Genomic DNA, 142226 nt, shown 5'->3' with positions numbered 1-142226 from the left:
TATAGCAATTATAGGACAACCATGGCATAAAGTGAAAATACAATAATAGGAATTTATGTCTCGTGTTTAACTCTGCAGCCCTCATGGGAAGCACAGAGGCCTTCAGTTGCTGTTTCTTCTCAATTGTTCTTTGTCCCGAGGACAGTGACGACCTCAGCCCCAGCAGGATTTCAGGGGTGGGTGAGCAGAGAACAGACTCGGCTGGTTTCTCGTCTTCCGCCTGGAAGGTCTTTTCCTTCCAACTCATTCTTTATCCAGTCTGTGGCAACAGATGTGTTTTGGGGGTGCGTTCAGCCAGTGACCAGAGAACACCCACGAGGGCTGGCAGGGAAAGTGAAGGGTTGAGACGGGAGAAGCCCGTGCCAGCTTCACACTCTGCGTTCCGTGGGCAGGGGTAGCGTTGTCCTTTTTCCAACACACTGGGAGGGTGACCAGGAGACCTTGCCGGGCAAAGGAATGCTGAGGTATCGCTGGCAAGTTGCCCATACTCTGTTTCCCAAATGTAATTCGTTTGTTTCACATACTTTTAAAATTCCATAGTAGAAGCATCCCTCTATTTCAAAATTTGAAGTTTGACCAAAAGTTTAAGCAGAAAAGCTGTTATGGATAAGATTATACTACACATCTGGAAGGAGCGGAAGAATTTCTGAGGGCAGTAACAACAGGTGGTGATCTGCTCAAAGCCCAAGTGCTTTTTAGTTCATCTTTTTGGATGTTAAAGGCTCAAGTTCGCTGTTAGCTGCTCAGGACTGTCCGGGCCAGTACTGACCACACCTGGAAGACACCATCCATACAACCGAGGTCAAATTTTTCTCATCTGAAAAGCAGTACGTATGTGTATTCTGAGGAAAATGTCTGAAAATACCGGTCAGAAAAAAGGGATGGGGGTTGGCCCTTACACTTAGAAAGTTGCATTCTTCACTTTTTATTGTATTTCTGAGATTGGCAGAATAATGGCCCCCCCAAGATGTCCACCTGTGACACCAGAACCTGTGAAAACGTCAGGTCACATGATAAAGGGGAATTCAGGGTGCTGCTCAGATGACCTTACAACAGGGAAATTGGCCTGGATTCCCCAGGTGGCCCAATGTAATCGTAACGGGCCTGCTGACACCTTGGTTTCAGTTGAGACCTGAGTCACACTCCTGACCTCTAGAACTGTGAGATAATAACACACTTGTACTGTTTGGGGCCACTAAGTTTGTGGTGTTTTGTTACAGCAGCCACAAGAAACTAATACAATACCTTCCAGGTCTTTTTCTTTGCATGTATTTTTACAACCAAAAATCCAGGACCATACTGATACAATATTTTGAGTAATCTCGTACTGAAGCATAGCAGCCCAACAGGAAATCACAAGTCCAGCACATGGCTGGACTACCGCAGAGAGTAAACCTGTGTGACCACAGCTCCTACCACGAATTCTAACACGACCGCCCCCCTACCCTAGAAGCTCCCTATCCTATTTCCAGTCACCCCCTCTTCACATCTATGTAGCCCAGTTTTCCTGCTCATGAACTTTACAAACGAAATCACACAATACGTACACAATGTCTTCTTTTTTATTGAGGTATAATTTCATACAGTGACGAGCACAAATTTCAGGTGTTTTTACATACGTAGACACCCAATGACCCCCCTGTGGATCAAGGTTAAGGAGCTGCCCCAAAAGCTTCCTTACCCCTGTCCCGCCCATGTCCCAGTCCCCAAACAACCAGTTTTCTGACCTGTCACCACAGAATTACTTTTGCCTGATTTTGGAAATCATACAGTATGCTGACACCTGTTTTTCCCATCATTCATCAACATATCATAAGCTCCTTTCTGGACAGCTGTTACCATAACTTAACTGATTTCCCCTTTTCATCTCTGGTTGCTTCCAGTTTTGAGCTCATTTTGAGAATGAAACATCAAAGACGCACGAGCTTCTTTCACTCGTGGAGGGGGTGGGTCTGCGGAGGTGAGATCCATGCACAGCCTCCTGGGGGGCTCTTCACTCCCTGTCATCACCCGGGCTATTCCCAGAGCCGCTTCTGTAACTGATCGCTGCAAGACCAAGGCTCTCTGAAGGGGGGCCGAGGACTGTCCCCCATTGAAACAACTGTTTTCTTACAGTCCCACGATACAGGCCACTTCCTCTCCCTGCAATCTGCCAACCAAAGGGCATTTCCTCTCAGAGCTCAGTCAGCCGGTCAGCAGACCAGTCACTGCTCAGAGCTTCATGCTCTAATACAAGAACTCTTCTCATGTATTCCTTGGAATACAAAGAATGTTCCTCAATGAAAACCAAGTAAACAAGTCCACTCCTCCCCGATTCTGGGTAACATGACAGAAGTAAAAGCCGAAGCAGTCTGCCTGCAGTCGGTTCCAACTATTGTGCTGTTTGCACAGGAAGTACAGAATTGAGAGCACAGGGTATTCCAAGAAAAACATTTTCAAGCCGACAAATCATGATGAATTATGACACCGCTTTCCAAAAATGTACATATTTAGCCATTAGCATTTTGTACATTTAGTTAATTTAGTGAATAACAGTCTGCTGAACTGAGGTGAAATCAGGGACTATGACGGTTGGAAATTAGTGTTAAAAAAAAACAGGCCAAAATGGAGTCACTTTTGCTGAGCCAAGTCACCAAACCCAAACTAAATCAACTGCAGTTGCGGCCTCTCCCAGGAGTGGAATTTTAAACAAATCAGTCCGAAATTTCCTGACCAATACCTAGCGAGGTCATCAGCCTGAATACCCCTCCGCCCCCATCACTCCCTTCCCCTCAAAAGATGACCTGGCCTCACAAGAATCTTATCCTTTCTTGTCTTTTGCTAATCCCTCCCCTGCCCCCGCCCTTCTGCTTATAAAACCCATTCGCTTTGTACAACCCCTCAGAGCTCCTCCCTTCTTAGTTACCGGATGGGTCTGATTCATGAAACACTTAAAAAGCCCATTAGATCTTCAAATTTTGTTCTTTACAGTAGGTGCTAAGTACTTGTGGATTATTTTGTTCCTTTTAGAATGTGTAGAATACTATATGCTTCCAACGTCAAGTATAAAAAAATAAATGCTACAGAAAGTAAATAGCAAATATAACTTTGAATAGTTAGCTTCAGCTAATTCTCTTTCAGATGAGGAGTCAAAAAACCTTATTAAACATCCCTGGGGTGGCCGGTTAGCTCGTGGTTAGATAGTGGTGCTGATAACACCAAGGTTGCTGGTTTGATCCCCGCATGGGCCACTGAGATGCGCCCTCCTTAAAAAAAAAAAAAGTCCTTTACTTGTGTGTCATCATCAGAACTTTCCTTTTGGGATGACCACAGTTGGAACAGAACGGACATGAAAAACCATTTGGAATATGAAATGACATGGACATACAGCAACATTATGAAACGGGCCCCATCCCTCTGGCCCTCTGTTTTATTTCATTTACCTATGTGGGCATGAGTGTAAGTGGGAGTGTGTGGGGCAGAGGAGACTGAAAACAGTGACATAAATGTCTACTCCAAATTGTCACATGTAGAGAGTGGGGAATGAAACTTAATAGTACAGGCCCTTTGTCAAAGGGACTTTCCGGGGTCGCAGACAGAGCTGCAATGCTCCAAAGTAAAGCTTGAAAACCAACTCAACTGCTTGTACGTGTAAAACCTTTAGAAACACTGTAAGAGAAGCATGTGTGTGGTTAGCAAGAAAGTCAAAACAGCACCTTTAAGTCGCTGAGAATCACCCAAAATCCTCAGTCCCTGAGGTCAGGATTATCCACATCCCCTGGGCGCATTGAGGGGAGGGTCTTCCAGTCCGGTTGCAGAACTGTTTCTCTTCTCCCTCTCTGCTCCTTGGACTTTGTCAGTCTCCCTCTTTCTCTCTGTCTTCTTAATCGGGCATAACAGAGAACAGAGTCACATGCTCTGCATTTAAAATACTTTACCAAACCCCAGTATTCACTAGCTGGGGGACCCTGGCCCGACTGCCCCTGTGCCCTGGCCCTCTATCTATATAAAGGGGAGAAAAACAACGTTCTAGGCCCCAGACCGTGTTCTGAGTAAATGAGATAAAAGCCAAGCGCCAGGCCGCAACCACGCCGGCCTCAGGGATGGTGACTTTTTTTGCACCGCTGTTCCTCCCCCATGTCCAGTGTGGGTGGGTGAAGAGTAAGGTTTCATCCCCAGAATCTGAAGTCATGAAAACTCCACCCAGAGCAGCTGTTTTTCTCCAATACACAAGCGATTGATTCCTTGATGGTAAATTACATGCCTGGGGGATAAACAAACTCTTGTAGGTGACGCACAAACCACTGCTCCTGTGCACACGGTGGAACAGGGCAGGGCTGACGCTGTACACAGGGAAGTCAGCTGGCGGCCGGGTGACCACGGTGGGGGAAGCTCAGGCCGGAGCCGAGCTGTTTCTCTCCTGACTCCAGAGGGGATCTGACTCACTGCAATTTCCCCTTCCTTAGGAGGAGGCAGGCAGAGGGTGATTTCCTTGATTCTGAGCAAAAGTAGGCTTAAAAACAGGCCGGGGAAGGGTTCCGGAATAAGGTGGGTTTTTTCCTCTGAACTGCCCCTATCTGCCTAGAAGCAGAACCTCCCCCGAGAATTCCACTGTCCTAAGTCCCCTCAGGAGGCTGGAACCACAATCTGGGAAGACCGTCTCCTGTCCCTGAGAAGTCCACACCCTGACAGGACACAGGCTTGCACCTTGAGAAATGTGCAAAGCAACTGACAGGCCCCCCACCACTCATGAGTGTGGTCCCCAGACCAGCAGCACCAGGCCAGCTGGGAGCTGGCGACAAACGCAGAGCCCCAGGCCCCACGCCAGACCTGCTGCCCCTGAACCTGCATTTGACAAACGCAGGCGATTTTGTGCGCATGGTGTTTGAGAAGCAACGATCTAGGCGACACTTTCATCACTTATGTTCTTAGAACCCAAAGCAACAGGATGGGCCTTCTAGACAGAGTCAGATATTTAATCAAAAAGAGGGACTATAAAATAGAATCTGGTCTCAGCCAGACTTGGCACAGAGGCCTTTTTTGCCTAATTCCTAACCTCCTTCTGGGACGAAATTGGCACCCCTGATGTAATTCTTAAGTTTTCTGGGGAATCAGTTACCTATCTCCCCAGCCACCCTGCTGTCAGGACCTTTAGCCAGCGGTTCTTTTTCTATTTAGCTAAACAACAATAATCCAATCTTTCTACGTATTTTCCTATAAAATACCCCTGCCTAACAATGAGCTTCTGAATTGCCCTCCGGGGCCTCCCCCATCGCATACAAGATCGGAACAGAACTTGAACACATCACTAGAGGTATTGTGGAAGTCTTCTTTCACTCATCTAAGACAAAATGAGGCTGGCTGGATGAGTCAGTGTGGCTGACCTTGTGTAACGTTATGCTGAGGCTACCAGGACATGTGGGAAGAATTAGCAAGCGGTTCAAAGGAAGCTCAGCCAAAGAAATGGCAAGACAACTAAGGGGAGAAGAAAAAGGAAACGACTAGCTGCACACTAGGTGTTGGGTAATCTGGGTGTATGCACAACATGAACATCGCATGCCGCCTGAAACGGAGGTGACATGGGGTGACGGCCCTGAGAGGACGGGGGAAGAGGAAGTAGAGGGGCAAAGCTTAGGCCGATGAGTCGGAAGGAGCAGCACATACCTGCTATTCGGAAATGGAGGTGAGTGACCTTGGAAGGAAGCGCTGAGCAAACCGACTGCCTGTGAGGAGGCCTACATGCAGTGGGGAGGGCGGGGGGAGCAGGGAACTGCTTCTGAGTGGCAGCCTCTTCACCCTCTGAACTTTTCAAACTAGTGCGTTATTACTTTAGGGAAAAAATTAAAAACAAACACCAAGTAGCGTTTACACGCAGTTAAAAAGACCAGAGGAAGTGAAACCTTGATTTCATTTGGACTTCATTGTCTTTTTATCTCCCCCATTAACTTTCTAAGGGGTAAAGGAATTGGGAAGAAAGATGGTACATCAGAGAAGGGAGTTTTGCCCATAACCCAGAAGGCTGCCGTTAAGAAATGTACTCCCTGGACCGGCCCGGTGGCTCAGGCAGTCAGAGCTCAATGCTCCTAACTCCAAAGGCTGCCGGTTCGATTCCCACATGGGCCAGTGGGCTCTCAACCACAAGGTTGCCAGTTCAACTCCTCGAGTCCCGCAAGGGATGGTGGGCTGCGCCCCCTGCAACTAAGATTGAACACGCACCTTGAGCTGAGCTGCCACTGAGCTCCCGGATGGCTCAGATGGTTGGAGCACGTCCTCTCTACCACAAGGTTGCTGGTTCAAGTCCAGCAAGGGATGGTGGGCTGTGCCCCGTGACAGCCCCGTGCAACTAGCAACGGCAACTGGACCTGAACTCCACAACTAAGACTGAAAGGACAGCAACTTGACTTGGGGAAAAAAAAAAATAAAAAAAAATCTAAAGAAATGTACTCCCTGAGCACAGGTGGGACGTACTGCCAGAGCCTCTAGTGAAAGGCTGCATTAAAAACCCAAGGCTTGGTTTTGTTAACGAGCAGTTTGTTGTACAAAGAAAATACGGGTCTTATTTGAAATTCCATACAGTATTCTAAACGTTTTGCTGACGGTGCCTGTGGTTCTAAGGCAGCGTTGCATAACCATTACACAGCTGCAGAGCGGACAGGCCTAAGCTACACGTGACCTTCCAACAACTGATCCGGTTCCACTTTCATTAAATTTGCAATAAAAGAACTAGCTTTCTGCTGTAGCTGCATAATTGATCTGAAGAAAAATATCAGAATGAATAATCGTTTTAGACACATTCATTATGTAATCCCGTAACACCAAAACAGGCTTCTACCTTGTAAAGATTGCAGGAGAATGTACTTTTTGTCAGTCCTCCTGACAGTGGTTTAAACAATGATTTAAATAAAACGTGTACAAAAAAGTAAGTACAGTTCCTACGAGGTGGAAACAGGCAGGAATACACACAGTGCGTGAGTTTATGATGGAGGGGAGGCATGCGTGGGCACGAAGGGGCCGAGTCCTTGCCGCTCTGAGGCAGGCAGACATTCGGGCAGGCTCTGGCTTCCCCTGTAAGGTAAAGGGCACGGGTCGGTTGTCTCAGGAACTTCACTTGTCACATCCAAAGGTGTTTATCTCGGGACAGCAGTCAGGGTTCAACAGAGCTAGCTTCCGACAGCTGCCAAGGGAAAGAACACAGTCCTTGTGCACGGGTCTGGGATCTCTGTGAGCACAGGACAGGAGACACTTCTATGTGAACTACTGTTGGGAGGAAAAATGATCCCTAAAAGAGAAGAAAATGTGAGCTACTGACGCTTGTCGCTATAAGTCAAACTTTCCTGCAAGGCCATGTGCCACCTGGCCCAGTCCCCTCCAACCCTCCTCCTAAATCCTCTTGTTCGTGCCTCATCATACTGGCTGGACTGGCTGCCTTTGCAATGGCTGTTCCCTTTGCCTTGGATGCGCTTCCAGACTGTCACATGATTAACTCCCTTACCTTAGGTTTTGACGACCTTATCTAAAATTGCAAGCTCCACCCTCCTCTCCCATCTAGCCCGTTTCCCAGAGCACTCACCATGCTATCCCACTGTTCTGATCTCTTTCCGGTCTCCCCTGAACTGGAACGGAAGCCCGTTGTGGGCAGCAGTGAGCGCTCCATTCAACATCTGTTTAATCCACAGGAAAGCTGTCCACCAGGTTCATAAACCAGAGAACATTTAGTACTCTATTAAAATTACATTTCCAGAGTTGTAACTCTTTTTCCAAGTCAACAGCACTTTTCTACTGGACAACAATCAGCAATCTAGACCGCACTGGCTTTGCACAAGCTTGGTTTGGTCTTGACTGGTACCTTTCAGTTTCTAGTATGAGCGGTTCTGGGCATGAAGGCCTCTCAGCCTGGACGCACTGTCCAGGCTGCAAACACTGGTACGTGTTACACCGGATTCCTGACCAAAGAAAACCTTTCGCACTGAGGAAAACCATCTGCTGTCACCGGGAGTGAATGTGGATGGAAAGCTGCTTTAGAACGTGCTCCTGTCCCCAAAAGCCGCATGCGGGGCCATGTCCTGTGACCTCACATGGTTCAGCTGGTCCCTGACATGATAAACACTTCCCAGGAACTGTATGCAACTGGGGCACCCTGGCTGATTCCTAAGAGCCCAAGCCCGCGGATTAACCTACTGCATAACATTCTAGTGAAATAAGGCCTTGGCGAAATTATTTTCTTAAAAAAATCCGAAAAACAAAAAACTTTGTGCCAAGTTGTAGAAGAGAACAGTCTGGTGTGAGACTGCATCCTCTAGTGGACAAAGAGAGAAGTTAAAAATCTTTTTTTTTTTTTTTTTGGAGATGAAAACTGTCATTTATTTCAACTGAATTGTTTCATTGAAAACTCTATGATGACAATAAAACAAATAAAATAGAAACATTTCTTAATCACCATTAACCTCTAAAGACAAACATTTCAAATATTTCCACTGTTTTAACAAACCTAATTATTGCATTGCTATCATTTCAGTCTCCTGAAATACCAATCTTGTCTATTAAACAGAGAAGTTAAAAATCTTGACTTGATCTGACTATCCTTTAGTTCAACTTTTCAGTTTTCTGCTACAGGCCTTTTGTGTCCCATAGCAATTTTTAACATTGAAAAATTACTTCTTAGAGACCACACGTTTCATTATCCGTTGTTACCAGTGAAAGTGGCACCTCTTTCAAAGACTGGACTCCTGTCTGCCTTAACCCTCTTACACGTTCCAGAGGAACAAAAGTCATAAATGATACACTGCAGCCTATTTTAAATCTGGGGTCTTTGGGGAAAACTAGTACGCCATCGCCACACCTGGGCCAGTTGGGGCCATTCCATGAAGGACCGACACCAGGGATGGACAGACAAAGCCCTGCCCGGAGCCAGTGGGAGGAAGTGAACATCTGCACCCAAGAAAAACACCACAGGAGAACGAGGCAGCAACGGAGCATCCAAATTTATTCCAGAAATACCAACATATACTGTTTCCCACAGGATACATCACATCTTCATGTTAACCTGGGCGATGATTACACCTTCTCCCTCTAAAGACAAGCACGTGGGAGAACATGACGCTACCTGTACTGAGCTGCGTGCTCTGAGATCTGGGAGTGGCCCAAATGTGAAAACAACAAGGGTCAAAAGACAAGCGCCGACAGCAAACCCCACTGAGGCTCCGAGGCTGTTTCGCGGGCCCGGGGGACTAGGATACGGGTACAGGTGGCCCAAAGGGTATGTGAGTGCCAGGCAGCCCCGTGCGGAGACCCTGAGGCACGGAGGGGCTCATCCCTGCAGAAGGCTGGCAGTGCCCTCGGTGAAGTGTGGGCCTGGTTTCAGGCTGAAGCAAGAGGCCGGACGGGATGAGCAATGCACACGAGGAAGCAGAGATGGGCGGAAATGGGCAGTGCTGGCAGTTCCCGGTGACCATTCCTGAGGTCAGCAGTCGGGTCTGGCAAACTCCACCCAAAGTGAAGTGCTCCTTCTCAATACGGTGGCCACCCCCCTTCCGGCTGGGTTATCAGCAACGACCACCTCCCTCCACGTGTCCCCATTCCTTGACAGTTCAGGCTGAGGCGTGCCCCAGGCGCTCACACTTCCTAAGAGAAGGGCGAGTAGCTCTGGCAGACCGTCCTCCGTTCCCACAGCACGGCAGCAGAGGTGACACGCTCAGACACACCGTCACCGGGCACAGAAACCACAAAGGGCACGAGAAGTCTCCTCGGGGTCTGACTCCTTTTATTTACACCCGTTCCAAACAAGGTCTTACGCCGGTCCTCATTCAAAAATCACGTGGTTAAGGATTAAACCAAACAAACCTGGAAGGTCCGAACACAAAACAATTATATTTCAGGCACAGAAAATCAGGCAGAAATGAAATGAGATGTTCCTCCAGCACACACACATCCCAGTAAGCTCACCTGCAAAGCAAGCACACCTTGTCAGTTTTCATTCTGCTTCTGCCAAATCAGAGCATTTAGAGAATGGAAAACTGCCAGTGCCCTAAATTAGCCTCCAAAATCTCAAGTTTACCTCCCACCCAGAATGTGGCGTGCCCCTACTTCTGTGAGCCCCTCCCTCTTCCAAGTCTACGGGGCAGGCCCCTCCTACTTCAAGGCCATCGCCGGTTTCCTAACCCGTCTCTGTGCAGGCCGTAGGCCTGCCGTCTGCCCGCCGTCTGCCCATCACCACTGGTACCTTCCTCAGCAACCAGCCCGTAACAAGCCACAGTCAACCTGCACTGACAAACCGCCCGCTGACCCAGCACCGACCTATTTATCCCTACACTGTTCTTGCCGTCCTCTAGCTGTCTGTTTTCCCCAGTTGGTCCCCAACGCTTGAGGTCCCCACATCCTCCCAAGCACTTTCATGCTTCCTGCCTTTTGTCACATGTGTCATCCGCTGGAAACAGCCTTTACGGGGTCACATCCTGACGGGTCCCACTGAAAAGGCTCCTTCCCGTTGCTCCACAGCTCCCTGCCCGTCTACCTCTCTCGATTCTACGCCCTGTAACACCAGGGGCCACTCCTTCACATCCCTCCAGAGCGCAGGCACCATGCTTTGACCGCTATAGGCACTTAAACGTGCTGAAGACATCACTCCTCAGTCTACGTGCTGACGACAAAACAGGCACAGGCAGAAGGAAGAAGGCGGCTTCGCGAGGAGCAGGCTAACCTACAGCCACGAAAATACAAATGCCAGGTTCCACAAGCAGCCACTGCCGGTGTGGACGCTCCTCAGGAGACAGCAGCACAGGGTTCTCCCGAGAAAGGGAGGAGGGACAGGAGCTGTAAGAAGGCACCTGTGTGTCATGGTGGCAGGAAAGGTGTCACCGCTCCCTCCATACATTCTAGGCCTGCGCTGGCCACCATGGCCGCCACTACATTTAAATGTCATTCAAAACACTGCAGGTGCTCAACAGCCCCCTGTGGCTTGTGGCTGCTCTGCCAGACAGTGCAGGTAGAGACCATTTCCATACCTGCAAAGGGTTCCATTGGACAGCACTGGGCTAGACTTAACGTTCTTTTTTTTTTTTTTTTTTTTTAATATATATTAAATTTATTGGGGTGACAATTGTCAGTAAATTTACATAGATTTCAGGTGTACAATTCTGTATTACATCGTCTATAAATCCCACTGTGTGTTCACCACCCAGAGTCAGTTGACTTAACGTTCTTTTAAAATTACAAATGTTAGCAGGTCATCCTCTGGTGGAAGACCCACACTGACCTCCCATGTTCTTAGAAAACACCAAATGCTCCCATGAGCCCCAGGCCCTGTGTGATGTGGCCCTTCACCACCGCGCCTGCTTCGTTCCGCACTGCTCTCCACCTTGCCTCCTGGGCCACAGTGGCCTTCTTTCAGGTCGTCCCCTAGCCACACTTACTAGGCCACTGTGCCTTTGCACGGGCGGCCCATCGAACTCCTACTCATCCCGCAGAGCCCAGCTCAAGGATCCCACCTGCTGGAATGCCTGCCGGGCTCCATGTGACACATTCACATAGAACTGTGCTTCCCCAGGGCACTCACCTCACGCTCCGTAGTGCCATCACTTAATCTGTGTCCCCATCTGGGCTGTAGCTCCCTGAGGACAAGGGCCATGGCTGCCTGGTTCATCTCTGTATCCGCGACACTCAGGACGGCGCTTGGGGTCAAAACAACAAGAAGTGCTTATTAAACGAACACTCTCCCCGGACGCCCGAGAACGAGGGCGCAGCGGTTTGCGCGTCGCAGCGCTCGGTCTTGTCTGCAGTATCATACATGACCATCAAACGACTGCTAGAATGCTCACACCTGTTACTGCAAATGCAAAACCCAGGAGACGCTTCTCCCGGGCATTTACTGTCGGTCAGGGTGGGGCCGTCTGGTACCGGGCTGCCCCCACCACCGGGCGGGTTCAGCAACACAGCAGCCTTTCCCCGGACCGTGGGCCTCGGACACTCAATGTCCACGCCGGGCGCTGCGCACACACCTGGATCCGCCCGGCCGAGGTCCCGGAGAGGTCTCACCCGCCAGGCGCAGGAGGACACGGCCGCCGCACGCCTCCCCTCGCCGGCCGGGGCTGGAGCGTTCCCGTTTCCCGACAGGACCCGGGGAGACAGCGTCGCACGCGCTCCAGGGGGCGGCCTCCTTCCGGCCTCCGCGGCCAGACACCCGCGCTGGCACCCGGCCGCGGCCCCGCGCTGCAGCGGCCCCTGCACCGCGCACCCCAACTCTGCCGCCCGCGGGGGCCTCGCTCCCGGGGCCTCCTCGGGCCTCCAGGCCCCGCGGCTCTGCGGGGGGCGGTTCCCGACGTCCCAGGCCCCAGGGAGGGGCCTCCCTCCGCCGGCGGAGCTTCGTTACCATCCCGGGGCGGGGACCGAAGCCGCAACTAGCGCTGGTGGCAGCAAAGGGCCCGCGTCACCCTCCGGGCCGGGGGCCGGCGTCCCGCCAGAGCCGAGGGGGCACCCACTGTCGGACACGAGAGAGGTCGCATCGCCACGCACCTCTCACCCCCGGGCGGAAACCGAAGCGCACACGCACTTCCGCCCGGAAGTGACGGCTTCCCATCGAGATGATAGCTAGAGAGTCGCCCTGGGCTTTGCAACTTGGTCCTCCAAGGCCGTCTTAAAGGGGCCGCAGCCGGCGAGATGTTGATGAGACATCCCGAAAAAAAAATTATTCGTTGTGGATCTGAAATTCAAACTAAATTGAATTTAAAACTAACCTGTTTTGTTTTATTAAATCCAGCAGCCCTGCTTGGAATACTCTGGAGAGGGGCTCGGCTGGTGTCATGTAGTGTTGAGCACATCCATTCCGGCTCTGCCACCTGCCAGCTCTGTAGCCCTAGCTTCTGGGTCTCAGGTATCTCACCTGCAAAAACTGGAAATGACAATAACCATCCCTGCTTAATACGATTACGGTGGGGATGAAATAAGAGTGCGTATAGCGCACTTGGCACGTTCGTCTGCCCCACAGGAAATGTTCCCGCGTGGGGGCTGAGTCCGCCTCCCGCCCACGGACGCGCATCTCAGGACATGCTCAGGTGGGTGACGGCTCAGCCGGCCTCAGCTTCTGTTCACATTCTCTCTGGTGAGGCTTACGTGAGGATAATGTGTAAAGCATCCCTGCTTTTCACCGCTGAGAACATCCTCACCACGTGCGCTCCTGGGAGCCCAGCAGGGGCCGGCCTGTGGCTTCTGGCCCGAAGCCCTGACCCGGAGACACACACAACCTAGGACAGCCGTGTCCAATAGGGACACACTGCAAGCCGCCTACGTAAATCCAGGTGTCCTAGTAGCCACATTTAACAGTACATTTTATTTAACTCAATATATCAAAAATGTTATCATTTCAATGTATAATCACATACAAATTTTAAATGGGAGATTTAACTTTATTTTTTTTAACGCGTCTTTGAAATCCAGTGTGTATTTCACATTTAAAGGACGGCCCTAGTCAAGTGCTCAGTGGTCACGCGGGGCTGTGGCTGCCACCGTGGAAAGTGCGGTCTAGGACCCAGAGGCTAGCCAAGCCCAACGCCCTGACTCTTTGCGGGAAGTGGGGAAGCACAATGCCGCCTGGCTGGCCAGGTGCCTGGCTCTGTGCTGCTTGTTTTCCTGTACATGTGTCATTTAACCTTCAAAGCAACCCCAGGAATGCGGTATCGTTGTGCTTATTTCTTAGGGGCTCAGACTTGCCTAAGGTCACTCAACAACCCTGGTCATCTGCCCTTAACAACCAGACTGCCCCCAGGGTCTTAGGGAATCAGTGATGTCCTCGAGGTCGTCCAAACTGGCCATTGCAACCCCTCAGCCTTCTGGTCAGCTTGCTCAGCCTTCTGGTCAGCTTTCTTGGCTGCCAAGAAAGCTGGCCAGTTCCCATTATGGCCAGCCCTGTTCTCCCAGGCCATTTCCCCAGCCTGCTCCCCAAAGTGGGACGTGGGGGGGGGGGAGGGAGGCTGGGGGACTTCGGCTCTCCCCAGGCTGAAAACCGTCTGGAGGCTGAAAGCAGACCCACTCCATTCGGCTTCCCATGAAAGGAGCCACAGGAGAGGTGGTCCCCCGCCCCGCCCCAATGTGCCTTTGCAGGCGGATACAGCAACCCCACAGCCCACCTACCTCATTGTTACAAGCATCCCAGCGGCAGCTGGTGCATTACTATTCATTCAGCTGCCACTTGAAGGGCCTCTGTGATTACTGTCCCTCAGTGGGATGGCCGGGAGCCAATTTCCTGAGGATAATAGATTTCTTCTCATTTGCTGGTCTCTAGCTGTGGGTTTCTTTTGTCCAGAGGTAGCAGAGAGATGGCCGTAAAGAGCGAGCCCGGTCTAAGTTGACTTCTGAGGCATTGCATCAGCTCCCTGGTACTTGTGGGGTGTTGGCAGGTGCGATGGCCAGCTCCAAGGTGGCCCAGGTGATTCTTGCACCCGGCGCTCACAGCCCTGTGTGGTGTCCCAGTGTACTCTAGCCCTGTGGACATCGCACCACGTGTCAGCCGTCCTAGAGGACAACACATCTATACTACAAGATGTCACCCCTCATCAGGGACCTTCGATGAGCCTGTAATGAGCCATTCTACTGTCCCTAGTCTAGATGTCTCCAGATGATGGACTACATGGTAAGACCAGTGGATCTCAAGGTCATGTTATCATATTATCATATCTCGTTTGCCTCTGGGCGTGGGGATTGATTGGGACAGGAGGGTACTTTCTGGAGTGACAATAATCCTCTATTTAGTGACAGAGGTCTGGGATGCACCGTGGAGGATTTTGTGGAAACCCAGCAAATGTCACGTAAGATCTGGGAATGCCACTGTGTCTAACCTCAAAAGAAAAAAAGGTGAATAAGTATAGAGCTGTAGCTAATGACAGACATGCTGGATTATTTAGGTGACGTGTACCGATGACAGCAATTTACTCTGAAAAGCATCCAAAATAAGAAGCACAGATAGACAGACGGATGGAGGGTTGCATAATGGACAGAGGAGAACAGAGTCAATGCTGATGGTAGAGTCCAGGTGGTAGAGAGATGTGTCGACTTTGCTGTATATTTGAGAACGTTCATAACAGAATGTTGGGGGCCAGGGAAGAGTGGGAAATAGCTGGGGGGGAGGGGACCAGGGGGTGTGAGCCCTGAGGGCCCAGTCTCATCCAGTAAGCCTCATCACAGTAGTAAAGGAAGCAGGACAAAGTGAGCTGATTTGGGCTGGTTCTGATCTCCTCAAGGGTTTGATATGTAGGTGTGTCCGGGTGCCAGGGAACCCGTAACTGGGAGGACATTTTAATCTTGCAAAAAACATTTGCAGCCACATAAATTGCCTGCATGATGACCGGTTGGAGGTAACCCATTCTTTGTGGGGGCTTGTGTAATGAATGAATAACACTGGTCTGGACTCAGACAAATCCACTTTTCGGCCTCAGCTCTGTGACGTAGGAGCTGGGCTTAGTCATGGAACCTTTCTGTTTCAGTCTCAGTTTCCTCAGGTGTGGTGTGGGCAGCTATGCTCATCTCATAGGCAGGACTAAATGGAATCCTGTCCGTAAAACAGGATTTTATCTGTGCCTGGTACAGATGAGTTCTCAGTAAAATGGTAGTTTTTATTCCTCTACCTATGTAAGTAAAATACACTTGCCCAGAAGCATTTGATTTTATCTGGAACACCTATTCAAAAGGCCAAGAATCGTAGGGAGTTGAATCCAGAAGAGACGCCTCATCAAAAACAGTACTTCTGGCATGTGCTATTCAAAGACTCCACGTCCACTGTTCTGTAGATTCTCTGATTCTCAGTGGAGCTTGAAAGGAAAATCTACCGCATCTCAGCATGTTCTACAACATGTCAGTGTCACTATATTATTTGCTACATTTCTGTTCTTCTCGCATCTTCCTTTCAAAACAGAAGTTACAGAATGAGTAGCGTGCACACGTTTCATGAATTCTTGCTCCCCCCATGGATTTCTTGGCAAGTGTCTGATTCCATTATGACACAGAGAATCAACCTGGGGCCACGGGAGGCTCATTGAGCCACTGTGATGTCTGAGCGTGTATTCACCATCCTCTCCCATGCGGCTCCTGGCGCAGCAAACACCCAGTGGCCGCACATTTCACAACTGGCAGGCTCTGCGCCTTCCTGCGCTCATGCAAAACTGGCAGAGAGGTAATCGTGAAGTTTTATTCTCCCATCTCCTTCTTCTTCTTTGTAAGGGCTTCCAGACGCACGTGACTTATTTATATTCTGACTCTGAAAAAAGCTGGCTGCAAGAATGCCTGCTGGGTAATTGAAATGATGATCTTTGGAATTTTTCAGCATCCAGTCAGCGTGCATTCATTATGGACAATGGCATTCCTGAAGAATGCTGCTCTTAGACGCACTGGCTGAAGCTTTCCAGGGTCTTCAGGAGCCATTTTGATATTGTTTGCAGTTCGCTGGTGCTTTTGGTTACTAGAGATGGTAATGTACTGAATGGTGCTCAGCGTGCTCAGGAATAGGCCTCGTGAGTAGAGAAGGATGGAAAAATCTGTCTGCATGTCCTCCTTCTTTTTTCTTTATTGCGCCTATGACCGTTTGCCCAGGACAGGTCAGTGCAGCAGACGACCAAGCACACAGAGAGCCCTGACTTCAAATCCTGGACTCCTGACTGTGGTCAAGGAGACGTCTGCTTGGAATTCTTTACTCACTCACTGTATCAGAATTAGAAATTGGTGCCCTTTGGCGTGTGACTCTGCAGGCCCTCCCACGAGAATGGGCAGGTATATGGGAAGTGGGAGGAAGTGACCAGGTTTCCAGAAGTCTCATCTGTTTCTGCCTGCTCTTCCTCCATCTCCCGTAAGAAGAACATGTCCCCGATGACTGCTGGTCCCTGAGCGATGCAGGTGGAGGCCCCCAGCCCCAGCCTGCAACCTGGAGATGATCTCTGCAGGCCAGAGACCTGTGAGGGAGAAAAATAAATATTGTCAGCATTTGGCAAATCTTTTCTTTAAAGGACCAGATAGTAAATAGTTTGGGCAGGCTCTGTTGAGACTCCTCACCTCCGCCTCTGTACTACAAAAGCAGCCACAGATAATCCATCGACAAATGAGCTTGGCTGTGCCAATAAAACTTTATTTATGGACACTGAAATTTGAATTGCATGTAATTCGCTCATGTCACAAAATCATCACCTTTTGATTGATTTGTTTTTGACCATTTAAAAATGTGAAAAACATTCTTAGTTGTGGGCCATAGAAAAACAGGTGGTGGGTTAGATTTGGCCCATTGGCCGTCATTTGATTACCCCTAAATCTCAATTTTGTCATCGTAGGATGGAGGTAACAATATTTCTCTCAGGGTAGATGAAATGGTGTATAGGAATTGCTTCAAGTATGTGTGTTCATCTATTACGATTTTATTCTACAGTGGCAGCATTCTGGTAGAGGGAGGGAGGAAGTGCTCTTCCCATCGACCCCAGCCAAGTGAGGGGGTGTTTCCCTCCCAAGAAAATCAAACAAGTGGGGCTCCAAGAGGAGAACTCTCAGAGACTGGGGTGCCTGCAAGGGGAGGTCGCAGGCAGCTCGCTCCCAGCCGGGTCCTTGCCCAGTTGTAGTCTGTGGTCTTCTCTGTTCCCGCTGTCAGGACAGACTGGGGCATGGAGAAGGTGGAGCCAGGAGAGCTCAACCCTGTCGTCTGTAGTATGGTGTATATGCAACATAGAAACTGATGTTTGCTGCTCAGCCGGAGCACTCTGAGGGCAGGAATGTGGCCGGAGCAGCTGTGATGGCTGAGCAAATAGAGATTAGTGCCATTGCCCAGGAAGCAAGAATAGGGGGTCCCCCAACTCATACCTTCACAGCACTTAGAAGCCATTGCAGAGGTCTTCATTGATTCCGGCAGTTCCATGTTAATGGCCACGACATCGAAGAGAGGCAGGAGTCATGGACCGTGTAGGCTGCCCTCAAGTGACGGACCCTCCACAGAGTGTTAAGGGCTTGGCCAGGGCCTGATGGGAGACAGGGCATACCTTTCAGAGGGGGTACGCAGCAGTAGAAGTGTCCAGCGTGAGTCTGAACACCAGCGTAGGAAACTTGGGGAGGGAAGTGATGGGCACGTCATCTACATGGAAACCACCTGGAGAGCAGGAGCTACCCAGGGTGGATGGAACCAGACCAAATCAGACAGAGATGGCAGTGAGCCCCTCCCACCTATCTCAGAGCAGCAGCTGAGCTGGTTTGGGAGACTGGGATCAGAGAGCTTTGAACCGGACATGAGGCAATGGTTTACAATGAAAAGGATTTCTAATAACTGAAAGTGATCAGAGCACAGTGAGAGATGTCAGTAGGAGACGGAAAGCAGAATTTGATGGGGTGAAGCTGAAGGCATCAGTTAGAGGAAATGTAAAACCATTTTATGTCTGTACCCCCGAGTCTGAGACTGCTCAATAAACCAGTTATAAACGTTTGGTTGCAATCCTCATGTGTTCCCCGCACGCCATCTGCCCAGCTCCCCTGCCAGTGGGGAAACGTTACAATCTGGTTGCACCTTTGTGCTGAAGGAAAAGGAAAGAAGGGAGAGAGAGAAAGGAAGAAAAGCCCGGGAGTGGCCATTTGCAAGGACACACTTGGGCAGGTGAGTCGGCACCATTTACTCCTGAAGCTCCCGAGTTAGGACAGTCGCGTGACCTTCCTGCTAATAAGGTGATTTTCCTCCACGTGGTTATAAAACCATGGAAACAGCTCAAATGAGACTTTACACTGTCGAGCTCAAATGAACCAAATGTTTGCTTCCTTTCTGAGTCCTTTCCCGGCTTTTCACCTTAAAAGTCCCCAGGTAGCATTTGAGGCCATGTTTGCACTTCAGCTTCTCCTCCAGCACCATTTAATGAGGCGCCCCTGCCCCTGAACTAAAGGAGTTGAGGACCCATCAGCCTGCACGTGACGTTACAAAAAATACACATTCTCACATTCCTACATTTGTTGACTTGGAGTTCTACCCACCACACTTAGAAAGCTTTGTCAACTTCAAGAACCTAAAAGTATCTATCCATGTTATCATTTTCGCATCTTTGTCTGTGATCCAGCTCCCATTAATTTTGGTGTAAGGAGGGAGGTGGGAGGCATGGTTTTGTCAGCTCCCCCCTGGCCCCATTTCGCACCCGACCGCACGTTCACGTAGTGATATGCCCGTGCCAGCCTGTGCAGGGCTGGAGACCCAGGAGACAGCTGGAAACACAGACCCGAGGGAGGTTGGTCCTCACGGCGACAATGGCGCAGGGGGGAGGGGCAGCATTTTCCAAGGAAGCTGCAGGAAGAGAAGAGCAGGTGTTAAGCTGGGAAACAGGGAAGAGAGCCGTCAAGATCACAGGCTGGGTCCAAAGCATAAGAGAAGAATTAGAAGAGTGGTGTAGTGGGCATTCTGGCCAAATACACGCAGGACAGCCCGACAGCTGGAATTGCCTTTGCTGTACCAGGCTCTCCCCAGTGTTTGGTGAGAAGCAAGGGAGTGAGCTTCATGGTCCTGCCTGGGTCTTGCCTAGTTGAGTAATGTCCCTCCTCAAAGCCTGCATTTCCTCCTTTCTAAATGAGAAACTATTCCTGTCTCCTGGGGGTGTTCTGAGGATGAGGTGGAACATTCAGGAAGCTCCCAGCACCATGCCCAGTGCCTGGGAGCAGCTAATATGTCAGTGAATTTTTCTTCCTCTTTTTCTCCTTTTGACTCCACAAGAGGGAAGCTATGGCTGAGGACCCAAGGGCACACACCTCTTGAAAGGTTAAATGCATTGTGGGTGGGTTGCTTTTGGGGTTGGAGATAGCCTGGTGCGATGGGTGGGTGTGTTGCTTTGGGCTATCGAGCAGGAATCCTCTGTAATGCCCACCCCGGAGGGGAACGGAGCCCAACAGTCCAGCTGCATCTCCTTTCCCAGGTACCATGCGTCTTAGCTGGTATGCACTTGTCTGCCGGCATCCAGATGGCCTGTGGCCACAGAAAAGAATGAGGGGGTCTGAAACCCTTCCTGCAAGACCGTGGGGACTTTGGGAAGTGACTTGGCATCAGCTGCTTGGAGCAAAATAATTCCCACATGGACGCATCCCCCGACTGTAAACTAGAAACAGGCGAGCAAAGCCGACTTGTGAAGGGCTGTGAGTGAGCCAGGTTTGCGTGCGCGTCCCCAGCGCGGAGGAATGTCCCTTCGTAGGAAATGCCAACCTGAAGCTCCACTACAGACATTAGGGACCCAGAGGTGTCCAAGGCGGGTCTTGAAATCACCCTGGTGCCCGACAAGGCCACGTTATCTTGACATGAATGTGGAGACAGAGACGGCCAGAAAAAGAGACTGGCAGATGGCGGGAGAGTGAGAGAGGGGGAGAGAGAGAAAGCGTGCGCACTGAGGAAGGACTCTCAAAATAATAAAATAAAATAATTTGAAGTCCAATTTTGGTCTCTCTGAGGGTCTCACTTTCCAAGGTGCCACGGGGATGCCAGCACTCGCGTGCCGGGCTGCATAATCCTGCCGCGCCTGTGCCCAGGGCAGCTGAGTGTGGTGACGTCACCCACTTGCTCCTCTGACCGGTTCCTGCCACACATCATCCATCAGTCACGGTTGGAAGGAGCAGAATGTTGAACCCCCACACTCCCGTACATTACACGCCATGTCTCTCCCACCTGCTGGGGGCAGCGGGACTGGGCAGATGGGAACCAGTGAACCCAGACAGGTATTTTCCCTCCCTGCACGGGCTCCCTCTGCGTCAAGGAGTTGATTAGAGGTACCTTTCAATGTGGGCTACTGCTAGCCCTCCTGGAGACTGTCACACGTCAACCGCTGTCATACTGATACTCTGGCTCTAACCGAGGGTTCCTAGAGTAACAAGGAAGGATGACCGTGTGACACCGGGTGGAGTGAGGTCCAACCGACCAGACTTTGAGGGGAGGGGAGGAACGTGGTGTGCCATGAGCCCCAGAGTTTCCTTGGCTCGGCAGTGGCGGGCAGGACACACTTCCAGTCCATTGGCCACACCCTGCTGATGGGTCACGTGTAATCAGTACAAATGTTTTTGGCTATTGCCTGTTCACTCCGAAGTGTTTGGGTTCCATGAGGGTAGGGAAGGCGTTTTTCAAAAAACATCATTCTATCCTCAGTCGTTAGAGCAGCGCCTGGCACAGAGTGGTACCAAAGATATTTTTCTGAATGAAGAAAGGACTGCGTAAGGATGGCAGTGAGGCTAAGCAGACCTTGTTATGCCATCACGTTTACTCCATGTTACCACACAGATGCCCGAGTTCGAGTTCTCCACAGGCCGTGGCCCCACCGGCGCCCCTTTTCTTCATCTGCCCAACAGCTGGGGTGCTCTCTGAGCTCTCAGGGCACACACCTGAGGCCGACTGCCTCAGAACCACCTCCCTCCTCTGCCCATCCAGTTCTGGACATCTCCTGTATTCATTCAGGGGAGAGGCCGCAGGGGGCACCGACCCGCCAACGCTTGGATTTCACGCCGCTAACCTCCAGGACGGTGAGAGAACTGCTTTCCGTGCTTTAAGTCACCTAGTTGGCGGCACTTTGTCACAGCAGCCACAGAAAACCAGATGTTGTTGTAGAAAAAGCCCCTGTGTGGTCTAAGAGCGTCAGACCAGGAGGCTGCCTCAGTTTTCCCAGCGTGCGAGCACAGACTGGGTTAAAGAGCCAGGGCTAGCTTCACGGGGCCCTTGTTCTCAGGCCTCTCCGCACTGGCCCTGACCCACCCGACTCACACCGGGGCCGCCCATGAAGACTCCAGGCAGGGGTGAGAGCAGTCTGCTGTCCGTACTGCTCGCTGTGTCCCAGCCCGTCCTCCGGACCGCTGCGCCCCGGTCTGACCATCCTAGTGGTACTGGGAATCTCAAACATCTTCTGCTGCTTAGCACATTCCCGACGACCAGGCTGCCATCTTCCCCAACGCTCGGGTAAAACACTTCTTTAACATACTGAAAGGCTGACTGCTCGATCCCGGAAAGGCTGGCTTTCCAAAATACTCCTCGACACTCAGAACAACTGTCTGGACACTTGTCCCTCAGAGGCCTGCCTGGACCCATCAGGCAGTGACAGCGTCTTCTGAGCCAACCTCCGACCAGGAGGACCTTCCGCTCAGCTGAGGGGCCGAAGCTCATTTGTGCCGACCCCAAAACATGCTGGCCACGGCCGCCCGCCTGCCTGCCCTTCCACCTGACTCCTCAGACAGCCAGCTCGCGGCAGAGACACCTCCGTGCCCCACCGTTCCCACCAGAACGCAAACCCACTCAAACGTCCCCTCCTCCGTAACACCTCTCTTCCTCATCAGGCTCATCCTCTCCCTTCCACATCCCTCTCTCCTTGGGCCATACACTAGTGGGCAGAGGGGTGCAGCTGGGTGCCGCGGGGACGCCACCCGAGGTTGGCAAACCTTCTTCCAGAGACAGGACGGCAAGTGCCCACGAGTCCAGGTCCTCAGCAGGATGTCCACTCAGAGCCACTAGCTCCTCGTACAGGTCACCTCAGGGTCACGCCAAGCCTATTGCTGGCCCCTGGGTTTGCCCATTGGAGATTCTGAGGCCCGACCACCCTAAACTCTAGTCTCTGTGGTGAGTCAGGGGGCCACTAGATGGCAGTAAAGACCGAGCCTGGACCAAGTCTCCCCGCCAGGGGATGGGCAGGGCAGCTGGGGGAGACCCAGAAGACAGACCCACGGTGGGAGGTGGGAAGGCATGTGTTCACAAGGAGCCCGGGCAGGAGGACCAAAGAGCCAACATGCGGTGAGGATGGACTGGAAGGCCAATGTTTTCATGCACAGGGGCCTCTTGGAAGAAGGTCCCTTGGGGAGTCGGCCTGGGCCCTCCATTTTGAAGTAGATGGCTTTCCAGCGCCCAGGTGGTCCTCATGGGCATTATAGGGTCAGAGGCTGCTTGGCCAGATGGTTCCCAGCTGCATGTAAAGACAGGAGACTCGGGGCGATAGGTGGGGGGTGGGGTGCACAGCACGGGGCGAAGCACTTGGGCCTGGGGGAGATGCTTGGTGCCACGACCCACCAGCTGGTGACTCCAAACCTGTACTAACCTCTCCTCACCTGTGAATCGTTGATAAGGACAGTACCTGCCTGTATGGCTATGAGACAGTGCGAGGAGAGGGTGCATGGCGTCTGGTGCCCAGCGCAGCCCACACGCCATCAGCAGCACCACTAACTTCATCCTCATCATTCTTCATGGTGCAGGGCGATCTCAGAAAGGTGGGTCAGGTGTGTTTTAAAGAACAAAATACTCCTTTCCGCTCTTCCTCAGGATTGAAGCATGTGCCTGTGAACGGGCTGGGGGTGGGCTGGGGAGGGGGTTGTCCGGCAGAGCCTGAGAGGACAGGGGCTGGCCCCCCAATGCAGGAATGATGCAGTGAGAAAGGCAGCACTTCCTGTCCTGGGCGATTGTCCCAGGAGAGGGTGAGAATTCCCCAGCCCCACTACTGAGATCCCCATCTACTCTAGAAACTCTGCAAAGAGAGCTTCAAAGTGCTCTCAGCAGATTGGTGCTATGAAAGGTATAAAATAGCATCTGGCTGGCGTCCGCGGTGACACCTGAGGACGGCTTTAATCCCAGGGGAGGTATTGTTTCCAGGCACCCAAGGGGCTCTGACCAGTGAAAAGCACCCACATACAGGTTTCTTCCTCAACACCCAGGACTCTTGGGGGAAGAGGGGGCCAGCAGGGGACAGGTGGGGATGGAGTTGGTGCTTGTATCCCCTGCCTCCCACTCCCCTAGCAGGTGTCAGGAAGGCACCTGGAACCTAGGTGTGCAGACGCCGCGCCTGCGAGGCTTTGCCACAAGGGGGAGCTCTGGACACCTCTCGGAGCTTCGATGTGCCTGCTGCCTATAAAAGAAGGAAAACGATTTTCTTCCAATGGCGAGGGGTGATGTTTTAGTCACAGCAGATCATTCCTAACTGGAGTGGTGCAAACAGGGCTGAGGAGCAGGTTTGAAATCATTTCTCTGCCTCGCCTCCGGGCAGGGCTTGAGGTTGTAGGCCTGGCTCTCTGCGGAGGGCTCTGAAGCCAGTGCAAGGTGTGAGAGGCTGGGAGGCAGGGGCTTCCATGCCCACACGGATCCCAGTGAACCCAGAGGTTCAGAGCTGGGCCCTACCGGCCTCGCAGCCGCCGGGGGTCTCCCTGAGGGCAGCAGTTTCTGGGGGCTAACAGGCGGGTTTGGGCCCAAAGGTCTGCTCAGAGGTGAGGCCTGTCTGCTGGGGCTCTCCATAGCCTCCTGCTCACAGCGAGCGGCTGAATACGTGTGAGGCGCTGTTCCTGTGTGGCGTAAGTTCCAACTGTCCACCGAATGCGTGGCCAGTAGCCAGAGTGGAATGTTTCTGTCCTGGACTTTCTGCGGTGAAACTTGAGCTCATCCCTGCTATCAGACACCCGGGCCTACAGCCCAGAACTCGTGAACACACACACACACAGACACACCTCTACCAGTTGGAGATAATGTGACAAAACACTCCAGGATTAATAAAAATATGTAGAGGCTGCCACAGCCAAACCTCCAAGCTCCTGGTTACCTGTAATCAGCTCCACCGAGTCGTGACTGAAGCAGAAACCTGCTGATTTGCCTGCTGACATTCTGCGGAAGTGCCTCTGATGTCAATTGCTCCTAAATGGGGCTGGCTGTGCTTTTCTGGTAACTGAGCCAAGGTGGAAAGGGGGGGTGGTCTCTGGAAGGAAAGGGGGAACCTGCGCTTGGCCAGGCTCAATGTACTAGAGATTCTGGCACAGCTGGGTGAAATGCAGGCCACCACCCAGGGAGGTGACATTACCCTCCTGCTGGCCGGCAGAGCTGTGACCTCTGCCTGACTCTGCTTCATGACCTTTTGCCCTTGAAAACAAAGCTAGGAGTGTTCTGTTTCCCCCCTGGGTACTGCGGGGCCACCAGCACCACCCAGGGAAGCGGCTGCACTCCCCAGCTTCTTGGCTGGTGGGTTTTGGAGAACAGCCTCCAGCTTTGACTGAAACACTTCCCAACCTGGCTGCCTCCACTGTCCCCTCAGATTCTGCTCTCCGGCCCCATAAACATACCCTTCACTGCCCATCTCTAAGACTTTTCTGCCCCTTCCCATCCCAAAATCCTTCCCCTTGCCCCTCTAATCCCTCAAAGTCTTGCCCCCTCCTTGTACATTTCTTAAAAGAGACCTTCATTATTATTTTTTAAAATTCTTTCCTTGGAGACCTCTCTTTTTACTCTGACCTGAGCCATCCTTTCCATCATCCTCCCCTTCTCCATCATTCTAGGGCTTCCTCTCACTATTTTCCTGTGGTTGGAGCTCCTGTTACTTGGATTCTATGTTTTTGTCTAATTTGGTTTATGCCATCATTTTGCTGGAGCACATCTTCCAGTAGCTTCCATAGAAGGGGCAAGTGGGAGGTGAAGTCCTGGTGACTCTGAAATCCTTCTCCATAAAGGGTCCTACTCTGTTCAGTCCTCATATTGGCTTCATCCATGAACCAAAGAGACAAAATTATCCAGGACCAAATCCCAGGCCACGGCCAGGTGAGTTCCAGGTGTCACAGGAGTAGGACAAGCTGTGGTTCATCAACCTCCAGAGGAGCCAACCTCCTGCATTTGCTCATTCACCCCACGTCTGACCTTGCAGGTAAACCACTGCCTTTCCATCCAGCTCAAGCGCTAAAGACTGATCTCATGATCTGTAACTTCTGCAGGGGCTGCAGAACCATCTGGAAGGGGCTCCTACCTTGGGTAACAGCCTGTGGGTCCAGCCTTGGGTGAGCCTCACATACTCAGTGGCCCCATGTTTTCCTCAAATCCTGAGGCTCTTTTTCTGCAGAAAAGAACACCACCTCCTGCCCCCATGCAGCCTCCTTCCCTTCCCAGACCTGTTTCTAGTGTGTGTCATAAGGCAGTTCAGGTGGAAAGGCCCTGAGCTCAGAGTCAGAGATCTGAACCCCAAATCCAGCAACCACAAGCAAGTCTCTGGGCTCCAACAGACAACAAGATAGAAATTCAGAGATCCATAACTTCTTCCCCAGTCAGGTTCAAACGAGAAGCTATACAAATGTGTTCATATGATGTTTAAATACACTACAGAGTTTGGGATTACTATTACTCTTGAAGAAAATAAAGTCATTCCTGGGGGTCCAGTCTATCAGTTAAATTACAGAGTTGCTGAGATTGTCAGGGTCAGTTTTACCTGTGTGCACATGCCACGCAGAACTGACTTTCTTAAAGCCAGAGGGACCAAGAGTTTCCAGGGGCTTCTTTTAAAGCCACAGGATAAAAGTGTTTAGAGCAATGGCTAAACCTTGGCTGAACATTAGCCACACCAGGGGAGCTTATAAAATCCGGCTGCCCAGGCTGCACCCAGGCCCATTTGATTCGGATCTCTGGAGCGGGGTCCTGGCATCAGTATTTAAAGCTCCCAGGGCATTCCCATGGCAGCCAGAGTTGAGACACCCCTGCATCAAACGTTCCCTTAAGAGGGTGATTCTTAACTCTGGCTGGGCATTCAAATCCCCCTTGTGGGGGATGTTAAAAACACTGAAGCTAGAACTTCACCCCAGAGAGTTGAGTTGTTGCCCAGGTGATTCGAAGCAGCCCAGGTGATTCGAAGGCAGGTAGAGGAACTTTGCTCTAAGGCATTCATCGCCCTTCTCCGAGGCCCCCAGGAATTAGAGGGCAGAGATTGAGAGTGGGTATCTTGTGATCACAAAGCGTTTGGGTGTAAAACCTGCCTTACCTGGAGGAGCCGAGAGGAGCTGGTGTTGCCTCTCATGCTGGTTCTGCTTCCACAGCTGCTGCTGGCGTTTCTTTCCAAAGCATTTCCTCCATCGTTGTGCCTGCCAGTGCAGCAGACATTGCAAACCCCGGGATGATCGAGTTCAGCCCGCCAGCTCAGTGGGAAAACTCTCCACTGGCAACATAGCAGGGCCTGGGGCTGCAGGGTGCACTTCCCAAATGTGTGCCTGCAAAAGAAACTTGGGGTGGTTCTTTTGCCCTCTGTAGTCGAGAGATCAGCCTGGAATATGGGGACACTCAGAGATCACACACACAACATCTCATCCCTATGAATATACCATGATGGGGTGATGGTTACTGAGAGTGCAAGGCCCTTTTTCCCCTAGAGAGAGACTAAGGAATCTGGCTTTGTCATCGGGGAAAGAACTAGCTCACTGAGAATGTGACTTCTATTGCCTCCAGGTCTACGAGCACCCTCACGAAGGGGTATAAATCCAGTCTATCTGGTCCACAGAGGCCCTAGGCTGGCTGCAAACAGCAGGATTTGGGCTTCACTTCCTGACCATCACGAGGACACTGTCCTGGGATGGATTTGCTCTCCCTGAATTAACACAAAAGTGCCAGGCACTGTGGAGCTGCCTGAATTCCTGGATGAAGACCACAGGCCCCCAACAGGGCCAGGCTGGCTGGAGCTGGGACCAGGCAGAGCGTGGGGCACGTGGGCTCTGCGTTGGTGTTCTCACTCACTCACCGTTGACCTCAGATTTCAGAGGGCGGTTTTCACACCTGTCAAATGGGGTAATCACTGTTTTACTTCACAGGATTCTGTGAGGCCCAAACGTGATAATGCAAGTGAATTAGCTGGGAAAAGCATTTCCACGGCGTGCAAACACAAAGGATTACAGGGTGAGGTCCCTCTGGCTGGGTGGCGCGGTGAAGCTGTGTGCACCGCCCCCGATCCCACACGGGTTGGAGACTGTGGAATTCATTGCACGTGGAGGCTCAATTTGCTGTGTGTGCCCAATGACGAGGAGGAGGGGTGGGGCTGGCCTTTTCCTTTTACGGCAGTCTGGGAACTCGAAACATTCAAACCCATCATTCTCAAAAAGCTTTTTATAGTCCTTCAGAAGCTTCTGTCTCCGCTGATTGACGCATCACAGGTACACAGCTCGATGGGGCTTATTAAATCAGGAGCTGATGCGGGTCCTAATTAAATGCTTCTGACCCTCGTTACCATCTGCTGAGGCTGGAGTGAAGTCGGGAAGCTCTGTGTGCTTTATCAAGGCCTTCGAGGCCACACCACCCTGTGGGGTTGAGTTCTCATGGTCTGAGCCCCAGAACTAGGGAAATACTATCAGAAGATGAATTCCATCCTTAACTGATTTCCATTTTAAGACACAAGCTGTGGGGATTGTTACAAAATTACTCCAGTTAATTAGAAAAAAGCTTTGAAGTAATTTACTAGTGTTTATGCAGTTTGTCCCAGAGTGGTCTCGGCAGATAGGCTAAATTCCAGGACTGCATGGCTTGCCCTCATCACTGCCCGCAACAAGGAGAGTCGGGGAGGCTAATTCTTGACATTGATTTTCTCTGTCATCAGATGAATGCCTCAGTAACTCAAGAATCTCGGTGAGTCCGTCTTGGAAAATTAATCAACTGGTTTCTTCAAAATAGCCCTTCTCCCCCTCCAGTAACATACGACACGTTCGTTTCCAACGTTGAAGGGAATTAGATGACTTGTCATTATGTTCTTCCTATGTCCTCTCTCTCTCCAGATGCAGTCTAAGCCTTTTCTGTTCCTTGATTTTCATGTTTAGATTTGGTTCTAGGAGAAAGGCATCCGAAAACTTTCCATTCAGAAAGAGTGGTGTGTCACCCTAGTGGGGTGCCTATTTTTTCCTTAATAATTCGTAAGGGCTGTTGATATAGTCCAGACACGACTCCTTTGTCACATATTTGTATCGCACATATCTTCTTCTGCTTGGTGGGTTGCCAGTCCCTAATAAGCAATCAGCAGCTGCCAACCTTCCAAAAGAGAGAGAGACCAAACATTACACACTACTGATAAAAACCGCTTACCAACACACCGAACCTCAATCTGACTAAGCTGCGTGATTTGGCTACTAATCCACAGGAAATATGGAGGTTGGAGGAACATGGTAAACTGCACCATAGGTGTAAGATGCAGCTCATGGGCATCTCTGCAGCACATACAATCTTTCAGCAAGGAAAACTGGTAGATTAAAAGTAACTTAAGAACCATACCAAGCAAGGACGATGTTTGAAACTTAGCTAGAGCCTGATTAAAATAAAACTGTAAAAAAAGTGAAGACATTTGGGGCTACAAACATTGACTAGATACTCAATGTTTTGAACAAATTAAGGTTAATTTCTTTAAAGTGTCATCATGATGTTGTGGCTTTTTGTTTCGGCGTTTTCAGAGTCCTTCCCTTGCAGAGGTGCCTACTGAAATACCTATGCATGAGGGTGAGAATTTGTTTAAATATAATCTGATGGTGGGGGTGGGGCAGCGAGGGGAGGAGAAAATGAATTCACCAAGCGTTGGTAATTATTGACGTTGAGCCATGGGTCCATGGATATTCACTATAGTATCTCTTTGTGTCAATATTTGAAATGTTCTACAGTAAAAAAATATTTTAAGTGAGTGGTTTGCTTCCAGCTAGGGTGTCGGCTGAAATGTCACTAGTCTTGAAAGCGGCAAGTCCCTCTTTACTCTGTGATTTGATTCCCTAGCTTTCCGTGCTGCCTCCGAAGAGGCCCCACGGTGCTGCCCCCTTCACAGCCCCCTTCATTGCATAAGGATGGTGTGAAAGCTTCTGGTTGCCTAGCAATGGCTGGCAGCAAATCAATCCCCTGCTCTATAGCACAGTAGTCAAAAATTGATTATCTGGGTGATTTTGAGATTTGACTCTGGATGAACAGTTTTTTCCCCTGGATAATTGATCAGGGCCATGATAAAGGGTGAACAAGAGACAGTGAAGAGAAAAGCTGGGTTCAGGAAGAGGCACTGCCAAGGAAAGAGAAGAGTGATGAGGGCAGGGGGTGAAGAGCAGCTAAGTACTGAACCCTTGAGCTCCGCTGTGCAAGACTTTCCAGAAGGGCTGGCTTTCGATTCAGCACCTCTGCAGCTGGACAGCCCCTTGGGAGGCCAGGTCTCTACAAGTCCCCACATTCCCTGAAGGGGCTGGCATGGACCGTTACATGGGCTAGTTCAGCTGGTGACATTAAGGAGGCCAAGATCCCAGCTTGGAGCCTCACATTGGCCAAGTGGCTTGAGCAGCTGAGCTAGCTTTGTTCTATTTATAACCACAATGATAAGTAACGGGGTGGGTCCTGGGGCTGTTTGCTAAGGGTCCTGTGCAAGATAATGGGGTCTGACTCCATGTAATGAGACCCTCACTCTTGGCAAAGTGACTCCGAGTTTACGCTCTTTGGGGGGTGATCAGCAATCCAAGTGCTGCCAATTTTCTATGCAAAAGAACAGCTAGAGAGAATGTGGGAGGAAAGCAGGCCTGTCCCTTTGCATTAGTCAACTAGTCTTGCTTAACAACCAACTGCAAAGCTTGATGGCATACACCAATAAGCATTTCTTTCACACTCATTTGTTGGTCAGTGGGGATTTGGCTGATCTTGTTTTTGTTCAGATGGAATTTGGCTCCAAGATGCAAGTGGGGTCCAGACTTGCTCGGTGTGTTCTTATCCTCATGGGACTTAGGGTTGCTCAGGGACAGTCTAGTCATAAGGAAAGGCAGGTGGGCAAGAGGGCAAGCCCACTCACATAGTATATTTCAACCCATGGCTCGTATCACGTTGGCTAACATTTCATTGGTCAAAGTAAGTCCCAAGGTCCAGCTCAGTATCAGTGGGGCAAGGAAGTATGCTCGTCTCATAGCAATTTATCTTGCCCCACACTTGAAAGGTGATCTGTATGTATTCTAGCTGGAATGGTCCTGAGAGAGACATTGACGGGAGGGAAAAACTCAACCATACATATTCCAGTTAGCGACTGCAGAGGCAGGGTCAGGCTCTGGTCCTCCTGCTCTCCATGGGTTCCTGAAGGGGGTAGGAAGCAGGTAACTGATACAGGAACCCAGCGGCTGCTGGCTGCCATCATGACGGCCAAGGAAACCCTGGAGGCTGGCAAAACGTGCCTGCAGTTTTTTTGAGGTGAGCAATTTTGCAGCGTTAAAAGTTTGCCTTGGTGTGTGTGTATGTGTATCTCTCCCTCCACTTATAGACTCCCGAGTGGGACAGGGGTAAGAAAGGCCTCCACCACCACCACCAGCAAAGGGATTGTCAAGCCTGCCAAGGATGTATCAAAGATGTAGTTATGTTTGCACTGAAATCTCTGACGCATAATAAAGGCTGGGAAGAGCAGAGAGACTGATATTAAAACACAGGCCAGCTAGTTACTAAGTACAATGTTTTCTGGGAGGTGTTAGCAGCTGTTTAAATTCCAGAGCATGAAATAACGTGATTCTTTCTTACTTAAGTAGTAACTACACAGAGCTCTGACTGGGAACTGACACAGAGTAACTGGAAAGGCAAACACATTGGCATCTCACAGATTCCTACATTGGTGCAAATAGCAAGCGGGCCCAGAGAGCCCCTGGCTGGTTCCCATGGTTGAACTTCAGAGAGTGGGAGATGTTCTCCTTCCTCTTTCCTGGAAGGAAGTGAGGATAAATGACCTCAGCCCTGGCTCACAGAGGAATCATGGACCCTTCTCTGCTTTTGACCTGCCATGATGCTTTTTCTCCAAATGCAGGATCAGAGACAAGATGGCATCAATTCTGGAAATGGTGGAGCAGACTCCCTGCAGCATGCAACCATAAACTAAGCCTTGAGATATACTGAGGGTGCTAAAAAAAATGTATACACGTGGACACTTGGTCAGCGTTGCTCAAGCAGTAGTTCACCATCATCAGAAGTGTCTGGACGCGATGGTAACCACTTTGAGCACCTCTTGTCATTGCAGAAGTCAAACGTGACTTGTATTCATCTTTTGTTATCAGTATATATTGAGTATTACAGTTTTAATACAGTTTTCCTTTCTTAAAACATGTACACATTTATTTGGCACCCTCTGTATTTAGGCCAAGAGGCATGTATAATGGCCTTCTAGGCTAAGGAAAAAGCAAGAGGAGGCAAGAAGTCAAAACACAGAAACAACAGTATAGTGTCTGTATCAGTCAACTATTGCCATAATAACGCTGTGTAACAAACATCCTAAAACTTAGTGGCTCACAACAACACCATTTATTCTTGCTCAGGTCAGTGAGTGGGCTGCAGTGACTGTATGCCATGTATATTAATTGGGTGACCCTGGCAGCCACCCATAGGAAGCCCTTCTTCCAGCAATGGCAGAAGTGCAAGAGGTAAGTGCAAATGCACATTGCATTTTGCACCTCTGCTTGTGTCATGCCTGCTCACATTCCATTGGCCAAAGCAAGTCACATGGCCAAGGCTAAAGTTGAGGGGCAGGGAGGTACACCATACATTTTGGTGGGAAGAACTTCAAATGCACATCACAAAAGACATACAGGGAGGGATGATGAATTGGGGCCAATCCCTCCATCTCCCCCAGTACCTGAGGGACATCCGCAAGCAACTGCACAATTTTCTGGATGATTACATGCAAGACGGGGTGGTTAGGAGAACAGACAGGCAGTGTGACACCTGGAGATTCTGGGTGCTGTGCAAGGAGCTTGGGCTTTTCGTATAAGCAATAGGGGACCTGTATTAGTCAGCTTGGGCTGCTATAACAAAATACCACAGACTGGGTGGCTTCAACAACAGACATCTATTTTTCACAGTCTGAAGGCTGGGGAGTCTGAGATAAAGGTGCTGGCTGATTTGGTTCGTGGTAAGAGAACTGTTTCTGGCTTGCCGACATCCAACTTCTCACTGTGTCCTCAGGTGGTAGAGAGAGAGCGAGAGCCCTCTGATGTCACTTTTTTAAGGGCCTTAATTTCGTTACAAGAGCCCCACTTTCATGACCTCATCTAAACCCAGTCACATCTCCAAATCCCATCACATTGGGACTTAGGACTGCAACACACAAATTTGGAGCGGGGAGGGGGGATACAATTCTGTTCACAGAAGAGCCTGTGAAGGATTTTGAGCTGCAGTGTGACATGACCAGGACGGTGTTTTGAAAAGTTGCCCTAATGACTGTGCAGGAGGGATTTGAGGTGGTTACCTTCGTTGTGATAGTGTGTGTGTGTGTGTGAGTGCATCTCTCCCTCTATAGGAACAGGTTTGAACCAGCCTATGGTCATAAGAAAGGATAGGAAAGCAGAAGACACAGTTTTGAGAAACACTTTGGCAGTCAAAGCAGGAAACAGCAAATGGTGGGGCGTGGTGAATCAGGTGACGTAAATAGCCAAGACAGACCTCCTGGGTTTCCAGCTTGGGGACCACGGGCCCTAAATGCCTCCTGATACTTCAGGAGGAGATGCTGATTTTAGGAGAACGAACAAGAATGTTCATGTTCATGTGAACAAACCCAAGCATCACAAACATCCGCCCCGGGAGTGAAACAACTGGAAAAGGAGCCCCATTGGGGCAAGACCTGATTTCCCACCACTGGACTCTCAGTGCCTTGTACTGCGCCCGGTACCCCACAGGCACTCAGGAAATGAATGACGGGTGGAGAGCTGCCTGGGCATCCGAGTCTGGAACTCAGGGAGAACCCTGGCCGGGAATCACAATGTGGCGGTCATCCAGATCCAGGTGAGCACTCAGCATCCAGGGACCAACTTTTCTGTGACATTCCTTCCTGGTGTGGCAGACCATTGCTGTGGGTTCCAAGCCATTTCTTCTCCATGTTGAAGAATCGCCCTTCCTCCTGCGAGGCCCTGCTGGCCCTCTCCCTCCCACCTTTCCACCCGCTCTGCATACTTTGTGTGCTCTTCTCACTGTGGGCCCCCCATCCCTCTTTCAAGCCTTGCATTGTCTCGCCTCTTCCACGCCTGCTCTCACGCAGTTCCCACAGCCTTGCTTGCCCTTTCTCTCGTTTTTCATGTGCCGAAATGCTGCTCATCCTCCACGGCCAACCTTGAATGCCCTCAGCCCCGCGACGCCTGTCGCGCCTCACCACGCAGAGGAAGCCCTCCCTCCTCATGGTTCCCACCTCACTTGCACCTTCTGTGGTGTGAGGCCTGAAATGAACTTGCATTATTCAATGCTGCCTTGACCTTGGAGCCTCCCAAGACCTCAGCTGAGCCTACCTGAGCTCAGCTTCTCTCACCAGATGTCCCCTCACCCAGCAGGAAACGTTCCCCACCTGGCCAGTTGCCCTGTCAGCCAGACCTGCTGCAGCCTAGCCCCACCCAGTCCCGACCTCATGGGTTTCTCCTCCCTGCTGCCCGCAGAATCAACTACACCCCCCAAAGGGAACCAAGGGTCACCTCACCTCTTGTTACTACAAAGCCACCTCCCACAGATCCTGTTTCTCACTCTGCTCCCGAGTGCAAAGCCGGTCTGTGGTGTCCTCTTCCCCCAAATAAACTGCTGATGAGCTCATTCGTCCTGTGTCGGGTGTCCTGTGCTCGGCCACCTCATAGTATTCAGTGTGAGGCTCCCTCCCCACCAGGGGGATGAAAAGGAAGGAACACCTTCCCTCCTGCTCCTGTCAGGACTCAGGTTGGTTGGGTGCATTCGTGCCCCTGCTCCTCTTTCCCTCAAGGTCATGGACAGTGCGGGCCCGTCTTCGTCTTTGTGGCCCCAGCACCTCGCTTGGCCCATGCAATCGGCTCAGGAAATGCGTGTGGACTGGATGGTTCCTTCATCCTTCCTGCCCCTCCCCCACCCTCACCCCCAGCTCTCCCAACGCCCCTCGTTCAAGTTCTCAACCCTCATGGTACCAAATAAACGCTGTTAACTGAGGGCTTTATCTTGCTTTCTAAGGCTTCTTAGTGCGCACCTGTGCCAAGATTGGGAATTCTGGATAAACATTCATAGACCACCATGAGTCTTTGCAAAGATTTCCTCCAGAATCAAGGCCATTTAAATATTGTCTGAAACCAAGCCATCCCCTGCTCGTCTCCCTGCCCGGTTCCAAAAGATGTTTAATTTTTCTATAAATTAACTTGCGCCATGTCACACCACATTAACACACTTCGGAACATTCCTGTTCTGATCTGTGAGCAGCTGACACGCCAAATGATTCCACGATTCTCTCCAGGGACATTTTCCGTAATGTAGCTGATTAAAATATAGCTGACTGCAGGAGAAGCAGCGGACTCCAGCCAGCCGCGGGTGAGGCTGCGAAACCCAGGGATAATGAATAATGGTCTGTGGCAAAACTGATAATGCACCTGCTGTTATATTGACTGGGGCTGTGGCTGCAGTTAATTGCTCGGTTGGAGCTGTGTTCCGCTGTGGGCTTGGCTGCTACCTTCTTCTGTAGAAAACGTCCATTTGTCTGAAGCTGGGTCCTTGTTTCTTCTTCTTGGAACTCCATTCAAATGAGATGGCTATTTTTGCTGGCGGCCGCCCGTGGGAGTGTGAGTTAGGAAGGCATTAGAGCTCTGGGCTCCATCTGTTGGCATGTGTGCACACCTTCCCATCGGAGTGTTTACCACACGCACTGGGTGCCGGGCAGAACAAAGAACTGCACCACCCCCCTCCCCGACCCCGAAGTCTGTTGTTCCAGACAAGAGGCAGACACCCCACCCACAGTTTGGGTGCTGCCTGTGTGTGGAGTCAGTCTAGGAGTTGGTTCGAATCCTGCCTCCTCAACTCCCTAGCCATAAGATGTTGAACCTCAGCCGCTGGTCGAGAAAGTGGTAACACTCCTGTGCCCTCTTCAGAGTGCCCTAGCGTTCAATGGGCCACGTGAGTAGACTGTGTAGCACTGTGCTTGGTACAACGTGAGCTCCTGCTAAGTGGGCCTTGTTGTCCTAACAGTGGCCCACACAGTGGGCTGGCCACAGGGCGCAGGAAAAGGAGTGACCGGCTAGCTGGCAGGTGAGGGCAGCCTCACAGAGGAGGTGAGTGGCGTTAGATTTTGTAGGGGAGAGCAGGCTATGGGGACAGTCCTCACCCATGGCCAGGGGCCACCCTGACCTGTCTCCTCCATCAGCTCACACTCAGAGAAGCCCCGAAATGCAGAGGCGCCAACACCCGCGGAGACAACCCTTCAAGCCCGGGGCTGGAGTCCCAGCCTCCTGCCCTGCAGTGGGTGAGTTGGGGGCACAGTCCACGGGGCTCTTAGGGCCCCTTCAGCAGGTCCACCCAGCCTCCCAACACGTCCTTCACTGGCTGTCCTTTACTCCTTTTTCCTGGGGTCACCCCAAATAAACAGTCCACACTCACGTCCTTGCCTTGGCTTTTGTTTTTGGGGAACCCGGCTGAGGAAGGGGAACACACTCCTAGCCATCCGACCCCCACCAGGTCCACCCTTCCCCCGGCCAAATCTTGAAAAGCAGCAGCACAGACCCCAGGCCCTCCCAGTGACACCCACGGTGGGTGGCTTGAGGCACAGGAAGCTGTGCCCACCCTTCCACTCCCCCCACCAAGGAGAAGCTGCCCGACCAGTAACAGGGATTTCTCCCCAATACCTAACGCGACCCAGCCTCTATCTCCCCACAGACCTCAGCGTCAGGGGGTGTGAGAGGCTGGTGCTGGCCCTCGGGGCCCAGGGCCCTTCCTCAGCTCCACACCCACCAGAAAGTGGCGCTTGTGCCAGAGCCATCCACATGCAGTTACACCCGCTGGCTTGCCAAATATAAATTCTGGTTCAAATCCAAGTGTATCAGTTATCTATTGCCACACTGACGCGGCATAACAACTCAGCCCTCAGTGGCAGTTAACACACAACAACTACATTTGCTCACGAGGAGTCTACGGGTTGGCAGGACGGCTCTGCTCCCGGAGCTGGGCCCTCCCACGTGCCTGCTGTCAGCTGCCCGGTTGGCGGGGGGCTGCCTGGTCTAGGACAGACTCCACACCACTGACATGAGGTACCTGGAGGGTGAGGTGACTGCAGCACAGGCACTGAGGCTCGCAGACCCGGTTCCAGTCCCACCTCTACCACGTACTAGCTGTGTGGCCTTGGACAAGTCTCTGCCCTCTCTGTGCCTCTTTGTAAAATTAGGGACTAATAATGACGTCTTTCTCACAGGGTGCCATGGGGACAAAAGAAGCTAACGTTTGAACGTTCAAGACATGGTCCTGGAGTCAGGACACAGATGACGCTGGGACATGTGGCACTGAGGCCCCCCGTGGGGTGCTGACTGACCCCCTCTGCACTGGCACAGGAAGCAGGAGCCCTGCACCGGGTCACCTGACGGCCTCTGCAGGGGACGTCCCCCTGAACTCTGCAGCCTGCTCCCCATCAGTCTCTGCCCAGCTCTGCGGCGGGGTAATGGCTTGGAGTGAAAGCCCAGCTGCTGAGCTGTGGAGATTTCCCCCGAGACCTTGGTGATTATGTATCACCTTCACAGCCCGGAGTGATTGATTCCTCGCATCCAGCCCTGCACGCCACTTTGCACAGTGCAGTCCTGACCCCAGGGCTGGGGGGCACGCCTGCAGGGAGCTGGCGCCTTGGAACTGCCCCTCTTAGAATTCCCCCCCTTCCTGGCCCCCCACGCCCCCATCCAGGCCAGAGAGCGTCCCCCAATGGTCCAGGCTTAATCCTGCTCCGAAAGGAGATTCATGAAATGAACAATCAAGTGCAAATTGGCACGCACACTTTGGACGAGCCTTTTTATGGAAGTAAATGGCCAAGTCAGGAAGACATTGGTGGGCACACCATCTGTCTCAATTTGAGTTTGGAAAAATATGGTCGCCCAGCAATGTTCCCATGTCAGACTTTAAAAACAAAAAGCTGGGCAGGCAGGGGACCATCACTCATGCTCGGAAAGCAGACTGTCTCACTGAAGACCTGCTCTGGGCCACACAGGCTGGGTGTGGGGCTGCCTGGAGGAGGGGCTGGGCCCTTGTGGGGTGGGGGTGGGGAAGCAGCCACACCTGCCTCTGGGGCCTCAATCTGTCCACAGTTGGCCACAGATTTCATACTGTCCACATTCCTGCGAGTCTCACTGGGGCCAAACAGGGCTGCCTTTGGGGCACGTGGTGGGCCACAAAGGGGCACCTACCTGCTTGGCCCAAGGGATGCAGAGATGAATGCAGCAGCTGGGCAGCCTCTAGAGAAGATGGGGTCCCCTCGGCACTGGAGGATACTGGGGGCCTGGGGGAAATGGGGTGGGGGGCAAGTGAGTTGACCCAGAGGCACAAGCTGTTAGTTGGTCATGGGAGGCGAGAGTGAGTAACTGGCTCTGAGCTCCACTCCTGGGAGACAGCCTGAAAACCAGGTTGACATTTAAATGTCCTAAAGTTGCTAATATGAGCTTGGTTTGTTGTAGATTTTCACGGATGCAAATAGATGTTACTTTGCTCATGGAGAGAACTTGGCAGGAAAACATTTGGGGAGCAAACTGGGCTGGGTCCGTGAGGCGAGTTCAAGCTGACCTAACAGCCGCCTGTCCAGACCGGGTAGCTGTGTGTCCCCTCCTCCAGCAGATTCGGAGGGGCGTTTTCCTTCCATCAGATACAGCAGCGAAGGTAATAAACCTGCTCGGCTAAGCCTTGTGTTCCTGCTGCCAAAAATAAGGCACAGAAGAATAAATTCTTGGTTTTGGCATGAATCTCGTCCTTTTCTCCTGAAGCTCCAAACCGAGCAGCTGTTTACCAGGAAAGGAAATTCAGAGCAGGGTAATAAAAAACATTGGTGGGTGGGAGCGGTTACTGGTGTGTAACGTATTAACCACGTTTCTGGTTTCTGCAAACTTGGTTGTATTAACATCTGCCCTACATGCGTGCACACGCTGGCCACGCCTTGTCACCTTTCCTGGGCCTCCTGCTCCTCTCCAGCTTCCACCCCCTTTCCCTGCCCTACCCCCTCTGAGAGGGGAGTCCTCCTCCCAGGGGCTGGCTTTTCAAATACAAACCAACCAATCCAGAGGCCACTCCCTAATCAGGCTCTCACACTCTGGTCCACCTGCCCTAATCATCCCAGGCCCAGGTATCAGCTGACTAGGGACAGTCCCTATGCCCCGGAGCCCACTGCAGTTATTTGAAGTAGCAATTGCAAGGCTGCTTTTTCACACTTTCAGTGGAAACCATTATGAAGTCACTTGCCCACAGTTCCCTCTTCGCCCTCTGCCTCCTGACCCACCCTGGTGCTTCTCCATGTGCCCCCCTCACCCTCACCCCACAGGAAGGTGTGTACTGCCTGTCTGGGAAGTATAATTAACTATCTTTTCAATTGCAGTCATTTCCCGATCTGTTGTCCTTACCATGCCTCAAATTTTTTACTAATACATTATATTTTAAAACTGTAACAAACACTAGGCTTTCTGCCCACTGCCAGGATAGGCAGAAGAAGTAAATAAATGCCTCTGTTTTCACCCACTCAGCCTTCTATCATCCATCCAATATTTATTGAGCAATATGGTGGTTCTGAAACATCTCCCAGAGTGAAGCCTGTCTTTTTACTTCATTACATTGTCTTTTTATGTTGGGAGCTTTAAATTTTACTGTTGCCAGATATACTTATTTTGTTTAATCTGTGCTTCTCTTAACGTCATAAAGATGTTCTCTTATATCTCGTAAAAATATAAAGTTTTGCTTTTTCACACTTAGGCCTTTAATTCATCTGGAGCTTATTTTCCTATATCATATAGGTAAATACTAATTTTATGTTTTCCTGTATGAATAGCTAGATATCCTAACACCATTTGTTGTCTGGCTCCCTCTTTCCCCCAAATGACCTGTATTGATACCTCTGTCATTTGCCAAGTTTCCACAAGCTGATCACCTGCTTCTGGTTTCCTATTCTATTCCATTGGTTTCTCTGTCTTAGATCTAAACCACACTTTTTATTGCTACAAATTCCTTTACAGTCAGTATCTACACCTGGAGGGGCAAAGCTCTCATCTATCTCCTTCAAACTTGTTAATTCTTTCTTTTTTATGTTTCCTGTTTCACTAATTTTTGTACTTCCTATTTCCTTCCTCTCCTTCTTTTTCATTTCTCTGGTATTTTATTCTATTCTTTTTTGTGTGTATGTTAAATGCTTACTTTATTAATTTCCACTATTACTTATTAACAAGTGTTTTTAATTACTTACCACTGCTTGAGCTATCTCCCGAGTTTGGAAATACAGTCTTTTCACTGCCATTCAGATCATTTTATTACTTAGTGTCGGGAGGTGATCTGCATGATATCAATTCTCTGGTATTTGTTGAAATTTCCTTTGTAGCCTAATATCTGATTGAATTTTGTTCAGTGTCAGATGTGGGTTTGAAAGAACAGTTAGTATGTATGTCTACATCAAGCTTGTTAAATGTATGGCCTAAATCTTCTATAATCTTACTAATTAAGCTATGATTTTCTGACAGATATACCAGGGGTGCCAAAAAAAATGTACACACGATTTCTATTCATCTTTTGTTATTGGTATATATTGAAAAAAACGAATTATAATAGTTTTTTCCTTTCTTAAAATGTGTATACATTTTTTTGGCACCCTCTGTATTAAAACTTTCCACTGTGATTGTGAGTTAGTTTTTCTTACAGTTTCGCTTTCTATATTGGAGACCAAGAGTTAGATGCATAATAGCTCAGGATTGGTATATTTTCTTGAAGACTAATTTCTTTCATTGTTAGTAAAGACTTGCTTTTTGTCTTAATGATTCCTTTGTCTAGTAGTAATATTGCTAAACCAGCTTTCTTTTGTATACATGTTTTTTCAACCTTTATTTATTTTCAGTCTTTCTGTGTTGTTTGGGTTCAGTTGCATCTTAAAATTTTTTGTGTAAGTGGCAAGTATATTTATTATTATTGTAATTACTGACATATTTAGACTTACATCTATCATCCTACTATTGTCTTTTCTCTAATTTTTATCTCCCATGTTGCATGTTATTGTCAGCTAGCATTTTAGTTTCATTTTGTTTTTAACCCTCTTGATTCATCAACATTATCTTATTAATATTACTATTAATTAGATAGTCAGTGCTTATTAGGTTGACTATCATTTAAATCCTTCTGGGATTTAACTTCTACTTGAACTGAAGCAAATCTTAATAGCTCTTTCAGTGAGGACCCACGAGTGTTAAGCTCTCTTTCTCTCTGTCTGAAAATGTCTCTATTATAACCTTCACTTTTGGATGATAGTTTAGCTGGGCATATAATTCTAGGTTAACAGATACATCCCCTCATTATAGCAAAGTCTTCTGGCATCCATTGGTGAATTCTGTCCATCTAACTGTAATTTGTTCTAGGTATGTAGTCTTACCTCTTTCATTGCTTTTAAGATCTCTGTGTCTTTGATGTTCTCTAGTTTCTCCACAATGTATTTAGATGTATATTTGTTTTTATTTGTCCTATTTGGAACATGTGATAACTTCACTCTGATGACTAATCCCCTCAATTATGAAAAAATCCTGTCACTTTTTTCATTTTGAATTTGCTTCTCTCCCATTGTCTTTATTTCTTTTTCTGGATCATCTATAAGAAATATTATTCAACCTACTGCTTTATTCTATCTTCCATGTCTTAATTGTACTTTCATATTTTTCATCTCTTTGCATATCTGTGCTGCATTTTGGATGATTTCCTTCTATTTGTTTAACTCTCTCTTTGGTATTGTCAATTCTGCTATTCATCTCATACATTTAATTTATAGCTTCAGTGGAGATATTTTTTACTTCTAGGTCTAGTTGATTGTTTTCATGTCTGCATATTCTTTTTTCAAAATGTCTTATCTTTCTTTATGGCTCCAGTTTCTTCTTATGCTTCCCATATCATTTTAAATACTTTAAAGTCACATTCAGCTGTTCTATTAATTTCAGTTATTGGAGAGCTAATTCTCCTTTTGCTACTTCTAATGCCTGTTTTTTGTAGTGGTTTATGCACATTTTTTGTAATTTTTCTATGGTGGGTTCATATTAAGGGTGTTTGCCCCTGTCCTGTGGGAGTCCGATACCCTCTAGGTTGTCAAATTGTCCCTGTAGAGTGATTTCCTATTTGCTTCTGCCAGAGGGCTCTGGTGTTTAAATGGTTCTGGGTCAGTTTTTACGTTGCTCTCATGACTTAGGCTTTCTCCACCTTTTGAGTAGTGTAAATTCTCACCCTGCCCTCATTTTTGGCATAGGCCTGGGGTTTTGATTTCTGACAGGTGGATTTTTTTTCTACCCTAAGTTGCTAACCCAACAGGTGGTTTTCCTAGCCCCCTTTGCAGCATGTTCAGGGCACCAGTGGGCAGCCCTTGAAGACTCCAGGTTTTAAGCTGAGGTTCCATTCCAACTATATCCCCTCAAGTGAGCTCCAAACGTGACCCCGTCCCCACATTAGAAGCTCAGACCCATCCCAAAACCTTGAGAGTGTTGGGGTCAGCCTCTGTTTTCCTGCCCCAGCCTTTAGCTATCTGTTTCCCATCCTGAGGACGTTCCTTTCTTTTGAGTGTGGTATTGTATTCTGTTCTGCTTATCCGTGTCCACTCTCCTGGTCTGCCATGTTCGCTGGAAGCTCTTCTCTCTTTCCGTTCACCTGCCTTTCACCTGGTTTTAACAGATACAATGTTCAAAAGGCCCTTAGATAGCAGAGGTAGGAGGGTGGGACAAGGACCAGCAAGGAAGAGCGAGGGTAAATAATGATGGAGGGACGCAAGGCCTGGGTGACCACAGGGGCAGTCTCTGTAGAGATGAATTTGGGGAGCCCTGGTTTGGAGTCAGAGAAGGGCCTAATGAAATAAGCAGCTCAGGTGGGGTGATTTGAGAGACCCCTCCAAAGAGCACCTGCCCTGTGTCTAACCGTGTTATCCCTTTTTAACTGTAGCGTGACCTCATAGTAATCAACACTGTGGTGCCATAGGTCAGCACCACGGTCCGGCCAGCTGAGCCACCTCTCTCGGGCAGAGGTCCAGCCTGCAGCCCATCGCCGCCCTTGGGGAGCACACTGACACCCACGGCGCTAGAATTCAGGATGGAAAGAGGGCACTGGAAGGAGAACATCATAGAGAGCCAAGAAAGCATCAATCTCTTGTAAAATGGAAGCCTGCCGCTTCCAATCTCCAATCAAGCAGAGGAGACAGAGGAGGTGGCTGTCACCAAGCTGCCACAGCCTCAGAATCACTGCTGAGTAATTGCTCACTACTTCATGTCTGGGATAGGGGCGCTTCATGCAGTATTTCATGGGAGAGATAGCGAGCCCTCATAGGGAGGAAGAAATATGATTGTTAAATAGGCAGCTAATGGTGCCCCATCCATCTGGTGGTAAATCAGTGCGGTTCATTAACTGACCAGCCCAGCCTCAGGGGAGGGAGGCAAAATTAGCCAGAGGAGGGAAGAGGTTAGAAAGAAACTTGAGGAAGTTAGAGTAGAGGGAGCTTGTCTTCCAGGCGGTGATTCTGGAACATGGGCGGGAAGGAACTGGAAGTTTGTTTTCTTTCCTTCTCCCGACAAAGAATATTCTGACTGTGAGGCACAGATTTCCAAATGGAGTCCCCAGTCAGTGACTCTGATCAGCTCCCTACCCCCAAGATCATGAACTTCTATTGCTAAATTCCCACCCTGCGCCTCCCCCAAAACTCAGAAGGCTGCTCTGCAAAAAGGTGCACCATCAACCCCATCTCTGGGTCACCAGGAAATCAAGAACGAACCCTCCTCAAGAGGAAGCGGGGAAGCTGCCTGCCCTGGGGAACCTACATGGAAATTCAAACGGATGGCGGTCTTGGCGGGGGGGGGGGGGGGGGGGGGGGGGGGGGGGTGTCCAGGTTGCTTCCCAAAGCGACATCAAATGCTCTGCTTTGTCCTAGCAAGCCCAACCTACAGCTCACTTTTCGAGTCTTAATATTGTACTTGACACACTTGAAAACAAAATAAAAGCACACCAGTAGAAGAAAATCAGATCACTTCGGAATATCACAAAGCAAAGCACTTCCAGCCCCAGCACAGCTCAGGGGCGTGCTTTGTTCTCCTGTCACTGTCCAGGTGGACCAGCCCACAGCCCTCTCCTTGCTTCACGTAACATTTAGCATCGCTCACCGAGGTTCTGCCACACATGGCCTCACATCTCAGCGGCTTGCTGGTAACACTGCATTTCCTCATAACAGCCCTGCCCCATGTGAGAAAGGCAAAAGTTGCAGTGATGCAGCCACAAGCGAAGGAACACTTGAGGCCCCCAGAAACTGCAGGGACACCTTGATTTCTGACTTCTGGCCTCCAGAACTGGGAGAGAATCAATTTCTGTTGTTGTAAGTTCATGGTACTTTATTACAGCAGCTACGAGAAGCTAATACAAATATTATCTTCACTCCGGGACCCAGGCTGTCTCTCCTCACAGCACTGGGGTTTTCCTCACAGGAAAAGAAAGCAAGGCACACAGTGTGAGCTGGTTCTCAAAGCTTCCACTTGAAGGGGATCCAACAGCTGCTCACATGTCAGAGGTTGGAGCAAGTCACCTGGTCGCCCCTGAGTTCAAAGAGCAGGGAAATCTCATCCTCTACTGCAGAGGTTGGCACCTCCTTCTGTAAAGGGACATAGAGTAAATAGTCTAGACTCTGCTGCATGGCGCGGTCACAGTTGCTCAACTCTGCCATCTTCATGAGAAAGCAGCCATAGACAAACCAGGCAGTGCGCCAATTTGGCCCATGGGGTGTATTTTGCTGACCCTTGATCCACAGGAAGGGGCAGTGGATATTGGTGGGTAGAGGGCAGTCTAGCATGCATTCCTTGGTGCTCCTTACCTCCTCTTCTGGTTATCTAGCGCTGCATAGCAACTCACCCCAAAACGTAGCGGCTTAAAACAACAACCATCTGTAGCATTGTCTCTCACAGTCCTGGGGCCAGTTGACTGGGCCCAGCCAGGCAGCAATTACTGGGGTCTTTCTTACGGTTGCATCTGGGGAGGGAAGCATCTGAGGGCTCCCTCCTCTTGCATATCTGGAGCCTGGGCTGCCAGCACCCAAAACCTGGGGGTGGATGCTGGGCTCCTGGCTTCCTCATCTGTCGCTCCACATTGTTTCTACAGCATGACTTAAGCTACTTGGAGGCTCAGGGCTCCATAGGCCAAGAGGGAGAGAGAAGGACAGAGACAGAGTGGGGGTGGGGGAGAAAAGAGAAAGAGAGAGACCGAGTGGAAGACATATAGCCTTTTACGGCCGAGTCTCCGAAGTCACACAGCATCATTTTGGACTCATTCTGCTCACAAGCCCACCCAAGTTCAAGGGGAGGGGAAATGGACCTCACTCCTAGAGGGGAGCGTTAAGGTTCTGGAAGAGAATGTGGGACTGGAAATATGCTGCGGCCATTTTTGGATAAAAGCCCATCAGGCAGGACATTGCAGGGGCCTAGGGGGCACCTCTCCGTCGCCGAGGGCAGAGGCCAGGCCTCTTTGGGTGACGTTAATTCTCCACACAATCTAATTCCTGAGGCTGTGAAGATCAGTGAACTGATCCCTGCAAAGTAGTTATTGTGATGCCGGACACACAGTGTCACTCAGTAAACATAGCCACCATTGTGTCCCAACTTTACATGTGGAAAGAACGCTGTGTGACGGTGCTGTAGGCTGAATGTTTGTGTCTCCCCCGAAACTCATGTTGAAAGCCTAAACCCAAAATGATGGCGTTAGGAGGCAGGGCCTTGGGGAGGTGACGAGGTCGTGCGCGTGGAGCCCTCATGAATGGGATTAGTGACCTTAGAAAGAAGAACCCAGAGAGCTCCCTGTCCCTTCTGCCAGGTGAGAACACAGTGTGAAGACAGCCATCTGGCCAAACACTGCTTCTGCCAGCACCTTGACCTTGGACTTCCAGCCTCCAGAACTGTGAGAATCAATGTCTGTGGTTTATAAGATCCCCCGGCCTGCAGCCCAAACGGACTGAGACAGAGAGGCTGGTAGGACAGAGCCTTCCCACCTGAGTGTGACTGAAGACCTGGTGCCAGAGTATGTTGAACCCCAGTGCCGCCATAGGCAGGATTTACAACGGGGATTAAGGAGGACATGTCCCTTTCCCTTAAATCTCGTTACTCTCGCCGGAATATCAGAAGGGAGAGAGTGAGCAAGAGCATAAGCAAGGAGAACAGACAGGAGGAGCCGCCTTTGGCACAAGCGCTGCTCTGCTGTCCCACCTACCCCTCTGTTGCTGGAAGGGTGGGAGTGGAGCCTTCCAACCCTAAGAATCACGGGAATCCATGGGACCCCTAAGAGGGCCTTGAAAGGTGTCCCCTACCGCTGAGAGACGTATAGGATGGACTCCTGGCCAAGCCTAAAGAAAGCTTGAGAATGGAAGTGAGGGGCTGTTTCCCGCCAGAGACATCATAGAGGGAAACTGGGCTTCGGTTGTTAGGATGGCAGAGCCAGGAGAGGGCTTGGGGGATGGGAGGACGGCCCACAGGTCCAGGTTATGGGTCCAAGCAAGAAGATGGATGTTCCTTGTGGACCAAAGACAGAACCTGCAAGGGGCCACCCAGGGACCTGTTTAATGGGGCCAGCTGATAGGGCACAGAGCCCAGCAGGATGCCGGAGGGACTCCTGATGGCTGTCCAGCCTGAAGGGGTCACATGGGACCATTCAGAATTTGAGGAACACCTCAGGGGTCATGGGAACCACAGAGATGGGCAGGGAACCTTTAAGGAAGCCATGGAAGCCAGGAGAGGAAGCCATCCAGGTGAGGGAGAACCATCTTGCTCGTTACAACCTCCTTCCTCCCCCTCCTTTGTGGTGTCCCTTCCCACTGCAGTCCTCTGGACTGGGGGAGAGAGAAGATTTCACCCCAAGTCCAGTTGGGGATGTGATTAATACCACGGGCTTAATACTCTCAGGACTCAAGGAAGATTGTGTTTGCGACCTAAAGGGGCCATGGAACTAAAAGAAGTTGGTAACAAGCAAGATGAGGAAGACAAAAGAAGGATCGCTTCCTTAATGTCACAAGGCTGTTATGCAAAACAGAGGAGAGCCGCCCCCTAATGCTGATAGTGGTTATTTGGGTGGAGGTGGGTCTTTGTTTTATCACTTGTGTTTGTCTCTATTTTTATAATTTTTCTACTGGGGATCTGAAATACTTATGTAATTGGAAAAAAAAATTCTTTTTTTTTTTTTTTAAACAAGACGGGATACATGCAGAATAGGGACCATTTCTTTGCAGCCAGTCATGGATGTTGTTATGATCCGGTAAAGCTTGTTTACCATCCTGCCTACTTGACCCTTTCAAGGTGGACAACAGTGTGGGGCCCCTGGATTTTCTGTTTTTGAGCTGCCTTTGTTCTGTGCGTGCCATCTGTTGGGAAGCAAAATTTGCCACCTCAAAACGTCTCTCTGGCATGAGGATTATTTTACTTTTAGGCAACAAAGGACTCAGGAATAACCCCTGACCGTCCCTCAAACTTCAGAAAAGAATTGATGCTAGAGGCCTATTAGCAGAATTATTACCACAGATAAGCTGGGGGAAGCTGCTTACACTGTGTGGCCACGGGGAGGAAGCCAGGAAGGCCTGTTTGATCGAAGTTCTCTCTGTGACCCACTGTCTCTAATGGCCCAGCAAATGTCTGTTCAGAAACACGAAGTCTTTTCATCTCCCTGTGAAAGGGATGGAATTCTCTTTGCGGTTCCAGACCCCTAATCCTGCTCTTTAGTCCAGAATGACATATATACCTCATTTGGCCTTCCTGCCTTTAGAGTTTTCATGCTTATATGAATTCTCCGTGCTTAGGTATTAAAACTTGGTTTTCTCCTGTTCATCTGCCTGTGTCACTTTAATTATTCCACCAGTTATAAGAATCAAGAGGGGATGGGAGAATGTCCCCTGTCCCCCACAGCCTTCAGAGAGACAGGAACCGGTAAGAGCAATTTGAGATGGGAAATATTGAAGTCAAGCCCAGGCTAGGGAGAAAGAAAAATAAAACCTCATTGCCTTTGAAATGGCTGGAGGGTTCGGGTTAACTGCAGAGCCAGGAACCCTGTGTGGGGTCTACGAAGCGCAACTTCTGGAACAGGCCGTAATTAACAGCCATCCTTTCCTGCACTGGTTTCTGGGTCTCTTGTCAGTTGAACTGTTCTGGAAACAAAGACCCTTTCATGGATGCTGAGCTTCCGGTAATTTCTTTCCTCCATCTGTTTGTCTGGAGAAGAGTTCACGGAATGGCACCTGGGATAAATTCTGTTTCTTGATCACCAGAAATGCTGGGGAGGAGGGGGGCACGGGCAGGCAGTTGCTATGGCGACAGCGGATGGGCCACTCTATTAATTTGTACAGGAATAATGAGAACGTTGCTGACCCTGGGCAGAAAGGCTGAGGTTGAAATCACCATTGCGTGTCACATTCTCCTCCCATCATCTCAGGCGAGGCAGAAACGATCCTGGGTGTTCGGGTGCAAGCACAGGGTAAGAAAATTGCCCAAGACCTCTGGGGCCTCTTTTAGTGATGTTTCTGGCTTCTAGTTCTTTCCAAATGTGTTTGCACGATGCATTCTGTTCCCAACTCTCTTGGGAAGTGCACACATGTCTAGGCTGTGCATTTAAAAAAATAAACGTTCACCAACCCCAAAGAACAAATTGAGAGGAAACAGCTCCCTAGGGCAGGGCCGGGAGGAGGGTGGGATGGCGAGGCCTCAGAGGGATTTCCTGGTGTGGTAGCTGCCTTCAGGGACATGCAAAACTCATGGTGGTTTTCCATTTGGCGGAGGATGAGGCAAAGCAAAACGGATGGGCCCTTAATCTGTGAAGTTTGGCTCAACTCCTGCCCTGGTGGAGGGTGTCGCCAGAGGAGGGCCAGAGTGGGGCCTTCTCAAGTGTGGGGCCCAGAGCAGGGGGTCCTTCTTGTCTGAGTCTTAAAGGATGGCTTATTTGGGGTAACTCACTCTGGGACAGTGTATGGATGGGATTGGTAGGGAACACCTGGTCAAGGTGCCAGGTAAGAGTCTGAACGAGAACAGTGAGAAGAGATGAAGGGTGCTTAGAGGATTTCCAAGGCTCTACCACTCCACCATACAGGGTAACCTGGGGTCAGGGAGCAAAGGTTACTTCCACAGGGTAGCAAGGTGGTTCCTTTAACCTGAGGATGTCAGAGCCCTTGCAGCTTCTGCAAAGAAGTGTAAATGGGACCATCACCTGTGTCACCTGCGTCACCTGTGAGCTGCCTGTTACCCAGAGAATTCAGCTGGACCATTACCTACCCACAAACTCCCTGGAGCAGTTCAGCGCTTTCCCTCGGCCTGGATTACAACACTCTTCCAGCCCCAGTACAGAGAGAGAGAAATGGAAAACAGATTTACCATTAAAGGACAGAATGGCAGGGGCTGAGTTGCATTATAATGATTTCTTTTTACCACGCCTAAAGTTTCGCTTTTAAATAGCAAACACCCCTGGGACGTTTGAAATAGAATTCAACTCACAAAACCAGGCCTCATTCCCAGGTTTCAGGGACTCCCTACTGCACTGGTGAAGTCGACCTGGACCCCAAAGATGATGGGGAGTTGGGGGTGGTAAAAGTGGAAGACGTTTGTGTCTTACCCATGAGGCAGAAGTCCCAGGGCAGGGTTCCTAAGACACCATTCTTCTGAGGTTTTTTAAAACCCTTGTAATTTCAACTGCTATATTAACGGATATATATTTTTGCAGAATTTTCTATTTCTGCTCATGAGATTTTATTCTTTTCAATAAAGGAGAGTTGTCAAATGCATAACAGGATGGGACTTAACGCTTATGGCTGTTTTGGCGACACTCCAGAGCTTGCATCACGGGGGAGAGGAGTGGGGGGTGTTAGAAGGAATGACATGCAGAGCAAGCAGGAATAGCTGTGACCCCAAGCTGGGGAGAGCTGGACTGGTCGGCCCACAGACCTGGCTCTTGCTATCTTTTTTATTTAAATGCATTCTCATTTTGAAGTGGGGAAGTGAGGGCCATAACTTTTGGTTCAGAAAATGGGGAAGTTTAGTAGCGTGCTTATTTTGTCCTGCCTGTTTTCACCTTCTCCGGAAAGCAGGGCCCTCAGCAGACCGCAACCCCACTGGCACCCTGACCTGCTCATGGTTGGCCCAGGGATCAAATCAGTGCTGCACGTCTGGAATCTGAGTTACTATTGCTCCTGAGTGTTCTGGCTCTAATCCCTTAGTCACCAGGTCACTACGCGGGCCCATTGTCCCCACCCAGCAGGCCGCTAGTGGACCTCTTTCTCTGCCTCCCCCAGGTCTTGGCTGCTTGCAGAAGCCTGCCTGGTGCTTCTTTAACATGAACTGTTCAAGGAAACAACCTTCTCTGACCACTCAGTTGTGAGCACACATCACAGTTGAACACGCTCTGAAGGAGGTCGGGTCTCTACGCTCTGAGCATCAGGTGCTGAGAGCAGAGTGAGAACTTCACTTGTGGCTGAGGCTGGGGTCTCCAGTAGATGTGGGTGGGGGTTTGTCTCCCACTGGGCACCCCACCCACCCAACCCGGTGAACGCCTCGCACACTTTCCCTGCTCACATGCAGCCCTGCTGTGGAACACACACACATCAGCGTACCTATGCAATGTGACAAGTGTCCTGAGAACGAGGACACACTGTTTAGAGGAGTCCCACCTGCTGTGCGTGCTCAGGCAGCCCCTGTGTGTGCCATCAGCTGGGACTCTGCAAAGGATGAAGACAGAGCCCTTCTCCTGAGGCTTCTCGCTTCCATCTCCCTCTGGACGTGGCCCCACACTCATTCCTCTGTGCTGACCCAGCTCTTAGTCCCTTCCGGCTGCTTTAACAAATTATCACCGGCTGGGCGGCTTATAAGCAACAGACATCGTTTCTCCCAGTTCTGGAGGCTGGAAGCCCAAGGTCAGGGTGCCAGTGGGGTTGGGTTCTGGTGAGGGCCCTTCCAGGTCACAAACAGCTCATTTCTTGCTGTGTCCTCATGTGGCAGAAAGGGAGTGAGTTCTTTGGCCTTTTCCTATAAGAGCACTAACCCCCTTCCTGCATGAGAGCTCCACCCCTATGACCTAATCACCTCCAAAGGCCACCACCTTGGCGAGACCCCAGGAGAACCCTAATCAACCTGTGAGGTTAATCTCGGACTCAGTGTCTGCCTCCCGGGGAGCACAACCTATGACACTGGGCACCAGAAGTGGTCCAAAAATGCTCACACAGGGCTGGGATGGGAAGCTGGGTCATCCACCACCTGGTTGGCAATGAGACCCCAGCAGTGGGGGTGGGTGGAGCACAGAGAGATCCTGGCAACAGGTGGCAAAATGGTTAGAATTTTACCCATGGTGACCTGGCACAGTGGAAGAGCAGAATGTACCTGCTGGTTTGATATGTCTGGCATTTTGTAAATAGGAAGGAAACACTGCTCAGATGAAGATGGGAAAAGAGAATGGAAAGCTGAGAGTGGTTAATTGGCAATTAAAAGCTACCGTGTTTCCCCGAAAATAAGACGGGTCTTGTATTAATTTTCACTCCAAAAGACACATTAGGGCTTATGTTCAGGGGATGTTATCCTGAAAAATCATACTAGGGCTTATTTTCCGGTGAGGTCTTATTTTCGGGGAAACACGGTAGGTGTGAAAGATAGAGGGCCTTCTGGGTAAAGCGAAAGGAAGCTCTCATTTCTTGGGATGAGACCTCAGAAAAACAAGCCAAGGCCTAGACTTGACCCTAAGAGTAGCAGAACTCTGTAGACGGTTCAACTCCTAATCCAGAAAGATCTGCCATGCCAAGGTCAGGGCCCTAAAGACAAGGCAGAGGCCTCTCCCCTGCAAAGCAACACATCGCCCTTTCAGAAACTGCCCCCACCCCTCCTCCTGGCCACCAACAAGTGGGTAAAGTTGAGACGTTGCCCAGCTGAGGACACGCTGGGCCTGATAAAAGAGGAAAAGAACCATATCCCAAAGGACCTGGGCAGCCAGCCAGCCTGTCTTGGCAGGAGCCGCCTGGAGCTGGGGGCTGAAGCTGCTTGGTGGAGTGGGGAACCCAACGCTAGGGAGGGGACCGCTCCTCCAGGACACAGGAGCCTACTCCCTGGCAGGCACGCTGGGACATGATGCGAACACCCTGTGGGGACAGCTGCCAGAGGACACACCAAGTGAGGTAGAAATGCCAGCCGCGGAGGGATGGAGAGGTCAGAGGGCCAGGGAAGTGGGCGTGTCCAAGCAGGTCTACCACGTACAGGGAGAAACACACCGGCGAACATGAACCATGGAAAGGCCCAGGGACACACCATTCTCCAAAGTGTCAGGAAGGTGCTGATGACAGGGTGACAAGGCAGCAGCAAATGATGACTCCACTGTAAGCCAGGGCAGGTGGCAGCAAGTGCCTTTCCCAACTGGCAGAGCTGACACCAATGGGAGGCAAAGGACCCTGTCACTCTGCTCTCTACCGCCTCCCCTCCACATGGCAGCACTTAACGTCAGCACCCCCACAGGTGCGGTCGGTCGTCGCCATAAGCAGCCACACCCCAGAGGCAGCAGCCTTTCTGGTGCAAGTTCCGTGGCGGCTCCGTGGCCGTATCTACGGAAATTACAAATGCACAAACCCTAGGACCCAGCAAGTCTCCTGGGAACGTACCCCACAGCTGTCCTTCATTAAGAAGAATAACCCCAAACTGGGAAACAGGTAAGGTGTCGGCTGCTTGTCCCTTTAGCGCCCTGCTGGGACACTGTCCCCCGGATCACAAGGATCTTCTGATTACATAGACTCGGCACCTCGGTTTGACCTACTTTTTCCAGGGATCAGGGTAGTTTACAACTCAGAAGGGCAGATGTCAACTTGTAGAAAACTGTTAGCTATGCAAATGATTCTTGTCGAATAACAATTTAAATGAATTTTGTCTGGGAGAGATGCAAATGATTTCCGTTCTGTAGAAAAGCTAATCCCAAAGGTTACACTTTTATTTATGGCCCTGGAGTTGAGACATTAACCAGCTTCGTATCTAACACAGTTGTCTCATTCCTTGTTTCAGTGCCTCTACATATTCCGCCTCTCGAATTCTCTTTGAATCAACTTGACCATCCTGCTGGTTCTTTCCTCAGTGAGGTCACTGAGTCTTGGATACAGAATGACTTTATGTTGGTATAAGAATCATGCTTTTCACATTTTGAAAATTCAACTTGGGCACTGAACACATATACATACAAAGGCATTTTGTGGCATTGTGACTTGTAAACTATTGGAAACCAATGTCGATCAGTAAGAAACTGGTTAAATTAATTATGGTGCAAAGGTACCATGACATATTGTGCACTGTTACAAAAGATGAGGCAACTGTGGGTGTATTTATATGGAGCGATTGCTGAGATTTAATGTGAAATTAAATAAATAGCAAGGCGCAGGATGAGCAGGATGAGAATTATAGGGTTCGCTTGGGTAAAAGAAATGGACACCCTCTCCTTTTCTCTCTTCCTCTCTCTCTCTCTACACACACACACACACACACACACACACACACACACACACACTCTTTTCGGTGCCTTGGTGAAAGTCTACATTAAGACCCTGGTAACAGTATTTACTTCTGGAGAGGAGAATGGGTGACTGGGAAAGGGGTAGCAGGAAGATACCCTTTTTACAGCATAACCTTTGTGCCTTTGAATTTTGTATCGTGTGCATGTATTACTTACTCTTAACAAACAAATTAATAACATTTAAATAGACAATTAGAGGAAAAGGGTACCCAGTACAGAGCACAATATTCTAGATGTACTAGAACTGTGCGAAGAGCTTGAGACCACAGCCCCCGAGATCTGAATTTCTCTAAAAGTGGAGCAGGCCTTTTCCCCTAAGGTTTCCTGAAGTGTAATTAAACACAGTTAAATTCATACTTTTTATGTGTACTGTTTTCTAAGTCTTGGCAAGTGAGTACAGTCGTGTGGCCACTACCCCAACCCAGATACAGAGCATGATGCTTTCGAGGTTCATCCGTGTTCACAGTCGTCCATCCTTTTCTACTGCTGAATAGCGCTCCATTCTATGGAGGTACCAGTTTGTTCATCCACTGGAGTTGTTTCCAGTTTGGGGTGATTATGAACAAAAGCTTCTATAAACATTCTCATACAAGTCCCTGTGTGAACGTCGGCTTTCATTTTTCTGGGATAAATACCTCGGAGTGAGATGCTGGGTTTATGTTCAACGCATGCTTTACTTTGTAAGAAACTGCCAGGCTGTTTTCCAGAGCAGCGGTACATGCTGCTTCCCCACCAGCAGAGTGTGGAAGTTACTGCTGCTCTGTGTCTTCGCCAAAGCTCAGTATTGTCAGATGGGTTCTTTAATGGTAGCCGTTCTGATGGGTGTGTAACGGTAGGTAGTTTCAATTGCAATTTCTGTGTCGCCTTACGATGTCAAGTATCTTCTCATGTGCTTTTTGGCCACCGGTCTTTCTTCTTTGGTGAAGTGTTCACATTTTTTGTCCATTGTTTTTTAATTGGCCAATTGTTTGTTTTCTTCTTGAGCTATGAGAGTTCTTTCCATACGTCCTGGATACAAGTCCTTTATCAGATGTGTACTTCACAGAAATGTTCCCCAAGTCTGTATCATGACTTTTTAATAAGCACGCGGATTTAGTTTACGGCCTTCTCTTCCCCCTTCTATTTCTCAAAGTTTAAAGGTGATTGTCATTGATACTATTTTGGTTCCGTTGAGTACCGTTTCTCTCTAGCATACGCCCCTCTATTTCCTGTTACGTCAGTGTTTGACAGTGTCTCTTGACTCCCACTTTGTAACAAGGGTAAAGCACTCACAATTTTTTCCACTCCTGTGACAACCACATTTTCATCTTTACATTGTCAACTTCTTACTGTAACATCTATAATCTGTATCTGAACTACAACCAAATCTAGTCTACTTTTTCAACAGTTTGATTTTAATCCTATCTCCATCGTACTGTAAATTCTATGGACCCTCGTTCTTAGAATCTCAAAATGGAAGCCTCACCTCAAGATTGAATAGGAGCTTGGCAGGAAGTAGAGAATCTCAGAACATGAATGGAATTCGACATTTATTGATGCTTGAAACGGGCCAGGCAAAATGCTTCACACGCTTTATCTCGTTTGTTTCTTGTAATTATCGCCTTCCTTTTACCGTTTAAAACTAAGATATAGAAAAATTAAGTAACTTGCTTCATTTTATATAGCTAAGAAAAGGGGGCGCCAGAATTTCAACCCATGGCTCTGCAGCTTCCCTGGGTCACGGCGGGACTATCATTTATCAGACAAGAAAGCCCCAGCCTTCAGAAACCAGTGAGGTCCACGCCAAGCAGCAGGGGAGTTGTTCCCACACACCCAGGTCCCTGCATCCTCAATCCCCACCCACGTTTGTGTTCCAGGAAAAGTGCAAACATCAGGCTTCCTCCAGGGGTCTTGCCACCCTCTGAGAGAAGCCCCCTGGGAGCAGTCTGACCAACCCCGGCAGTTTTTTTTCTCTTCTCTATTAATAGACCTCAATCCAGTCTCGCCTGGGACTACCTCCTGCTCTGATGGCAGCTGTAGGAGGAAAGAGAGGAGATCTCCCCTGAGGGTGGGTTCCTGGCAGGGTGGAATACCTAGCCTAAGACAAAGCTGTTCCCGTCATTCCCCCACCTGGTCTGCAGATAACACCACCTGATGAATTTCAGAGTAATAGCTACGGCGTACTAAAGACCTACCAAGGTCGCACGCCATAACTATATCATCTAGCGTTTTCCAATAACCCTTTGAGGTAAAGACAATCATTCCCATTCTTCTGATGGGGAAGCCGAGACTCGGGTAAGGAGCTTGTGAGAGACCGCCAGCTGGTCAGTGGCAGAGCTGGACTGTAACCCGGGTCTGAGCGGTGCCCTATCCACCGTGCCCTATTCCCACCTCCACCACCGTGTGGCCTGGCCCTGAGGGGCAGAGAAGCCCCAAAGCCTGAGCTCAAGGCCCCCAGCCCAGGCATCCCAAGGCCACTGGGTTGTGACCCTCAGGAATTTTGGAGGGTGAACCCTGGGCACGCCCCAAACCCTTTACCCACTGTTGGGGAGAAACAGCTGCGTTGTTTTGGGTCAAGATTACGGAACAATCCTCCTTCTCCTTCCTGGCCCTGCAGCCCTGACCTGAGCTGCTGCCCCAGCACGGCCAGGAGACAGGCCTCCAGCCCTTGCAGTGAGCAGGGTTTAATTCAGCATTTAATCAGAGCAGGTCGGGGGGAAAAAAAAAAGGAAAGGGGGAAGGCAATGTGATAGGAAGTAATGTCTGGCTTTTAAAACACCTGGCTCAATGCTCCCAGCCCCCTCTTTCCCAGAAGAAGTGGGAGACACAGAGTTCAAAGATGTGTGTGTGTTGGGGGGGCTCTAAATTCAGGGTAGGAACAAGGTGGGGCTGCAGGAAGGAAAGAATGGGAGGTGGTGGGGGGCAGGAAGGGGCTTTCACAGAGCCCCAGGTGGGGTGGATGGAACCAGAAAGGAGGTCCTACTGAGTGCCAGGCCCAGTGCCAGGGACCTACATGCTCAGTTCATTAAATTCCCGCCCCCCCCCCAGCCCCAGGATGAGGTCTTATGATCTCCACTTCACAGATGAGGAGGGGAGCCTCGCTTCCGGAAATTTCCACTCTCACGACCAAGGGGTGGCTGTGGGTGTCGGCAACAACCCTGCCCTCTGGGAACCCTCGCCCTGACCCCTCTCCTTCCCCACCTGGGAGGAAGAAAAGGAAAGGGTGGGAGAGGGCCTGCTGGCTGACGGCGTCCCCTGGCATAGCTCCTCCTGCATAAAACAGGAGGGACCTTCCCTCCGCAGCTAATCAAAACCTCCAGCTGAAAGACTGCAAATGAAAGCCCCCAGTCAAGTCATTTCCCTTGCAAATGAAGCTGCTGCTCCAGTGTTTTTTTCTCTTTAACACCTCATCAACTCAGCAGTTGACCCAGGAGCCCCTGCTCCCCCCACCCCAGCTATTGGGCACATTTCAATTCTCCTGAAGAGACCCTGGTAAACACAGGAGGCCCGCGGTGGGCACTGCTATCCCATGTCGCCTGGGCCCTGGGGACTGCGGCTCCTGCCGCCAAGGTAATTAGTAGATTTTCAAGGCCCCAAAGCCCAGTCCAGCAGGAGAGATCAGCTGAGCAGGTCAGGCTGCTCTGGGCAGCGGCCTCTCAGAAGTGAGGGTCTGTGCCTTCCTCGTGGTGGGGGGGGAGCCTGGGGGTGGGGGTGTTGGGGAGTCCAGGGGCACACACACCAGATCTTAAGGAGGACCCCAGTGGGGCCCCGATGGAGGCACCTCAGCTTGCAGCTCTCAGCCCCAACAAGCCAAGAGGTCAACACTCCGTGCGCTCACTCTCGGCGCCTCCAGTGTCCCTGTCTGTAGGGCCGGCGTGAAGAGTAAATGAGAGGATCTGGATATAGCTCCTGGCACATTCTCTGACACTTAGAAAGCACTCGATAAATGTGAGCCACGATCTATATTAAAATTCTATCAGTGCGCCCCCAGTGCCCATATCAGACCTCCAATACTGTGGACAGCTGTCCTGTTGTAGAATCAGCCACTTCCTGACGGAGGGAGCTGGGATACGTTCCTTCACCTCTCTGTTCTCATCTGTAACTACTGTCCCTATCTTGTGAGGCTCGGTAATAGATAATAGAGTTCAAGTACTCTTAGAGGTGCACACACTCTAGAGCCAGATTCCCGTGTCCACATCCTGACCCCACCTTGCTGTGTGACTTTGACAAACTACATGACCTCTCTGTGCCTCATGTTCTTCCTCTAACATGAGGGATTAATATTGTGCTCACCTCAGTGGGAGACACTGCTAAATATATATAGCTATATATATATATATATATATATATATATATATAAATATATACACACACACACATATATATACATTTATATATAAAAGTAAAATCATGGCTCCATCAAATATAAAAGGAACATGTGCCCTAAGATTTTCTTGAACTCACTAATTCATGAGGGAACCAGTAAGATGATCCCACCAGCTCAAAGGAGAAGCCAAAGGACAGAGGTACTGGGACCTTCGGGAATGCTGAAATGACTGTCAAACAGACACAGGACTGGCCGCAGGCCACCAGTGAATTGCATTCCTCCAGTTCAGATGCATTTTATGGGCAAGAATAATATGCATCTTACAAGGTTGTAGAAAAAAGCTCAAAGACCACAAAAAGCAGAGATAACTCCAGAGGTGTGCTCGACGCACGGTAATAGGTTTTCGTGGGCTCTTTGCCCATGTCAAGGTCTTCCTCAGCATAAATGAGTTAATTGACGTGGTGCCTGGCATACAGTAAGTGCTACGTAAATTTTTGTAAAAATACTGTGGAACTGAATGAAGACCCACCACGTGAGAACAGCTTGCTGTAGCCCTCACTTGCCTTTTGACAGAGGCTCCTCAAAGGCAGGCAGGGGAGCCGGAAAGCTTACAGCAGGACCCGGGAGCCCTCCCCAGCCCCGCAGGCTGGCAGGGAAGCTGGGCGTCATCCTACTTGATTGCTGAGAGGCATGTAATTGGCTTTTTCTGGTTGGTCCTGAGTTAGAAATGGGGACAAAACTTAGGGAACCTGGCAGTTATTAATCAGATCCTAGCCGTTTGGGGCTGATTGGTGGTCTGGCTCCTGGACTGTCTGCTAGAGACGGTGGTCTGACTTTCTCTGAGTCTGACTTCCAGCAGGCTGGCTTCCTGGGCTGGTTCCTGCAGTTGTGGGTCGCTGTTGTATTTTGCACACAGTCCGGCCACTGTTTGTTTATATATTCAGTCTTTCAATGACCACAGTGCCTGCCGTGTTGGAACCTTCAATCAGCGGTAATTATGCCAGTGGACACTCATTGATCACACCCAATAGCCAGTCCTGAGGGGTTGAAGTAGAATCAGGAACTGACTGTACTGGGAGCTCAGCACCTGTGGGGAGGTGGGGAAAAGGGCAGGGACCAGAGTGGCTCCAGCCCCAGCCCTGAGCTAAACCCATTTCTGTCCCAGGTCACTCTTGGAGATAGGGCCCTGGGGAGGGGAGGTGTCCTGTTGACCTGCCTTGGGTCACATGCCCCCAAGAAGACCCAGCAAGATAGAGAGGTGAGTTCCCAAGGAAAATTGGGGCGCTGTAACCACAGAAACAAAGCTTAGGTACGGGGTCACCAGAAGAACACGTGTCCACTCAACAACCCCAGGACACAGAGTCCATGGAAATGTCCACATTTCCAGCTGGGGACACTGAGACACACAAAAGATAGGTAGTTTGTGGAGGAGCTAGGGTTCAAATTCAGGGTCTGCTCTCTTTGTAGCCCAGGTTCTTCCCCCCACCCCGGGTCCCTTTGCCTTGGTGCACGGTGAACCTGGGTCCCCTAACACTTACGTATAGCTAAAATGCCACCTGCCCTGCCCAGCACAGCCCATGGGGCGCCCTCCCTCCTCTGAGCCCCCAGTTGTCTCTGCTTCCTCCTGGAAGCCTCTGCTTATGAGCGTTGTCAACCCCCAATGAGTGTTGTCTCTATGGCTGCAGCTCTTGGCCTCCAGTGGTGGAATGGAAGGGTTACTGGCCTGTCTCCCCCATGAGCTCCCTGAAGTCAGGGCTGTGTCTTATTCGTCTCCTCAACATCTGGCACAGCCCCTGGCACAGATGGAGCACAGCACACTCCTCACCCCCCAACCCCCAATGAGTAAGGAAACACCAAGGCTGGGTTGGTGCAGGAAGGTCCCCGCCCTTGGAAAACTCATAGTCTGGCCCCATGGGTTAGGGCCCTTGGCCTTTCTGTGCACCTCTTTCATAGACTCTATTTTATGCAACTTTTCTCTGCCCAACCCCACCTTCGCTGGTTAGAGAGGCTCCTGTGAGGTTCTTCCACATTTTCATTAATTTCTATTGAATAATTGAAAGCAGAAAATTAATACTTTCAACCTAAACCCAAATTGCAATGTGTGTGCTTTTCATAATTGTAATTCCACTGGAGCGTTAAACATTCGAGTGAGCCTTCTCCAGAGACAGAGGGGGAAAGCTGTCTTGAGGGCTTAAAACACAGTACGTGGCTCAGGTTGCACCCTCTGGCATTGCTTTTTAATTAAGGGATGGATGGATGGATGGATAAATGGGGGGGGGCTTGTATGAGTGGGTGATGGATGGGGGGATGGATGGATGGAAACAAGGACCCCAAAGATCAAACCAACCTTTTTGGAAGCTTCCAAAATTAGGAATGTCTCCTCCTGCTTTCTGGGCTAGAACCTACTTTCTTTTATTAAAATGAAATGGAGGGCAGGCCCGGTGGCTCAGGTGGTTGGAGCTCCATGCTCCTAACTCCGAAAGCTGCCGGTTTGAATCCCACATAGGCCAGTGGGCTCTCAACCACAAGGCTGCCGGTTCAACTCCTCGAGTCCCGGAAGGGATGGTGCAACTTAGTCCCTGCAACTAAGATTGAACATGGCACCTTGAGCTGAGCTGCCGCTGAGCTCCCGAATGGCTCAGTTGGTTGGAGCGCGTCCTCTCAACCACAAGGTTGCGGGTTCGACTCTCGTGAGGCATGGCAGGCTGCACCCCCTACAACTAAGATTGAAAGGACAACAACTTGACTTGAAAAAAAGTCCTGGAAGTACACACTGTTCTCCAATAAAGTCCTGTTCCTCTTCCCCAATAAAATCTTAACAAAAAAAAAAAAAAAAAAAAAGGAATGGAAATTACAGAACACCAAGAGGCCAAGAACCTGGCCAAAAAGGTTTTGCTCTTCCTTTATTTCCTACACAGTGCCAGGCCACCTCATATATAGATGGTGCCTGCCCTGCTTCCAGCCTTTTCCCGAAGGTAGGATTCTTAAAACACTGGCACCGTGCAGAGCCCTGCAGCCTGCTTACTGATGGGGGGGGAGCAGAGAGGTTTGGTCTGCAGGGTCAGTGCGACCCCCTTTGGGGACCACTCTATCAGCTATGCATACCCTTCTAAGCCCCTTTACTATTTCTCCTGCTCCTCGCAGGAATTGGGGGTCGTCAGTGTCACCCCAATGCAATTTTCGTTAGCCTTATTTGGGACACAGAGGGAGAAATGTCTCCTGATTTTAGAGAAACATGAAGAGCTAGCAAGCGGGGCAACTGCAGATGGGCCATGTTCTCGTGGCTGCTATCTGAGAGAGGCCCTGGCACCCTGATGTGTCCTGTTAATTCCATCCATTCCCCCAGGGGAAGGGGAAAGACACAGTCATTATCCAGAGTCTGCAGTGACTGGCAGCCTCATGTCGGGGGGTTTTCCCAAGGTGGGGGGTGTCCTGGAGAGGTGGGAGATGCTGAGGGAAGGATTCTCCAGGCTCCACCTGTCTTGTTCAAGCCCAGACTCCTTAGGGCAGGCTCCCACACCTGGCTGATTATCAGAAGCCCTGGCAAGTCAAGGTTCTATTGGTGCATTTCTCCTTGCCATCTTAATACCTCTCGATTTTGGGGCCAACCACTATACCTCGAGGTCTAGCCCAGGGCCAGGCGCTGGGCTGGAGTTTAGGACTCTCTGTAGAGAGAATGGAGTCTGATCACCACTCACCCCCTCCCTGTCTTTACTCCACCCGTACTAACCTCCCCTCCCTGTTGCACCTGCCTCAGGGCCTTTGCACAGGCTGTTCCCTCTGTCGGGGTTGCTCTTCCTTTTGGCTCACTTCCTCCAGCTTCCTGCCCAAATGTCATCTCAGCAAGAGTCTTCCTATACCAACAACCACATTCCCCCCTTCCACACTCCCTTTCCCTCTTGCTATAATTTTCTCCATAGCAGGTATTAAATTTTTGTTGTGTGTCTTCCACCAGCTGCAATATAAGCTCCACAAGAGCAGGCACCTTCTTTCGTGCACAGTTGTATCTCCAGAACCGTGCTTGGCACATAGTAGGTTCTCAATAAACACTTGCTGAAGGAATGAATGAATGAATCACTGTCGCTGGCTAGGGAAGGAGCACAGGGCATTGGGTTTAAGAAGGGAGAAACTTCCTTTTGGACTCAGTTGGCACACAGGGCCAAGTGGTCTCAGCTTGGCACCAGTGGCTTTGTCCTGCCCCTTTGTGAAGGGTGGGCACCTGCTTCTAGGCCTTCTGGCTCCTTCCCTGCTACTGGCACCAGCCCTCCCAGACCTGAAGGTCCACCCTGGCCTGTGGGTACTCACTCCCCAGGGCCCTACCCACACTTTCCGGCTGCACCCTAACCCCATGACGAGGCCCTGGTTCCTGCTTTCCCAGACCCCATCCTTCAACAGAGCCAGCTTTCCACTTCAAAGTTTAAAATATGCCACTTTTCATTACGTTTGAGTGCAATGTACCCTGAGGCATTTTGTGGTAAATGGCTGTCAATAAACAGTTTATTCATTAATTATTATTAATTATTTCCTAGGGCAGGCAGGGCCTCACTCAGCCCTCAGTAATATGTCAGCTGTCAAACCCTGGATGAGTGGGGCTCTGAGGAGCTGCCTGTATTGGCTCCTTCTGGGTCATCTGGGCCTGGGTGGGAGAGGGAGCAGCTGGAGCTGAGCCGGGGCCTCCAAACTGTGAGAAGAAAGAAGGCAGAGGGGGCAGGGCGAAGTCTGGACTGGCAAAACAGTAATACCCTCCACCTGGATGAGATGTCACCTATGAAGAGCCCTCTATCAGGTGTGAGGACTTTTGTCTTCAGCAAGGGGTGGAAGGAGAATTACTGCTTATGAAGCAGTGTCTGAGGCACCTTACATGTGGGATAAATCCATTCTTCAGAAAACAAAATGCAAATAAGACAAAAAGCCCTGATTTGTAGCACATGCCAATTTCTGAGGCATAAACACTCCCACCATGGCCAGTTTCAAGATACCAACTACTGAACACCTGACTTATAAAATTCCTGAGAAACCAATAACCATTTCTGCAAGCTAGTGGGAGCTGGCCCCAGCACACCAGTGTGTGGGATGAGATTCAAAACTTGCCTGCAGGAAGCTGTGATCTTTAATTTCATGTGTCAGCTTGACTGGGCCTCAGGGTGTTTGGTCAGACATTATTCTGGTGTGTCTGTGAGGGTCTTTTCAGATGAGACAAACAACTGAATTGATAAACTGAGTAAAGCAGATGGCCCTCCCCGAATTGGGTGGGCCTCGTCCAATCAGTTGAGGACCTAAATAGAACCAAAAGGCCGACCCTTCCACAAGTAAGGGGGAACTCCTCCACCTGCCTGCCTTGAACTGGGACATCAATCTTTTCCTGCCTTCAGACTTGAACTGAAACACTGGCTTTTCTTGGGTTTTACACATGCTGGCTTTTGGACTGGATCTTACACAATAAGTTCACCTCATTCTCAGGTCTTTAGACTCAGATTGCAACTACGCCATCCATCCTCCTGGGTCTCCAGCTTGCCAACTGTGGAGCTTAAAACTTGCCAGCCTCCATACTCACATGAGCTAAGTCCTTTTAGTAAATTATATATATATATATATATATATATATATATATATATATATATATAGAGAGAGAGAGAGAGAGAGAGAGAGAGAGAGAGAGAGAGAGAGAGAGAACCAAATAGTATTCAGGATGTTTCTCTGAGAGTGTTTCTGGATGAGATTAACATTTAATCAATGGACTTTCAGTAAAGCAGACTGCCCTCCATAACGTGGGTGGGCTTCATCCAATCAGTCGAAGGTCTGACTAGCATAAAAGCCTGATCTCCCTTGAGTAAGAGTATATTCTGCCAGCAAGCAGCCTTTGGACTTGAATGGCAACATGAACACTTCCTTGGTCTCCAGTCTAACAGCCCACTCTTCAGACTATAGAAGGCAGTGTTTATCATCACGTGAGCCAATTTCTTAAAAAAAATCTTTCTCTATATACATACATCCTGTATATGTAGATGTATGTATATGTCTGTATCTCTCTCTTGCTCTCTCTCTCTCTATATATATATATACACACACACATCTGTTTCTCTGGAGAACCCTGACTAATACACATGGCAAGGAAGAATTAAGGTTGCAGAGGAAGTCAAGATTATTAATCAGCTGACCTTAAAATAGGAAGGTTATCCTGAATAATCCACATGGGCACAATGTGATCACAGGGTCCTTAAATGTGGAAGAAGGAGGCAGGAGAGTCCGTGTCAGACAACGAGATGTGAGACTCGACGGCCATTGCTGGCCTCCGGATGGAATGGCGCCACGAGCCCAGGGGTGTGGTGGCCTCTGGGAGGTGGAAGACGCAAGGACATGGATTCTTTCCCAGAGCCTCCTGAGGGAACCAGCCCCGCAGACACCTTGATTTTAGCTGTGAGACCTATTTTGCACTTTGAAAAATGATAAATCGGGGAGATCCAAGATGGCGAAGTAGGCATTGCTGTGCCTGCTTCCTTCCATGAACAAATTGAAATTACAACTAAATTATAGAACAATCAACCTGGAAAACCATCTGAAGCCTGGCTGGACAGAAGTCTTGCAACTAAAGATATAAAGAAGCCACATCGAGACTGGTAGGAGGGTGGAGACGCAGAAGGGCTAACCCCAGACCTTGGTGTGGTGGTTGAGAACTAGGAGGGATTTCTCCACTGTGGAGGTGCCTCATAGAGGAGTGAGGGACCCCAGCCCCACACTGGCCTCCACAGCCCAGAGTACTAGTGCCAGTAAAAGGAGCCCGCACAAAATCTGGCTGTAAAACAGAGTGGGGATTCTGCCCATCTGAGTGGGACGGAAGGCGGCGGGGAAACCGAGGTGTCCTCTTAAACGGCCCACCAGACTCACTCCCAGGCACTCACCTTGGGCTCCAGCAGAGGGGCAGTAAATCAGAGGGTGTCGGAGTCACACGGAGGGCAGACTGAGGTCCGTGGCTTTGGATGGAGGCTGGAGCACTGTTGGCATTTTTCCCTGTGAGAGGTCCTATTCCTGTGTGGCCCACAGGCTGGCGCCATCTTTTCTGTGTTGAGCCCGCCCCCCTATACTTATGGCCAAATCTGAATTTGATTGGTCTGGTGCGCTCAGAAGCTCCACCCCCAGCTCACTGGGACTCCACCCTACCCAACTCCCACATTGCCGGAGGCAGTCTCTCCAAGAGCGGCCAGCCCTAGCTGCATCGCATTCTCTCTGGGAAAACTATCAGAGTCCAACAGACCCCAGGTGGGCAGCGACTGGCCTCAGTGTGCTCTGAGACTTGCTGAGTATCTTCAGGCTCAGCACTGACTTCTTTAAGATGGAAAAAAAAAAGACCAAAATTATGAATAATAAAATGGCACTAGCTACATCTCTATCAACAATCACTTTCAATGTAGATAGATTAAATGTTCCATTCAAAAGACATAGGAGGGCTGAATGGATAAGAAAACAAGCCTTTACATATGCTGCCTACAAGAGACTCATTTCAGATTGAAAGACACACACCGATGGACAGTAAATGGATGGAAAAAGGTATTTCATGAAAATGGAAATGAAAAAAACAAAAAAATCCGGGGTAGCAATACTTATACCAGACAAAATAGACTTCAAAATAAAGGCTATGACAAAAGACAAAGAAGGACCCAGTAATCGTCCTTCAGGGTATTTATCTGAAGAAACCCAAAAGTCTGCTTTGAGGGGATGTGTGTATCCATATGTTCATTGCAGCATTGTTTACAATGGCCAAGACGTGGAGGCAGCCTGGGTGTCCATCGATGGATGAATGGATAAAGAGGAGGTGGTACATATATACAATGGAATATTGCTTGGCCATGCAAGGGAATGGGTTCTTGCCATCTGTTGCAGCATGGATGGACCCGGAGGAAATTGTGTTGAGTGGAGTGTCAGAGAAAGACAGATGCAATGAGATTTCACTTATATGTGGAATCTAAAGAACAAAATAAACAAACTCATAGATACCAGACTCATAGATACAGAGAACATTTTGACAGTTGCCAGATGGGAGGGGGTTTGGGGATGAATGAAAAACGGAAAGGGATTAAGAAGTACAAATTGGTTGTTACATAGAAATCATCGGGATGTAGGGATATAGTCAATAATATTGTAATAACAATGTATGGTGTCATATTGGTACTAAATTTGTTGGGGTGATAGATAGGAGGGGGTTGGGGGCAGGATGAAAAAAGGTAAAGGGATTAAGAAGTACAAATTGATTGTCACACAGTAGTCATGGGGATGTAAAGTAAAGCATAAGGAATGTAGTCAATAGTATGGTGATAATATGTGTGTAGTGCCAGGTGGGTACTAGACTAGTCAGGGCGATCACTTCTTATGCAAACGTCTAACCTCTATGCTGTACACCTGAAATTAAAATAATATTGAATGTCATCTGTAATTGAAAAAATTTAAAAAGGAGGTAAAAGGTGAAGGGGAATAAGAGGTCCAAATCTCCAAGTATAAAACAAGTAAGTCATGGGGATGTAACGTGCAGCATGAGGAATATAGTCAATAATATTGTGATAGCATGGTACAGTGTCAGATGGTTGCTGGCCTTATCATGGCGATCACTTCTTTAGGTATATAAAGGTTGAATAACTATGGTTTATACCTGAAACTACTATAATGATGTATGTTAGCTATATTTTAATAAAACTCTTTTTTAAAAAGAAAACAATAAATAAAATCATAAATTCATGCTGTTTTATGCCACTAAGTTGTGGTCATTTGTTATAGCAGCAATAGGAAACTGAAAGTGTCAGATGAGGTTGGGGCCTAGGGGTGGAGGATTCTAATGCCCACGTTCTTTCTTCTGTCCCACAATAGAAGCCACTCTTTAAATATAAACGCCCCTGGGAAGGTTACCTACCAATGGAGTCCAATTTCAGCTTGGGTAACTGGAAAACTTTTCTTTACCAAACACCAGAAAATAAAAGAAACCACCGCGAACAGCAATGTCAGGTGAAGACAGAGCTGAGCTTGCAGGATAGAGGGCATCTTGCTGCCAGAGACTGAAAACCGATGGTAAGTGTGAGTGTGGTGTGCTAGCTGAGGGGAGTTGCTAGGTCCTGGGACCAAGGCGCTGGGATATTGCTCAGTCCATGGAGACGGAGGCGTGGCCTTGGGATTGAGGTGGGGAACCCAGATCCCTGCTGCATAGAGCCAGGCCTCTCACGGAGCACGGCCTTAATAAAAAGGTAAAGCAGAAAGCATGTGTTCCAGCAAAGAGCTGAGGAAGCCGGTCTGCCTTTGTGGAAGAGGCGAAATACGAGGAGATACTGGCTGAGCAGTTTCCAGAATTGGTGAAAAGCAAGTGTCATCAGACTCAGGAAGCCCAGCGAGTCTCAGCAGGCCCAGACCCTGGACACTGGTACCCAAGACACGAGCACTAGGTGGGAGGCCGTGTGCCTCTGGGCCAAGCACCGCATCAAGCACTTGTACCGAGCGAATGTTTGTTGAATGAATGAATGATGGTGAGGACGGAACAAGATGGGAAATGAGGATGCTTAAATCCAGCCTTAGACAAGGCTGGGAATTGGCAATCTCTACCCACTCCTCCTTCCCACCTTCTGAGGATGGCAGAACAGAACAGGCAGAATATATTCTTGAGCCCAATATTCAAACATATGCAGAAGTCAGCAGTCAGAGGGAGGTGATCTAAGGCTGAATCCAGCTGGAGGGGTACAGCCCCAGAGTCAACCTGGGAAGTCAGGCTCAAGGGACCGTCCTCCTCCTGCTGAGCGCCTGGATGCTGTGAGGGCCCATGTTTGGGTGTTTATTTGCGGGGGGGGGGGTTACTGGTGTGATTCACAATGTGTCTGAAGCCCTGGGGCCAGCGTTCTTTCTCCTTTGGGACTTTTACTGAGCAAGCACCATGCTTTTCTGAGAAAAGACAGACTTGGCCTTGTGCCCGGGCCAGTGTCCTGGCCAGGGGACCATCAGGACTCATGACTCTGAGGACACTCCGCTCGGCCCTCTGGGTTATCATCTTGAAAGGCAGTGTGGACATCTGACCCCTTCTGTTTTAGTTCTTTTGGCTCCCGTAACAAATGATCACAAACTAGATTTAACAGACCAGTGCCTGTCATTTCCTCTGCTATTCAGTTGGGGAGCGGTGGCTGGCGCGGGGGGGGGGGGGCGGACAGCTTCGGTTCAGGGAGGAAGGGCTGGAGAAGCTTCAGCGTGCCCCCCTCTCTCCGGGATCTGGCCTCAAAACCTGATGCAGTTCTTCTTTTCCAGGGTCAGATTCCCTCTGTCCTGCTACCGGCCTGCCCCTGCACCCTCCACTCCACTCACCTCCTTAAAAGTGTAAGAGGGTCCCTCTACAAAGAATTCTTAAAACTCAACAATAAGGGGGCAGCCGGTTAGCTCAGTTGGTTAGAGAGTGGTGCTCTTTACAACAAGGTTGCCAGTTCGATCACCAAGTGGGCCACTGTGAGCTGCGCCCTCCACAACTAGATTGAAACAACTATTTGACTTGGAGCTGATGGATTCTGGAAATACACACTTAAAAAAAAATAATCTCAACAATAAGAAAATGAACAACCCATTGCTTTAAAAATGGGCAAAAGACCTGTGAACAGACCTGGGCACAGCCCTGCTGGCCAAGCAGGACCCTGGCGTCACAGTGTGGGGGTCCACGGGTCTCCAGCACCTGCAGGGACTTCCTTTGGGCAGCCTGATGCAGTGAGCATCAGCTTTGCAGACTGTGTGCTTCAAGCAAAAATGTGGGGCAGGGGCCGCAGATATCTACCCCCACCGCTCCCTGGCTGGGTGTTCACACCCCTTCGCTCCTCCAACCCTGGGCTCCCCGGGAAAAGATGAGAAATAGCACAGCTCCTCCTCTGCACCTCACATCCCAATAAAATATTTATTATTTCAAGAAATAAATCTTTAAAAAAAGAGAGAGAAAAGAGAGTCTCTATTGCTTTCCCCCGAAGGTCAGGCCCTCGATGACTATTGAGTTTCTGTAGCCATGCTGGCCGCCCAGGCGCTGAGAGGGCTCTCTGGTGGGGCGCATCCCCCTCCTGACTCTCAGGGCCCAGGGGCTGCCTCCCTGGAAGGGTGGAGGGGCAGGCCCAGGTGGGCAGGGTGGGGTTGCCCTGGGAGGGAGTGGGATTATAAAACAGGGTGGGGTGGCAGTGTTTCTGAGGGCCTGACCTGTTTAATCAGGCAGGGCTCTGGGCTCGGGGTGGGGTAGGGGACATCCTGGGGCCGGGGCAGGCATGCCACACACAGGTGGACAGATGGATCCAGAGGTGGTTGGAAGCTGCAAATAGGGACACGGATGCAGAATTGATGGGGTGGGGGGGCTACATGGGGGTGTGAGGGCCTGGGCAGCCAGGAACTGGGCCGGGGGTGCCCAGGGGCAGAAGCCCCGTTAGATGCGGGGGGCGGAGTTCCAGAGCCTGTTCTCAGAGGTGGGGAGGGGACTGAAGCTTTGGGAACAAATCCATGGTCTGGAATCGCAGTCATGCCAGGATGGGTTTCAGACGTCCAAAGTGAAGAGAGTTGGAACAAGCAGGAGAGGGAAACAATTCAACCCAGGGTCTAAGGGGTCCCTGCACCAAATGTGGTCCCCAAGTGCAGCAGGGAGGGGAGTTTGGGAGAGCGGGAGGGGTGGTGCTAAGAGTTCACATGAACAGGCCAACTAACCTGGCCTTCCCCCAGTCCCCTGCCCCGTCTGTCCACACCCCCAACAATTCCAGAGGGACAAGGCTGACCCCTCATGCATCACACCCCACTCCCTGGACCCTTCCATGGGCCATCGGGCAGGCCTCGCCCTGTCCCTCGCTTGAACATCATCAAGAGGCCCCACCCTGGGCCCAAGAAGGACTTCTCTCTATCTGGTCCAGATCTGGCCTGGCACAAAGCAAGGGGCCTCTGACACCTGCTCCTGGGCCCATGGAACCCTCTGACCAAGCTCACAGCTTCTTGGCCACAATGTTGCCATGAGCCCCCAGATGAGAACGAGGAGCCTGCCTAGATTGGGCACTGGGCACGGGGGTGAGCTGCCATCCCCCTTAACCTGTGCCTGCTCTGCCCACTTCCTAGCCTAGGCAGGAAGCTCCGGCCTGGGGCGTCAAGAGGCGGGTGGGTAGCTGGAGCTTGGAATCTGCTGGTGCTTTCTCCTGCGGCAGGAGGGCCAGCCGGGTGGGTGCCCTCACAGACAATCCTGGCACAAGGCCACCTGGCCCTTGCGAAAGTCTCGGCAAGGACAGAGCCGGTGGTACTTGGTGCTGGAGCCGGCACAGCTGAAAAGCAGAGGCTCTTTCTGCAGGAAGCACTCCTGGCCAGGCTGGGCGAAGGCGGGGTACAGGTGGTTCATCTCTGACTCGGTGCTGTCACAGGGCACCTGCAGCCTGGGCAGGCACCACAGGCGGCAGTCACTCAGCGGAAAAGGTGCCGGCTGCCCCAGCCAGGTACTGCCCCTCCCTGCTCCATCCCACCCCAGGCTCAGGAAGATGTTTCTAGGAGGCGCCAGGACAAACCTAAGGCTTCACCACTTCTCCCACCTGCTGTGAGAGAGGAGGAGAGAGGGTGGCTGGAAGGGCGGGACGCAGGCTGACCCATCAAGAGGAACTGAGGGCAGCTTTCATGGCCTAGACCCAGAAAATGCCCAGACAGGCTGGGCAGGAGGCTAAGGGAAGGATGGAGGAGGGCAGTGAGCTTCCCGGGTGCTTTGGGGTTGAGGCTTTGCCAAGAGTGTGCAGCCGGGACATGGATGGCTGACTAGAAGTCCCTTCGGATCCTCCCTGACTCACCAGGACAGATAACCACCCCCCTCCACTGCAGACGGGGCTGGGGGCTGGGTGGATGTCCGGTGAGCTGGGCCAACCCAGGAAGGGGGGCCGGGCGGGGCCTCACTCACTTCTGGAAGGCGTCCTGGCTGTTGAGGAAGGGGAAGAAGGAGGGCTCGCAGATCAGCCCGTGGTCCAGGCAGGTGTCCGTGCAGGCCCTCCCAGCGGCGGCCAGCCAGGCCCGGAGGGAGTACACTGGGGGCCAGGCCCTGGGGACCAAGCCGGAGTCTCGAGACCACTCGAGATGGGTGGCATTGGGTGCCAGGACGAGGGGGCTCTGTGGGGCTCGGGCCCCTGGTGGGGCCGGGCCTGAGGCTGCGCAGAAGTCCTGCCAGGAGGAAAGCAGGATGAGAAGGGGAAATGGGACCCGGAAGCCACTGGCTGACACATGGGGGTGTGGCTTTACAATTACAGCAACGCAATCGCACCACCAATGGGAGCTTATTGACTGTCAGGCAGCCTTCCAAGCATCATTTCATTTATTCCTCATAGCAGCCCTACCAAACAGGTACATCTCTAGCTGTTTTATGGGGGAGCAACAGAGGCTCAGAGAGGTCAGGGAACCTGCCCAGGGCCTCACGGCTGGCTGGCGGAAGCAGGATTGGGACTTGGGTCTGTCTCCATGCTGTCTACCCTGTGTTGCCTGGCTGTTGGTCACCCTTGGGTTAGGCTCAGGGTTTCTACCCCAGGGATCATGTACCCCACCTACAGTGGGGACAGAGAACATGGCTGCCCCAAAGGGGTCAGCTCCAGAGGCCAGCACATGTTTTCCTGTGGGCATGATGACAACATCTCTTGGGTGGCTGGGCGCCCAGAGTCTCAGGTTCTGGCCCTGGCCCGGACCTCAACAAGCCCTCCCTTCTGGGGGCCTCAGTATTCCCATCTGTAAAGCAATGGGCTAGAACCACTCTCCAGCCCCTAATGTTTGTGAGGCCGGGAACAAGGCACAGACAGAGGGCACATACTATCTGTCTATCTAGTAGTTACAAGTAAGCTACTTGTGTACCTGGTCCCATAGCCCAGCCAGGCCCTGCGGCTTGCTTCCAGGCATCACCCCAGAGACCTGGAGCCTGAAAGAGCAGTGCTCTGCCTGGGCTGTCTGTGGACCCTTGTGGAGGTACGGATCTCCTCGGGGGAGGGCAGGGCTTCTGCTTTCCCGGCAGCAAGCCCTTCCTGTGGTTCTGGGACAGAGGTCTTAATCCCCCTGGCAAGTCTCACCAACTCTTCCATACTTAGCATGCACTCAATCAATTGCAAAACTTTTAAACAATGTATAATTAGGAAAACTCCTTATGTTTCTGTGTTGTGATACGGGGTTGAGGCTCTAAAGCTGGGTACCCAGGGCAGGGGCCTCTTAGGCCTGGCCTCTGAGCAGAGCAGTCCAAACTGCTTTCCCTGCCCACCTCCACCCCACAGCTGCGGGAAAGGAGGGAGGAAATGGAAAGACTGGATGGAGAAAGAGCAGGGAGTTTAATCGTGCAGCGCGCAGGGCTGGGGCAGACTCCTGGGCGTGGTGCTGGCTTGGCCCCTCCTCTGATCTGAGGAGGGTTCCAGGGGAGGACCCACCTACCTGGTGCTGGATGTAGGCTTCGATTCGCTCCAGCATCCCCTCACAGGTGTATTCATAGGGCAGGTAGGGGTCTACCTGTGCAGACACATGGGGTAAGAGGAGACCGAGCTGTCAGGGGCCCGGCCATGCTTGGCACTGGGGGCAGAGACCTGGTGGGTTCCACAACCTATGCCCAGGGAGCCAACCACCCCATCCAATAGGGACTGTGTTCAGATTTCCTGATCCCCAGTGTACCCTCCAGGGGCACTTAGGGGCTCAGGACCCACGAGGCCTAGGCCAGGCCACCCCTCACCACTCCCTTCCTGCGCTGGTCCCAGCTGCACTGAGCTTCTCCCCTTTGGGTAAACTCAGCACTCCATCCGGTCCTGGGCTATGATGCCTGCTCTTCCCACAGCCAACCCAGAGGGATTCATCCTCCCCTCTTAGGCGACACCTCTTCCAGAAAGCAGTTCCTGAGCCCCACCCCACCCGTTACAGGACTACTTTCTTTTGTGGGACCCCAGACTTCCTCCAGCATAGAATTAGCATCTGTGTCATCATTTCTCCATGTCTCTCAGGTTATGAGTCCCTTGAGAGCCGAGACCAGGCCTTGTTCACCACTGAGCCCCTGTTGCCTGGCACAGTGCCTGGTATACGCAGGCGCTCGGGAGACAGCACCCCCAGCTCTGACTGTATCCTGCTGCAGACGCGGAATATTTACACAAGGGGGCATCTCCCAGCCAGATGGAATGTGATGACTTTTGTAAAGCTTCCTGCCCAGGCCAGGCTCCTGGGAGCTACATAAAATACACACCCCAAGCGTAAGCCACAGACCATCAGTCTAAATATCTAAGTTTTAAAGCAGCCTACACTGGGGCAGATGGGAGCGGGTAGAGTAAGTATCTGGGGCCAGAGGAGCAAGGGGAATAGAGAGAAGAGGTGATAAAGGGGGTGTCCACCTCCTATGAGCAGGTACCCCACCGCCTGCCTTTCCACTCTTCTTACCTGACCATCCCCTCCCTGTTCACATCACCCCTCGCAGGCCCAGCCCACAGCCACCTTGGAGGGTTGGCCAGATGAGGACATGGGATGGACCATCCCCGCCTCAGAGGAAGGTATGTTTTAGCCTTCACCCTCCCCACCCCCAACACGTGTGTGTTAGCACCACAGCTGTCCCAGCCCATCTCTATCTGTGCCATGTTCCTGCCATCAGCTCCAGAAATCCGGAAGTTTGGGCCCAGGTAGTTAAATCTAACAATTCTGCCCAAATCCGTATGCCCCTCCTGCCTCATCAGAGATGGGTGGTGTCAGACAGTAACTCGGGCAGTGTTGGGTGGGCCCTGCTTCCTGTAGACCCCACCTTGAAAGGCTGGAGGCCCATCCTGGGCCCTCTGGCCAAGGGGATGTCCCAGACACTCATTCTGAGGAGGGTCCCAGGGGAACAGTAGCCACTGCTGCCCTTGAAGCAGGTCCTGGCCTCCAAAACTGATTCTCAGGACAAGACCCCACCCATGTGACCTTGTCCCCATTTCTGACTTTACCTGCACCGTGGGCGACGGCAATTCCAAATTCCCAGAGGATCCCCGGTCCCACACCCAGCTACCACGTCACAGCCAATTTACCGGGGCTGTCTCCAGCCCTAAGCTCAGTACAGCCTGGTCGCAACCTGCTGTCCTCTGGAGCTGATGGCCCAGGAAGGCCCCAGCGACCAGCTGCTGCCCCCCACGTCCCAGACACCTCTGGGGGACGTCTCCTGGGTACAAGGCTTCACGCGCTGGTTCTAAATAAAACCCCTTAGAGAAGAGATTTCCTCTCCAAATGTCACTCTGCCTGCTCCAAGGCAGCAGCCCCCCCGTGCCATTATTCCCCCCATGTGGTTTAAAGCCCCCGTCAGACAATAATTCAAAGGTCCCTGGGTGAGGGAGCATTCTCAGCAAGCCACGTCCCACCTGCCATGAATCTCCCGCTGGAGGAGACAGCCTGCCTGGAAATTATCCCCATTAGATCTAATTACAGGTGTGCATGGTAATCAGTCTCAACAGAATGGCAGGTGCTGGTCCTACGGGAACTGAGGCCTGTAATGATAAGAGTGGGGAGGAAGCTGGAGGCAAGTGCCCACGAGGCCTCCTCTCCTCTCACCTTGAACGGCCTTACCCTGACAGAGAGGCCAATGGGCAAACCCACTGAGGCCGAGACGCAACAGGAAGGGCCCCTACACTGGAGTTGGGGGACAGGTGGCTGGGTGCCTTAGGCCTCTCTCCCCTCCTTGCTTCCCCCCTCCCCATAGGCCCCTGAAGGTGGCCCTCATTGGCTCTCTCAGCTGCTGCCAGCTGTCCCTAAGTCACTTTTCTAGAAGGATTACCAGAATTAAGGGTGCATATTTAAAATGCACACTCCGAGGCCACTCCAGGGTGAGCCCAGGAATCTGCCCGGAATTGTAAACATCTCTCCAGGTGATTCTCAGGTTGGGGGTGAACTGTCTGAGAGGCAGCTTGGGGCCCATGAAGGGTGGGGTTGAAAGCAGAGGGGCCGTGGACTGGTTTGGGGCCCAGCTGCATATCTCAGCTTGGTGAATTCACGATACTTTCACCCTTTTATTATAATTTTTTAATTAACTAATTAACAAAATTAAACAGACATTCATGTAAAAAAAAATCAAAAGGGAAAACAATGATAGGAAGTTTCCCTCCCAGCCCAGACACCCAGCCCCCTCCCCAGGACAGCTACGTCATCCATTTCTTGGGCGTCCAACTAGCAATAATGCATGGGTGGGTGACCACGTTCACTCGTTCTCACCCCACCCCCCAAAAAAACCTTCGTTTTGTTCTGTGGATGGAAATGGGCTCTCCATAGGGCTGGGTATCCCAAACAATCTAGGAGGTTGGGCCAGACCTGAGCCCTGGGGGTGGGCAAAGCCTTTCTGGCCCCTCCCACCCCTGCCCCTGCTCTCTGGCATAAACACCTTGAAGGATTGCTTTTGCAAAATGTGGACCGTGAGAAAGAAGGCACCTTCTAAGAAGGGCTCCTGGTGGCTAACTGGGTTCAAAAATGAAACAAAACAGAGCCTTCCTTCTTCAGCACTGAGGCTCCCTGGAGAGCCCCCACCTGAGGGCTGGCTCTGGCTTGCTCAGCTCAGAAGGGGCAAGTGAGGATGCTGATGGATGGGGTTGGGGGATAAGTACCCAGTTTCCTGGTGACCTTCTTGTCACTTTCACTAGAAAAACACTCACAAATAGACTGGAGAGAAGGATGTAGGATGGGTTGGGGTAGGTATGGAATTTGGGGAGCCATTTGCCGAGGGGCTGGACTAAGTAAGCCTGGGGTCTCAAGTGGGAGTGACTGATGCACCAAGTGCAGGGGGAGGGAAGGGGGTGTGCTAAAAAATGCAACCCTGCCTCAGAGTCCGGACACCAGGCAGGGCTCTGGGCCCAAAGCTAAGCCCTCACGACCCCATGGGGGATCCATCCCTGTGAGCCCAGCAGTGCCCCAGTTTCCCCTGGGAAAGCAGAACATTGGCTGGCTCTGGGTCCTCCCTGGGAAGGGCTCTCCCCTGCAGAAGGAACCTATCATGTCACTCGGTTGTGGCGGCCCCTGACCTACCAAGTTTAATGGTCTCCAGTTCTGCCCAAGGCCCACCCCAAGCAGTACAGCCTCCCAGGGAAATCGCACTCAGGGAATGTGCTGTTGCGCAGGGGAGGGGACGCTGGGCAGCGGTGGTTATGTTTGCTCAGCCATGCGTCTGAGCCCCAGCAGAAGTGGGTCCAGAGGGATGGTGGTGAGCAGAGGGCCATTCAACGGTCTGACCCCTTCCCCAAACGAAGGAACCAGGAAAGCACAAGACATGTGGGGCTTCCTGAGCCTCTCCTTACGTTCAGCCCCACCTACACACGTGCACTTACACACAGCAACACACACACACGCTAAAGGAAACCTGCAATGCTCTACCCCCTTGCTACTCAAAGGGCTGGGCTGGCACCACCTGAGGCCTTGTTAGAAATGCAGGATTTCAGCCCCATCCTGGACTTGCTGAATCCGAACTGGCATTTTAACAAGATCCCCAGTTGGTCCCTGTCACATTATAGTTTGAGGTGTGCTGCTAAAGGGCCACAGACCCGCGCACAACACCAGAGTTCAAAGAACCTCCATGCACTCATCCTGAAAACATTCACTCACCACCTGACTTGTGCCAGGAGTGCTCTCAATGAATAATTCTGGACCCAGGGCTGCCATGTAAGGTGGTACAGGCTGCTCACTGCACAAACGCATTTCCCTCTCCTCAGTCCCCCACGTTGGTGAGTGGGTATCTATGCCACCCAGGCCTGTAAGTCTGAATTCACAAGAGGGGCATGCTTTTCTGATTATAGCAAAGACACACAGCGTGGGCTGGGGCAGACCGAACGGGCTAATTCTCACCTGGCTTCTCATGATGGCCTTGATGGCTGCTTCAAACTCCTCCGAGTTGTTGTAGTCAACGGTCCACACGTGGGGCTTGCCGATGAAGTTCTCTGCATAGGGGTGCTGGGAGAACACCTGGCCGGGGTGGGGCCACAGGAAGCTCCCCCCTGGCCTGCCAGGCTGGGAAGGGCTAAGGGGAGGCATTCCCACCCATTTGTCCCTTCACCCCATGCAGCAGTCTCCCCCTTCCAGGAGCTGCAGGCGTCCCCATGTCAAATCTGGGGTCAGGGTCCTTCCCACTCACCTCTCTGGAGGTGGGCTTGCCTCGGAAGAACTCGTGGTTGAGGGAGCTGTGGGGCGGGCTGAAGCGGGACTGCAGGAAGACACAGCCGTTGGCGATGGCCTCCAGCGGGGCGGGACCCTCATAGGGGAAGCCGAACCCTATGAAGAGCTGAGGAAGCCAGGTGGCAACATGTTCAGAGAAAGCTAGGCACCACAGCCCAGGAGCCTCAGGAAGCCAGGGGCAAGGTTGGGGTTAGGACATTCACAGGAGAGAGCGAGCGGAGGCAGTGAAGACAGCCCAGAAGAGCTGGGAGCCATGACAAGCACTTCCCCTCTCTAGGCCCTGCTTTCCCCATTTGTAAAATGAGGAGGTCTGATTAGGTAATAGCAATCGCCTCTTCCTGCTCTAACAGACTAAGGGAGAAAAAAAGAGTGAGGGACTCACGTTTAGAAGGCTTCAGACCCACACCTACAGCTGACCTCAAAGGACCTTTACGCTTTTACCCTAAAAACATTCCTTCAGCACCTAACTTGTGCTGGGACTGCCCACAGAGCTGGCCTCCAGAAGGCACTCAGTAAATGATTTGGAACCAATGGCTGCCGTGAAAGGTTGTTCAGGGTGTTCACTGAACAAAGGTACCCTCTCCCCACCCCAACACCTATACACACACATAGACATCCAAGATGCCCAAGGAAAGAAGCCATGGTGAGATCAGAAAAGGGACCTGGAAACTGGCTAGAGACTCTCCAGCCTCAGCCTCCAGCGGACACTCAGGGCCAACAGCAGGGCCCCGCCCACTGCGCCAGCCGCTGCCCCAGGAATACAGCTCAGGGACTTCCAGAAGCAGTCAGTCAGAACTAATGGCCCAATAGAAGTCTAGCTAGGAGCCCCCCCGCCCAACCATCCCTCCCCAGTAGCTCCAAAAGCGGGGCCTGACCCAGAAGTCCATTGGGCTAGACTGGTACTGACAAGAGACAGGTGGGGAGCTCTTCCCCATCCCTGAGCCTTTCTCTGCGGGGCCTCCCCTGCTTGGCATGCACCCCCACTTCTCTCCCCAGCTCTGGCCGGCCCCGGACGTGAAGCTGAGGATAGTGGAGCAAGCTTGGGCCAGTCTACACACGGAAGGGGTGGTGAGTGAGGCTGGCAGGGTGTAGGAACGACCCCCTCGGGGTCTGGCCGGGCAGGTGTGAGGAGGGTGGGGGGTGGCTGACCTTGGCTTTGCGCAGCAGCTGCTGGAATTCAGGCTGTGGCAAGAGGCCGTGGTTCTTCACGAAGGCCGGGACCTCGGGGGGCCGCTGGCTCTCGTAGTACACGGTGCCATGGATCTCCATGTACTTGTTCAGGATGCCCAAGAACTTCTCCTTCCCCTGGAAGATGAGAAGGAGGACATGGGAGTCTCGCCCCAGCCACAGAAGGAAGAGCAGGCAGGAGAGATACCCCTGGTCTTGAAGTCGGAAGATGTGGGGCCAGTCTTCGTGTGGACATTAACCAGCTGTGTGACCCTGCGTAAAGCCCCTCTCCTCTCTGAGCCTCAATGTCTTCATCTGTGAGTTGCGGAGGTTGGACAAGACCAAAGGCTTCAGGACTATTTTTGCCATGGAATTGTTTTCTTTCCAAAGGAGCTCTACGGGGACTGACATTTAAATGCGTCCAGGCAGAGCTGCATGGCCTCCCCTGAACTCCTGATAACCTCCAAGGACCTCTGAGGAGATGGGGAACTCTCCGGAGCCCATCTATTCAGCCCTCATTCATCCATCCATTCACCCACCGTCCATCCTGTCTATCCATTCTTTCTCCCTCCATCCATCTATCATCCACCTACCCATACACATATTTATTGAGCACCTTCTATGCATTGGCACTGAGCTCAGTGCTGGGATCACAGCAGGGTCAAGACAGAGTACTTGTTCTCATGGACGACACCTGTAAGTGAAAACCCCACAAACCAGCAAAGGCTCAGCCGCTCCAGATCCAAGAGTCCCAAATCCAGGCTCTGCTTCTCCTCAACCCAAGGGGGCTGGAAACAGACCTAGCCTTCAGGGGAAGGGATAAAGGGAGGCAGAGCCTAGATGAACAGATAACACCTCAGCCTCTGGGCCCCAGCTGACCCTACGGCTAGGCCCTGAACTGGGAGCTGCAGTCAGTATAAGGCCTTGGAAAGGAATATGATACGCACAGAATCTACTGCTGGCTTCTACTTCTGGGGGCTTTTGAGGCTCACAGAAGAGAGGCAGGGATAAGCTGACAGGAAAGTAGCATCAGGATCTTGGAGAAGGGTGGCTTACAGGAGGGGGCTCTTTTCAGGGAGGGCTAGTTCTCAGCAGGCCAACAGGTCAGAGAAAAAGAACCCACGGTTCTCCGAAGGTCAGTCTGCAAGAAGCTTCAGCCCGGGTTTGGTCTATAAACGACAGCTCTTGAAGAATGTTATTGATACACATCAAAATAATTAATAATTCATGTTTTGAAAAACAAATTATACATTTTTCATAAGGAGGCCTTCCATTTTGGATGGTGGCACCCTAGGTAATGAAGATTAGCTCTGCCTCTGAGAACAACCAGGAAAGCTGGGAACATGTGAAAACATCTGTGAAGGCCCTGAAAATCTACCAAAGAAGGAGGAATTTCAAGGCGAAGATCCAGGAGAAAAAGGAAAGGAGACTGTTGCAGGCAATGTGGGGGTCAGCTTTCCCCCTGGGGCACCTGCTGATTCCGGGGACAGCATTTAGGTGATGGAGCAGCGTTTCTGGTGGCCTTGCAGAGCAGGGGGACAGAAGGCAGAGTTCCCTGCCAAGGAGAGTGAACCCTGATGGAAACCCCAAACACTGGGATGGGGTTTCTCTGGAAGAAAAGAGCATCATCCTTGACCTCAAATGATTTCTATAATTTTTCAATTCATTTTCCAGGACTCAAAACACAAAAATAAAAAGGAACCAATGAAATCCCAATCAAAACCCCAGCAGGCTTGTTTTGTAGACATTGACACACTGATTCTAAACCTCATTTAAAAATGGAAGGGACCTAGAAAATACCTATAAAACAATTTGAAAAATAAGAAGAAAGTGCGCAGACTTATATTACCTGATTTCAAGACTTATTATGATGCCACAGCAAGTAAGATGGAGTGATACTGGAATCAAGATAGACAGATGAATCAATGGAACAGAATAGGGAGTCCAGAAATAGACCCCCACGTGTATGATCCATTGATTTTTGGCAAAGCTGCAAAGACGTAGCAGTGGAAAAAGGATAGTCTTTTCAACAAATGGTCGTGGACATTGAATAGCCATATGCAAAAAAAGAAATAGAACTTGAATCCATACTTCATATCATACATAAAAGTTAATTCAAAATGGATCATAGACTTAAATGTAAAACCTAAAACTATAAAATGTATAGAAGAAAACAGGAAAAAAAATCTTTGTGACCTTGGATTAGACAAAGATATCTGAGGTACAACAGCAAAAGCACAGTCCATAAAAGGAATCACTGAACTTCATTAAAATAAAGAACTTTTGCTCTTTGAAAGATGCTGTTAAAAGAAAGGCAAACCAGAAAATGGGACAAAATATTTGCAAAGCACATATTTGATAAAGGACTTATATATTCCGGAATATATAAAGAACTCTAACAGCTCAACAACAAAATGAATGACCCCATTTTTAAAATGGGCAGAATTTTTTAAAAGACATTTCAGCATAAAACGATATATGGGAAACAAATAAGCACACAAAAATATCTTCAAAATCAGTCATTAGGGAATTACAAATTAAAACCACAGGAGATACCATTGCATACCTGTTAGAATGGCTAAAACTAAAAAGACTGACCATAATCAGTATTGATGAATTTCTAAAGGAGCTGGAACTCTCATATATTGCTGGTAGGACTGTAAAATGGTACAACCACTTTTGTCAAAAAGTTAAACAGCTAAATAATTTTACAATATAACCCAGCTATTCCACTTGTAGATATTTCACCAAGGGAAATAAGGGCATATGTCCATTCAAAGATTTGTACATGAATGTTCATAGCAGTTTTATTTGTAACAGCCAAATGCTGGAAACAACCCAAATGCCCATTAATAGGTGAATGGATAAACAAAGTGTGGTAAATCCATACAATGGACTATTACTTGGCTATGAAAAAGGAAAAACTATTGATACATGCAACAATATGGATGACTCTCAAAATAATTATGCTCAGGGAGAAAATCCACACAAAATGAGTATATGCCATATGATTCCATTTATATAAAATTATAGAAAATGAAAATTAATCTAGTGACAGAAAGCAGATCACTGGTAGCGTGGAGATGAGGAGGAGAGACAGGAGGAAGAGATGCCAAAGGGATGAAGGAAAATTTCAGGGGAGGTGGCCATATCTCTATCATGACTGTGGTGATGGTCTCACCAGTATATATGTCTAAACTTATACAATTATACATTTAAACATGTTTACTGTATTGCATGTCAACTATACTCAATAAAGCTGCTAAAAACCTATTTTTAAATTAAAAGATTTAAATACCTTTATTTAAAAAAAAATCAAGTACATGAGGAGACAAGACTATATGATCAAAATCCAAGAGAAACAGACCCATAGGAGAGCTAGAAGCTGGAGTTAGTTACCACACACTGCCTTTAAGATAAACATGCTGACTATAGTCAAGGAAATAGAAGATAAGATTTGAAACCAAGTGGAAATGCTAGAAATTAAAGGTACAATGACTGAAATGAATAACTAAATGACGGATTTAGTAGAAGATTAAACACAGTTGAAGAGAGAATTCATTTAGGGAATGAACAAAAGAAAATATCCAGAATGAAGTACAGAGAAACTAACGGGTGGAAATTACAGAAAGGAATGTAAGATCTCATGGATGTGTAAATGGAGTCTGAGAAATGAAGGAGAGAGATTGGGCCAGATCAATACTTAAAGAGATAATAGCTGAGAATTTTCTAAAACTAGTGAAAGATCAAACCACAGGTTCAAAAACATCCACAAACTCCAGGTAGAATAAATGAAAAAACACACGGAGGCAAATCATAGTAAAACCGCTGAAAACCAAACAGGGTCATAAAAGCAGACAGAGGAAAAAAGACAAATTAGTTTTAAAGGAACATACACTGACTCCTCAACCAAAATGATAGAAGGCAGAAGACAATAGAATATTTTCATAATGCTGAAAGAAAATAACCACGAAGCTAGAATTCCGTACACTGCAAACATATCCTCCAAGAATAAAGGTAAAATAAAGACATTTTAGAAAAATTTTAGGAAATTAAAATACAATAAGCATATAAGCTGGAGAGATACAATTAAAGCATGTTAAGATTCTTTTCTTACCCCATAAAAGGTAAAAGTGTTGATTTATATTAGACTTTGATAAGTCAACGATGCATGCTATAATTTTTAGGGGCGCCACTAAGGGAGTATCATTATTCAGCTAATGGGGAGTGGATTTAAAAATATATATATCAATGTAAAAAAAGATAAGAAATAAGAGGAAAAAGAGCATGGAACAGGCAAGAAAAAGAAATAGAAATCAACTAGTAAGATGGTAGATTCAAAGCCAAGTGTATCAGTAACTACACTAAATGTAAAAGGACTATTTACTTTAAAACTGAACATGCTCACAGAAAAAAAACAACTCAACAGCAAAGCAAAGTATGGAGAAAATGCTGAATTCCCCACTCAACTTCCTAATCCCATTATCAGAAGCAGCTATGATTAAGTTTTTTGTGCACCTTCCTCAGATTTTTGATGCATTATTAGCATATATACATTTTCTTTGAAACACATACATGTGCACAAATGGGTTCATGTTACATATACTATTCAGCAACATTTTTCCATCACACACACACACACATTTGTATGTAAACTTCAAGTTTCACAAAACCATATTTACTCAATACATATAAGGTCCTCTGATATTCTATAATTCTATTATATGTTATTCTATTTCATTTTAAAAGGCTAGCTAACACTCTGAGTTGACAGAAAAGGACAAATACTGTATGGTCTCACTTACATGTGGAATCTAAAAAAGTTGAACTCACAGAAATAAAGAGTAGAAAGGTGGTGCCAGGGGCTGGGGACATGTGGGGACATGTGAAGACATTGGTCAAAGGGTACCTCCAGTAATAAGATGAGTAAGTTCAGGGATCTGATGTACAGCATGGCAACTGTAGCGAATCATACTTGAAATTCGCTAAGAAATTTGTGGTGTTCTCCACACCGAAAAAAAAAGGTAACAATGTGAAGTGATGGATGTGTTAATGAACTTGATTGTGGTCCTCATTTCACAATATGACACATATCAAGCCGTTGTGTTGTACACCTTAAGTACGTGTAATTTTTCTTTGTCAATTTTACTTCAATAAAGCTGAGGAACAAAAGCCCAGAGCTCTGCGTAAATTTCGTGACTCATCCACGGGTTGCAACCTGCAGTTTGAAAACCCTCCTGGCTCCCGCAGACAGCTCTTCTGAGGTTTGGAATGTGTCCTCCAGCCAAAGGGAGGGCTTGCCCGCGCGTGAACCGGCTGTCTCTCTCCCGGCCTCACTCCTGCTCCCTGGGACTTCATGCTCTAATAAAAGAGCATTATCTAAGCCTGAGCCTCAATCTCTGCTTTCTGGGGACCCAGAATCAGACAGGCCTCTGTGGCCCCCAAAACCCTCACCCTGATCCTGGCTGCCACTTCCATAGGATGTGATGACCTGGTGTCACCTCCCTCCTCCACTTCTCTGCCACCAAGTCCCCTGAACTCTGGACAGCATTGGTCCCAGGACGCTGCTTTCATCCTTCTACCATCCAGCCACCTCTGACTTCTGTCGCAAAGACCAGAGCAAAGCTGTCTTTTTTTGGAAGCAGCTTCTTTGCGGCCTTCTGATAAACAGCTTTGCTCCCGGCTACCACAGAGGTTCCAGGGCTAGAGATAAAACCTTTGTCCTCCCAGATATCATAACCGCTCATCCTCTTGGGGGAGTTTCTTAACAGTGTTTTCTGGTAAAAGCAGACACAGTTTGTGCTATCCCCCTTCCCAGAAGCCCCAGGCTTCCGTGGCAGCCAGCTCGTTGGGCTTCCTATGAGAAGGGCTTCTTGTCCCTGTCCCCACAGCCCACGGTGGGTACTGACATCTCAGCCCAGGTCTGGGGCCTTTAATCCTGCCTGGAGGTCAGGGTCCAGCATGGTAGGCACAGGGCAGCTCCTAGGACGGCTTATTGACCTCAGGCAGGTAGTGAGGTAAAGGTTGGTAATCAAGATTAAAAGGCTAGCTAACACTCTGAGTTGACAGAAAAGGACAAATACTGTATGGTCTCACTTACATGTGGAATCTAAAAAAGTTGAACTCACAGAAATAAAGAGTAGAAAGGTGGTGCCAGGGGCTGGGGACATGTGGGGACATGTGAAGACGTTGGTCAAAGGGTTTCTCTCTGCCACGATCCACTGTTCCCTAAGGGGGGAGGCTAGGCAGAGTTGGAGGTAAGTGTGCTGGCTCTGGAGTTAGATGTGGGTTCGAATCCCAGCTCTGCCTCTTACTAGCTCGTCACTCTGACCCGTGCCTGGGTTCCTCATGTGTAAGAGGGCATGATAACATGTGGCACCTGCCTCAGACTGTGGCAAATATTGAGCACCTAGGACACAGCAAGCTCTGAGTGCAGGAATATTCGCTGCTGCCATGACTTCACAGGGCTGTGACACAGACCATGAGGCATCCCCGTAATCTCTCCTTTCTCCTCCTTCCTCGGTCGCAGAATGCCAGCACTGAGCTGGGCATATGGCTGCCTGGAGCAGAGCCCCTTCCCACGTCCCCTGGGATCTAGCCAGGGGGCAGTGTGGGAAAGAGACAGTGTAATGTCCAGGCAGCATCCCTAAACGTGGCCCGTCTTGGCCCCTTCCTCCTCCTTGCTGGCTGGACTGCACATGGAATGACTGACATGTTTGTGGCCATCTTAAACCACGATGCAAGACTCGGGGTGGAAACTAAACAGTGCAGGTCCACAGGCGAGAAGACCGAGGAGGTCCACACCGGCCCTGGGCTGACATGAGAGTCTGAACAGGGAAGAAAACATATTTCCATCTTGTTTAAGTCACTATTAGCTCTCATCCTAAGCCTAAGCAATACAGTCTGAGAATTATTAGCTGAGATGACCATGTGATAATGGGCTGGACGCAGGATTCAGGTGCTCAGTAAGTTTGCCATGGTCGGCATCTTGATTACCAACCTTTACCTCACTACCTGCCTGAGGTCAATAAGCCGTCCTAGGAGCGGCCCTGTGCCCACCACGCTGGACCCTGACCTCCAGGCACCTGCCTCTGCTTCACAGAGGGCGCAGGAAAGAGACCTGGAACTCTGCTGTCCCCACCACCCTCGTCCCTACCTCGGTCCTTCCCCAGGAGCCACGAGCCCCAGCGAGCCGACTCCGGAGCACCCCCGGGGAGACGGCATGAGAGGGAAGGGGAGCAGGAGGAGGGAGGAGCACGCAGCAAAATCACCATACCTGGAGCTGCCTCGTTGCCAGGGGGCAGAGAAAAGAGGAGAGAGAACAGGTCAGTGACCGGGCGAGTGGGTACCTCCCACACGGGCAGCACTTTTCTAGGGACCCCGCCCTGAAGATGGGGTTCCAATCTCTACTCCTCTCCTGCCCTCTCCAGTGCCTCCCATCCCACAGAGCCCCCAAGTCTAGCCCAAACCCCCTTTGCTGGGCGTACAGTGTTTGGGGATCCATCCTAGGGAGGCGGGCGGGTTAGGTCGCACTCCTTCATAAAGGACATTTGAGTGTGTGGCAGAGAATGGAGGTGATGAGGGGGACAAATTACAAGCCTCCAGGCCAGTATTTCCTACAGCAGTTAGGGACCTCTTTTCTGATCCATGCGTGGGGGACATTTTCCGTGTCCGGTGCTGGGGGAGAGGGATGGAAGCCGAGTCCTGGAGGCGGGAGTGCCTGGGGGCCCGGGAGGGGCTGCCTGGGGCCCAGCTCGCAGCAGCCATGCTCACCTTCCAGATACTCGCCTCCTTGCCATACACAACGGCCATGTTGCTGGCCTTGCCATCTTTGATGAGCTGCTTCTCCGTCTCGTTGAGCTCCTCAGACACGAAGCCCATGAAGGAGTTGTCCGGGGTGTGAGCTGCAGCCAGACCACAGGGCAGGAGGGGGTCACCAGACAGCCAAGGACACCCCTGGGTCTATCAGGACAGGTCCCATGGGAGGGGTCCCGCTTGGCAGGGATGCGAAAGGGGGCTGGTGGGGAGATTAGCCATCTGTGCTCTGGCCCTGAGCTTGTCCCTCTCCAGAGACAGAGTCTTGGAACAGAAAGAAATCTGAGAGGTCACCTAGTCCCCCTTGCTTGCTTTCAGATGAGGAAACTGAGGCACGGGACGATGAAGCCAAGGGCCCATGTGACGCAGCCAGGACCCTGCTCTCACCACAGTCCCGCTTTTCCCGTTTGCTTTGGCTCCTCCCTCTGCTCTCACTCTCTGTGCATCATCAGCAGTCCTACTATCCCAGGTGGGGTTTCTCCCATCACCGCCATCCCTGTGCCCTGGTCCTGGACCACTGTGACCGCTGCCCCCCATTTCTGCTGTCCTCTTGGCATTATCTTTTCTCTTGAGCGATCCTTTCAAATGTAGGTCTGATCAGGTCCCTTCTCTACACAAAACCCTGCAGTGTCCCCATAAGCCAAAGTCCCCACAAGGATGTCAGGATCTGTCCCCTGCCGCTCCCCCTTCGACAGCATCTCATACCACCCCCGACCCAGACACTGCCAGGCACGCTCCGTCTCTCATACAGGTCTCTATTCACGAGGCCCTTATTCTTCGTCATGGTGCTCACTGACTAGACGTTGTAGATTGATTTGTTTGTGTACTATTGTCAGAATATAAGCCCCATGAGGGCAGGAGCTGTCTTGTTCACTTCTGTGTCCCTGGCACCTGGAACAGCTGGCTGCTAATTCATGAATAGGTGGGCACATCTCCACTTTCACACCTCTGAGCTCTGCCCCTCCCTTTCCTCTGCCTGGAGTGTCCTCCTCCCTTTTATTGGATGAGGAAATCCTATTCAGCCGTCAGCCCCCCCTCATTTGCCACTCCCGGGGTCCACGCACCCTCCCTTTGCAGCCCCATCCACTGTGGTCAGGCATCTGTTAAAGCTCGCGGACTTCCTCTCATCCCCAGAACCCAGGGCTCCAGGCCAGGGGGTGCATTTGGGCTCCTGCTCCAATTCCTCAGTCATGCCCGAGTGTCACCACCGGTCAGTGTCTTGCATGGCAGCAATGGAGGTTTAGGCACAAGTGCCATCATTTGCAAGGCACCAGGAGCAATCTTGGAGAGAATATTTATTGAGCCCCATCAAATCTACTCGACTTTCCCGGGTGGGAGAGGCTGTGGCCAGTAGGTTGGCAGCAGCCACACATTCTGGACTTCCCAGAACAGCCCTGATCCTTATTACCCCGCTTCTTCATTTCTAGATGCATGTTTTTCACACTTGAACAGCATTTCCGAAACTGGGATATATACTTTAATTAAATGTGTGGATTTCAAGTAGTATTTCTACCCACCCCTGAACACCCACAAAAAGGCACAATCAATATCTGGTGCATCTTAGCAGAGGTGATGGTTTCCCCTCCAAGTGTCCAGAAAGCTCACACATTCTTGGAACTCAAAATTTGACCACCGTGTGGATGGGTCTTTGTTGGTTGCAGACAAAAGAGCTCTTCTTAGAGCTTCAGAGGCATAAGGAGGGGCCCCAGGGGCCTGGGATTAGTGTTCCGGTGGTCAGGACACCAGCAGCAGTCCTGTCCCAGGCAGGGAGCGGCCCCAGGAAGGCAGACCAGACCCTCCCTGACCACCTTTCTCTGCTGGGCCCCCATCCTCTTTCCTGCCCGTCTGGCTCCAGCTCAGGCTGTCACCCAAGCCTCATTCCCTGAGTGCCATTTCCTCCCTATTCTCAGAGCTAAAGAATCCTTCATTCCACCAACTGCACCGGAAGGAACACGTTTAGGATACAATTAGCAAAACCAGTGGGTGTGGGACAGGAGTATTGCAACCAATTAAAATGACAGAGACCATTAAGTATACAGCTTCTGGGTCAGAGCAAGGGTAAGGCCAGGAGAGGCAGCCAGCCTTCCAGTTAGCTCACTGGGGAAATCCACTGGCTAGATGGGAAAGAGGTCTGTTCACGAATTCCTTCCTGCACTTGGTACTTCGTTAAAACCGGCAAGCTTCTCTGGCTTTTGTTTTCCCTTTCTTTAATTTATTCAATCAATTAACATTTTCTGAGGACCTCAATAGGCTCTAGGGAAATAAAGATAAATCATCAGTCAATGGCTCCTTTTTGAGTGATTCATAATCTATTAGCAGATATAAATGGATAAGCAAATAATACTCATATGCTTCAATATATGCTTTAACAGAATTAGGTTTAAGAGTTATGAAAACATGCTGCCTGGAATAGGAGACAAGGGGATCAGTGAAAGTGCTGACAAAGAGGAGACATTTGATTGGAGTTTTGGAGGGTGACTAGGAATTTGCCAGGTTTTGACCACCACTTCCCGTGGGCTTTACCCCGGGACCTGTCCTCATTTTCTCACTGGGTTAAGAGATTATTGTGGAAGCCTCTAATCCATCTCTTGCTTCCCCTCCTCTACCACTGCTCCTCTGACCATCTGCAGTCGGCGAGAATCATGTGTCTCAAAAAACCTTTTCTCCACCACATTCCCCAGCTTAAGAACCTACAGTGAAACTCGGATTACAGTGTCCAATGTAAAGTCAGGAACCTTTGCTAAAAGACCCCCACCCTCTGCTCCCAGGTCCTTCTTTCCAGCCTCATAGCTCACCGCTTCGCTTCTGAGTGAGCTAATTTTCCAAGGCTCTTAACTCTATAGTGTTTCCTCTCTGCATCACAGATGCTGTTTCCGCCGCCTGGAGCACCACCGCCACTTCCTCCCAATTCCCTTCCCTCCACAATCTGCTCCTTGGGACCCTCCCCACTCTGTTCACTCCCTGGGAGCACACTGTCATCAGATGACCTGTTAGGACAGTCACTTTTCTCTTGGAGAAGCCTCATGCAACCTTGCAATGGGTCGTGGGGAGGGAGTCCGGTCCCCACAGGGCCTTGTGACCTCACATGAGACACAGCGTCTCCGGGCCTCAGTTTCCTCATCAGGATTCCAAGGAAACTTCCCACCTTCCCAACATTCTGGGATCCCATCAAACCATCACTTACGTACCCCAAAACTGCCCCTGCCTCTACCATAGCCTAGAACCTGGACAGTAAGTCAAAAGAAGATCCTAAGCTTCTGGAAGGGATGCATTTACTTGACAGGCTAAGTAAAGATCAGCCACTTTCCTTACAGCGAGTCCCTCAGGACCCTGCTCGGAACTTTAATTTAGAGACAATCCTGCCAGGGGTGTTTATCTGTCTTTCTGACCCAGAGCCTTCAAAGAGCCACAAATTCGTGCAAGATGCTGCTAGAGGCAGGTTCCCTGACAACAATTAAGTGACAGCTGATAGCCTCCCAACAAGGAGAAAAAGCGCGACATCAAACAGTGACAGAAGAGGCCACTTAGAAAGGGGACACAGCTCTGCACACCTCTGCCATCCCCCCAGGGCTGGCGCCTGTGCCAGGGAGATAGAGAATTGACCCTGAGTTGTCAAGAAAAGGTTATTTCCAGTATGCTGCATCTAAGAGGGTAAGTCGGTGTGTGTATATATTTCAAAGTTGCATTAAAAATAGCTAAAGATCAGCTCTAATCGCACTCCTTGCCTGACGCCCATCATCTGGGGGGGTCCACAGGGGACCCAGCCTCTGCCTACAGCCTCACTTCCCATTAAACCCAACGTTGGAGCCTACTGAAGAGCTTGCATTACAGACTCTTCTGGTTCTTTCCACATCAACCTTCACTACATCTGTTCCCTCCTCTTAGTAAAGCCTGCGTGTCCTGTCCCTTCACCACCCAGTCCACTTTCGGCCTCTCTTTCTGGAAGGCCGCAGAATCTCTTTGTCCTGGAACTGTGTGCTCAGCCACTCTCCGAGACCCACGTGTGCTCCTAGAGGACAAAGGCCATGTTCTGCTACTGTTGGAAAGGTCCCCATGTTCCTCCAAGCCGGGCTGGAAGCCCCCAGGCTGCTCCCTCCATGCTCTCTGCTCCCCAAGCACCGGCAGAGACATCCTTCCCAGCTCACACGTTGGCTGAAAGGGGAAGGAGGCTTTCGTGGGGGAGACCCATGCCTGGCATGTCCCACCCCCTGCCCAGGGGGCAGAAGACAGTGAGAGATGAGATCCTGCCTCCTCCGGTGCCACCTCTGAGAACCACAAGAGGCCCCAGCTGCTCTGATCCCCGCCCACGCCATTTGGCTGGGACACTCACGGAACATGGTCATGAACTGCTTGGGGTTGAGGTTCCAGTAGCCCCAGTTGGTCCGGTAGCCGTGCAGCGTGGCATACTCCTCGTGGTTGTATGCAGGTTCTGTCCCAAAGGTGTCGATGACCCGGATTCGGCACCTGCCCCCCCCCCAGGACCGGGAACCAGGGTCAGCAACTTCCCGTGTCTCCCAGGGCTGGGGTTGCCCCAGCCATGGGCACTGCAACCAGCCAATGGCTGGTCAGGTCATACAACGTGTGGTCAGAGCTTGGGCTCGGACACTACCTAGCTGTGTGACCACAGGCAGGTGCCTTAAGCTCTCCGGGTCATCTTCCCCACCTGACAACAGCCCGGCTATCTCAGGGCCCATGGCTACATCTGAACCACAAACCACTAACTCAGAAACTGTTAGTTGTTACAGCTGCCCCCAGGGAGCCTAGGAGGGGAGGTCCCTCCCCAATGCCGCAGGGGTCACCTGTCCAATTTGCACTTTCCTGGACAGGAAGCAACTGTCACTTGAGCCTACAGCCCCTTTGCCCAGGAGCCTGCCACCCCCAGGATGGGCCTGGCCTATCCTGGCTGAGATGCAGAAGGGTAGGGCCCTGGGGGGACAAGCCATTGCCACAAACCCATCTTTGGGAAGGCAGTGCCTCAAAGTCCCCTCTCCTCTATGAGTCTGACCACTTCAGGTGGACCTCCCAGTTCTGTCCCATCCCGAGGCTGCTCTCAATGGCCACAGCCCCAGGGCCATCCCCTCCATTCATCCACCCCCAGGAGTGGGCACCTGAGACTCAGACGCCCCACATGGAGCTCCCTCACCCTGCTCCTTCCCGGTGACCCAGAATCGCCCACAGACTGCTGACATCGGCACTATTCCCCCAGAGAAGGAACAGGGCGGGAGAGGAGGCACCGAGTGCTCAGAGAACATGCATTAATAATAAAAGCAATAACGCCGCCTGTCACTTTTTTTCCCTAATAAAATCATGTGGGATAGTCAACGGGACTGGAGCAAAGGTAATAAATAGCAGGGCTCCCTGTGCTAAATTAAACCCGTGTCCTGCTGAGTGCAGAGACCAGAGATGGCACTGGCCTTCCTCTAGATAGGGAGGGGTGGGGGCTGGGCCCCCACACAGCAGAGGTCACAGCCCCTGTCCACTGGCCCATTCACTCCCACTCCTCCCTGCAATTCCTCTGCCCCCACCCTATCTAGGTAACCTCTGACCCCCTCCCCTCAGCCTACCAGGAAGCAGAGGGCCACTGGAGGACTCCCTCTGGTTTATTAATTGTCTTCCAAGTTAGCTAGGAAGCAGAGCTCCTTGGAGGAGGATGGTGGTGGGGAGGGGCAGGGCAGAAGGCAGAGCCTTCCTTCCACTGCAGAACCCAGGACCATGCAATTCTCCCACCCTGGGGGCCAGCTGGCAGCCAGAACGCGGGGGCAGGCTCGCAGGGGTGGGGCTGCTGCATGCTGCCACCACCGCCCGTGGCCCTCTCACCGGTACTTCTTGAAGGACAGTCCCATGTGCTGTTTCATCTGCTGTAGGCCGTGGTAGTCAGTGTAGATGAGGTCGAAAGGCAGCGGCACCGTGAGCGGGCAGTTCCCCCGGCCTGGCGGCACCCCTAAGTTACTGAAAGAAGAGCCCTTCAGAGTCTGAGCCCCCAAGGGACCCACAGGCTGCAGAAGCCCACCTTCCCAACCGGCCCTGTGTCTGGGGGTCCTGGTGCCCACCCTGGTTCCTACAGCCCAGAATAAACATGGGGGGGTGCTATAAAGGAGGGCAAGGTTGTCCACAAGTACTGGCCGACTCCTGGAAAGGAAGTGAGCAGGGCAGCCATGTTCAGCTGTGTAGGTTCTTCACTGCACAAGAGACTCTAACGAGGGGCAAGTGGGCCTGAGATCCAACCTGGCTGGCCACCTGCCAGGAGGAAGAGGCGCCTTTTGTTCATTCCCACAAATGCACTCCCTGCAGGATGGTGTCTGCCCAGAGGGGGTGCTTTTAATGTTCGCAAGATGCCAAAATGCCTGTGGTCCTCAGCACAGTGGCCGTGTTTGGAGCTGAAGGGTCCCAAACCCCCGGCCTCAGAACAAATCCCGTTGCTCTGCTGACCAGCTCCTGGCCCACAGAGACGCCCAGCCCTGACCCACAGGTACACTCCACCTGCCGGATCATTCACACGAGGGTTTCCATCTGGGACAGAGCTGCCTCTGCGGACCCAGCGCTGGAGCCTTCGGGTCATCTGACTGGAGCCTGAAGGACCTGGCCACAGCTGCCAATGTAAACGCCTTTGTCCACGCGCAGGAGCCCCCGCCGACACCTCCCACCCAGTGCAGGGCGTGCGGAGGCATTTGGAGCCCCACTCAGAGCACCTGAGCCAGGAGGGGAGTGGTGTTGGCCTCCCAGAGAAGCCCCTTTCTCTGGGGGTCCCACAGCAGCCGCCCACCTCCCCTGACTCCACCGCCCCTGGTTTCATGGTCCAAATGCCCCTTCAGGGATCCGGGCGACCAGCAAACTCAGGCGGGACCTCTGACGAGGTCACTCTCATCAGAGGCAAAGGGCAACAGTTGCTCAGTTTCCGGGGTCACATCTCTGGCTCCTTGAGACAATTCAAGTCATGTGGAAAAGTACCAGCCTGGATGTCTTTGTGCTGTCTCCGATCATGCTCAGCATGTCACCATCACAAGCTGGGGAGGGGAGGGGGGCGCTGTGTACACTGTCCCCTGAGCACACTGCCCAGACAGGCACCTTTTCAATGAGATTTATGGTAACCTGATGACAAAGCCATGATGAAAAGATGTCAGGGGAGCTGTGTGCCACCAGGATTGAAGCATGGGGTGGCCTGTGCTGGGCAGAGGGCAGAGGAGGGGAGCGGCTTTCTCTGTGCTCTCCCCCACCAGCCAATGGCCCCCAGACTCACTCAGCTTCCCCACACTGGCTCCCCTCCCATGTTAGAATCTTGGCTGCTAAGTGCAGAAAGGGGAATGCAAAATTCAAATAACTATTTCCTTCTAATTTCTTAACCATAACCTTAAAAATGGCCAAGGCTCCTCCCCATCCAACTAATTCTGCAATCATCCCCCTTTCCAGCTGGACGGCCACACAGGCGGCTCAGAAACCTGGGCTCCTAAGGCAGGGCAGGCTTCTTAGGCTTTTTTGTTGAAATACCCAGAAAGCAAAGGAAAATGAGCATAGACTCCACACTGGTGTTCTAGAAAGTATGCCATCACCTTCATCATCTTCGTGGCTACCTTTCTGAATACTGGAATCATTCCAAGTGCTTTCAATGTATTAATTCATCAGCTCCTTCCAATTGGGCAACTTCCCTATGAGATCAGACCCATTCTTATCCCGCTTCCCCCTTCACAGATTAGGAAACAAAGAGGTTTAGTAATTTATACAGGATTTCATAGCCAAGAAGCAATTGGAACCCATGTAGTCAGGCTCCAGAACCCACACTCCCTCCCTGCACCCCCTCTCACACACATTGCTACATTTTCCTGCCTCCCCAGGCCCACTGGGCATCAGGCAGTACAACAGTGGATGGTCAGATCACAGTGACATCCCAAAACTCGGGTCCCCAAGCTGCCAGCAGATTCAGTTCCAGTCCCAGTTTTGTTGCTAACCTTAGAGGAGTCATAGGCCTCAAGGAATTTCATTTTTCTCATCAGCAAATGATAATAAAAATGCCTGCCTTACAGGGCTCCTGGTAGGATCAAGTGAGGCAAGGTGAGTGGAAGTTCCACTAATTACTATTACTTTTAGTCATCGGTTCTATCTACTGAATTTCCGAGTCTGGCAACACCTTTCTAACCGTGCTTCCATCCCCAACTCACACACAGCCCACTTTAAGGCCCTGGTCATTTCTCACCTAGAATCTGGAGATTTCTTACCTCCTGATCCTTAACTCAAACCTCTGCCTCCTCCAGGAAGTCTTCCTTGGACCCCTGGGCAGAGTAAGACACCCCTGTCCCAGGCTCCTTCCACCCTTCCGTCAGCCCTCCCTCTACACTGTTCAGAGTCACCTCCTCAGGACTGGGCCCCCTGGGGGCAGGGCCAGTTCATCTTTGAAAGCCCAGAGCCAGGACCTGATCTGGCCCAATAAGTACCTGTTGTGTTCATGAATGAATAAACAAACCAATGAACCAGGTGAACTCCCTTAGTAAGAATGGTTTAAAGGTTGAAAGTTTGGTCAAGAAAAATCTATCAAGAGAGAGAAGGTGCGTGAGTGAGAAAAACCCAAGGATGACAGGTGGCTGCTGGCTCTTCCAGAGGGCAACTAGCCTCCTGGTCTGGTCTGGGCACAAGTGGCCCCTCTCGTCCTGAAAGGACATACGTAGGAAGGAGAGGAAGAGAGATAACTGGTCTGGGGACTGCAGATCCCCTTCCCGGGAGGAGTTAATGAGAAGCCACATGGTCTCCCCAGCCCAGGAGACAAGGATTTTCAATTTAAGGTGACTTCACAGGAGATAAGTGTGTGCAGTGCCTCATTACTCTTGTCACAAAGACTCTGAGCTTGACGAGAGGACAGCGGAGGGTCAGCTACGGGAGAGGGGGCTGTGGTTTTATCGCTCATGATTTAAGTTCACTTTTATGGGCAATTTTACGCTAAGTAGTTGGTTGCAGTAGTCACATGAATTGAAAAATATCTCCTGACAACCTTCAGCCAAAGGTGCCCAGGGAGGCCTGGCTGTGCAATTCCACCTTCTGCACTGACTCCTCGAAAGGCCCCTGTCCAGACGTTTTTGTATGTCCAATGCCAAGTTCCTCATTTCTCTTTGGACTCTTAGCCGAGAGCTGGGGGGGCGGGGGCTGCGTCTCTCAGCGCCTCCCCACCCCCAGGGTGCAGGGGAGTTGGGGACAGGCAGCATCTCAGGGTGATGGGACACAGCGCCCCCGCCTGCCCACTCACTACCATACCCAGTGCTTGGAAAGATGGAATTCCCAAATTGGGTGGTCGGAATATATTTCTAAATGTCCCCAGGCCACCTGAATGGGAACCTAAATACAAGCTAAAAGGGGGAAAAGGTAATCTAGGGAAACAGAGCTGTTCTGTGGGTCACCTGGTTATCATCTGGCCCCCAGGACCAACCCAAATTAATCCCCATGAAAGCCACCCTGTTGGAGGGAGGGGGAAGAGCAGTCAGTGTTTAATGGGGACAGAGTTTCCGTTCGGGAAGATAAGAAAGTTCTGCAGGTGGACGGTGGTGATGGCTGCCCAGTCGTGTGAATGTATTTAATGCCTCTGAACTGTCCACTTAGAAATGGTTAAAATGGTCACTTTATGTTATGTATATTTTACTACAATTGTTTTTAAAAGCGCAATTGTCCATGCCCATGGGACGCGTGGTGGCCCCACGAGGACATGCTCAGCTCTCTGCCTCCCAGAGGAGCCCGTGTCCCCATCTTCTCCAGGACAGCCCCGCCCCCTGGACTCCCAGCTGGCCACAGTGTGGGGACTCAGCAAATATCCAGAGAAGGAACAATTCCACTCTTCGCTAGAAGATCAAAAGGTAGGATGGGTAGATGGGACCAGGGAGGAGGAAAAAAACATCCACACCCAATAGAAAGAAAAACAACCCTCGGCTGGGCATCAAAGAGCTGCGTTCCGACACAATGAAAAGCACCGTGGGTCTGAGCCCCAGCATGCACTTGCTGGCGGCCTGGCACGGCGACACAATCATTCTGGTATCTGCCTCCACTCCCATAATGTGACGCTTGGATGGACCTCCACAGTCCCTTCTAGGCTAAAAATCATCCGGTTTTATTTCTCCCGTGCCTTTGGTCTGTGGCTGCAAATAACTTCTCTAGGTGGTGCTCAAATTCTAGAACAAACGATTCTCTCCCTCTCTCTCTTCTCTGTGTGGGAAGGACCTAATTAAAAAGAGTTCTTACAAAGTGCTCCAAGATCTTTGGCTCCAGGTGCTAAAGTGCACACAGGGAATGTCAGTTTCTCCCAGATCCATCTCATTACTGGAGCACGCTGGCTGGGAGCCAGAATGTTTCTGTCTCCCCAGGGGCCTGCTGTCCCTCTGACCCTGCCCAGTGCCCCATCTCCTGAGCATGATGGCACTGCCCCCCGTCTCTCTCCCATGGCCCATTACCAGAGCAGGCCACTGCTTCTTCCCAACAGCACAAGGGGACATAAAGAAGGCAACCTAGAGAGTTAACTGGGCATCTAATGAGCTGCTCTAGGAAGGGAGGGGAGGATCACTAACGAGGAAGGAATGATCTCCTGCACCGTTTTCTTCTCTTGCCCAGGACGGGCTGACCTTCCTGTACCCAAAAGAAGCAGCCTGATGACGCCATCGTGATGGGCCCACCCTCAGCTCCCGTCTCTCACAAAAAGGCTCTTGGAGGATCAGGGACCACTGCTAAGGAGAACTGCCAGGTCCCCAGCAGAGTTGGGGCTTGGAGGAAAAGGGAATTCAAGGGGAAAACAGATGGGAGCACATTCCAGCCGTGCCTCAGCCAGAGCCAAGGGGACCAGGGGCTGAAGCTTCTGAAGGGAACCCCCAGGGAGCAGCATCCCCACCTGGGTGGCCTGGTTGTTCAAAGCTGACACTTTCTTCCCCAGTGTTCCTTCTTAGTAAGCAAACTCAGAGCTAAGAATAGGGCTGCAGCTCCCAGGAGAGCTGGATGAAACCACACACTCATCCCTACAGCTCCGGGGGCTGCCCGCACTCCTGCTGCGAGAAGAGGAACCGGAGCGCGTCCCTTTGGCTGTTCCCTGCCTCCTTCCTTGCAGACGGGTCCAATTTATATAACAAATGCCTCTAAATGCTGAGCACGAATCGAGGCTTCTCTCCTCCAAGCTCTGCTTTAAATGTGTGAGGACAGTGGCTCTCAGGCCTGGGTACTGGTTAGAATCACCGAGATACCATCACGGTTCCTGATACCCAGGCCGACCCCAGAGGTGCCACCTTATGGCTCTGGGGTGGGGCCTGGGCATCGGTCGGGATGCTGGTTTTCAGTTTCTCAGGTGATTCTCAGGTGCCAGGGCTCTCGCTCTTCTATCCAGTCCTGCCAACCATTGTTGAGAACAAGCTGTGCAGGGCCTTGGAGGGCATGGTGATAGGCGGGATTCTGCTCTCGGCCCGACTGGTACAAACCCTGTGGTTCAAAGGAGAGATGCAGCCTGGAGGCTGCATGTGAACGTGAGGGGTTGTGGGCCTAATCCAGAACAGCTTAGAAAAGACCAGTGTGGCTCCCATGCAAGGGCCACCCTTTTACCCCAGGCCCTTTATGATGTGAGGGCAAGTTGGGAGGCACACTAGGCTTCTGTGCCATCCTAGGCTTCTGCGGGCTTCACTGAGAATAAAAAAAGTCCCAGGCGAGTCCTGCCCTTGTGCTGAGGCTTGAGCAGTGGAGTTTTACCTCTTTCTTACTTTTTATGAGCATTTGCTATCACTGGTCACACCCTCCTTCTAGAAGCATCTTCGCCTTTGGCACCTGTCACTTCATATCCTCCTGGCCACTCCTTCTCAGGCCTGGTTACCGATCACCTGGCATTTCCATTCCCACTTGTGTTCAGTTACCGTTGGCTGCCAACATGCTGTCTCCATTCTGAACCCCGGGCCTGTCACTCAGCTGCCCCCACGTGGGCACCTCTAATTCAACGTGTCTGAATCCAAATTCAAGGTCTTCTTCGGGTGCCCCCACACACGATGCTTTTCTCTTCCTCCCTCCTCAGAGAACGGCCGCACCATCGTCCCAGTGGCGTGAGCGCACGAGCTCAGCCTGGTGCAGGCCTGTGTGAGGCAGTCATAGCCACATCTGAATGGGTTCAAACTCTGAGGCCGGCCCCCACCGGCTCCTCAGAGGGCTGAGCTTGACAAAGGATGTGGTCCCTGCCTTTGTCATTCCCCGGGGACCCTCCCCGGTATTTCCCTTGAACAAACACTGTACAAACAAAAGGGCCGGGACACCGATTTCCACTGGAGCCAGGCGTGCTTGACAGCCAAGAGTTTGTGTTTCTTGTCCCCCTTATTTAAACATTCTCCTCTCCAGCTTTCATCATTTGCCAGTTAAGTCAACTAATTTTCTACTAAACCCAATTTCACTCATGGCTGGAGGAAGAGCTCAGTAATTTTTCCTCATGCCATGTACTATTAATGATGCTTGAAATTATGTAAATAAAATTGATGAGTACAGCCAATTCTGGGCAGGCGGGAAGGGAAAGGCTTAACTTGAAAATGCCCACTGTGCATTCCTGAGGACGAGTCGGGGTGCAGCCCACAGGGGGCTCTGGCTTGGCCTCTCCTTCCCGCCACAAACTGCGGGGTGGGGCAAGGACACGGGACGTCTGACGTCACCTGCAGGCTGTCCCCGAGCGCACCGCCCCCCCAAGCCACCTCCCGAAACAGGTCGCAGGCGCAAAGCCAGACGTGCGTTCCGTGCGTTGCCCCCACATCACGCCAGTGAGCCGGTTAATTAAAGCACCGAAACGCGGGGAGCAGAGAAAAGCGGCTCCCCCACGCAGCCCCGTTGCTTAGTCAGTCGGTGGCCAAGACATCTGCTGGGAACATCTGCGAATAAACTACAAGCCGTGTACAAGCAGCATCTTTGTCCTGCCTTCCCCACACAGGTCATTTCGCCAGCCCAGGGAGACGTTTCTGTGGCAGAAGACAAGCTGCGACTCTCAGAATTCAGATTACCTTTACATCCCGTTGACCTATTTTCAAATTCACCTGGCGCCGCTGGCATGGAACGGCTCCTGGAGGCTGGGAGGTGAGGCTGCCCCTGGTCCGGCCTCCCACAGAACCCACGGCAACACCATGCGTGGGGTCAGCGGTGTCCCTGCCCACGGCCCTTTTCCACGCTGAGACCATCTTGCTGTGGGCTGCACTGTGTCCCCCCAAAATTCCTATGTTGGAACCCTCACCCCCAGTACCTCAGAATGTGACCTTATTTGGAGCGAGGGTCTTTACAGAGGTCGAGTTGACATGAGGTCATGAGGGGGCCCCCAGTCCAATATGACTGGTATCCTTGTAAGAAGGGGGAATATGGACACACACACACACACACAAGGACAAGCCCAGGTGAGGACGAAGGCGGGGATCTGGGTGGTGCTTCCCCAAACCCGTGAACGCCAAAGATCGCCAGCCACCACCAGGAGCTGGGGGAGACCTGAGACAGACTCTCCTGTGAGTGTCAGAAGGAACCAACCCTACCAACACCCCGAGCTCAGACTTGTGGTCTCCAGACTGTGAGACAATACGTTTCTGTTGTTTAAGCCACCCAGTGTGTGCTACCTGGAGACAGCAACGCTAGCAAACCAACACACCTCTGTATTTACATCTCCACTGGAAGGAAAGGCCTGCGTTTCTGTAGCATCAGGGTGAGCCCAGCAGAGAACGAGTTTGAGGAGCTCACAGCTTTACATTTGTCCCTGGGGAAAAAGGATACCTAGAAAGGGCGTGGCACAAAGCCCATTCCAGGTAGCAGGTTCCCACCTGATACCCAGGGAGACACGCGAGTGTCCCCACTGTCTGGGCCACCTCCAAAGGCTGCCTCCCTGGCCCGCCCCCTCTACTGGGCCCCCACTCCTGCTACCAAGGGTACCGTGGAGGCTTCTGGGTGTGCCAATGCAGGCTCGGGAGGAATCTGCACACTCTTTCCACAAATGTTCAGGGGCCCTGAGCCCCCACCCCAGGCCCTAATCCTGCCCCTCAGGACCTGAACAAGGGACACAGAGGACAGTCTCTTGAATAAGCTATGCAGGCTAGTTCACACATTTTACAATGTCCCAAGCCCACAGCTGTCCCCTTCCTCGGACTGTGTATGTGTGTGTGGGAGGGATGCTCAGAGAAGCCACAGCCTCAGTTTTTCCACTTCTCAACCCTCACTGCTCATTCAGATCACCTGGGAGCTTTGAAAACGTGACACTTGCATTCCCCCCCTTGACCAATTAAATCAAAGACACCGAGAGTCACCGACAAAACATTGGTATTTTTCTCAGGAGGCTCTGCTGCAGCCAGGGGTTATAATCCCCACCTGAAACCTGTTCCAACCAACCACAGCTAGTGCTGTCAATTTTGTAGACATACTGTATTGTGTCCTCTGGGTAAGGTGGGTTTCTTTTCTTTTTTTCCTTTTCATTATTTTAAAATTATATCTGGTAACAGATTTAGAAAGCCCCTTCCTGAGGCTGTTCCCTGAGGTAGCTGAGCTGTTTACACAATCCTGACCTGTCTGAGCAAGAGCTTTTGCTTGTACCTACACCCCACAGGGGACCAAGGGCAGAGCTGTGTGGGCATAGCCCTGGCCTGCCCATTTAACAAACTGCAAATTGGAGATGGGATGAGCTCTTCCTGGAGACCCTGCTTCTGCGGATTTCAGACCCACACAAGACTGACAGGAAGTGACCTGTTGGTGGGAAGATACGGGTTCTCTGTGGTGTGTGCACGGGGGTGTGCACATGTGCATTCATATGCAGTGTACTGCATGTAGTGCATGGGGTGTGTGCAAAGGTGTGTGTGTGCATGTGTGTGGAGTTGTGCACCTGTGTGCAGACATGTGCTTGTGTGTGCATGCGTGGAGTGTGCACACGGTGTTTGTGCAAATGCATGTGCACACATACACAGGCGTGCATGTGTAGTTGTGTGCAGTGGCATGCTTACACACGCACACATGTGCGTGCATGTGGGTGCATGTGTCTAGTGGGAGAAATGGCAACAGAGGGTATTTCAGATCTTGGGGCCTTGCTTTCAGGGCTCCCCAGTACAGTGACCCCCATCTTCACTGCTCTGGCGCTGTGATGGGCAATGGGAGCCTCGCTGACCATAGGCCCAGTGCCAGGGCCAAGAAGTGACCAGAGGGAAAGGAAGTACACTAGGCAGGTAAGGACCCAGGTGTACCCCAGCGTGCACTGAGAGGCAGAACTGAGTTAAATTCCTACCTGTTAGGTTTGTCAAATACCTGCTCTCTCACGGAAGGATGAGCCTCTAAATGTGGTGTCAAAATGCCTGGGACAAGCCTTCCTGGACCCTGAGGGAGCAGTAAAGGAAGGACGTTCCCAGCTCTCTGGCCCTAGAAGATGCTCGGTCAGAAGGGAGGAATCCAGCTAAATGCTCTTTGGTAAACGTGATCTCATGTAACCTCGAGGAGGAGTGAGGTGTTGGTGACGCTGACAGGAGGGGCTCCACACTCACAGCAGACTGTCTGTTGGGGACGAGGGCTCTGGACAGCCTCCACCCCCAGGATTCTCCCCCCTGCATCTTGGGGTCTCTGGAGACCCAGGGGACAAGGGCCCCCAGACCCTTCCTTGCTGCTCTGCCTGAGGCAGGTCTGGTCTATGGCTACCCACAGCCACTGGCTGTGCCATCCACAAGTTGTCCAAGACTTCTTTGGCTTCCCACACACCATGTCGCTTTCCTCCCCCCTGTTCCTCACCCCCACCTCATCTTACTTTTCTATAGGAAGCTTCGAGGCCAGAGAAGGATGCCTGTTCATGATTTGCAAACATTAGCTGCCCCTGCAGCATTCTGCTCCACAGAGAGTCTTATGAGCTCGTTCAGAGGGAACTGGGGGTGGGCACAGTGCAGGCGGGTGGCAAGTGGGCACACCCGGCTCTGCACAATGTGAACAGCTTTGTCTGACAACAAAATGCCACAGGGTGAGAGCCAGAGTGAGGGATGTGCTGGTTCCCTCTCCCAACACTGGGTAGCTAGTCTGCAGTTTCAGCACCAGCACTCTGGGACAGCTCCCAGCCTGGTATTTGCAGCTCAGGTGACATTCATCCAGATGGGATGGGGGTCCTATTTCAAGGTGGCACCTCCTCTCCCAGAACCTGCCGCCCCACCTGGAACTGTGCTTCCCAATGCTGCCACAGCCGTGCAGCCCCTCATTGGTCCCTGTCCCATTCTCCCCCTTTCCATCCTCACTTACGTGTGCTTCCTTCCTCTCTGAAGACACTTTGCATCTTTACTAGGCCTACTGGAGACAAATGCATCAGCCTAAAAGAAAGACACCAGTGGTGTGAAATTGAAGCCACAAAGATGAAAACCAAGTCACTAGGTCATTTAGCGGCCTCACAGCACAACCCAGCCTCAGCCTCCTTCTCCCCCTACTCAGTGTGGCTGGTCCTGGCACCTCCCTCTGATCGAGGTCACGAGAAGTTCTCCTCAAGTGATTGGCGGACAGTTGACCTAAGATTGTTGATGGCTCTGCCCCCATCAGCACCCTCCTCTCTCCAACGCGCCTGTGCTACAGAACACCAGCATTCAAGGCCAGGAGAAAATGCTGACCAGAAAGAGAGACAGCTAGACCCACCAGACTATCAAGACGGTGGGCGGGTTCCAAACAGGAACCACCACTTAGCTTGAAAACCACCTGAGTAAGTTACTGGGCTGATGAAGAAAGTCAATTTGTAGGCCAAGAACTCTGAGGCTTTCCGTAGTTATGCTCTAGGGCAAAGTAAGAACAGTGTCATCCAAAAGCCAATGAAAAGGAGAAGCAGACATCCATTGAGCACAAAAATCCCTAACCCTAAAGAAAAGGTGCAACACTTTGATTACATTAAAATTACGGCCTTCTGTTCAATAAAATGAAACAAACACATACATGCCAAAGGCAATCCACCAATAAGGAGCTTTTTAAACACATGTAACTCACACATGATTTATACCCATAATAGATATAAAGAACTCCTACAAGTCCATAAGGGTATAATAAACAACCCAGCAGCAAAGTGAGCAAACGACATCACTGGGCATTTCACCAAGAGGAAAGGACAGACAAATATACGACAGGAGGCTCAGCCTTGTTAGTTGTCAAGGAAACCCTCAGAAGATACGATGCCGCTGCACGCCCTCAGTTGGGAAGCCTGATAGCACTGAGTGGGGGTGAGAATGTGGCCCCGGGGAACACACATATGGTGGCGCTGACTTAGTGCAATCACGTAGGAAAACAGTTGGCATTATCTTGTAAAGGTGAGTTTTCACACACCCCAAAGCCCCAGCCACTGTGCGCCTTAGTTTATACCCAACAAAAACTGACACAGGTGCACCAGGTGACATATACAAGAATGTCCACCACTGAATTATCTAAAATAACTTGTAAAAGCAGGCAAACACATCCACAGACAAGAAGAGCGGATAGTTATAGTACTTTCACACAACGGAATAGTATACAGAAGAGAAAATGAATGAACGAGAACTTCATGCAACAACACGACTGAATCCTGGAAACAGAAGAAAGCAAGTGAAGAAAGCAAGTCTCAGGGACAACATACTGTATATGCCATTTTTACAAAGCTCAAAACCAAACCACAATACAACTAAACCATATACTGTTTATGGATACATGAATATGTAAAAAAGAATCTATTTTTTTCCAAAAAGCAAAGGAATGCTGAACAAAATACAATTTTCCTCAGGAGGCGGCAGAGGGACGGGTGAGAGAGGGCAGCCCCAGGGAAAGACGAGTCCTGGCAATATTCTCATTCTGAAGTCAGATGGCGGAATCACAGGACCTCCCTCTATTCTTATGCCCCATAACATGTGTCACAGATATTTTTGTATGTATCAAACAATAAACATCAATAAAAAATAAGAAAAGTCATATGCATTTCTTCATCCCACAGATCTAGCAGTTGAAAATAAATCTAATCAGACTCGCTCATGCACACACAATCATACGCCCCTCTCGTCACCAGCCTCCTACCTCCAACAGCATCAGAGGGACCTCAGAAAGGCAAGCACTGGGGAAAGGGTGGGCACCACCAGCCCACCTCACCCCCCCCAGGTCTTACTGGTCCCCAACCCCCAGAATAGGCCCAGGAAGGAGACCAGTTCCGGAAGAGAAACACCAAGGCTGCTCCAAGACCACCGGGATGGCATGTAGAGGGGACCCCCCCATATGCGTAACATGGCTCAATTCCACAGCCCTTATTTGTCAGCCCTGAGCACAAACACCGGGGTACCCGGGGTACCCGCAGACCCGGAGATGGAGAACTCAGCTGTGTGAATAGCACAATGTAAATACGCTTCCTTGGTGCATTCCAAATGTGACCCAGTGTCACCATGGAGGAAGAGGGGGTGGGTGGCAGACTGAGCAGGTAAAGAGGGAGCCCCTGGGGACGGGGTTCCCCTTTCTCTGCTCCCCTCCCCCGGCACTCACCTCTGCAGCTCCTTCAGGGACACTGTGATCCGCAGGCCATGGCCCAGGACGTAGAGAGCAGCCAGGATGTCCGCCCACTGCACCATCTCCCCCAGAGGCCCGCCCTTCAGCACCCTCGGGCTGAACACGTCCCCAGACTCCTCGGTCAGGAAGCCGATGTGGACAAGGATCTGAGGGGACACAGAGGGTCAGTACAAAGGAGTAACAGCACTCGGCCCTGCCACCCCAGGGAGACCGGCGGCAGCAAACTGTCCCCAGGCTGTGCCTGCGCAGGTGCTTTCTGTTACAGCAGGGGAACCAAGAGGCAGAGTAACGGAGCTAGGCACTGGCGATACAGGTGAACAAAAACGGTCACATCCTGCCCTCAAGGTGCTTACGTTCCAGATGGAAGAGGAGACAACAGTGAACACAGACAAGACAGAATTTCATGAAATGATAGGGACTCTGAAAGAAATAGACAGGGTGATGTGCGAGTCAGGTGTGTACTTATTAGATGGATGGAAGGACGGGTGGATAGATGGATGGATGGGTGGATGGATGGATGGATGGATGGAAGGAAGGAAAGAAGGAAAGGAGGAAGGAAGGTAGAACAGAAGGAGGGGTGGAGGGAAGAAAGGAAGGAAGGAAGGAAGGAAGGAAGGAAGGAAGGAAGGAAGGAAGGGAAGAGAGGATAGATGGATGGGTGGATAGATGGATGGAAGGAGGGAGGGCAGGAGGGAGGGAGGGAAGGAAGGAAGGAAGGTAGGAAAGAAGGGTGGATGGATGGATGGATAGAGGGAGGGAGGGCGGGAGGGAGGAAGGGAGGGAGAGAGAGAGGGAGGGAAGAAGTAAGGATGGAAGGAAGGATACGTGGATGGATGGATGGGTGGGTGGGTGGATGGATGGATGGATGGATGGATGGATGGATGGATGGGTGGATGGATGGGTGGATGGATGGACAGATGCGTGGATGGATGGATGGATGGATGGATGGATGGATGGATGGATGGATGGATGGACGGACAGATGCGTGGATGGATGGATGGATGGGTGGGTGGATGGATGGATGGATGGATGGATGGATGGATGGATGGATGGATGGATGGATGGATGGATAGGTGGGTGGATGGATGGATGGATGGACGGATGGGTGGATGGAAGGATGGATGGACAGATGGATGGATGGATGGATGGATAGGTGGGTGGATGGATGGATGGAAGGATGGATGGACAGATGGATGGATGGATGGATGGATAGGTGGGTGGATGGATGGATGGATGGACGGACCAACAGACCTCCCCCAAACAGGCTACCTTATTTCCAACATTGCAGACAAACACCATGACTCTTCTTCCAGACAAGAACAAGATTGTCTGCAGAATGCAGGACCCTTAAGGGGGCAGGTGGGCTTTTCATTGTGCCTCAGACCTGAAAAGAGCTACCACATTCATCTATCCTGACTCTGCCTCCCCTCTCCCTTCTGGCTCAAATTCAAATAAATTCTATAAAAGTCTTTCGAGGGCAGACCCAGTGTGCCACTTGGAATCCTGAGGCCCTGAGCTCATTTTCTAAGCTCTGAGCTCAGCTCCCCGAACACACAGAGAGGGTAAGTTACCTGCTTCTGGTCCCTCTGGGTGTCCCCCAGCTTCTGTGCCAGGTGCTGGGCAGCCAGGGCCCATTGGGCAGTGAGCCGCTTGGTCCGTTTCTTCATGAAGATCAGAGACTCTTTCCCGCTGCCCATCAGCTCCAGCAGGTGGGACAGGTTGCTCCGGAAAACTGCCTGGAGGGAAGTCCAGTCCCCGATTCTCTGACCCCCAGACCTGTGGCTATGCCTCCGCCATCGCCTGCAGCCCTGAGGACAGGGGCTGGCACACTCCCAGGGAGTCTGCAGCCTGCTCCAGCTCTTTTCTCCCTAAGAGGCCCACCGGCCCCGACAGTTGGGGCGCCCCGGCCAAGGTGGTGTGTCCCAGCCCAGCTCTGACCAGTCTCCCGAGCCCTCCGGGATGTGGTCAGCTGTGATAGTTCCCAGGGATCCCAGCTGCTACAAGGAGGCAGTGAGGGCAGTGGTCAGAGCAGGGGCTCAAATGGCAGGGGGGCTGGGCCGCGTGCCAGTGGAGCCAGAGTTAATTGTACGCCTTGTACAAGTTAGCTCAGCTCTCCGGACGTCATCTAGGTTCGTCATCTGATAAATACGCCGCACGAGGACTGCTGGAGGGTTTAAGTACAAATAGTGTCTGGCATGCAGGAAGCCCTCAAGAAGGGCCAGCTATGACTATTAGAGTCCATGAAGCGGGCGCCTCTAGGGCCCCAGCCTGCCCCTCAAGGAAACCCAGCTTTGCAGCATCCCCAGAAGGTAGGACGGGCACCATCAGGCTGGTTTCCTGTCCAGGAGGGCCGGCTGGGACCTGCCCACCAACCAGGCAGAGCTGGTCAGCCTCCTTTTACCGGGGGAAGGGTTCCTCCCACTGTCCCCCAGGGCTGTCCAGCCTGGGGAGGCCAGCTGGCATGTCCACCAACCCCTCACCGGCCCACCCACCTCCCAGGCCTACCTGGACTTTGCGGAGGGGTTTGGGGGCCGTGTGGGTGGCCGTCTGGTTCCTCCAGGGCAGCGGGGGACAGAACCACTCGACCTCACTGAGGTAGATGAGGAAGGAGCACTCGGTGCCATCCACCCCGAAGAAGGCATAGCAGGGGTCAGAGGTCCAGCGGGCACGCATCCACTGCAGAGAGGCCAGCCTGGGCCAGGGGGCCGGTCCCAGCCCACCCGCAACCTTGGCGTCCCTTGCATGCATGTCCCTGGGGACCCTGAGGTTCCCCCAGGATAGGGCCTCTGGGGCCCACCCCAAAGAGGGACAGAAGCAGGGGAGAGAGACTGAACTAGGGCCCCAAGACCCTGTCCTGGCCACTGAGAACCTCAGGGAGGGCCAGGCTGGACCACCATCTCCCAGGCCCAGAAAGAGGACGCCCCTGGGGAAATAAAGCCAGGTCAGGACACAGTGGCAGGGGCAGCACCTTGCGACCTGGCGGGATACAGCTGAGGCCAAGGTCAGGCGCAGTCTTGGAGGAGGCAGGGGCTGGGGCTGGGGCAGGACCCACCCACCGTGATCCCTACGAGGTCACCAAGGAAGGGATCTGCAGTGCCCCCCACCCCTTCTTAGGGAGTTCAGAACCAGTGAGGAACTGGCTTTTACAGCTACGCACTGGCCCCTGGCTGGACAGCCTTCATGCAGCGATAGGTCCCAGGAGGTGGGGCCCGAGAGGCTCCCTCAGTCCAGCTGGCTGGACCCCGAGGATCGGGGAAAGGGAGACTGAGTCCACTTGTCTCAATGTGTTGGGAATCAGGCTGCTGGTCGTAGTGCACATATGTTTAGTGGTTTGTTTGCTATAAAAAGGTACTGACACATGGCTCCTCCTGTGGAATATGGGTTGGTGGGCCAGGCAGATAGCCCAAGCAGAGAAGCCGTTTCCCTGAGATTGGCCTCTGCCAGCTAGTGCCAGGGTCGGGCGCCGGGGGCTGGGCAGAGGCCCTAGCGGAAAGCCCTGCCAGCAGCGGACCCCCAGAGCTAGTCTGGGGCATAGACCCTACAGAGAAGCCCCCTTGCTGGTCACGCCCACCCTCAGCCCCAGGCCTCACCTCCACCTTCCCTGAGCAGTCGGGGAACTTGGGGTCACTAGGCGCCTCACACTGGTCCCGCCGGCTTTCAGACACTATCAGGAGAGAAGGTCACCTTGCTGAGGATCTGGGTCCAGGATGGAGCCCGGTAGAGACAGGGGTGAGGAGGGGCTGGGCTGGGTGGGAGGGGTAGGGCGGAGCGGGCACAGCCTTCAGCCTGAGTTTACTCACCTGAAAGGCCACCCGCCAGGGCGTCCCCAAGCCGGGGCTGCCCCCTCTGCCACCCCCACACTCTCCTTAGGAAGTTCAGACCCAGTAAGGAGCTGGCTTAAATGGCTATGGACCAGCTGCGTGGATGGGCAGGCCTCATACACCCCCCAAATGCACCCCCACCTTTTTCAGGGGGCAGAGGTTGGGCCTGTAGCCCCAGACTGCTGCTCCCCACATCAAGTGGAGGTCCAGAGACCTCTGCTGTCCTCAGCACCCTTACACCAGGTCGGGGTGGATGAACCCCAAGTCACCCTGCTGAGAGTCTGAAACGGGGTCCGAGGAGCCTGGGCAGCTGTTATGGGAGAAGTCAGGGCCCAGTCCCGGACGTCCCCCAGTACACTGGCCTCCTGGGGGTCGAGGGGTGTTCCGAGCCCCCACCCTTGCTGTGCAGGAGCAGGCTATGGCGCAGTAGCTGGTCCACCTTGACAGCAATGTCCGAGACGTTCTGAGCGATGGCCTGGATCCTGTCCATGAGGCCAGCCCCTGGAGGCAGCCTAAGAGGGAGAAGCCAGGGCTTAGCAGCAGAGCCTGCCTTGGTGGCCTTCCCAGCAGGGCCTCAGCCAGCAAGCAACGAGGGAGGATGCTGGGCTCCCAGCACCCAGAGGCTGCCACCCTACAATGAACGGAAATGCAGAGGCAGTGACGGATGACAAAAGTCAGGCCAGGCAATGGGGCCATCAGCCCACGCCCCCAGCTTGGGCTGGAGGGGATCTCTAAACATCCAGGGCACACACCTTACACAGATGTGGGAAAGCCCACATCTGCATGTGCCAGGCGTGTCTGCAGGAGTTTCGCAGGGCAGTGCCTGGGGCTGAGGCAGGCCCAGAATTCCATTCAGGAGCCTGCACAGGATCAGCAAGGGACCTCGGGTGGCAGAGACCATTTTCCTGGGCACAGCCAGCTGCCTGAGTCTGTTTCTCTCTTTCTTCCCAGAAGGGCTATATCATGCCAAAATAAATTCCACCCAAAGCAGCCCAGGGACTTGCCAACTATTAAATCTCGAGTAAATTATTGTTGGGTTCTGAGAATGAATTCTTCCCAAGATCTTAAATGTGTTGACTGCCACAAATATCACGGCCCTCCCGCCCCACCATCAATACTCATGTTGCCTTTATTTGGGGAGAATTTATTTCCCTGTACTGATTACTCCTCAACTCCCAGAGAAGTTTATTAGACGTCACACACTATTCATCTCATTGCAAACACTCCTACTGAGATACATCTCACTCTGCAGGCATATGGGTCTCAGTGCAAGCAGGACCCCGGGGGCTTCCTTCAGGAAGCTGCTTGCTGGTTTCAGTGCATTAGCTCTGTTTCCTTTAATTCTTACCTGGTCCTCTGGCTTTGCAGGCCCAGTTTAAGCTTGGTTTATCCCTTTACAAAGACTGGGTCTTGATTGCCGCACGTAATTGGAATTATGTGAAGGAGGATTTTTTCCAACCCGGGCTCTTCGCAGGTCTTTAAAACCCACCTCCCCTCCTCTTCTCGGCTGGTGACCTGCCCACCAGAGAAGGCACAGTAGTGACCCCCAGTGGCCACCTGCCCTCTCAGGCCGCCTTCTGCTCCTACCTCCACTTTCCGTAACGGGAGGAAGGGTGGTTACAGAAAAGGGAGACTAGTATTGGGGACCGGCAGGAGCAAGGCAGACGTGGAGGTGGGGATGGGGACAAAAGGAAGCATGTGTACACAGTGTACACACTATCAGGTCAATCCACTCAAAAGCAAACAACTTGCGTGGAAAACGGCATCGCCTCTGTATTTGTTTCCTGGGGCTGCCGTACCAAACTACCACCCATTTGGTGGCTTAAAACAACACACATTGATTCTCTCACAGTTGTAGAGGCTGGACGTCTGAGATAAGGTGTCGGTGGGGCTGGTTCCTCCCGGTGCCTCTGAGAACACATCTGTTCCCGGCCTTTCTCCCAGCCTCCGCTGGGGCGGGCAACCCTTGGCAGCGTTCCTTGGCTTGTGGCTGCCTCTGTCCAACCTGTCGTCACTGGGCTTCTCTGTGCGTCCAAATTTCCTCTTCTTATAAGGACACTGGCCACTGGATCAGGGCTCACCCACATCCTGCACGACCTCATCTTAATTTGATCACATCTGCAAAGACTCTATTTTCACATAAGATCACCATCATGGGTACTGGGGGCAAGGACTTCAACATGTCTTTTCAGAGGACACAATTCAACCCACAATAGCCTCCTATGAGATTACAAATACGAGTGAGAAGAGATGTAAAAGACGAATGCTTCTTTTGCTCAAAAGATCCACGGGCAGGAAGAAGTAAGAATATTTCTCCTTGGTCTTCAGATTGTCAAGAACGCTGTCAGGAAGAGAACATCCGCTTGTCTCCAATTCATAGTAACGCACAAGGAAATGAGCTGGAGCTCTGCCTCTTAGGAGCTGTGTGACCCTGGGTAAGTCACTTACCCTCTCTGTGCCCCGGCACACTCCTTTTTTAAAATGGAGAAGAAAATGGCCCCAACCTCGTAGAGTCATGGTGACGACCAACAGAGGAAAGATGTGGAGAACACAGATCAGCAGCACCCATGTGACATAAGCCCTGGGTTAACCAGCACTACGGCTACCACTGTGGTGTGGTTGGAGCTGCAGCAAAAGAGATTTGGGCTGATCAGGGTTTCTCAAATTTCTTTCATTACGGGCCCCTACGGAGCCTTTGGAGACATTTTGCCCTTCTCACCGCCCCCCTTGGAATGTCATGACCCCCTCAGATGTTCTGCTTATCTGTTTACACAACATGGCCTAAGATTGTCTTGTCCCTCAAGAACCAGTTTTCACCCAATTCCGGGGGTGGTACCCTCCCATTGAGAATGCCTGGGTCAGACCAGAGAAGGAACGTGATGACCTTGACCTCACTGGGCTCTGAAATGAGTTCCAAATGAGGATTGTGGCACTGCTTCCCCACCAACCTATGAGAACAGGGTGTTTCCCCACCAACCTATAATTCCAGTTAGACCCTCTTCTGACTGGGAAGAATATTTAGGTGACCAAAGGAGGCGGCCACAGTGCAGACAGCCAGAACCTGACACATGCTGGATCTGAGTGGGTACCGAGCACAGGTGGCCACGGCATGACAAGGGGTGCTCTGGGGTGAGGAAGGACCACGTGCCCTTCTTGACTTCTAACTGGAGACCTCAGAGCACAAATGACCCCTGTCAGGGACCAGCTGGGGGTCCTGCCAGGTCCCCGGAGACAGTGGAAGGGACCCCACCCTACTTCGAGTCTTCCCGAAAGCGTCTCTCCCTCAAGGCTTCGCTCCTTCCACCCTATGGGAGCCAGATCACTTCTCTGAGCCCCCTGTACCCAGGGGGTACACTTGTCAGTGATGGGCTTGAAACCCCCAAAGGAGCCCAGAATTGTCCAGGACAAGGACGCGCTTTCATATGTGGAGCCTGATACTGCCCCGTACCGGCCATGTGATCAGGGGTCCATCACTATTTTGGATTGAAAAGTGTCCTTCAAAATTCCCATCCACCTGGCACCTCAGAATATGACCATACTTGGAAATGGGGTTTCTGCCGACGGACTTAGTTGAGGTCAGACTGGATTCGGGCGGCCATGAGCTCAATGACTGGTGTCTTTGTAAGAGGCCACGTGAGGATGTACAGGGAGAAGACAGCCTATAGGCAGATGGCAGTGCCGCATCTACAAACCAGAAGCTGGAGGAGGCAGGAAGGACCCTCCCCTGGGGCCTTCGGAAGGAACGAGGCCCGGAAGACACCCTGATTCCAGACTTCCAGCCTCCAGAACGGAGAGAGAATACATTTCTGTTGTTTGAAGCCATCTGGTTTGTGGTCATTTTTTTATGGCAGCCCCAGGACATGCATATAATCACCATCTGCAGAACTGAAGAAAAACGGTTTTTAATCCACCACAAAAAGAGAGCCCAGGTTCTCCTGTCTCCCCTCCTACACCCCTGCTGTCAGGAACTTCTTCTGTCCAACCTGGGCTCCTCTTGCCGAAACCCAAGCTTAATTCTGCTGCTACTGTCACAGGAGATGAAGAACTGGGGACCCCCATGACTTCTCAAGCCCGGGGTCAGTGACTCTCCACATTATTCAGAGATTTATTGGAAAGAGTCAGGGCCTCGGAGTCAGAGGTCCTAGATTCCAGTCTGGACACCACTGGAGAGCTGTGTGACCTTGGGCCAGTTACTTAACCTCTCTGAACTCGGGTTGGCTCCGGTAAAAGCTGAATAATCTCAACTACCTCACAGAGTGATTACAAGGATTAGACACAGGCTGACTGTAAAAAGCTCAGCATACAGTAGGCACTCAGTAAATGCCTGAGATGCTTTCAACTCCCTACCTACAGTGGTCATCCCAGCCCCGAGAAGTGTCATGAGTCTAACTATAGAGCAAAGCACTTTACTTTTTCAGGGATTCAGCAATTTTCGTATGACAAGCATTTCTGCATAAAACATATCGCTAGCTCGGGCTTTAAATAGTGCAGATGGCATCTGTCTGATTTTACAAGTTCAACTTGTTCAAAACGGAATTACTTGGTGTCACTATTATTATACTGGACTTAGCATGTGTGCAGCAGCACTTTCTATTTTCAAATCATATGTGATTAGGCTTCTCTAAGAAGCTTTTTTTTTTAAATGACAAAGTGGATGGCACGAGACCTCAGACTACAGACACTGGTGACCTGGGAAACACTTAAGTGGAACAGGAAGTGGGGGAGACAGACTGGGGAGATGGCGGACACTGCCTCCAGCCCATCGATGGGGCCCAAGGGAACCCAGAGTCGTGGGGTTGTCACCGTGGCGTCAGGGGTACGGCAGGGCTGACTCTCCATCAAGCCCAGGAGGCGCAGTGCCAGGGTTCACAACGCTTTTAGGGGTCCACGAACATGTTTTAATTTTTTAAAAATCAGGGAAAACATTGCAGGTCAAAGAAAATGTTTTCTATGGAATCCGAATATATTTGTCTCTCTACCCATGCAGCCATAAAATATAATTTTCCTATTGGTTAAACTGTGACCCCTACAATTTGTATGTTACAGTCCTAACTCCCACTATCTCAAAACGTGAACTTATTTAAAAGGAAGGAATTATTTCTGGAATTATATTTGGGTATAACTGTTGGAGTGACTATGAGGTCATACTGGAGAAGGGTAGGCCTGAGTCCAATGTGACTGGTCTCCTAACAAAAAGGGGAATTTGGACGCAGACACACACATGGGAAGACTGGACATATGAACCAAGAAACTACCCGAAGCCAGGAGAAGGGCCTGGAACACATCCTCCTAAGCGCCTTCAAAGAGAGCGTGGCCCTGCTAACACTCTGCCACACCTTCATCTTGAACTTCTGGCCTCTAGAACTGTGAGACAATACATTCCTGCTGTTTAAGCTCCTCAGTGTGTGGGAGCTTGTCCCAGAAGCCCTAGGAAATTAACACAACTTTTCATATTTTTTCTGGAGGAAGGACCCCTGTAGTCCTGACACAGCCCAGAAAGGCAGGGCTCTCCCCAGACCTTAGCATGTGAGAAGAACAGGAGAATACATGCTGGGAATGATAATAAAGTATCTACCAGGGAGAACTCACTTGCCAAGCTCTTTATGTACATGGTCTCATTTCATTCTCCTGATATCACAATTCCTTTTTAATGGCCCCACTGTACGGACGAGCTAACCAAGGCACAGCAAGGTTGAGTTACTTGCTCAGGGTCACACAGCTATTGAGTGGGACATGGGGTTCCAGCCCAGCAGCTTGGTTCCTGCTGAAATGGCTGCTGTGCTACAGAGGAGCAGATGGGACAAGATGCTCCTGGGGGGGGGGGGGTGCTGAGCAACGAAGGCTGCAGGAGCACAGGGATTCAGCCCTTGCAGACAAACGCCCAGACACTCATGCAGAGATTATACAAGGGGCCCAGTCCTGTGTCCTCAGGACACAGGGAAGCAGCCTGGAGTCACAGAGGGAACACTGGACCCAATCAATCAGAAAGGGCAGGCTGCCCTGGGACGTGGCTGGTTGCACAGAGAAAACCCATTGCCCAGCCCCTCCATCCTGGGCGGTAGTGCCCATACGTGAGCCGTGAGGCAGGTACCGATTCACCTGGAAGGGGTCTGTGCCTCCAGGTGGGCACAGGGGCAGGACATCAGGCCAAGGCCATGACCAGGCAAAAAACCATAGGCCCTTTCGGGTCTAGAGAGTGACAATCACAGGGATGGGGCGCTTAGCACCATTTCTATGGGGGTAACAGTGAACACCCTCCTGGCAGGTGGCAAAGGCAGAAAGAGTTCTGGCCGAAGGAGTTTCCCTAGTAACAGCCATCCTAACCCTGTAGGGCCTGTTACCAGGGGACAAGCCCAGGCAGGGGACCATGGAGACGATCCCCTTGGCCTTTCTCCCCCCATCTAATGCACCCCTAATCTTCCTTCCACTAGCACCAATGACTGAGAGCACTTTAACCCTCCTCCCACTTACAGCATATTTTTATTTCCTTTTTTATCTTTGGTACATGCATTTTAAAAGCAGAAAGTGGGTAAGCCAGATGAGCCTGAACGGGTGGGCTTCTGGCAGAGTGGAAGGACTGTACGTAGTGAAGACGTGGAGAGGTGGGCAGGGGGCAGGCTGGGGACCTCAGAAGGGATGTCCAGGAGGAGGGCCCCCGACATGTGCCTTCCACACAGATTTCCCACACGCCGGCTCCGCGCCAGCCTCGGCTCTGGGTGCGGAGATACACAGGAGAATCACACATAGGCCCAGCGCAGGAGATGACTCCCATATGGCTGCTTTGAGGCCTAAATGGTATCACATACTTAGCCTTGGTTTTAACTGTCACTTGTAGGGCACCTGTTATTGTTATTATTTGTGGTGGGCACTCCAAGTTAGGTCCCTCCCCTTCTGGATAGGATGAAGCTCCCAATTAGATGTGCTGTATGCGGAATGGCACATTTGAAAAAGGTGAGTCTCCCCACATTGAAACCGCTGACCCAGGGACTTAAAAGGATCTGAGGCCGAGATGATTCCAGCAAGAGGACAGTGAGGTTCTCTGGCCTCAGCCTGTAAACTGTGGGTGCTGGGCAGGGGCAGAAAGGCTGGGGGGCCTTTTGCGTTATCAGGAACCTCTTAGGGCCAGCAGGACTGACACACCAGCCCAAAGGGTCCCACCATCCCTCCTAGTTGGGCAGGGACCCACAAGGAATCATGGGACCTTTTTACCCCCCATAAATGTGGCAGTCCTGAGATTGTCCCAGCTCTCAGCACCACCGGGCTGTACAGACAACAGAGGCCGGGCTCAGTCCCCACTGGCTCTGTGGCCTGGGCCAGTCCTTTCCCTGCCTGAGCCCAGTTCCTTCATTTGGGAATCGTACACCTGGATAGGACCTTCTCATTGGTCAAGGTCAAAGTTCATGAAAAGTACTCAGTAGAGGGTGGCTGTTATTCTTATTTATTATCGTCATTCATTATTATTACTGCTACTTCAGCCCACTCTGCAACAAAGTCCTGGGAATCCAGAACGCACCTCCCAGGGCCGAGGGCCACCCCAGGTATGGCACTGGCTAGAAGGGTTCCCTGAGCTCTCTCGCCCGTAAAGGTGCCCACAGTGGCCTGAGCCAGCCTGAAACATAAGAGTCTACAAACAGCCATGGACAAGGATGGGAGAGGCAAAACGATGGCCTGGGATGTGCTGACACCTTCTGAGGAAGCCAACGCTGCCCCTGTCCCATGGGAAGAGGGCTAACAGGTGGCCCAGGAGCTCTAACGGCCCTGCCTGGTGGAGCTACCCCCTCGGTGCGCCCAAACCCTTCACACTGCCTTCGTTGGAGACAGTATGACCTTGAGAACCCGTGCGGGACCCACATTCCCAGGACCTCTGAGCTCCATGGGACCTCAGACACCTTCTGGTCCTGCCCCTTACCATACTATGTGAAGGGGAAACTGGCCAGGAGAAGATAAAATGAAGTTGCACTGTGGGCTGGGAAGAGGGCAGGGACTCGCACCCAGCCCTTGCCCCTTCCCACTGCATCTGTGAAATCGTTAAATGCACTCAGCCTGGGCCTGCATGCTTTCTGCACATCTACTAAGCACCAGAAATTCCACCACCACGATCACTTCTTACTTGGAAAGTAAAAGAACCCCAAGCCAGGCTCTGGTCATCCCTCTCCCCACCCCCAGGGGCCACCCTGGAAGTACTCTAAGAATCCACGGTATTTGATGTCCTGCCCGGGAGTCCCTCCCCCCACAGACAGACCGCCAGCCCCTTGCTGTGGCCTCCCAGAGCCAGCTGCCCCCAAAGCTGAGCCTGGTGTAGTCAGTCTCCAGGCAGCAAAGGGGCAGCTAACACCACAGGACCCTGCCAGCCACTGAACACTCCGCTCCATATACCACCCAGGGCCAGGGAACCCTGGCTCCTGTCAGTGGCCTGTGGCCACTTCTCCTCCCAACACCGGCTACAAGAGGCCTCCCCCACCCCAGGCTCCAGCCCCTCCTCCCAGCCCCTCGAGGCAATCACTAATTCCAGCCCTCATTCCCCTGGCCCCTTGAAGAGCTCTCCAGGACGCCTGGGGAAGGAGGTTTAATTTCACGGGTTCCTCCCATGATTTATGACGGTTGCATCCAATTAACAGGGTATTGATTTCCGCACAGCTGGCCAGCGTGCTTGCTGGGAGTTGTTATTTCATCATGAAACTGACCGCCTTCCCTTTAAAAACACGGAGACTCCTGCATACAGGTGCTCACAGATATGCCTTCCAAGAGACACAAGTGTGTACAGCCAGGAAAAGAGACGTGTTGTCTCTGTGTCTGTCTGTCAGTTTTTCTGTCTCTCTCTCTCACACACACCACATGGAAACCCCCACCCTAGTGCCCAGCCTTCCCTGCATTTCTACTGCTCCCTCCGCAGCTTCCGCCCTCTTCACCCTCATCCAGAGTCCCCGATGCTACAAGAGATTCCAAAAAGATGACCATGGATCTGCCAGCCCCTCCCCAAGCAGGAGCAGAGAGGATTCCTCTCTCCTGCACCAAGAAATAGACATATGAGGTTGGACAATTAAGTTTGTGAACTCATCCTGGAAAAAGTGCTCCATACCTCACTGCTGAATATCACTATGGTCACCTTCGAAGTACTCCCCTTGGGAAGCTATGCACCAACGCCAGCGCCTAGTCCACCCTCAAAGCAATTTTGGAACTCTTTTTCTGGAATGGCCATCAGAGCTCTCGTTGTATTACCCTTGATGTCCTGAATGTCATAAAAATGTCTTCCTTTCAATATTTCCTTTATCTTTGGGTAAAGAAAGAAGTCACTGGGGGCCAGATCAGGTGAGTAGGGAGAGTGTTCCAATATAGTTATTTGTTTACTGGCTAAAACCTCCCTCACAGACAGTGCTGTGTGAGCTGGTGCGTTGTCGTGATGCAAGAGCCAGGAATTGTTGGCGAAAAGTTCAGGCCGTCTAACATTTTCATGTAGCCTTTTCAGCACTTCCAAATAGTAAACTTGATTAACTGTTTGTTCAGTTGGTACAAATTCATAATGAATAATCCCTCAAATTCATATTCAAATTCAAAATGAATAATATCAAAAACCGTTAGCAACATAGTTGCAACAAGTTTGCAAATTGTCAGACCTCATACGTACATATATATTAGATGATTGATAGATAGATAGATAGATAGATAGATAGATAGATAGATAGATAGATACAGATAGATAGGTAGATGACAGATAGATAATACAGAGCTATTTCCCCACTTAATCTTAATAGGAACAGAGCTGGAGTCGGGCTGGGGAAGGGGTCAGTGTCCGTGGCTGGGACAAAGCCGGGGTGTTAGGGCCGGGCTGGGGGAAACAGCCCCCGAGTCCACCGCAGGGCCCAGGCTTCTTCTGGAGAATTGTTTTTAACATCTCCTACGTGGTTGTTATTTAAGACATTGCGATCCTACTGTACATGTGTCTTGCCTCATGTACTGAGACGGCGTAGGTACATAGCCATTCATTAAACAATTTTTAAAATATGATTTTTAATGGTCAGCTTTCATCCTATCAGGGGTAGCTATACTGTACTGATCCTTTTCCTATTGTACCCTCAATAATGAAAGTGTTAACATTAAAACATATTTGCCAGCTTGATAAGTTAGTTTCTTAAAAGTGGAATTTTTATTATTAGTGAGGTCGAAGTTGTTCCCATCTTCTTTGTCCTGCTAAATGTTCTTTTTCCTCAAATTCCACTTTGTTTGGCATAAATATTGTCATCCCAGCTTCCTTCTTGTTTGTGGTTTCTAGATACATTTTCCTTTCCTTTTATTTTCAGTTTGCGAGTCATTTGGTTTTAGGCCCGTCTCACAAACAGCTTCTAATCGGATGTTGAGAATGTATGTCTTTGTTAGGGATGTTTAACTTGCTCACAGTTATTGTCATATTTGCTAGGGTTCTGGCCTGGAGGACTGACTGGCCTTCTCACCCAGCGGCCATCCCCCCACAATGGCCTGGCCTCTCTCCAGCCCTGGGGCCAAACACGCTCCCAGCTCCACTGTCCTATCAGGAAAGGGCAACCCCAGCGCTGGGCCCAGCACAGGCTCTGAGAGAAACGAGGCCTGTCTTTTAAAACTGAACCCAAAGTTATCTTAACAGGTAAAGTGTCTCCTGCCCACCCTTCATCCCCCAACACACACACAGACCCCCAGGGAAACTGCTCTCCAGGCCACCCAACCTGGCTGAAAATGTCTAGAACCATTTTTTGAGTTTTTAAATAAAGCTTCTTTTAAAAAATATTTGGGGGGGAAAAACGCCCTCATCTCATTACCCACAGACAAGAATGTTGATGCTCTCCTTTCTGCCGTCTTTCCTGCAGTATATTACATTTATGGAGTTTTACACTCTGTATAATCCAATTCTATTTATAATCACATAACTGTTTTCACATTTTCCCTTGCCATTAAAATCCTCGCATTTCCCATCAACATACTTTTCAACAGCTGCATAAACCCACCCAGTGGAGGTGTCGGGATGTATCTACCCACTTCTTCACCGGCAGGCATTGAAATTGTTGCTCAAACTTTCTAATGCTATTGAAGAGAGAAAACAAAGGCCACAGTGGCCATGAGGTCACAGAACTGTTTATAACGTTAAGATTCTTTTCCTAAGGCGGATTCCCAGAATGAAACGACCAGATCACAGGTGTAACCACATTCACGATTCTGCGCCCACAGCAGCCGGCGCCCCTGAGTTGAGCGCTCTGCTCTGTTCAGGGTCCAATGTCCTCAGTGCACAGAACCAGAACTGAGGCCCAGTCGGCCAGGGTGGGGTTGGCCAGAACCGCACATGCTTCCATCTCCCAGTCACACAGGCACCGTGCCACCTTCACAGCTCCTCAACCTAACACAGCACCCAGGGGCACCCACACGGCCCTTCTTTCCCTCCTCCCTCTCTCCCTTCCTTTCCTCCTCAACAAGTACTTACTAAGCACAAGAAGGTGTAAACTGTTGTTCTCGAGGCTAGGGATACAGAAGAGAAACAGGCAAAATCTCTGCCCTCACAAAGGGGACATTTCAGCGTGGGGACAGGCAAAGAAGAAGGAAGTAATGGAAATACACAGGGTTTGTTGGACCCCCAGGGTCTTAATCACTGTGAGCGCCTCAGCCGGGTAGGTGTGCGCTGACTCCTAACGCAACTTATTTGCAGTGACTCTCGCTGTGACAGGGACAGGTGCTGGCTTCCTGTCCCCAGGAGGGCAGTACACGTTTCGAGGACAGGGCTCCAGCTTCTGTCTCCTGTGTCCTCTGCACCCATTCCCGAAACTCCAGCCCAGACTCTGCACGTGATCGGATTCAACACCATACAGACAGACTCGAAGGCAGACAGCCTCAAATTCCAGTCATCTTGGCTGTTGCTGAATTTTATTATGGAAAATTCAGACAGCATTGCTATTTGGCTCTAGGAGACATAATATGATGCCATTTGCAGCAAATCTGCAAATAATTCCTAATTATGCTTTCCTAGACTGAAAAAGCACATTTGCTTTCCTCGAGGACACACCAGCCATGAAGCTTCTGGAAGGTCAGGAAGAGGGCAGTGGGTGTGGTTCTTTTTAAGCCACAGAGGATTTCAGAGTGAGGAATCCAAGTGCAGGGAACTGAGTGCTGAAAGCAGAGCAGCCTGTGTGTCTGCAGGATTCTTGCCTGTCTAGCTCCAGGTTAAGGGTGGGGAGAGGCTGGCGTGTCAGTGCACAGGGAAGGTGTGAGCACACAAGCTCCCGCTAGCCCTGGACACACCCATGGTTTCTCTCCCTGAAACCAGGAGCAACAGTGTTCCTGAAATGTATGACTCTGCCTGTGGGGCTCGATGGGCTCTGTTCGTTATGATGAATTGTTGCTATTTCCTGGGATGGAACTGGGAGGTGGTATGTGCTCTCCCACCGCCACCCCAGGAGATGAAGGGCAAGGCAGGGGAGGGCGGGACAGGCCGGGACTGGAAGAAATCCAGAGATACCCTGAATATGCTGGCAGTAGCACCCCGGGCGCCAGAAAGCAGACCTGGAGCCCAGCTTCACTGGACCCTCTGCTCTGCTGCCCACAGCTGGATTTCCAGCAGACAGACATCTGGGTCCACTGCCCTCCCTCTGAAAAACAGGCTGTGGACATCGGCTAAATCAGCACCCCAGGGGGGTCGCAGCACAGCTGGGGGCAGACAGGAAAGTGGGAAGGATGAGAGAGTGGTGTGGGAGGGGCTGGACCAGAGGGGACAGGGACAGCACTGAAGAAAACTGACATAGAGAAGAAATTGTCTCAGGCCTCAGAGGAAACTCCAGGGGAGCCCAACACCTTTTCCTCCATCTCCCCATCTCTGCCCCTGGCCTCTTGGCTTCCCTTCTTGCCACCCCACCCCCTAATCCATCCTTCACAAAGCAATCAGAGTGATCTTTATAAAAAAGAAGTCAGATCCCATCAGCCCCTGGTTGAAAGCTCCCCAGCAACCTCCCACAGCTCTTAGAATAGTGTCCCAAGGCTCCTTACCATCGCTGACAAAGCGCTATGCCACCTGCCCGGTTGACTCTCCCACCCTTCACCACACTCTGCCCTGTTGGCTTTCACATTGGTCCTTTTTCTCCAAAATACCAAGCTTGTTCCTACCTCAGGGTCTTTGCACTTGCTGCTCTCTCTACCTCAAATTCTCTACTCCTAGTTCCTCATGTAGCTGTCTCCTTCCCTTCCTTCAGAATTGAGCTCAAATATCACCAACGCAGAGGGCCTTCCCAGACCACCATGCCTGAATAGCCCCTTTTGTGGTCACCCAGCCCCATCCTTCAGAGCATGGATCAGCATCAGACATTATCTCACCTATTTCTTTTACTCAATTACTGCCTGTCTGCCCCACTGGACTGAGGACAATGGAGATCACTGTGTGCCCAGCACCTGTCGCAGTGCCTGGCGCAGAGCAGGTCCCATACGTATTTCAGGAGTGTATATGTTGGTCAGACATTCAGCCCCTGGATGGTGAGATAGCGTCTCACCGGGAACCCAGCAGGGCTGCACCGCAGCCCACCCAGGAGGCCCCATTTCCTATGGGGAAAGAGCTCCCATCAGGAGCCAAGCACTGTGCTGGGCTCTTCACATCCAGCAACACATTGAATCCCAGGCTCCACAACTGCAATTTGAGTGGCGACATTTTCCAAGCCAAAAAAAAACCAAACTCAGAGCAAAGGTCGAACAAAAACATTTTGTTTCCTGAATTGTGAATTAATTGATATGAAAAGTATTGCTAATGGATTAAAACTAACCCACACAAGCTGCACATTTAATAAATGGCCATGGAGTGATTAGAAAGATGGGATCTGGAGCCAGCTGACCTGGGTCCAGAACCAGGCCCAGCCCCTTCACAGCTGTGCAGCTTTGAGCAAGTTCCTCAACTTCTCTGTGCCTCAGTTTCCTCCTGATTGAGGAGGTAATCAAGAGAACATGACCACAGGTTGACATGAGAGCTGGACCCTGGTCATCGGAGGCCCCTCACCCATCCCCTGCCCTTGGAATGTACACTCTGCCCACCATTCCCCCAGTGGGAGCTGTTTCAAGGGCGCACAGCCTTGAGAGAGTAAGGTGTTGTGGTGACCATCTGGATGGTGCATGTGACTGACCCCAATTAAGGCCTCCATATAAACTTCTAAGATTCTGGCAGGTCGGTGAGCTCCACTCGTCTCGTGGCAGCCACGACAAGCCTTGTACATAAGTCCCCTTACTTCCCTAACCTCCACTTACAAATCCAAGTGGCGGCCTCATTCTTTGGAAATGATTGGAGTTTTGCCTTCCACATAGCATACACATTGGCTGAGATATAGCTTTTCCACAAACTGTCTCAAAGTGTGGTTTTCAAACCTATTTTTTAGCAGAACACTTTTGGAAAGTCACACTGGCTGAGGTATAGCTTTTCCCAAACTGTGTCAAAGGGTGGGTTTCCAATTAATGTTTCAGCAGTTAGATAGGACACGTTGAGCAAACCCATCTCATAAAGAACCAAACTATCTAAAAAGTCAGGTATAGCTGGTCTCCTTGGGAGGGTGGGGTCCAGGCTCCCTCCGCCCACATCCGAGTCTGGAGACCAGCACTCTCAATCGGGACGCTCTGACTTCACTCTCTAGGGTCTGGAGACCACTTACATACCAATGGCTCTGACCTGGTCGCACACCACTGGGGCTCACAGGGGTGCTGAGGAGGCAGTGGGTCTATAGCACACATTCTTGGGGACCTTTGTGCATTCTGACCTCAGTCAGGGAATATTGCCAATGAATAAACCAGAAAATTCTTTTTGGCAAAGATGGCCCAGGTCCATCAGTGGAGAACAGATACCCACTATGGCCACGTGGACATCCACCCATGGCCCTCAACACAGACAGAGCTCAAAATCACCACATTGAGTAAAACAAGCAGGCACTGAATAGGTACTGTGGGATACCACGTGAGTGAGGTCTGCAAAACCGCACATGATGCATTTGTAGTGTGTCTGTGTGTAAAACGTAGGTGTCAAAGTACTTAGAAGTAAGTACTGGAAGGACCGACACCCAAGTCAGGAAAGCACTTGTCTGTAGGGGGAAGCAGTTAAAGGGCCCTTCAGCCTCATCTGCGACGTTTTATTAAAAAGGAACAAAGACCATCAATGGGACGAAATGTTAACGGCTATTGCATCTGGGTGACAGAAAGGCGCTCTGGGTTGTATTACTGTATGGTTGTTTGTATTCTTAAAGTGTTCTCCAGATTAACAAAAAAAGGGGGTGACGGACAGCACCCCGCACCCTGCTGAGCTGTGGGAGTGCATTTAGAGACTGCACGCCCACCCCCAGCACACCTGAGGTACAACCCCTCCCCCATGCCATGTGCCCCTCTCCCTCCAGTGTCCCGCTCACCTGTCCAGGGCAAAATGCCCTTCACCTGCAGCCCGGTGCAGTTCGCTGCTGTTCTCCAGTCTGGCCAGTGTGTCCATACGTTTCATCATCAGTTCCAACAGGTCACTCATCTTGCGGAGGACGCTACGGGACTCCGGACCACCCATCACTGCAGGCAGAGCATGGCCACAGTCAGCCTGGAGGCCACCTGGTCTCCAGGCCGGGTTGGCTCAGACCCCAGCCCCATTCCCATCTTCCCAGAAAGAGGAGGGATCAGGAGAGGGAGTCTGCCATCCCTCAGCCCTGTAGGGCAGGAGTCCAGACAGCCCTGGGCCAACCCTGCTTCCTACCAGTTTCTAAAACTGTGATCAGTCATTCACCCTGCACCTGAATCTTCTGGCCAGACTGTTGAAATCCAGATTCCTAGGCCCTACTCTAGATCTGCTGATTTAAATCTCTAGGTCATGGGGCCCAGGATCCTACACTTTGTTTGCTCCCCGAGTGGCCCAGGTGCACAGGAGAGATTGTGAGCCCATGTTCGAAGGGTTCAGGGCCCTGTTGCTCTCCTGCCGGCCTTGGGGCCCCGACAGCATCCCTTCTCCTCTCCCCCTCATTCCACTGTAGAAAATCATCGTGGATTTGCCCTCACTCTTGAGCTGGGCTTCGGGTTCATAAAGATCAACCCCAGGGCTGAGGGGCAGGGGAGACCTTGTGAAGAATAAAATTAAATGAAAACGAGGTGTTTCAGCCAAGACCCCATTAACCAGCCGGCGATTCCCAGTGATTTCCTTTCTGATCATTAGTTTCCTTTCCTATCATTATTCCTTTCCTATCATTATTCCTTTCCTATCATTAGTGCTGCACATGCCAGTGTGGGAACGCAAGTCCTTACCTTCCTTTTCAATGACATTTTGGGAAGGTTTTAAATAGTCCCTCCCATAGGTGCTCAGTTCAGCCACTGCAGTCCCCAACTCGGCTCCCTGCAGGTCCCAAGAGCCAGGCTGTGAATCACTCATAACAAATGAGCCAAGTCAGTGGAGGCCCCAATGCTTCTGGGGGTGTCCCAGGCTGCTGGGGACGGGCAGCGGACACCCTAGGTTGGGTTCCCCAGAAGCAGATCCTGAAACAAGGGTCTGAGATCAAGTCGTTCATTTGGGAGGTGAAGGAAACCCCAGCTGAGGATTGGGGAGGTGACATAGGGAGGGGAGGCGGCCCAGAGAGGACGTGTCACCAAGCTGGGGAAACCAGCAAGTGCAGAACCTGCCTCAGAGTCCTCCCCCTGGGGCTGAGGGAGCTGGGCCGTGTGCACACCACCTCCCACCAGTCACTGCATGAGGGTTGCTCCCAGGACGGCCACATTCTGGTACTTTCTGCCTGCTGAGGGGTGGCAGAGCCAGCTCCAGTGGCTCCAGGAAGCCCCGTAAGCAACGAGCTGCAGGGTATGTGCCTGGGGATCCTGAGGGGGGGGGGAACGGGGAGGGGTCTGGCAGGCTCAGTGGGGCTGGGAGGCGGACACTGGGCTCTTCCCCTGCCTCTGCCCGCATGGCCCAGGGAGAGTCATTGTAACACGTCCATCTCAGCGTCCCCAACTCAAGGAACAATAGCAGGCCCATCTGCCGCCAAGGTCACAGTGCCAGGTGGGGGCGGGAGAGAGCATAGAAGGCCACTGGAACAAGAGGCAGAGAAGGGGAGAAGGGAAGGGGTGTAGGAGGGGACAAGTCTCTTCAGCTCGAAGTTTGGGACTCAGCTGAGGAGGAGGAGCCAAGAGAGGCTCCATGCCACAGGGCTGCTTGTGACGTTTCGCTTTGCTTGTCCCCCACAAGCCCTGGCTCCAGGCCCAATCCAGTGGCTACGCCGCATCTCACACTAAGTTACTTCCGGGCTGGGTTCCCCTGCCAGCTGAGCCCACCTGCGGTCAGAAGGGAGGCCACCGGGAGCCAGGGGGGCTCATTCACATGCCATGGCAGTGCCAGCTGGGCACCAAATCCAGAGCAAGGAGGAGCCGCGGGTTCCTTGAAGAGCCAGGGGCCTGGCCGTGAAGGAAAGAACGGGGAGGGAGGGATATACACACAGAGCTGCCAACTGGATGGGCAGGCATGTCACTGCTTCTCTGGGCCTCAGTTTCCCCTCCTCCAGAGCTTATCAAGTCCTAAGGTTCTATAGGCTAGCGTCTTCCCGTAATCGCCTCTAGAGATTGATTGGGGGATGGAAAAGGAAAGAATTGTTCCTAGAAAACCTGTTAGGATCCCCTAAGGGGGAGAGCTGCTTTGTTTTGCTAAACCCCTGGATGGGCCCGAGCAGAGTCTGGATGCCCAGAGCAGGGAGACAGAGAGAGAGCGGAACGGCTCTGCGTGTTCAGGGAAGACGGGAGTTCCCTGCTCAGCCTGGGAGCTCAGGAGACAGAACATGGCGCAGAGACAGGTGGTGGGGCGGCCACAGGGCTCAGCAGGAGGGGAAGCTCCTGCTGCAGCGATTGGGGGGGGTCCCGAAATGCAGGAGGGAATTGTCCTCTGCTCGCCCCCAGCCCATCACCCCACCTATGTGCTGTGCAGGGGCCTTAGGGGGCACGGGGTGCCCTCCAAAGTAGGTCAATGTGGGGGCACAGGTGGCGGGGGGGATGACGAGTAGGATAATTCAGCCAAAGCAGGAGATCAGAGCAAGAGGTGACCAGGGAAACACAAGTTCTGGAGAGTCCTTGAAGACATTTGGGGGTTCTAGAGTGTCCTTCGCAGGAGGGATTAAGCCAATTCTTAAAAACACCAACAGAAAGCGGGACCCCAGAAGACCAGAGGGCTAATGGATGTAGCTAAGGAGACAGGCCCCCCCCTCGGGTGGGTCTGCAAGGCCACCTCCATCAGGCTGGGCTAAGACCCAGGCTGGACACGTCCCCAGCAGTTGGGGCCCAGGGGCCGCGCTCATCATCTTCAAATGGCCCAGGGCTCCCGAAGCTCCTGAGACCTCAGGAGACAGCCCCTTCCCCCACCGCTTCCCAGAGAACTCCTGGGCACCAAGCATATTTTCTGCCCAGCAGGGGATGGGTCCCTGGGAGGGAAGCAGGCCTTGCACAGCCAGTCTGAGGGTCCTCCCCATGTGACATGCTCCCTGGATGTCACCACCAGCCCCAGAACTGTCAGCAGAGCAAGCTCCTGACACGGCTTGCCCTGAGTCACCTCACGGCTCTCGGCACTGGCTGAATTGAAATGTACTTAATGTGAGGCCCCAGTGACACATCTCAGAACTCACACATGTTCCCTCCATATTTCCATATAAATAAGGAAAGCTGGGATGCGAGAGACAAATGGCTCTTCACATTTACAGACAGGGGTGTCTGATTACCCAGAGGCCCCCTCCTCTCCCTGTACAGCTTCTCCGTTTCTTTCTGTGTCTCCCGTCCTCGCTTGCCCTCCCTCTCTTGTCCCCAACCCCACCGTCTACCACTGGTTCCCGGAAATTGAAGGAGGCCCCCATCTCGGTAGAGAAGAGAGACCTTCCTGCACTTGACATGGGGGCTGCGACTTGGTGTTTGTGCAGCTGGAAATGCGAGTGCATTTGTCTGTCCACACGCGGCCACGTTAGAAACCAGCTGAGGCCATGGGAGCTCTGGGCTCTGGGCAGCGGAGGGGACAAGGGCACGTGCTCCAGCCTCTGAGAGTATACACCCCAGAGCCCTATCGCCCCGAGGTCCAGGGCCAGAGACAGCCTCAGAGCAAGGAAATATTGCTCCGGTGTTCCCCAAGTTCAAATCCTGGCGGGGGGAGGGGATGCAGGCCAGGCCACAGGGGAAACTCAGGGCACATACACAGCTGAACCAATGACCTCTAGTCCACAGACCTGTCCCTCTAGGGACAGCCTCCAACTTCTACTTCATCAAGACAAGACAGAGAGCGGTAACATCAGGAAGGAGGCCTCAGACACAACTTCACATCGCCCGTCATTAGAAGGAAGCTGGTTCCTTCTTAGGACAAGAGAAGGGCAGTGGAGGCAGGAGGCAGGGAGGAGGGACAGCTAGGGAGGGAGGAGAGCTGCCTGGTGAGGGAGCACGCCAAAAAAAATCCTGCCCCTGGGCCCAAGCCAGGACCAACCGCAGCAAGAGAGAATTAGGTTAGATCTCCGAGTTTGCTTCTCCCTTCAGCCTCCTTCTACCCCGAATCTTCAGACGAGTGTGCAGAATATAGGATGAGATATCTGTCACAATTTTATCCCCCAACTAGACACCTTTATCACAAAATAGAAACTGGCCCTAGGGGAACCTGGAGCCTCTCCACGGAGGCCACAGTCCATACAGGCTGTCGTGACTTCTCCTTCTCCCCTTTGGGAGAAAACCTCCTCCTCTCTGCCCCTCCCCAGCCAGGGCCACGTGGGACCCCACTTCCCTCAGGCTTATCAGGCGGGGAGAGAGTGTTTTCCCATCTGTGCTCAGATGGTTTTGTTGGCCAATGCAAGATTGTTTCCCCCTAAATGTGGGTTTCTTTCTCCTGATTCTGCCCTCAGGCTGTGCAGACCCCGGGAATAAACGTTGCCCAACAACCCAGCCCAGCCCATGACCTCCAGTGTCCTTCCCAAGATCGTTTCTCACTCCCATCCTTCCCTCAGGTGGTTCCTAGGCAGAAACACTGGCCCTTCCTAGGCTGGTGGCAGGGTGGCCCCAGGTACACTGTGGAGTGTCACTTAAGGGGGCATCTCTTGCAGGATTAGGATGTTAAACCTACAAGGTAAACTTGGGGCTCCTCCAAGCACCTGCTTTAGGTCTCTCCAAGCAAATCAACTTAATCCAAAAGCATGAAAGAAACCAGGGGTCAAGGAGTGGGATACGAAGTGAAGCAAGGTCAGCTCTCCGGGGTTCTCAGAGGCCCCTTCCTTGCCCATCTCCTCCTCCTCCCAGACTTTACTTCCATCTTCTAAGTCTTCCAACAGCAGACCCGGCAACTCCACTCCTAGGGATGCCCAACAGAAAAGCCTGCCTGCGTGTCTCCACCAGACATGTACAAGAATGTTCACAGCCGCGCTAGGCACAAAAGCCACAAACTGGGAACAACCGAACGTCCACCAACAGTGGAACAGATACACCGCAGTGTCCACACACACTGGGACGCGGCCTAGCAGCAAAAACAAATGCCAACCCCGAGATGGATGAGTCTCACAGATGTGATATGGAGGGAGAAAAAGCCACACACAGAACACCCACTGTGAGATTCCATTCTCGTGAAGTCCCAAACCAGGGAAAAGGTCTCTTTTCGAGACCTTTTTCGAGAGTCGGGGTCCTGATGTCCCTGGGGAAGGGGTGAGTGGGAGGAGGCAAGAGGGTACTTCTGGGGGTGACCACGTTCTGTTTCTCAATCTGGGTTGCTGGTTGCATTGATGTGTTCAGTTTGTTCATATTATAAACTCCAGTGGAAAGTTCATACACACACACACACACACACACACACACACACACACACACACACATGCCTTTAGCCTAATGCATGACCTTGGGTAAATCCTCTCCCCTCTGTGGTTCTGCTTACCCCTAAGATACAAGACCTGAGTTGCAGTTGGGCCCTGCCCCAACTACCAGGCAAAGCTGCACAGCATGGCACCCTCAAGTCCCTTGCACTCTGGGCTACTGGGCCCATCCTGCCAAGATGGGGCCCCAACACCTCGAAGAGACGAGCAGAAGAACCCATACATCCAGTCATGCGCCCCTCTGCCCCCAGCCCCTGACTGGCATCTCTTGAATCCCTGACCTTTCTGGAGAGCCAGCTTCCTCAAGCCCTTCCTTATAGGAGCCCACCCAGACAGACACGCCCCCTCTCCAGGGGTGGCACCCAGGGAGCTTGAACATCTCTCATCCTCCCACCCATCCCCGCATGCCCTTCAGGATCCCGCCCCAAGCTTGCCCTCCAGTGTACCTTCACAACTACCCACCCGCTCTTTCAACCGCAATCCTCAGGCGTCTCCCATGGAGACACCCTGGCACCTCCTCGATCCTTTCCTCTACACAGTCTTTCCTGCAGTGTCCCCATCACACACTCAATGTACCCAGTAAACATTGATGGCGCTTGTATATTTGCCAGATGCTGTTCGAGACCCTTCATGTATGTTCTCTGAACACCAACTCATGACAATCCTGGCGAAGGAGATATGATCGTCCTCATTTACCAGAGGCAAACACGAAGGCTCGGAGAGACTGCAGAATCTCCACGAGGCAGAGATGGAATAAATTAACGTACACTCAGGCTTGAATGACTAATAACTGTGAGATTCCTGCCCGGAGCCTTTGCGAGTTTAAAGAAGTGTCCATGAAACCAAAGGACTGAGTCTAATGATGAGACACAGATGCCATAAGTGTCCCTCAGAGCCCCAGCCCCAGATGACAACCATTCTACGAGAGGGTATATACGTCATCTGGAACAGGGGAGCCAGTCAGCTGAGCCCTTGGCGTTCAAAAGGGTGGATTTCAAAGAGAGACTTCCCAGAGGGGCAGGGGGATCCCACAGAGCCAGCCCCTGGACAGTTCCAGAAACCCCATTTGCCTCAGTTGCCCAACTTCCCTATGTTCCTCTTACCCACTGTTGACCAGAAGAGCCTCCGTGACACACGAAGCGGGACTCTGCACCCCTCCCTGAGCAGGACGAGGGGACCCACCTTCAGGAGGAGGGTGCCCAGGTCACCCTCCTGAAGACAGGCATTACTTCCCTTCTGTGGCTGACTTAGTGACCTGCCAACAGCACACAGCTGGTAGGTGAGGAGTCAGGGAACAAACCAGGTCCATCTCGTCCTCAAAGCCCCCGTGGGCTGGGAACCTCTGTTCCACTGCCTCGAAAGTGTCATGTGGGCAAGAACCAACGAAGATCCAGGCTGCGTTCCGAGAGCTCAGAGCCAAGGCACGGGCGCCCACAGACAGGTCTGCCCTCTGCCCCCCGCTGTGGCCACAGCCTGGACCAAAGGCACAGAACATGTGTGTCTCAAAGAGACAGGTGTCAGCCTCTTCTGCTGCCTGAGAGATCCTGACTCAAAGACCCTTCCCTTGCCTGAGAGTCAAGGTGAGAGGAACCCTGACGGTCAAAGCCAAAGCAGCATGCAAGGTCACGTGGCCCAAGCCCCAGCCCCTCTCCACTCACACGTCCACTGAGGAGGTGGACAGAATGCCCGGGACAGGGCCCCAGAAAGCCCCCTGCGATGCTAGGCATGAAGGCCTCCCTCTCCTCACCCACAAACACCTGCACCCACGTCTGCCTCCCCTTTTCCCATCACTACCTTCTGTGCGGATGGTGAAGGGGGAGTCCCCCGGGCGCCGGGCTGAGAACTGGCCTCCCAGAGACGTCATCAGGAAGCAGAGTGAGAAGAAGCCGATGCCCAGGACAAAAAGCCTGTGGAGAGCAACAGCGCAGTCAGTGGCACGCACCCCTATCCAGTAGGAGCTCGTACAAATGAATGAGCGAGGAAGGGATGGGTGGATGGAAGAATGAAACTTCCAGGGGCTGGGCTCCTGGGCCAGTAGTCTCCCATCACCGCAGGATAAAGAGACTTCCACTACAAGGAACCGGCCATGAGTCACACACAAGACCACGAGGGACAACAACAATGCCCCCTTAGGCATGAGGCTAGGCAGCTTCTAGCCTCAGATAGAGCCTGGTTTGTTAGCCGAGGTCCTCCAAGTGTGGACCCAGACCAGCAGCAGCAGATCGCCTTGGAAATACTGGAGATGTAAATTCTTGAGCCCCAACCCCGGGTTTCCTGCATCAGACACTGTGGGGTGGGGCAAGCAGTGTCTTTTCCCAAGCTTTCCAGGCACTCCAGATACATGCTCAAGTTTGAGAACCGTTGGTATAGATGGAAACAGCTGGTCCCGATGCCAGCCAGAGGGCAAGCAACTGGTCCAGACGAAACCCACCTGGATCCCATCAATCACCGGGCCCCACTCAGCACTTGTGTACACAGGCCTTGCCACAGCCATCAATCATGAGCTTGCTTGAACAGCTCTTCACCATGTTCAGGGGGGGTGGCATGTGCCCCCCTTCACTACCAGACGGTAATAGCTAGAAGGGCAAGCCATGTGGCCGCCTTCTGTGCCTAGACTCTCCCTAACCCACATTTCACTAGGCAAGCACACGGTGGGTTATCAGCCTGCACCATGGACTGGTCAGAGTGAGCTGACACCTGTGCGTGGGGTGTCACATGGGTGTGCGCTGACACAGTGTAACTGGTCTTCATTGTTTCAACACACAGCGCCAGGGAGACAGTAGGAAACCCACCCTCACGTCCAGCCCCAGGTTTCTGCTGCCTCCGTGCTAGATTCTGGACCCCAAACAGGAGACCTGAGCTCCCCAGAACAGCCTTGGAGTGGCCAGAGGTGGCAGCTGTTCTGGGACCTGGAATCAGAGGCCTTGATGAGCTAACAGAGCTGAAAGGGGAGCCCTCCCCGCCAAGGTCAAGGCGAAAATCCCCATCTTGCATGGGGTCAGGCTCAGCATGGGGGTGGGGGGCCCACAAGTCACGCCAGAGACCTCCAGCACTCCCGCCTCCACCCCACCCTCAAAACCCACATTTGTTTGTATCTCCAGGCGAGACTTGCTTTATGCATTGTAATCTTCATTATTTGAAACCGGCAGAGCTGTATTTAATTAAAATTTGGTCCACTAAAATAAACACATAATTGCAGAAGAAAAGAAAAGCACAACCAAATTCCCAACCCATGTTTAAAGGAAGTTGTTAGAAATTAAATCAGAGAGGGGTAGAACCCAAAAGCAGAGAGGGCACTGGGCACTTCCTTCAGGAAGTGACAGAAAGGACAGGAGGAAAACAAAAAACAAAAAAAGGAAAGAATAGTCAAGATGGCACAAGAGACACTGCTTCCTCACTTCCCAGAGACCCCTCATCAAATTCTACCAACCCCAGGGGTGGGGCTCAGGGCCTGGGATCCCCAAGATTAAAACAGGCTGGTCTCAGGACAGCAGCCAGAGGGACAGTGTAAAAGGAGGTGGTCGCACTCCCAAGAAGGTCCTAAGGAAATCAGCTGTTTGTCTTCCCAGCCTGAGGACAAGCAGAGACCCCTCAAGTTTCTCATCCCTCACTTCCTCCACCCACTTCCCCAGCTATGGGGTTGAACTTAGAGAAGGCATCTAAGACTCTAGCCCAGAACCTGAAGCCCCCAACATATCCCTTCTGCCTCTGTCTCTGTCACACCTCAATCCTGGGATCATTCTAGCCTGCCCTTGAGGATTGCAAGTACAGGTGATGTGGTTGGAGGCCTGTCCCCTCCCCACCCCCGTCTGAAGGGGACCCAAAGACTCCACTGGAAGCTGTGGGTCTCTGGAAAGCCTGGGGAGTCCCTGAGGCAAAGTTACACAACTTGGAAGGAGGGGAACCTATGCAATCCCACCTCTGAATCCTGCCTTCAGGCAAGAGCCTGAAGGAACCAGGACAGCACCCCAGAGGGAAGCAGCGCTTGGGAGCAGGCGCTGTCCATGGTGCTCGCGTCCGCCAGCTGCTTCTGATTACACCAGGAAACATCCGGCTAAAGCTCGAGTGCGGCTGGTCGACGGGTAGGACACAGGGTGGGTGAGACGGGGCAAGGACCCTTTCACCAGTACCAGTCAGCTAGAGATTAGAGGATTTCCTGGAGGAGAGAGGCCCTTTGCAGAGACGCCCGCTTCCCATGGGAACTTTGAGTCGGGGGCTCTTGACACCCTCCCAATCACCCGCCCAAGGCCCTACCCTGGGAGACCCCCCAGCCCGATGGTCCCCCGTGTCCTCCAGACAGCGGTGGTCTAGCATATCCCCTGTCGTCCCTGAGGGCTGTCTCCTCAGCCCCGCACAACTGGCCTGACGGATGGAGGGGGCTGGACGTGGTGTGGGGTCGGTCGCCACGTGAACCACGGTCTCCTAGTCAAGAGACTGAAGGGAGAACAGCGGGAGCCGTGGGAGGGCCGGGGGCTCCAGCCGGAGGCCTGGAGGGGAGGGGCTCAAATTCGGCCCCTCCCACTGCCCAGGCTTCCCGCGCCTCCGCCTGCCCCGTCCCTGCTCTCGCCCTGGACCCTCACCTGTGGCCGCCTCGGAGTGAGGCCCGCGTCCGGAGTGCGGCCCCCGCCCTGGCCCCGCCCCCCCAGCGTCCTCCAGCCCCCACTGCCGGGGCGAGGTGGCACTCTGAACCCGCCGGACGCCCATCGCTTGGCGCCCTCTGCCCAACCCCGACTGTAGGCCGGGCTCCCCCGGCTCTTAGGAGAGGAGGGAGCGGCCCGGGGACCGGCGGGTTCTCCGGCCCCATGGGTTGGCATCGGCAGAGCCTGTCCTGCCCCGCGCGGCCCTCGCCCTTCCTGGCCTTGACCACCAGAGGTGGGGGTGGCGGTGGGGGTGGGGGGTCGGGGGGTCGCTCCTGGCCTCCATCCTGCTTCCACGCTCCCGCCGCGGTCCGGGCTCCCTTAGCCCTCCTGCCCCGCAGCGTCGCCCTGGCCCCGCCTCTCCGCCGCCCGCGAACGGGTGTCGAATGCCCAGCAGTGGGGTTCCTTGCCCCAATCTCGGGGACCCTGTCGTTGGAGAAAGGCCCGCACACCGCCACGAGAAGGGCAGCGCACGACGAAGGCGCAGGGGGCAGTGCACCGGCGGAGGGGGTGGGCGGGCCGACCAGGGTGCGACGGGCCGGCGGGGTGCGGGGGCACCCCGACACCGCGCGCTAACTTTGCCGCCGGGGTGGGGCCGTGGGCGAGTCGGGGCAGGACCCCGAGGGGCAGGGCAGGGGCGCCCTGGCGAGGCGACTTCCCGAGCCCGGGACCACCCCTGGGCGCTGCCTGCCCGCACTCCCGGCTGCGCCCCGGGGGTCGTCTCCCACCTACACCAACTCCGGACCCGTCCCAGAATTACACACCCTTCCCCACGCGAACGCGAACCCCAGCTCCATTCCTTCCCGAGCCCCACCGGCCTCACCGCGCGTGGAAGCACAAAGTGCCCTCTGTGCCACCGGGCATCACGCTCGCGGGCACCGACCCCGCGCCCCTCCACCCCGCGCCCCTCGGGGAAACAGACCTCCCCGCGCCAACCCGGAGAGAACTTTACCGAAAGGGTCTCAGGGTGACCAGGCATCTTCTGACCATTATCTTCCCATCGGGGTTGACTGTGATCATTGTTCGAACTTGTCTGGGCGAGGAGCCACGGACGAGGCCGCACGCACGGTCCCGGGCGCCACGAGCCCGCGGCGGGTGGGGCCCGGTGGGAGCGAGGCGGGGGGCACGGAGGCTCGGCGCCTCGGGGGGCAGGGCAAGGGCAGCGGCGAGGGCGCCCGGCCGGGCCGTCTCCGCGTCTGCGCCCTCCCCGCTTCACATTTTGGGGGCCGGGAGGCGGCGCGCCCCCAGACCGCCGGCCGCGCGTCCGCCTGCTCGGGCTCGCTCGTGGGGCGGGACGGCGCCGCGGCGCGCAGACCGGCTCCCCGCCGCGGGCGCCCTCATCCCGGGCCCGCGCCCTCGGTGCCGGCTACAGGCGGCCCCGGGCCCGCGCCCCAGCCCCCCGCGCCTCCGGGCCGCGCACCTCCTCGGCCCGGCGCCGCGCAGCGCCCATGGCTCTCGGCGACGGCGCCCCGCGCCCGCCCCGCCGCTCGCTTGGCCGCCCGCGCTCGGGTGTCCGGCGTCCTGCCCGCGCCGCGCTACGCGAGGAGGCGCCGCATTGTTTCCTCGGAGGAGGCGGCGGAGCCGGGCTGGGGCGGCCCGGGAGCGGCTGCCGCGCTTCCTCGGCGCACCGGCGCCATCTCGTGGCCGAGGCCCAGCAGTGCACCCTCCCGGCCCGGGGTGGGGCGCTGGGGACCGGAGGGAGGGAGTCCCTACGCCTCCCCGCAGCGGTGCAACTTCCCCGGTCCCCGCTTTCGGAAATATCGCGGGCGCCACCAGCCCCGAGGGCCGAGGGCCGCTTGGGGTCCTGCCGAGCACAGAGGTCAACGCTAGGAAGAGACACCCCTTTCTTCCCGACCAGTGCCAGGGCCCTCCCTCCAGCTGCTGCCTCTGCCAACTTGGTGGGCTTCTGCACCCGCCCCTCACACCCGCTCTGATTTCGCTTTGCAGTCCTCACCCATCCTTTTCCCCTCTTTGATCAGAAACTGCTGCGGCTCCCCTCTGCTTGCTGATCTGAATTCAAACTCAACCTGTGGTGCTCAGTTTCTTCCATTAAGCCCAGAAAAGGGGGCGCACTGTGTGGGCCTGAGTTCTAGCCTCAGATCCTCCAATAACCAGTGGGTGACTGGTGCAAGTCACGAGGACTCCCTGGCCTCGGTTTCTCCACTATGAAATGAGAGTGACCAGAAGTTCGCCAAGGCTCCTTCCAACTCTATAAAGCATTTACATGCCCTCCTCCCACCCCCTCCCTGTACTTCTTGACTTCGGAGACGGGTTCGCTTTGCGATTGCAGAGATGGGTGGGCGGTGCCTGTGAGCACAGAAAGATGGCGGCCAGGCCTGGATTTGAGGAAGCCCCCAGGCAACACTTGCCAGACCTGACCATTGGCCAGGTGTAGACATGGAGCCCCACGCTGGGAAAAACCCAAGGACTTGGGCCATGTGTAAAATGACATGGATGACCCTGAGGGTCTCTCCATCCCAGGCTGATTCCGCAGCCTGGCTTAGGAGAGCAGAAAAACCTTTATTCCTCTCCATTTGGCCCTGGTCCCGTCCAAGCAGCCCCCCCCCCCAACCCCCCCAGCCCCCAGCCCTTTTGCTGCTCTCCTAGCCCACCTCCCAACCCCCCTTCTGAGCCATTTCTCACCAGCAATGACTCATGCTCTTGCTTTTCCTGCTCCTTCTTCATCAAAATTCACCTGTCCCGTGTTCCATTATCTCATTGCCTTACTCTTTGCTCATGTGAAAACTGATGATGAATTGGTGTTGGCGGATTAATGTTACTCGAGCTAGGTAACAAATTTGCATTGAACAAGGACATGCTGACCGTACCTTCGTGGGGAAGAGTGAGGAACGGTGGCGGGAAATGTGAGCATCACGGCAGGCTGACCAAGGAGGGCAGGGGTCTCTGTCAATCATTCCTCGTGCCTGGGTGCTTACATCTGTCACACACTCCAGCGATAATTTAATCCCCAGATGTCAAAGCGAAAGCCGCATCTACAGGAAGGGATGAAACGACCCCTTCCAATTGTGTGTGTCTCTCATGTAAGCTCAGGAGGTTGCATTTTCACCTGGTTGGCATTTTAGGTCAAAGGGGGGGTGGTGGTATGGAAGATGAGTCTCCCCCAAAGGCATGGCCATGTCCAGTGTGGCTCATCTGGGGAGGTGGCCTTCCGTCAGCCAGAAGCCAGAATTCAGAAGATGGGAGAGAGTACTCCCCACTCTCTCTGGGCCTTGCAATCTTGGATGTGGGCTTTGAGGTGGGCAGGGGGAGAATGACTGCTGCGATGTGACGGTAAGCTCAGGCCAGGCAGGGAGGCGTAGGAGGACAGTGAAAGCTACTTTCCGAGCTAGGTCACCCAGCTGCCTCTTCCTTTCAGAGTCAGCCTCTTGTCTGCTGTACGTGCAGTGTAAATGCCCTTGCTTGCTTTCCATTGTGCTATAGCTATCAGGAGAAAAACTGTGAATCCCTGCATCATGCAACCTTAGGTAGAACCTCTCCATGCCTCAGTTTCCTCAGCTGTAAATCAGGCTATTTATAGCCTGCCTCCTGGGGCTGTGGTGGGAACTGAGCCTGTTAATGCATGTAAATTGCCCATTGCCTGCACCTCAGCATGGTGCTGGTGATTTATCTTGTTTTTGTCTACCTGTAGCAGATGCTGTTGGTGCCTGCCCTGTTCCCTGGGTCTTCACCTCTACACGCCCAAAGGCAGATGACAGAGGATACATGTGACAGTGCCTGAGGCTTATTTTTCTGGTTGTGGGAATATGCTTGAACATACAGGGAGTGCCAGGGAATTAATGCACTTGGAATCAGCCCTAGTGGATAGAGCCCATCTCCCTTTCCTTCAAGTGGGATGCTCTCGCATGTTCCACACTGGCTCCCAGAGTCCCCCAGCAAGACTGAGCTCCAGCTGCCCACGGTGGGGACTGGCTCTGTAAGGCACCCCATGTTGGCTTCCTTCCTTCCCTGCCTCATTCCCCTCCCCTGTTCATGTACCTGGGGTCACCTCCGAAATAAACTACTGGCACGTGCACCCTTGACTCAGAATCTACTTCCGATGAAGATAAACCAAGACCCTCCCCTACAGCCTAGTGGTTCTCAGCCCAGACTCACGGCTGAATCACCTGCAGAACGGAACAAAACAGAGTCTTTGTATCTTGATTTGGTACCTGAGGTGAGACCTGGGCACATTTGTGTCTTACTGCCACAGGCTATGCCAACAACACCGGCCAGGGTGGAAACCTATTCTTCCAGATGAATCCCCACTGCCTTCTGATAAGAAAGCAGAGTCGCCCTAAACAAGTTAGAGGAGAATGGGGGAGCAGGAGTCGGGGCGCACTCCTGTTGCAGCGCACATCCAAGAACTGATGCTGTCAGGTCATACTGGACCCCCAAACCCTCCCCTTCCCATCGTTTTCCTTTCGGGGGCCATCGGCAGAACCACAAGCTAGCCCAATGTAGGGGGATGGGGTACAAACAGCATCAGCCTGAGCGCTCTGAATATGGCACTTACTGCTCTCTCCACTGCCCTCTGGATGGAGCTGCTGGCCTGGCGTGGGGTGCGGGGTGGGGGGGGTCAGCAGATGCCAGGAGCCAGGAGGAGGCCCTGGCTGGGCAGTGCAAGTCCTCTGTGCAGAAAGGGGGAGCAGGATTCTAGGAAGGGTTTTGGAGGAAGTGAGTGATATGCTGCTATTCAGGGGTATCACACTCGAAATGCCTCAATGGTGGGCCAGGCAAAGAAGGAAAGGGGCGACGGGGTGTACTGGAGCTGTGGTGAGAAACTGCAACAGGCTGAGGGGCTTCAAACAACAAAAACTGATTCTCCCCCAGGTCTGGAGGCCAGAAGTCTGAAATCAAGGTATCGGCAAAGTTGATTCCTTCTCGAGTTTCTGAGGGAGAATCCATCCATCCCATGCCTCTCTCCTGGCTTCTGGTGGGGGCCGGTGATCCTTGGCGTTGCTTGGATTGTGACACATGGCCTTCTCCCCTGTGTGTCTCTCTGTGTCCTCTCCTTTTCTTATAAGGACACCAGTCACTGGATTAGGCCCACCCTAATCTAGAATGACTTCATCTTAACTAATGACATCTGCAAAGACCCCATTTCCAAACAAGGTCACATCCTGAGGTTTCAGGTAGACATGAATTTGGAGAGGGGACACTGTTCAACATACTACAGGGACCTAATGGAAAGGGGCCAGAGCGGTTAGAGAGGGGACATGTCTCCACTGCTTTGTGTGAATATGAGCCCAATTATTTCAAGATAGTCAGAAATCTAAGCTTGTTGTGTGAAGTCACATAATTTTAAAATGTAGACTCAATTTTTTAAAACATTGTACAAGACCAATAAAATCCATCGGCAGGTCTGCCATCTGGGTCCCCTTTGAGACCCAGCAAGTCCAGCTTTCCTGCAGCCGGCCCCCCACCCTTCCACTGTAAAGACGCCTCCCTGCCCCTGTGGGGAAGGTCAATACTAGGTGCGTTCCGGGGGGGCTCCTGGGAGCACCCAGCCTCCCTGGACATTGGAGACTTGGCTGCAGCCCTTACCTTCTCAAGGCGTCAAGGTTACTTCTGGAGCTCACAGACAGGGCCTGGGCAGGGAGGAGGAAAGAAAGAAACAAGCAGTTTATGGTGTTTGAAATCCCCATTTAATGGGCTCCGACTGCAGCCGCAGACAGCACATTAAGAGGCGATAGGCCATTGTCCTTTGCCGGAGTGCGAAGCATTAATAATGTCATAACAGCATTTACTGACACTGTGCACAAATCATCAACAGTCCTGCCCGGTGGGAATAAGCAGCCCCACACGGACGCCAGCCGCCGCGAGCTGCGCAGGGAGGCCGGGAAGTGGGGAGAGCTGTTTCTCCAATGCATATTTCATGCTTTCTGTTTCACAACATTTAGGCTAATCCTCCGATTGAAAAGCAGCGTCTGGGGTTTATTTTTATTTATGCCAGAAGGCCATTCTGTTGCACAGCTTGTGGGAGCCGGGAGCACAGCTATTGTACTTCCCATGTTCTGTAGAGAAGTTAGCTGCTCTGTCTGCGTCTGTGTTTGGGCGTGCACGTACGTATGCGTGTGCATGTGTGTGTTTATGGGGGAGGAAACCTAGGGAAGCCAGGAACACAACAGACAGGGGGCCCTCCCAAGCAGTCACCATCCCAGCACTGGAGACACAGGTGAGCTCTTCCTTTCATGTGATCGTGACATTCCATTTATTGTGCACCTACTATATGCCAGGAAATGATCCAGGGACTCTAAATATGTTACCATGTTTACTTCACTATTTTATTTCAATTTGCTTTAGCAGGGCAACTTTTTTTTTAAAACAATGACCCTTTTTCTTTTAGGACAGTTTCCCTGTTTGCATCACAGGTCACACTGTGGGACTATGGGAGCAGCCATCTGGGGGTGGCAGGATCATGGACTCCCAAAGATGACCACATCCTGATCCTCAGAATCTGGGAATATGTTATATCACGTGGCAAATGAGATTAAGGCTGCAGATGGAAATAAATTGTTAACCAGCCAACCTTAAAAAAGGGAGCTCGTCCTGGATAACTGTGTGGGCCTAATATGATCGCAAGGTCCTTAACTATAGAAGAGGGAGGCGGAAGAAGAGTGAGCAGCAGACTGGTGCAGCGTGAAAAAGACTCAGCCAGCCATTACTGGCTTTGAAGATGGGGAAAGGGGCCATGAGCCAAGGAATGCAGGCAGCTTCTTGAAGCTAGAAAGGCAAGGAAATAGATTCTCCCCCAGAGCCTCCAGAAGGAACACAGCCTCGCTGACACCCTAATTGTAGCTCCAGGAGACACATTTTGGACTTCTGACCTCCAGAACTATAAAATGATAAATCTATGTTATTTTAAGCCACTAAGTGTGCGGTTATTTGTTACAGCAGCAACAGAAAACTGGCGTACCATCTTTTTAGAGCTACCACTGCCAGACATTGTGTAGCTTGATGCTCCTCGTGAATCTTGATGCTCCACTTCACAGATGAGGAAACCAAGGTTCAGAGAGGTGAAGTATCGTTCACAGGGGCTTGTGGCAGATCCAGGCTCCAAAGGCAGGATCTCAAGAGACATGTGTACACACGCATTCATAGCAGCATTATTTGCAACAACCAAAAGGTGGCAGCAAACTAAATGTCCATCAACAGATAAATGGGTAAACAAAATGTGGTATGTCCATACACTGGATTATTATTCAGCTTTCAAAAGGAAGAAACTTCTAACATGTGCTACAACATGGATGAAACTTGAAGAATTGCTAAGTGACATAAGCCAGACACAAAAGACAAATACTATATGATTCTACTCATATGAAGTACCGAGAGGACTCGAATCCATAGTGACAGAAATTATTATAGAACAGTGGTTGCCAGGGTCTGGGGAGAAGGGAGAACGGGAGCTGTTTGTTGGGTAGAGAGTCTCCACTTGGCAAGATGAAGCATTCTGAAGTTGGATGGTGGTGACGATTGCACAACAATGTAAATGTACTTAACACAACTGAACTGTTTGCTGAAAAATGGTTAAAATGGTAAAGTTGATGTTATGTGTATTTTACCACAATTAAAAACAATTTTTTTAAAGAAATGGAATACTGCTACATGCCACATCGTGGATGAACCTTAAAATTGTTATGCTAAGTGAAAGAAGCCGTCACAAAAGACTGTGTAGTATATGATCCCATTTATAAGAAACGTCCGGAATAGGCAATTCCATACAGACAGGAAGTGGGTTGGTGGTTGCCAGGGGCTGGGGGGCAGTGGAATGGGGGTGGCTGCTAATGGGTATGGGATCCTTTCTGGGTTGATGTAAATGTCTAGAACTGGATAATGGTGATGCTTATACAATTGTATGAATATACTAAAAGCCACTGAATTGTACATTCTAAAGGGATGAATTTTATCTCAGTTTTTTAAAGGGAAGATACTTACCCACGAGTACACAATTAGTAAAGCGGAGAGCTGGGACTTGAACCCACATTCTGTCTCCCAGCTCAGCCTCCCTGGTTGCTCTGTTGTCTTACATATTTGCAGACACAGCTCTAAGTGTGTCCTGTGGACCAGCCACTGGATAAGTGTTGCTTCCCTGTCTAGCAACTGCTTAAAGGAGAGAAAACTTGTAAGGAGCACAGGTTGTGGGCCCAGCCCCAGGATTCTCAGCCTAAAGCCAGCACTTATTCCCAGCCTGTGACCCTCCAAGTCCCCGAGAAAGCTGCTAGCATGTCATTTTGGGAACTTAAAACTTTCCTCCTAAAATATGGTCGTAAGTCCCTTCTCTCTCCATCTTCTCTCCTCCAACTGATGAGAAAGAATTTTAATTAAGTGCTCCTTGGAGGCTGGTTTAATTTGATAAATATAAAATTGAAGCATGCTAATAAAGCCATCAGTCATCCCAGATCTCAGCAGTTCTTTGAACTGAGCGCTCTTCTTTTTAAAAAAATCAGTTTTTAGAATGATAATGAATTGGGTCTTGTCTGGGAATATCAGCAAGTGAGGCAGCTCAGTGAGGTGATACTGAGGGAAAAGAAACACCTCCGGGGATGAGTCACCTCTGCACAAACTCTGTCTTGCAGGACCCCAGAGCTCCCACCGTCCCTACACACCTCACTCATGAGGCCCGGCCCCCACCTCTCCACCTGGCCCCATCCCCTCTGCCTGTTTCTCTCCCATTTCCTGGGGGGCTCTGGAATTGCACCCCCTTTTGATTCTCCATTTCACGGGAATAGGAGGTGTTATGTATCCCTTTCCAGGAACACATTGAGAAGTCTCAGAGAATCCTGGCCCTGCTCCTGGGCTGTGATCAGCCCCACAGTGTGGCCTCAGCCTTGAATCCAGGGGGAGCTCAACAAACTCAATGGTGGAATTTTCTGATTTTGTCCTTCAAGACTGCTCTGGACTTGAAAAAAGAGTGGCATTGACACAGGTGGGGACCACCCAGACACATAGGAG

General features: G+C 51.7%; 2 protein-coding genes across 7 annotated transcripts; both read right to left on the bottom strand.

Moving 5' to 3' along the window:
* Nucleotides 1-8943: 8943 nt before the first annotated feature.
* On the bottom strand, nucleotides 8944-12537 carry LOC308488799 (uncharacterized protein). Of its 5 annotated transcripts, none has more exons than XM_081028934.1 (4): nucleotides 11973-12530; nucleotides 11531-11645; nucleotides 10381-10788; nucleotides 8944-9819 (listed from the first exon to the last, which is right to left on the bottom strand). In XM_081028934.1, the coding sequence occupies exons 1-3, from the start codon at nucleotides 12344-12346 to the stop codon at nucleotides 10738-10740; spliced, it is 540 nt and encodes a 179-aa protein (XP_080885060.1). In that variant the 5' UTR covers nucleotides 12347-12530; the 3' UTR covers nucleotides 8944-9819; nucleotides 10381-10737. The 5 variants fall into 5 exon arrangements, with proteins under 5 accessions (XP_080885060.1, XP_080885061.1, XP_080885062.1 ...); XM_081028935.1 differs by having other exon boundaries at nucleotides 10676-10788; nucleotides 11973-12495; XM_081028936.1 differs by having other exon boundaries at nucleotides 10680-10788; nucleotides 11973-12495.
* A 55782-nt stretch (nucleotides 12538-68319) lies between these two features.
* MGAT5B (alpha-1,6-mannosylglycoprotein 6-beta-N-acetylglucosaminyltransferase B) lies at nucleotides 68320-134813 on the bottom strand. 2 transcript variants are annotated; one of them, XM_081029648.1, is made up of 17 exons: nucleotides 134227-134813; nucleotides 130432-130544; nucleotides 123214-123361; nucleotides 108230-108345; nucleotides 107603-107676; nucleotides 106518-106688; nucleotides 105584-105748; nucleotides 103989-104158; nucleotides 91368-91499; nucleotides 89881-90014; nucleotides 85509-85639; nucleotides 77718-77873; nucleotides 76528-76674; nucleotides 76242-76358; nucleotides 71850-71924; nucleotides 70351-70607; nucleotides 68320-69841 (listed from the first exon to the last, which is right to left on the bottom strand). In XM_081029648.1, exons 1-17 carry the CDS (start codon nucleotides 134292-134294, stop codon nucleotides 69643-69645), a joined length of 2373 nt encoding a protein of 790 aa, XP_080885774.1. In that variant the 5' UTR covers nucleotides 134295-134813; the 3' UTR covers nucleotides 68320-69642. The 2 variants fall into 2 exon arrangements, with proteins under 2 accessions (XP_080885774.1, XP_080885775.1); XM_081029649.1 differs by lacking the exon at nucleotides 134227-134813 and adding an exon at nucleotides 131430-131524.
* Nucleotides 134814-142226: the final 7413 nt, after the last annotated feature.

Source organism: Rhinolophus hipposideros (genome assembly GCF_964194185.1).
Source record: "Rhinolophus hipposideros genome assembly, chromosome: 20".
Taxonomy (NCBI): domain Eukaryota; kingdom Metazoa; phylum Chordata; class Mammalia; order Chiroptera; family Rhinolophidae; genus Rhinolophus; species Rhinolophus hipposideros.
This window is presented reverse-complemented; position numbering and strand designations above follow the sequence as displayed.

Excerpts from the sequence above, each read along its gene's own strand:
- LOC308488799 (XM_081028933.1), bottom strand. The coding sequence starts at position 12,346 with ATGGTAACGAAGCTCCGCCGGCGGAGGGAGGCCCCTCCCTGGGGCCTG. Across the intron at positions 11,646-11,972 it reads CCTCGGCCGGGCGGATCCAG|CGCCGTCCTGAGTGTCGCGG; the intron begins GTGTGTGCGCAG and ends TTTGACCCCAAG. Across the intron at positions 10,676-11,530 it reads ATGGCACTACGGAGCGTGAG|GTTAGCCTGCTCCTCGCGAA; the intron begins GTGAGTGCCCTG and ends TCGTGGCTGTAG.
- MGAT5B (XM_081029648.1), bottom strand. The coding sequence starts at position 134,294 with ATGATCACAGTCAACCCCGATGGGAAGATAATGGTCAGAAGATGCCTG. Across the intron at positions 130,545-134,226 it reads GTCACCCTGAGACCCTTTCG|GCTTTTTGTCCTGGGCATCG; the intron begins GTAAAGTTCTCT and ends TGCTCTCCACAG. Across the intron at positions 104,159-105,583 it reads CCCAGAGGGACCAGAAGCAG|ATCCTTGTCCACATCGGCTT; the intron begins GTAACTTACCCT and ends GTGTCCCCTCAG.